At 40.5% G+C, this 144,179-nt stretch overlaps 1 pseudogene; it reads right to left on the minus strand.

Moving 5' to 3' along the window:
- Positions 1-40,563: 40,563 nt before the first annotated feature.
- LOC137501550 (uncharacterized) lies at positions 40,564-101,124 on the minus strand (annotated as a pseudogene).
- Between the last annotated feature and the right edge of the window lie 43,055 nt (positions 101,125-144,179).

Raw genomic sequence — 144,179 nt, forward strand, 5'->3', positions numbered from 1 at the left:
TTTAGCAGTAAAATGTTGACCAGCAGAATCATTATTAACTGCGATCATTTCTTCAAACTCGTAATTGTATTTTTCTGCTGAATCTTGGTTTGCTGAAAGTGCCTCTCCGGTTACATCAAGTCTTCGAATTCCATGCCGAAACTTACATTTTCTGAGCCAACCATCAGAAAAATTGCATTCACTTTCTGCAACACCTAAGCCTTGTCTAAATTTCTTTGCATTTTCAATAACCATTACCGGCTTTCTTTCGGAGCGTACTGCACTGAACCATTTGTACAGTAGCCTAAGCTATCCAATTGTTCCAGTTTTTCTTTTAATGTTTGTCTGGAAGCCAATTTTTCAGTTGTTACCGATTGAGAAACAAATTTCATTCGTTCATCCTTTTGTTTATTTTATGTAGAAAATGGTTGACGAGCCAATATTAAATTCATTCAAAAAATATTCCTGTTCTCACCTTTCTCCAGGCGTTTGATGATTTCCAGTTTCTGGTTGATGGTCAGAGTTACGTGCTTACGTTTCTCTCCTGATTTGAAAATTGAAGAAGGTTTCAGTATCGAGAACATTGTCACTGCTTAATACCAAGGAAACTTCCTCAGGACACTTTGATATGTATGTTCACTGCACTACTGTAATGCGGATCCTAGATCTCAAGAAAAAATACTGTAGCGAAGAGTGCTCGCAGTTAAAACAATGAACTGAACCTGTGTCTGTGGTGACAGCCAACAATGCCGATCGTGTCTAACAATAGCAGACGCAGAAAACCGCCAACAAACTAAAAAGTCGTAATAATATTCTCCAACGATTGGCTGGAACTTCTTGCGGAGTGGATGGAAACACATTAAGGACAACATCTCTGGCCTTAGTCTATTCTGCAAGCAGAATACTGCTCTGGTGTCTGGCTTAACAGTGCTCACACACAGCTAGTAGATTCACAACTTCGTCAAACCATGCGGATCATAACTGGTACACTTCGTGCTACACCGACCCAATGGTTACCGGTTCTCAGCAATATACTACCTCCACATATCAGGAGACAGAAGGCCCTTTTTCAGCTATGGACCAGAATGCTAAAGAATGAACGTCTACCTGTTCATGAGGATATGAGACAGAAATGCACACGCCTGAAGTCTCGCCAGCCTGCTTGGAAGACTGCCGTGAGGATAACATCTAGCGAATTCAACCCCACCTCTAAATGGTTAACAGAGTGTTCTTTATCCCCACCTCGGGCAATAGTGGATATTAATAACCCATCCACAAATCTGGCAGGCTTTGATCTACCACGCTGCACCTGGAGTAGACTAAATCGCATGAGATGTGGAGTAGGTAGAACAGCATCTACTTTACACACCTGGGGCTGGTCAGTTTCTCCATACTGTGACCGTGAGGAGGTTTGCCAAACAATGAAACATGTAGTGCAGGAATGTCCACTCCGTGCTTTCACTGGCACCATGGAAGACCTCAACTCAGCAACACCCGAAGCAGTGAAGTGGGTGGCGGGTTTGGACATTCACATTTAGTGAGATGTACATCACTCGCATTCAGTGTGTATATATGAACTGTCAGAGTTGATAGGTGGATAGTGATGTAAATATATTGTGTTTTCTTCATGTTCTTTCAAACTTTGTAAATTGCTTTCTTTGACTCTATAGATATGATAATTTGTATTTACTTTGTACTCATCTTTCACTGTTTGTGTAAATAGTTTATAGGTTGCCATTATTCATCATACGAAAAAATAAATAATAAGACGCGTAGTGGACACTTCCGGGTGGTTTCGAATCGCACCGTGCGCTTTAGCTGTCACAAATATTTAAAAAAAACATTTTTAAAAATCCTGGAATGGTGCCGGACCATCGGGCGTTCCGGACTGTTGAATGCCGGACTAATGGAATTCTACTGTATTGCAGTATTAGTCAGTTTTATTTGTTTGGAAGAGCTCATAGAGGAAAGAAAATAACTAGATCTAGGAAAGGTTTATGTCCGTGTGTTCCATCAGGAAATATGGAGATTCGAGACGGTACCAGAAAGGTATATGTGCATTGTTTAGGACACGTACAAATGAGTTAAATCACAGGGTAAGGAGCAGTGACGGAATCTATGAGAGTTCGAGTTGGTCTTCTCTTGTTGACCCCATGGGCGAGCTGCGCCATACCTAGGACGAATTTTAATGCTAAAGTGTACACACACACACACAGACACACACACACACACAGCCCTCTAGGCAGGGGAATTAACCAATGACGGTTAAAATCTCCGACTCAATCGGGAATTGAACCCAGGACCAGCTGGAACAAAGGAGCATGCTAACCAGACAACCATGGAGCCAGACAAAGTAGTCAATGGTTATATAGTAGCTTTCCGTATTTATTAATATAAGGGTGTGCTCACGACTGTGTCCTGACTTGAAAACTGCTCTAAAAGGCAAACGGAAATCAGTCGTGAAACAACTGAGAGAAATTAGTCTACATTCTTGTTTAGGCCAGTCTGTAAGAAGTTTTCATAAATTAACCGTTTGACAACAATGGTTGGTAAATGGATCAGGAGAGACTAATATTAATTCAATTGTAGGTAATAAAAGAAGCAGAGTTTACATCGATAAAATGGCCGGTCAGACCAATATTCGATAATTAAAGGTGAGTCGTCTTGCAAAACCAGCATTTAAAGAATAAATAAATAAATAAATAAATAAATAAATAAATAAATAAATAAATAAATAAATAAATAAATAAATACGTTTGCTCCTATGTTTTAATGTTTCCATTTCCCTCGATCACAGAACACGCCAATGGTTCTCGTTTCAAGAATGACCTCTATGTAGCATACTTTTCGTTGGGTCAGTCGGGCTTGGTTGCAAATCCGGCCATCTCATTGTGCTTCATGTAGCACAAACGAGCTAGGTGGTCGAAAGTCATATCCAGATTCCCAGAAATGGGTAATGAACTAATGATAAACAACACCTCCAAACATCAGATTGCAAGAATTGTTAGATTTAACATTCCTCGGTGATGAGTCTAGTGAAATCGTAAGAACACGCCAGTTGCATATACGTGACACTCCCAACATCATCTAACTGTGGCAGGGCGTAATTTGGTGAAAATGTTTGAATACGGATCTTATTTCTGAGAGTAAGTACTATACTTTAAAATTAATTAAAATTTGTCTGTTGGTCAAACAATATGAAAAACCGGATGAGTTGGCCATGCGGTTAGTGGCGCCCAGCTGTGGGCTTGCATCCGGGAAATAATGGGTTCGAGTCCCTCTGTCGGCAGCCCTGAAGATGATTTTCCGTGATTTCCTATTTTCACACCAGGCAAATGCCGGGCCTGTACCTTAATTAAGTCACGGCCGCTTCCTTCCCACTCCTAAGCCTTTCCTATCCCATCGTCGCCATTAGACTGATCTGTGTCTGTGCGACGTAAAACAAATTGTAAAAAGAACAATATGAAGAAACCATTTGAAAATGAATGAAAAATTCAGGTTTTTCTTCGTTTTACAACTTTCAAGGTTTGTAAATAACATGTACACAAATATATCCAGGCTTTCTTGTATATCCTAGCTGTACCATTCCTATTTGTAACAATGTGTTAAAGTAGCACTGGTTTTGCAGAGCTTCGATCCATTTCAAAAATTGAGTTTTTTAAAAAAATGGCTCAGAAACGAAAAGGTCGATAGAAATGTTCTTTTCAAGTTCCTTTCGACTAAATTTTATTTGAATGACGTTACTGTGGACTCTGCAAGAGAAATAAAAATGAAGTTCGCCAGCTATTCGTCAAACATTGCTGCCAAATGCGTTACTGTGGGAAAGTCAAATGATCGTTTCTCAACTAAGAATAAAACTGGTTGGAAAGTCAGGACATCCAATTCCACATGTGTACTATTATGCCGCCACCTTATATATTATTTCAAGATGTTACTGCAACAGGAAGGCCTCGAAAATAATTCGAGGAGTCATCATTCAAAACGAAGAAACGTTGCGTTGAAGTCCTCGTTCGATCGCGTAGTGTTGGAGAGTTGAAGACTGCAGCAGAAGTAGCTGCGCGTTTGACAGGCAATAGGAAGATTGACAAAAAGATAAAGGAAATGAGTGGAAGTCCAAAATATGCAAGTGGTTTTTTTTTTTCAGATTTATGAACACAAGTTCTTTGGAAAGTGCTTGACAATTAAGTGGAGATGAGGCATTAGCCTATTACATAGACTAAGAACACAATGCGTTATAATAATAATAATAATTTCGTGTGGCTATTTCTAGGTGGGTGCAGCCCTTGTAAGGCAGACCCTCCGATGAGGATTGGCGGCATCTGCCATGTGAAGGTAACTGCGTGTTATTGTGGTGGAGGATAGTGTTAGGTGTGGTGTGTGAGTTGTAGGGATGTTGGGGAAGCACAAACACCCAGGCACCGAGTCATTGGAATTAACCAATGAAGGTTAAAATCCCCGACCCGGCCGAGAATCGAACCCGGGACCCTCTGAACCGAAGGCCTGTACGCTGACCATTCAGCCAACGAGTCGGACACAACGCATTCATACAAGCAAACTAACAAGTGGTCTATGAAGGCAGGTCACGACCTGTTTCCAGGAATTTCTGCTAATCAAAGGTGCCTAACGCAAATGTATTGTCGTTTTCATTTTATTACACCCACATTCACCACCTTTATGTAAATTCATCGGACAACGCACTGAAACATCTTCGGCCTAAACATCAGTTGACGATCGCGGAATGCTGTATGAACAGGATGTAACTCCGTTATTCTGATGACATATTGGGAGGTTGCGGCACGAAAAGTTTAAATAAGAAAATGAAAAGAGTATATTTCGGTTCTACAAGTTCTATTCACTGAGCAGGTTAAAACCATACAATGACACTCAAATCAAATACGGTACCTAATTATTTAATTTGTGTTTTGTATTTATTCACTTTTCTCCAATTATATGAATTATTTTGTAGTTATTATACACTAAAGGGGCTGCCTGGCCGAGGCGGTAAAGGTGTGCTCGGTTCGCCCGGAAGGACGTGAGTTCGAATCCCCGTCAGGAAGTCGTAAAATTTAAGAAACGTGATTTCCACTTCCGGAGGTGCATATGGCCCTGAGGTTCACTCAGCCCACACCAAACATGAGTACCAGGTTAATTCCTGGGGGCAAAGGCGGCCGGGCGTAGAGCTAACCACTCTACCCCATCACGTGCCGAGGTTAACAATGGTGGAGGCCTTTACCTTCCACTGCTCCAAAGGCCATCATGGCCTGTACGGAGGTGACTTTGCTTTGCTTTGCTATTATATACTAATTCTACTAAAAGTTTTCATTCCATCCCTAAAGGGGACGGCGGGCCTCCTAGACGGTAACGCCGTCTATCAAGTCCGGAAGATATGATTCAATAAAGACATTCAGATAAGGTGAGGGATTTGGCGGCCGTGGCCTACACTAGGAATCGTCCCGGCATTCTCCTTTGTACAGGAGAATGAAAAACCACGGAAAACTATTCTCAGGACAGCCGACAGTGGGGACCAGCTCCTCTCAGTCTCCTGAATACAGGGCTGTAGGGCCACGGTCTAGTCGTGGCCACCGATACTGCCGAAACTTACTCTGTTCGGTTGCCCGGTCGGAATGCAGAGCTGTAGAGCCACGGTCTAGTCGTGGCCACCGCTACTGCCCAAGCTCACTCTTTTCGGTTGCCCGGTCGGAATGCAGAGCTGTAGAGCCACGGTCCAGCCGTGACCATCTGTACGTCTTTCATCCTCCATTTTGTCTATCCCCATGAATATGTCCGGTTTTGAAACTGAACTACTCGGGTAAAACGTGTTGATCCAAATTAAGGTTAGGACTGTGATGGTGCGTAGGTTATGCGTGGGGGCACTCAGACTGCACATAATAGTCCGTAGTACATATTATAGATTTACGTGTATCTCCTACTTTTTAATAGACGAACTGAGTGACTCAGATAGTATAACGCTGTCTTTCTGTGCCCTAGTTAACGAGTTTAATCCTGTTTTAGTACAGTAGTATTTGATGGTGCTCAAATACGCCAAGCTGCGTGTCAGTAGATTTACTAGCACGTAAAAGAACTCCTGCAGAACAAAATTTCGGCACTTTGTGGATACAAAAAGCATAGATGTTGTTAGAGGGACATAAAACAAATAATAGATTTCTGGTCTATAAGTGTAAACAAATTGCAGTATGTAGGAAATTGGATTTTGGCGAAAGGTAAATTGCTGTTTGTTACCTCAGATGTTAATAATTCCTAAAGCAGTCAGTGCCAAATGAGAAAGACCTGAAAGTGTGACCGACCACATGACAAATCCAAATCACTGGTTTTCCGGATGGACGTGTTGTCCGGTTTTGTCTGGGCAGTCGATACACACCTTAATCACATTCTGTTCTTTTGATGCTGATTTGTCAATCCATAGGGACACTTTCCTAGCAAATACTTACATGCTATGAGTTCACAGTCGCACTCTACCAGTCACGTTAGAAATACTATTCGTTTTGAAACTGTGAGTTTCAGATAAACAAATTCCTTCTTGTTTTAAAAATCACTCATTATCAGGAGCAAAAGTGGTAGAGATGTGATGACACTCGGGACAGGTACCCTAATCACTCACTCAGTAGCTAGGTGTATTAATAGATTCGGATGTGATCTATTTGTTCCTTAGAAATGTACATGTGAGAGTCTTATTTTGACACTTCATCTGCCGATCACATTGCGTCGCACGGTTTCAGTTTCCCTAACCCGTGTTCCTGTGAAAGCATTTTCTTGCTGAATTCTAAATTTAATTTGTTTGTTTGTTTGTTTGTTTGCTTCAGGTTGCAATTGAGAAAAAGTGGGGAAATTTTAGGCACAGAGGTTACACAAAATATTCTTATTCCTTATCCCAATAGGACATTCTGACCTTTCCGTGCCTTACACCTGAAAATAAGATTAGTGTGAAATAATAACCAGTAACTGATCCCCAAAACGCGATCTTCCCTCTCCACCGCACAATGTTAGCTTCAATCAAGGATTCTGTGAAGTGAATGAAAAGAAAAAAGAACGAATGTTTCAGCATCTGAGACAAATTTTCCTCATACGATAGAAACGAAATATAAAGGTGTCTTCAATCGCCTTTAATGTAGTTGATAAAAGTTGAAATTCTGAACATATGCTCAATGAAGTTGAGAAAATGGTATGAATTCCATTCAGAACCGCCACTTTCTGTGAGAGTAGAGTAAGTGTGAAATATGTGCGAATGGTTGACGAGCTGCAATCAAATTATCACATCATTGGTTGAAACATGTCACTGAGGTACTTGGAGTGTTTTAAATCTCCCAGAACCTGAAATGAAACACGTCACAAGCTACATATAAAAGGACCTCCATGAACGACATTTTACTGTTGTCATAACTTAAGAGTAATATTTCCAAATTTTTTACTTTCTTCTGTCTTGTCAAATGTATCTCCATTTTCTGTGTGCATAGGCTAAGTATTATTCAGTAAGTAAAATTTAATTGGTTCCTTGAAATATTCTTTCACATTACTATTTAGTAATAATTCTAGGAACTCGTCGTTTCTTAACACTATCAAAATTATTGCACCTATTTGAAAACATTTATGTTTGCTTTATATGTTATTTGAGCCGTATTAGTCAAGGTGATAACCGCTGTAGGCGATGCCTCAATGAGAAGGAAACATATCGTCGCTCCACCGGTAAAACGTTGTATCCCACAATACTCTTTCTATCCATTATTCTCCTTAAGACTGGTCACGCCTCCTAGCCACATATGGATACGCAGTCCATCAGAACAATGTCCGTTGTGGTGGTTTTCCTATGCCTATCAGTAAACAAAAATGAACCTTACATGCATTATACACTAGGAGTGCGTAAATACGTAATGCAAACGTACATTCCTATAGTACGGTACAGTAAGGGTAATTTTCCTTTACACATGGGCATAGGAAAATGAACACAACAAAATTTGTTCTCATGGACTGCATATCCATACGTGACTGGGAGGCGTGACCAGTCTTAAGGAGAATAATCGATAGGAAGAGCTTTGTGGAATACAACGTTTTACCGGTGAAGCGACGATATGCCCATATAGTGAATATTTAATTTTCACGACGGCATTGTAACCGAAATCGACTTTCAACCTATTAGGTCGTGTTACGTACGTGTAGTACGTGTTGAAGAGCTGTTAAGTGCAGAACAAAAATAGCCAACCGGACACCAGTGGGATCTGAACCTCCCGATTTCGCGTCGCTTGCTCTACCGATCTATGGTGGCCTCATCTTTGTTCTGTTGGAAGGAGTCTAAGCTACAGGTCTAATAGGTTGAAAGTCGATTTTGGTTTGCCCACATACTTTGTTTCTGTGCCCACGGCGATGCACCCTGAAACTCGAGACACCGCAAAATCCGTTCCATGTTAGAACTTCGTAGGAGGTAGGATTCACTGTTGGAGAGGAGGTTCCTGGCTCAGAAACTCACGGTGGCTCCAAGAAGGACAGTCTAAACAATATATTTCTGATCCTACAGTTAGATCTGAATCAAACCCTTTGCAGCCTACAATGGTAAATGAGGAATACTCTCCCCTTACCAAGAATCCCATATTCGGGAAATATATATCATCTTAACGACATGGAGGTGATAGATGTGCTAATTGGTGCACGTGGAACTATCGCTTTTTCCTCTGTGTTGAAACCTGATGGAAATTCACCATCAGTAATAATGTGATAACCAGCATTATGACAGTAGCCGTGAAAGGCTGTACTGGTATTCTTCGAAACCACGCATATCAACTTGAATAATAATTATCATACGTATATCTTCATTCCTATTTGCGACATAATATAATAGCCTATTGTAATATAGATATACATTTTTTACTAGTTGCTTTACGTCGCACCGACACAGATAGGTCTTATGGCGACGATGGGATAGGAAAGGCCTAATAGTGAAAGAAAGCGCGCCGTGGCGTTAATTAAGGTACATCCCCAGCATTTGCCTGGTGTGAAAATGGGAAACCACTGAAAACCATCTTCAGGGCTTCCAACAGTGGGGTTCGAACCCAGTATCCCCAGGATGCAAGCTCACAGCTGAGCGACCCTAACCGTACGGAAAATTCGTCCGGTTAATATATTTCAACATACAATTGTCCGGCTCCATGGCTAAATGGTTAGCGTACTGGCCTTTGGTCACGGGGGTCCCTGGTTCGATTCCCGGCAGGGTCAGGAATTTTAACCATCATTGGTTAATTTCGCTGGCATGGGAGCTGGGTGTTTGTGTCGTCTTCATCATCATTTCATCCTCATCACGACGCGCAGGTCGCCCTCGGGAGTCAAATTAAAAGACCTGCACCTGGCGAGCCGAACATGTCCTCGGACACTCCCGGCACTAAAAGCCGTACGCCATTCCATTTCTACATATAATTATCAGTAAGGACAATCTTGACAGTCAAGGAAGGATGCTAAATAAAAATAAAGGCCAATATATAAATGTTTTGATTTGCATATTTCTTAGAAACTCTGCCTAACAGAAAGAAACTAATTTCAGAACAGTGATCAGTGACACCGAAACCAAACCCCATGGCGCAACAGCCCCGAAAGGCCGTGGCCTACCAGGCGACCGCTGCTCAGCCCGAAGCCCTGCAGATTACGAGGTGTCGTGTGGTCGGCTCGACGAATCGTCTCTGCCATTATTGTTGACTTTCAAGACCGGATTAGTGACATCAGTATGATCAAATTCACACTTCCTCAGAAAAGAGAACAAATTGGAAATTTTAACGATGTTTTACAATGTTTTATTACAAATAAATCATAGATTATAATCCAAAAAGCACTGCTGGATCTTAAAATTAATGAGCTGTAGACATACATTGTTTGGAATATTAAGCAGACTTGCGTTGGTGACACAGCTTTTGGGTCACCTTGTCACATGATGGATGTCACAGGATGCCACAGGATGGCGCTGAGGACGTGCGAATGCAACTGTCTGTCTGTCTGCCCGTCTGTCTTGACCAGCAGACGTCTTCATTTTTATTGTTTCTTAGAATCGTTATATGAAGAATAGCTGCATTGATATTCTACAATGTTTCTCCTTGTCTACACCTGCATAATTGCCAGACACTTCACTCCTGAGTTCACTGGATCTCACCCGGATGTGCTTGCATACAAAATTACTTCACACATTAAAGGGCACTGTAAAACTTTATGGGTGCGGCAGGGAGTGCGTGGAGCCTGCCATTAAAGCTGACAAAAGACAATGCACGACGTTGAATTTGGTCAGAATAGAAATAGGTTCTAGATCAGTGGTTCTCTAACAAGGAATAATTGTAAATAATAAGAGCTTTCCCGATTCAAAGATCGGCATGGAAACATTTAGCATGATTTTCACCTTATCTAATATTATCTGAGCTGAGGCGGCAGCAGTAGGCTTAACTTAGATCACAGATTATCTACTATCAAACTAATGTTATATTTTGGCTCAAGATTGTAGAGCTATCTCGTAGATATTTTCCGGGATACTATGTAGAGTTAATAGACGGCCACTTCATACACAATCCTGCATGTTACTGGGAAATGCACTATACCCACTTCTGTATCTGGGACGGCGCTGCGTGATCCATAATCCTAATTACTCTGTCTTCACTGATTATAAGACTCAAGCTATTTCTTTTTGAACAGTCTCAGTCTTATCCTCGGCTTTGACAATTGGAAAGTGAGCGAAGTACGAGCGATTCCAGTAATGTTATTCCTTATGCAGCCAGTCCCTGCTATGAATTGTATGAAAATGTTTCTCATAGGGCCATTTCTATGGGCTTGGCAGACTGATATGCAGTAGCAACTTCTTGCTCAGTGTGGAAAGCAACGGAACTCACTTCCCTAGTGCGTCTCTGCACTGATACATAGGCCAGCTATGAGAGCTAATGGTGGAGCTGTTGAGGATCCAACCAGTCTTCCGGCTGAGGACTGAACACACATACCTCATTAAATTATCTCCTTCAATTAATCGCTCATTCCAAACAACTATTTATATAAAATATGTAAAGATTAGAAAGAAGAGAGCATATTACAGTATAATTAACCAAAAGTAGACGCTTCTTTCTAACGCTGCTGAATCGCATGCCGACTTAAACACACATTCCTTTGAGAAGGGACTGATACAAAGGCGTTTCGTGATTATTGGTCGAATTTTCTTTAAATAATATGAAATAATGGTGCTCATGGTTTATCATATATTATTACTGTCGTTATCGTTGTACCAGTTCATCATCTTGCTCTCATTCTTGTAGTTCTACTTCTTCTTGATGTTCTCAAGCTTATCTTCTTCTTCCCCCCGTTCTTGCTGCTCTTCTTGTTCTTGTTATCCTGCTCTTTCTATTCTTGTTGCTATTTTGTTCTTAGTCTCCTTATTCGTCTTTCTTGACACCTTATTTTGTCCTCTCTTTCGCTACTCATAATATCCTTGTTGTTATGCATCGGTCAGCCTTAACCACTCCCTCACAAAATTTCCTACATTGAAATCGAACTGTGCTACAAAGAAATTATTTTTTTGTTCCCAAAAATAGACTTATCATTGTCCGTTTCCGCAAGTCTACTGTCCAAATTTTATACTTTGTTGTAAGTTAGTCACTTACCCTCTATCAATATCAATCACTACTGATCTGCATTTAGGGCACTGCCCAGGTGGCAGATTCCCTATCTGTTGTTTTCCTAGACTTTTCTTAAATGATTGCAAGAAAATTGGATATTTATTGAACATCTCCCTTGGTAAGTTATTCCAATCCCTAACTCCCCTTCCCATAAATAAATGTTTGCCCCAACTTGTCCTCTTGAAATCCAACTTTATCTTCATATTGTGATTTCTACTTTTAAAGACACCACTCAAACTTATTCGTCTACTAATGTCATTCTACGCCATCTCTCCGCTGACAGCTCGGAACATACCACTTAGTCAAGCAGCCCGTCTCAAGAATTCCCAGCCCAAACGTTGCAACATTTTTGTAACGCTACTCTTCTGTCGGAAATCACCCAGAACAAATCGAGCTGCTTTTCTTTGGATTTGTTCCAGTTCTTGAATCAAGTAATCCTGGCGAGGGTCTCATACACTGGAACCATACTCTAGTTGGGGTCTTACCAGAGAATTATATACCCTCTCCTTTACATTCTTACTATAACCCCTAAACACCCTCATAACCATGTGCAGAGATCTGTATCCTATATTTACAATCCCATTTATATGATTACCCCAATGAAGATCTTTCTTTATATTAACACCTAGGTACTTACAATCATTCCCATAAGCAACTTTCACCCCATCAAACAGTAATTAAAACTTAGAGGACTTTTCCTGTCTGTGAAGCTCACAACCTAACTTTTAACCCCGTTTATCATCATACCACTGCGTACTGTCCATCTAACAACATTAATGAGGTCATTTTGCAGTTGCTCACAATCTTGTAACTTATTTGTTACTCTACACAGAATAACATTATCCACAAAAAGCCTTATCTCTGATTCCACTTCTTTAGTCACATCATTCATACAGTATATATAAGAAAACAGCCTTGAGGAATTCCACCCTTAATTATTACTGTGTCAAATAAAGCTTCGCCTACTCTAATTCTGCGAGATCTATATTCTAGAAACAGAGCCACCCATTCAGTCACACTTTTGTCAAGTCCTATTGCACTCATTGTTGCCAGTAGTCTCCCATGATCTACCCTATCAAATGCCTTAGATAGGTCAATCGCGATACAATCCAAATGACCTCCTGAATCCAAGATATCTGCTATATCTTGCTGGAATCCTACAAGCTGAGCTTCAGTGGAATAACCTTTCCTAAACCCAAACTGCCTTCTATCAAACCAGTTATTAATTTCGCAAACATGTCTAATATAAGCAGAAAGAATGCTTTCTCAAAGCTTACATGCAATACATGTCAAACTGACTGGCCTGTAATTTTTAGTTTTTTGTCTATCACCGTTTCCTGTATAAACAGGGGATACTGTAACAACTCTCCATTCATTTGGTATAGCTCCTTCATGCAAACAATAAGCAAATAAGTACTTCAGATATGGTACTATATCCCAACCAATTGTCTTCAGTATATCTCCCAAAATCTTATCAATTCCAGTCTGTTTTCTAGTTTTCAATTTGTGTATATTATTGTAAATGTCGTTATTATCATAGGTAAATTTTACTTACTTCCTTAGTACTAGTGACCTCATCTATCTGGACATTCTCCCTGTAACCAAGAATCTTTACATATTGCTGACTGAATACTTCTGCCTTTTGAAGATCCTCGCATACACACTCCCCTTCTCCATTAATGATTCCTGGAATGTCCTTCTTGGAACCTGTTTCTGCCTTAAAGTACCTCTATATACCCTTCCACTTTTCAGTTTCCTAGTAAGTTCCCTCAATTTCTCCTTACTTCCACAGCCAACTCTATTTCTTTCCAATCTGCACCTCTTTCTTAGTCTCTTTACTTCTGTTACAATATAGTGGGTCTTTACCATTTCTTACCACCTTTAAAGGTACAAACCTGTTTTCCATTCCTCAACAGTTGCTTTAAACCTATCCCAGAGTATGTTTACATTTTTCGTTACCGTTTTCCACCGATCATAGTTACTTTTTCTAAACTCCCTCATGCCTTTTAACTACAACAAAAACAGCTTTGTGATCGCTAATACAATCTAATACTTCGGTTTCTCTTTGCAGTTCATCTGGTTTTACCAGCACCATGTCCAGAATATTCTTTCCTATAGTTGGTTCCATCACTTTCTGAATCAGCTGTCCTTCCCATATTAACTTATCTGCCATTTGTTGGTCATGATTCCTGTCGCTCGCCTTACCTTCCCAACTGACATTTGGTAAATAGAGATCTCCTGCTACAATCACGTTTCTTTCTATACTGTTTCCCACATAGCTGATTATCTTATCAAATAATTCCGAATCAGTGTCAGCGCTACCCTTTCGAGATCTGTACACTCCAATGACATCGAGTTGCTTATTATCTTTAGAAATTAACTTTGCACCTTAGATTTCATGTTTGTCATCTTTAAATTTTTCGTAGCATACAAATTCTTCATTCACCAGAATGAATACTCCCCCTCCCACCATTCCTATCCTGTCTCTACAATACACACTCAAGTTCTATGAGAAAATTTCTGCATCCATTATATCATTTCTCAGCCATGATTCAACTCCTATTACAATATCTGGTAAGTATATATCTATGAAATTGCTTAAATCTATTCCTTTCTTTACGATACAGTACTTCTACGGTTCAAGACTAACATTTTGATGTCATCCCTACTTGACTTCCAGATCCCTTTACCCTTTTCAGCACTCCCTAGAGCACCCCGCTTCCCTGAATGTACCTCCCTATAACAAGTCTAAACAAATTTCATAACTTATACGTAGCATTACGGTTTAAGTGAAGGCCATCTGAGCGCAGATCCCTATCTTCTACCCACCCATTAGGATATAGAAATCTCACTCCCAGTTTCCCACATACCCACTTCATGGTCTAATTTAAATCCCCAATCATCCCCTGCGGGTGGGGGACGCTCATGCAGAATACACCCGCGGTATCCCCTGCCTGTCGTAAGAGGTGACTAACAGGGGCCCAAGGGGCTCTCAGCTTTGGAGTGTGGAATGGCGACTACGGTACCCTTAGTTGAGTCTTGGCATTGCTTCCACTTACTTGTGCCAGGCTCCTCACTTTCGTCTATCCTGTCGGACCTCCCTTGGTCAACTCTTGTTCTTTTCCGACCCCGACGGTATTAGAGCATTCGAGGCCTAGGGAGTCTTTCATTTTCACGCCCTTCGTGGCACTTGCCTTTCCTCGTCCGTTACTTCATTTTTCGAAGTGACGGATCCCTTCTTTCTTCTTTTTTCTCTCTCTTTACCTCCTGTGGGTGTGGGGGACGCAGACGAATAATACACCCACGGTATTGCACCCATAAGCAAATTTGAAAAGGGCACAGTATCCCCTGCCTGTCGTGAGAGGCGACTAAAAGCGGCGCCCAAGGGATGATTGAATTAGAACAATGAAAGTACTTTTGATTCGTACCATCACGCGGGGAACACCATGGGTTGCCTGTACTTGCGAGTAGTACTACTAAATTAAGTACGAAATAAGTTTGTGATTAGTAGCAGCAAAGAGGCTGGCCTGTGGGTTTCCAGTACCTTTGCGTCGTACCCATGTGAGCAACACCGCGGGTCTGGGCGTAGCCTGTGTGTTGTACCACTATATGAACGACACCGTGTGTCTGCGTTGCCTGTGATTAGTACCCACTATGTGAGGAACACCACGGGATAGTGCGAGTCCCTGTGGTTAGTACACCTAGGCGAGGAACCTTATCGGTTTGTGTTGGCTATGAGAGGCGCCATTGTATGAGAAACACCATAGGTCTGCGTTCCCTGTACGAAGTGCAATACTTGTGAGTAGTACCATCTTGTGTGGAACACCGTAAGTCTTCGCTACTTTTGATTAGTACTCCAACATGACAAATACCATGGTTCTACTTTACTCGCGACATGTATCATTCTGTGGGGCCTTAGACGTGGATTTTGCACCCCTTTAGAGATCAAGCATCATTCTGCTTTATAAGTGGTCACTTGGTCAGTAATACTACTATTTACGATCTTTTTTTGAGTCTGATCCACTGTTTTTTGTTTGTTTGTTTGTTTGTTTGCTTGCTTGCTTGTTTTTTGTTGGGTTCATGTCCATTCATTCATTCTTCATGACATTTTTTATTTTATTTTGGTCAGTGGATGAATTTGAACTTTTCGTTATTTCATTCCGTACCATTAGGGGCCGATGACCTCGATGTTATGCCCCTTTAAACAACAAGCATCATCATCATCAAATCCCCAATCAGCTTCCAGTCTGTATCCCTCCTACACAGTATTCCACCGATAACAATCTCCGCTTCCTTAAATTTCGCCCGTGCTGCATTTACCAGATCCCACACATCGCCAACTATGTTGGTAAGCTACTTATACCTGCTTGTCTTACGTTGTTGGTACCAACGTGAAACACTACAACCTTCTCCTTTCCCTTCTCCTTCTCTTCTGCTTTCCTCTACATCTGCCTCAACCTAATTCCTGGATAACACTCTATTCTGTGTCCTTTTCCTCCACACACATTCCCTACGTGTCTAACCATGGAATCCCCAATGACCAGAGCCTCAACCCTACCCACCTCCTTTGATCCCCTCCCCTCTTGGTCAACCCTATCTTTCCTGACAGCTGCAGAAGCTACTTCCCCCTCCCTTTTCTCCCTCCCATGGCCCTGTTCCACCTGTCTTTTCCTATCCTCTACTCTACATTTTCCTTTCCTACCTTTTCCGTTCCCTCTACTTCCACAGTTCTCAGCAACAGTTCTCTGTTCCTCATCATCCCTCTGTTTTCCTATCGGCAGTGACTCGTACCGATTTCTGATAGACACCTGTCCTTAATTCTGATCCTGAATAGAGCCCTTAGCCTGCAATCTCCTTCCCGTTAAAACATTAGACAACGTGTCTTCTACAATTCCCCTTTTACCTTCGTATCCCTCTTTTACACCTATTGTATCCTGTACATTGTTTGAGGGACATCTGCCGCCTTCCTTCTTGTCCTTCAGAGATAATCATAATTATCTCCCTCAAACTCCCCAACTCATTCCTCATACTCCTTAATGCCTGGCCACACCCACAGTTCCTACACTTTCACTCCTTAACCGTTTTTTTAGGAAAAATGAAAGGAAAAGGGAAAAAATAACTTCATCTGTGCAAAAAATGAAAGTAAAGAGATATTGTCTAGGATAGAACACAAGGATCACACGACAATAAGGCAATTAATATATTGCCACACTACAATACTACTTTGTCGTTCTATATTTTTATCCTACAATACCCTAACAGGATATAATTGGCGTTAAATGTTGAATACTGAAAGGAATACACAAGAATTACACAATTCTAAACTGCAGTTAATCCTATCCTAATTACTACAACAGAATTCTTGTAGGAGGGTTGTTACAGATACTTCTATTATACTTCACAAATATTTTACAATAATAGAATAATTTCGCTAATTTCTAATAATATACTACAATACACTACAATCATTTTTAAACTACGTTCAGACGTATCCTAATTACAATATGTTATTACTAAGCACAACCAGGAATGAAAATTACAAGTTTAATATTCGTAAGAACTTCTCAAAGATTATCAACAAAGCTAAATGCGTATACAGATTATTATTAGTACTATTTTATCTTACTATGCCCTAATAGATACACACGAAAGATACTCACACACAGATACACACCAAGATAAAGTAGCAGGCAAGATACTATCTAATATACCGCATCTACACTACAATTCTCAACTGAAATGTGGTTATATGATTTTTACAGCTGGTGGATTGCTAATTATTTCCCCACTACGTGGGACGTAGAATAAAATTGTCCTTAAATGCTGAAACATATGGGGTTGTCTGCAATAATTTCTCAAAAGAAAAAATTTCTTCTGTCAAAACTACGCCTGGGACTTGAATTACAATATTATTGGGATTTAAGAATTTGATTAACTTAGTAACTTTTACTCGATGAATAAACGAAGGTGCTAAGTACAAAGTTGTATATCTGTATATACGTTATTTTATTAAGAAGGATACCATTCTTTTTCAATGTCGACTTAGTCAATATAACTTTTAAATTGCTCACTCTGTCGTAACACGAGATATAACACTTAATACTCTAAAACATATCTAAAAACGACAATAATCATGAATGGAATGCTTATTGTTATTTTTACATGCATCTTATAGTGCGCTAAGTGTTACAATTCGTGTTTCTACAGACTGAAAAATAGGTGGTTACCTATTCGAATTTTGGTAACTCTAGATAATATTAAGCATTGCATAATAATGGTTTAACATCGATAGTTCATATGACTGAAAAGTGCTCAGCTGATAATTTCCTAGGACAGGAAACATGGTATGATTCATTAAATAATGGAGCGTGATAAAAGAATGACATCACTGGCTACTCGTCAGGGTTACCGGAGTTCGAATCACGACTGATACTTGCATGGTATTTGAGGTGTTGAATCACGTCCCTATAGTTTATATTGCACGTTAAACTATTCATCAAAATGGTGAATGCCTGTATTATTTTTGAAAAGACAAACCACGTTCTTATCGATTAGATTCCGGGTAAAACTTCCGGGCCCCGTAACCAATTTTGTACCGTGCCATTTAAGCTAAAACTCTCTCAGATAAATGGGTGGAGACTGTACTGAGCCTCGGCCGCAGATCTTTTGGTGGTACAATACGTCACGCGTGTGATGGGTGGGTGAAGCAGAAATCACGTCTACAAAGATAATTCTTTGCCTGGGTTCTCCTTTAGCGAATGTCAAATCTCAAACTCTATCAAATGTATTACATAGTAGCATTTGTACCCGTTCATCGCATGGGAATTGGTAATAGATTATATGTTCCCTTCATGAATTTATATGAAGTTACATGCCCGTATTGAAACGTTTAAGAGGGCATTTTAAAATGATATATTTCTAAAAGCCGGGCTGAGTGGCTCAGACGGTTAAGGCGCTGGCCTTCTAACCCCAACTTGGCAGATTCGATCCTGGCTCAGTCCGGTGGTATTTGAAGGTGCTTAAATACGACAGCCCCGTGTCGGTAGATTTACTGGCACGTAAAAGAACTCCTGCGGGACTAAATTCCGGCACCTCGGCGTCTCCGAAGACTTTAAAAAGTAGTTAGTGAGACGTAAAACAAATAACATTATTGTTATTATTATTATTATTATTATTATTATTATTATTATTATTATTATTATTATTATTATTATTATTATTATTCTAAAAAGCACGTGACAGTAAAGTGAAGTACAATAAAGCTGAAAAAAGTTGAGACAGAATGAGGACGATTACAGAGTTTATTGTGTGGTGCAATTCCTGGTCCGAAGATGTGGGAAATTCTCCCTGATTCTCGGATACATATTGTTGTCTCTCTGAACACTGGCTCATGAAACCCATCCTTGATGACAACCTCCCTTATTATCTGTTCTATCGAAAAGACTAAAATGGCTTTTTAGTTCTTCCAGTTAACCCACCTTAAAGCGACATGCGCCAAGTGTTCCACGGAACTTGGACTTATAATCCAACTTTTCGTAAGCATCTCCGTTATTATCCGTCATACGCCGTACGGCATAAAATAACGGAAATAACGTACTTGAACATGTGTTATGTTCAGTCCTGTGAGAGACCGAATTTAACGAATATGTATTGGAAATAATCTTTCTATAAACGATAACTCCACGTGATACCTCGACATCATATGCACTTGATAACACAATCCTGAACGAGTAGCTTACAAAGTGCACCCGATTTCGGACTAAGTGTACTGGGATAGAATATGGACTGCAAAATCACCCGTTCATGATACCTCCCTTATTAATCTTCCCATAGAAAAGGTGCAGATGTGGAAAACGTTCTAAAAACAGATTTCCATTAAAGTTGGTAGATTTCCATTCTGATTGGTCGTGTATATTTTGTGCGAGAGAAAAATCACTGTTTGGTTTCCTACAAACCCACAGTCAGTTCCGAAAATTCGAAATAGTATGGACCTTAAAACCTACCTTTGGATAGGTTGATGCTAAACATGTTTGGTTAAAATATTTCGAGTATTTTTCAAATTATAAGAAATATGCTTTACAAGCACCCGCTTATGGACAATTCCGTTGCATATGGACTGCAAAACTGTCCATTAATGATACTCTCTTTTTAACCCCCCTATCGAAAAGGCGCACATGAAAAAAAAAGTTTTAAAAATTGATTTGCAATAAGGTTGGTCATGCATATTTTGTGGGAGTGTAAAATAGCCTAACTCTTACGATCATCCTATAAACCCCAAGTCCATTCAGGGATTTAGTAATAATATTGGCTCTAAAACCTACCCAAAGACAGGTAGATTCGAAATATAAAGTTTGATAGAAATATATCCAGTAGTTTTCCAGTTATAACAACTCAGACAAACAAACAAAAATATGCTGATGGTCAGTATTAGACGTGAAGCGGACAACTGTTCGAAAATTTCGTCAAAATATTCAATGCACAGATACACGGTCGTTACGAGACTAGCAGTAGGCCTATAGGCTACCGCTTGTTCCGCCCGCAGTGTTATGGTGTTCATTAGTATCGCCACGGATGAACTTCCTAAGTTTCGAGGTACTGAAATAATGCAGTGAACTTACTTTTATGGTAATAGAGTATAATATTAAATCAATAAACGCATGAAAATACAGTACATCACAGTAGAATGTTACTATGTGCTACGCAAGCTTTATAACATTATAACGCTTATAATGATGCAAATCTTACGTGTAATTCCTTGTAGAGGAGAGGTGTGGTCATTACGATAGCCAGGGACCCACCAGCCCACCCCGAAGCATTTCAATTGGCTGACATAACAATCGGATATGACGGTCATTCTCAACAATCAAGAGAAATACAATTCCGTTACAAACCCGCGCAGAATTAAAACAGAGACACAGCCAGGGATTTGACACATCAAATGCACTACACAGATCGCACGTAACCAATCAACACCAATGGCTTTATCACTATCCACCATAATGCATTCTGCTTTTCTTTTACCACTAGCTCACATAAAATACGCTACTATCGTCGTACGGAATGCTAGCCTTTGTTTGACCGCAGTACAACGGTTTAATTACTAACCGGATCTAACCAGTCCATACCAATGGTTTTCTGGCGTCAGTTTATGCTTCGTTTTAAAAAAGCTTTTTTTTCGCAAAATTGATATTTGTAGGCACTAAGAAATGCCCTTTATTCGTTATAATTTGACATAACGATTAAGTGCGGCCAGTATCCAGTATTCGCGAGATAGTAGGTTCGGACCCCACTGTCGGCAGCCCTGAAGATGGTTTTCCGTGTTTTCCCATTTTCACACCAGGCAAATGCTGGTCCTGTTATTCTGGGTTTGGGCTTACAAGTCTTGTTACAATATGGTTTAATATTCGTACATGCAGTGTTTTATTGTCCGGCCCCATGGTTAAATGGTTAGCGTGCTGGCTTTTGGTCACAGCGTTCCCGGATTCGATTCTATAATTGGTTAATTCCTCTGGCACGGTCGCTGGATGTATGTGTCGTCTTCATCATTATTTAATCCTCATGAGGTCACCTACGGGAGTCAAATCAAAAGACCTGCATCTGGCGAGCCGAACTAGTCCTCGGACACTCCCGGCACTAAAAGCCATACGGTATGCCATTTCATTTCGCAGTGTTTTATCATAACTGCTATCTGTTAATGTCGTGCCGATCACACGACACCTCGTAATCTGTAAGCCTTCGGTTTGAGCAGTGGTCGCTTGGTAGGCCATGGCCCTTCAGGGCTGTTGCGCCAAAAGGTTCGGTCTGGTTTGCTATCTTTTAATGCTAGCCGTGAATTCTTTTAGGTATTATCATGTTTGTACTAAAATTAAGAACATTCATTTCCGAGATGCTCTGTTGCAGACACAGCATAGTCCACAAAGTGGTGAATTTTAATGGGCAGATGTTCTAGCTTTTTTATTTGAAAATGTTATATGAAATTCTGAATTTGGGCGCGGCAGATGGAAATTCACGAGGGAAAGGAACTCAGGATTATCAATTTGCAAAATTATTATTTTACACATTAACTTTACCGCATCTTCTAAACTCCCCATTTCTAAATTTAACAAAAGCTCGTTGTACCAAACCATGTGTGGATATTGAGATGTTCTTTTAAAATCTAAATATTTCAAGTATTTATTTTGCACCCTTTCAAGTTGATACAGACGCGTTCTGCACTTAGGGCTCCACGCCACGCTCGCATATTCCAGTTTTGGCCTGACCAACGTGTTGTACAACTTCCAAGAATAAACAGGCAGATTAGGAAATCCCCCTCCCTTGCCCATGGCGTTACGACCGTTGGCCTACTTAGGCTGAGTAGACCTCAAAACAATAATCAGGTCCAGGTTAAAATCTCTGACCTGACCGGTAATCGAAACCGAGACCTCTGGGTGGAAGTGGGTGAGAGGCAGGCCAGCGTTTAGGAATAACCTCAGTTTAATTTACTAGCTTTTATAATATCCAAATTATTGAAGGAAGTCCGGCGTACTCCTTTTTTGGGCCACTCGGATTACGAAACATTTAGAGGTAGGTATTCCACATGAAAACACAGTTTCCCGTAAGGCGTGTAGTTAGAGAGGTAAATGAGGCGAGGCACACTTCACTCTGCTACTGAGGAATGCGAGTGTAGAGTTGTGTAGTTACAATATTATGGCACGAAATCTTTACCGTCTCCTAATTGGCTGACTCCCTCGCCGCGATCCAATTAACCCGCAGGATCGCGCCGTCGCGATACAGGGCTAAACGTTGTTAGTTTTAATCGCGGTCATTAACAGGGCGAGCGAGATGAAGCTATTATCTTGTTTACAAACCCCAACAAGCATCGCACTGCACTGTCGTCCACTTCCAGCTGTGAGAGCGGGGTACAGTCGGTGCATGTTGCAACAGACCTTGTCCCCATCTGGGTATCTGAACTGATATTAACAAAACTTTATATACCCGTTGTCATTAAGAGATCGAGTGAGATGAAGACACCATCTTGTTTACAACCCCCAACAAGCATCGCACTGCACTGTCGTCCACTTCCAGCTGTGAGAGCGGGGTACAGTCGGTGCATGTTGCAACAGACCTTGTCCCCATCTGGGTATCTGAACTGATATTAACAAAACTTTATATACCCGTTGTCATTAAGAGATCGAGTGAGATGAAGACACCATCTTGTTTACAACCCCCAAGAAGCATCGCACTTCACTGTCGTCCACTTCCAGCTGTGAGAGGGGGGTACAGTCGGTGCATGTTGCAACAGACCTTGTCCCCATCTGGGTATATGAACTGATATTAAGAAAACTTTTATATACCCGTCGTCATTAACATGTCGAGTGAGATGAAGTCATTATCTTGTTTACTGCCATCAAAACGAATCGCACTGCACTTTCGTCCACTTCCAGCTGTGAGCACGGGTATACTCGGTGCGTGTTGTAACAGACCTTGTCCTATCTGGGTATTTGACTTGAAATGAACAAAACTTGTACACATTTAAAAACTTTTATATACAGTGGTCATTAACATGTCGAGTGAGATGAAGCCATTATCTTGTTTACTGCCATCAAAAAGAATCGCACTGCACTTTCGTCCACTTCCAGCTGTGAGCGCGGGTATACTCGGTGCATGTTACAATATACGGTAGTTCACCCCTATTTGACACAACTTTCTGTATAACGCCGTTTTAAGTGAAGCGTTCCTATAAGAGTTATTAAGAATCCCATTTTTTTTGTCTGTCAAGTATTTAGCCTAGGAAAGTGCTGTAATAAGACGTATATGGAATAATGATGATGAATGAGATAGTTTGACGTTACTTTCGTCAGTGGACCAGAAAGTGCTATTGCAGCACGACAAGTCGTGTTTGAATATCATTACCCCGCCCTACCCATACCTCAATACCTCAAGAGCTTCACTCTAACACAGCCTTAAATGAGGCTGTGACAGAGTGAAAGCTACATTTTTGTTTGGTCTGTGCCAAGAGACATACAGAAAAATATAGAAGCTTTTGAAGTGCGGAGTTGTGGAATAGTGCTGTATAGAATCACGCACCTCTGAGCTTGCATCCGGGAGATGCTGGGTTCAAACCCTCACTGTAACGAGTGAGTTAGCCGTGCGGTTAGGGGCGCGCAGCTGTAAGCTTGCATTGGGGAGATACTGTAGTGGATTTGAACCCCACTGTACCGGGAGAGTTAGCCGAGCGGTTAGGGGTGCGCAGCTGTGAGCTTGAATTCGAGAGATAGTGGGTTCGAAACTCACTGTCGGCAGCCCTGAAGATGGTTTACAGTGGTTTCCCTTTTTCACACCACGCAAATTCCGGGGTTGTACCTTAATTAAGGCCACGGCTGCTTCCTTCCCACTCCAGCCCTTTCGTGTTCCATCGTCGCCATAAAACCTATCTGTGTCAGTGCGACGTAGAGCCAGTTGTAAAAAAACCCACTGTCGGTAACTCTGAAGATGGCTTTCCGTGGTTTCCTATTTTCACATCAGCTAAATACTGGGTCTGTATCTTAACTAATGCCACGATCGTTTTCTTTCCACTCCTAGCCCTTTCCTGTCCCATCGTCGCCATAAGACCTATCTGTGTCGGTGCGACGTAAAGCAAATATTAAAAGAAAAAGAGAAAGAAAAGTAAACATGCTGAAAGTGAGTTGGGAAGATCGAATCACGAATAAGGAGAGAATAAATCGAAATGGTGAAAGGAGAACTACTGACCAGAAGAATAAATAGTATGATGGTACGAACCTTAAGACACCCAGAACTTGATCAGTTAGTTTTAGAGGGAAATGTAGGTGGTAAGAACTGTAGAGGTAGACCAGGTTGAATATGAGAAGCAAATTAGAGTAGATGTATGATGTAGCAGTTATGTAGAAATGGAAAGTTTAGCACAGAATAGGTTAGCATATATTGCTGCATCAAACTAATCTATGGGCTGATGACCCAAACAACAACAACAACAACAACAAGTTCATAGAGTCTTGACTTGGGAACTTGGAGTGGTAACCATGGTGTCCATATAGGCTCCTTGTATTTATACAGTAGGTAAAATAAGTAGGCCTATTCATACACTGCATGTGTGGCTTGTCACATACGTAGATCTTTAATAAAAGCACAAATACTGCATGCCCTAGTTCATGAATTATATTTTTTAATTAAGTGTGAAGAACCACCTACGGATAGAAATTATGCAGTCTTTACAACAAAACAAAATGAATATAATTTTCTGTCAGCAACATTAATATGTTTTCTTTTCTTTCTTTTTTCTTTTATTATTTGCTTTACGTCGCACCGACACAGATAGGTCTCATGACGACGATGGGACATGTTGAAACAATGTCCTAAAACACACACAGTTTGACAATTAGTACATCGTATGCATTCCCTAGACATCAATAACTGCTTGAAGCCTTCGTGACATGGAGCTTTTGGCATCAATTTTTGACCTTTCCTACTTAGAAAGTCTTCTTCAGACCAGCATGTCTCACTCTTCGCTCCAATAATGCCCACGTATTTTGTATGGGATTGATATCTTGAGACTATGGAGGCGTTGAAATTTGCTCACAAACATTATACAGTAGCCATTCTCTTGTTGTACGAGCCGTATGCTTGGGACCGTTGTCTTGTTGAAAAAACAACAACCAGTTCTCCCACCTTTCCCCAAATCATGACATGAGCTCCGCCATGCTTGATAGTTGGTACAGTGTTCTTAGAGTCAAGTTCTTGATTTGGTTTATATCACACATACTTTCACCCATTGGATCAAAAAGGGTTGACTTGCTTTTATCCGGGAATACAAGCTCCTTCCAATATTACATAGATTCGTAGAGATAAGCGAGCAAGATCCAGTCTTTTCACCATATTGCGTTTGTTAATGAATGGTTCTTTTCTTGCCGCTCTTCCTTTTAAGCCAGCTTCGTGAATGTAATTCCTTGTGGTTTGAGTTGTTACTTCCTCGGCTGTTGCTGTTGCGATGTCTTCAGCAAGCATTCGGGCGCTTACGCCTGAGTTCTTGCGTGTTTCTTGTACTACATATCGCGACTTCCGGTCCGATAGAGCTTTAGGACGTCCAGACTTCCGCACATTCGCCGTAGATCTTATTTGTTTGTATTATTTTGTTCACAACATACTTGACAGTAGCATGCGAGAGGTTCAGTCTTTTTGGCAATGTTTCGGTGATCTAAGTCCCTCTTGTCATACGGACACTATTTTTTCCTTCACAACAGTCTTCAACTCACCGGATCGACGTCCCATTCCTGTACACCATTAGTTCCAGGCACTAATACTCACTGTTATACTGGATACACGCTAAATAATTTGTATTCAGCCGTCAGTCGGCAAAGTTTACATAGTATACTGTACCAGGAAGAAAAATGTCTTTGGCCGCAGATACTAGCTTGAAGAGCATGAAATTTTTCTAAGGGGGTGGTACGAAAGCATAGGAGTTGGTACAGAGAGGGGTATTAGTTCATTAAATTTATATTCTTTTGAAAATATGGTTTTATTTTCATTTGAAACAAATTCATATCACCTTTTACACAAGTTGAGTTGATTCGTTGTAGCAGGCTGGAACCTGCGGACTCCGGGATGATTATTGGACTCGGACTGGACAGGGAACACACCCGTTGATGCGAATTTCTCGACGTTCTAATGTTTCTCGAATTTCTAGAGGATCTGGAAGTTCTAGAATTTCTAGGTGCACACGTTGCGGGGTTCGATCTTGTACGAGAATACTGAGAGGTGAGGCGTGTCGCGCACACAAGCCCCTCCGTACGGTATTCAACTCACCTGTATCACTATCGAATAAATGAAATTTTGTTTTAAACACTGCACTGATTCATTATAAGTGGGATACGTCAAATGTTAATGAAATCGACACTTGAATCTTTGACTCAAACACCTCACTGAATCACAAATGTTCATGAAATTAAAACTTGGAAAGAAAACAATTCAACTGAGTAACTGATCACACGTTGTATGTCAGTCGAATTGATACTTAGGAAAATTATGTACAAATTTTCAAGGTCAAGTCAGCGACGTAAGTCCACTGATATTGGCACGAGAGTCTAAAATATTCTATTGGATCGCTAACTTGTATTATCACTATTCCTAACTGACTGGCTTCGTCAATTTTATGATTGAAAGACAACGTCGAACGTAATATTTACAGTTCGTGGAAGTTCAGGACATATTAACATGTTTGTTATAAATTAAACAAGTTTAATGGCACTCGGAGAATGTTCTACATTGTCTGTGAATAATCATTACGAAGTAGAGTCTATTAAGTTTAAATGTGGTACTGAAAAAACCATGTTCTCTCGGAACTTCACGAGAAGAAAACACAAGTTCAAATATGGCACTCGGAAATATTCTATATCCCCGCATTTTGTTATGAAAACACAAGTTCAATACGACGCTTGGAAAAATTACAACATTTGGAGAAATTGTCACACTTGGAAAAAAATCTATGTTCCTTCGGAACGCCACTGTTTGTAAAGAAACAAGTCCTAATATGACAATGGAATATAAATACTATATTCCACTTCCACTGGAACCGAGCACTAGAGAGTCGGATTATCGTCCCACCGAAATGCACAGTTCCGACTGGACGTAGGTTCGGTTTGCCGCACTTGTAGAGCTCCACCCTTCACCCGCATCGCAGAGACGGTGGAATATTACTAGCTGTTTGTAGCCTAGATCGCCTTGCTTTTATACCAGGAGCCGATGAAGCATCTTGAAACGTGGATATTATCCACCTCTGTAACTCCTAAGGTACATGGTAAATTTTCTCACGAATTTGATAGTTCGCAGCTGTTATTATGGCCTCAACGTTGGTGGAGAAAAAATAATTGTATCTTAACTTCAAACAGGCTTTACAGATGGATCGGTACATCACCATATACGGTCATGCTCGCTGTGTGAAGCTGGCTCGAGGCGGTCACATCACTGCTGTGTACGTCAGCTGAGTTCGGCGGGCTTGCCTATCCTTCAACTCGCGCGAAGTTTAACTCCCATACTTCGAAATCGCTTTAACGTAGCGGTGTTTCCGGTACAATACATGGCTACGATCTGATTGTATGAAACCTTTTTTTGTGTGCCATTAAACAGTACTTCGTTATAAGCTAGTGTTAGTATTAATCACTTAACGATAATTCCCGTTTGTGTACCGTTTGAAACCATGTGTGTATGAATTTCGTACCAAAACTTCCTCTATCAGCTCTTATAATTTTCCCACCTTAATGAAATAAGGTTTACGAGGCCCAGCGAATTTTTTCATTTCCACACTTTTCATAGCACTTCCCTTTCTTAAATCTATACTTTAGTTCTTCTTTTTCTCCTCTGATAAGTGTCACGAGAGGACTGTCATGTTGTTCATTCCCTCAGAACCAGCACTACTACCATCACACTAATGTCTCTTTTCCTTGTTTCCTTTTGAGTGTAAGTAAACTCCCTTTCATAGGATAAGTGATAATTTTGTGGTATGTACGTTTAATTTACACTTGGAGTTAGATTTTGTAAGTTTCGGGGCCTACTTTCTAAATTAACCGTTTCACGGACCTTTGCCGTTCAAAAGCTAGAAGTTCCCTTATCTTACAAGCAGACTCACTGGATGAAAACCGATTCTACTTCAACAACATGAGGTTACAGACATGGGATGAAGTTGTTCCCCCTGGACTTACAAGTATAGACACACCAGCTGGAATGGATCTAATCCGCCGTGTTTGGAAAACACTTAAAAGGGTTGTCACCGGACGTGGAATCTGCAAGGACAATTTTCTCATGTGGGGCGAAGTTCCCTCAACCCAGTGTCATTATTTCACGTAGATCCGGAAAATCCAAGTGACTTAAACGCTGTGACGCAAACTGCACATGCGTGAGTAAATAGACTGGAAATTAAAATACAGCCTTTCCTTTTAGATTAATTAAATGTATTTATTTTTAATAAGGTTTTCCTTTCCTGATAATGTTACATGTTATCCCACCACCGTATTCTTTTAAGTTTCTGATGTTATAATGTAGACCTATTTATACGATCATGAATTTCAATAAAAAAGTATATTTTACATTAGGCACGTAAAGTGCATATACATTATGTTTGTAGGAGTGCATAAATACATCCATTCCTACAGCACTGTAATGTAATGTTAATTTTCCTTTATGCACATGTCTAGGAAAATGAACACAACGAGAATTATTCCCATGGACTGCAGATCCTTATGTGGCTGAGAGGCGTGACCAATCCTACGGAAAATAATGGTTAGAAAGAGCATTGTGAGATACAATATTTCCTTCAATGACGATTTGATGCTTTAAATTTCGTTGACTAGTATCACAGTATATCTATTTTGGAATTCACCTTAATTTTTTTTCCCACACTGTCAGTCAAGGGCTATCTTTTCGATTCAGGTTTACGTTCCTGCTTGCTTTCTTGCTTGTTTACAAACGGTGAACCCTACCTTTGTTGTTTGGCATAAGAAGATTAATTCAGTACAAATACAGTAACTCAAAACATAAAAATACCGCATCACACTTGTTACTCATCACTTGTTATGCTTGGTACGCGTAGCGTAGTAGTAATCTAAGCTTTTATTTTGTGTGTAGCAAAGGCTCTGATATCAAATTTGGTGCCAGAAGTATGTGACGTCGTTTACACCTGCGTCTGGGAATTCATAGAAGTCAATCATTAATAGACTGTATATTGTATATAACCATGGACATCAACATGATTCTAATTCCATGTGACCGAGCTCGATAGCTGCAGTCACTTAAGTGCGGCCAGTATCCAGTATCGGGAGATAGTAGGTTCGAACCCCACTGCTGGCAGCCCTGAAAATGGTTTTCCGTGGTTTCCTATTTTCACACCAGGCAAATCCTGGGGCTGTACCTTAATTAAGGCCACGGCCACTTCTTCCCACTCCCAGCCCTTCCCTGTACAATCGTCGCCATAAGACCTATCTGTGTTGGTGCGACGTAAAGCAACTAGCAATAATAATAATAATAATAATAATAATAATAATAATAATAATAATAATAATACTTCCATGTGGTTTCTCAAGAGATAGAATAAACTGTTTCAAAGATACACTTTATATTCAGTCTTCTTTGTAATGAATTGTTTTAAGAGGGAGAATAACTGCCCCAATGACATGTTTTATGCCAGTCATACCGTGGAAGTGGCTACTCTGAAGATGACTTTCCATGGTTTCCCATTTTCTCACCAGCTACACGGTTTGAATCGCGTAACTGTCGGCTTTTGCTGGGAGATATTGGGTTCGAAGCCGATTTTCACATCAGGCTATACCTAAATTAAGACTAAGATCTCTTACTTCCCAGTCCTAGCCCTTCCCTATCTCATTTTGCCGAAAACTTGAGTTAATGGGCCCTAAAGCCACTAGCCACATAACAGACTATTTCACAACTATCAGCCAGATATGGTGAACTCCACATTATCGGGTAATTTCGGTCTTTGACCGTGCGCCGGACGTACAGTTATGTGAAAACCCGAGGCGGAGCGAATACTTCAGTAATTCGCCTTAATAAGATGTTAATGGCGTTGCAGATAAAGTAAGAGCAAAACGACTGACACACGAGAAAGTAGATCAGTTGCCAAGATCCAGATAAGATAAAATCAACGATATTAAATAATTTACCTTTTCTGTATTTTACTCAGTTACGGATGAAGTGAAATATAAAGTGTCTGGCGGTTAGCACTTGATTGGTATAAACTATATTTTATGCTAGAATAAAGATCACCTGTAGGGTATACAAAAGAGAACTGAGAAAGGCGTCCATTTGCCGCGGGACGAAAATTGAGTTAATCGCTAGTTATCTATAGGGTCTGGATTTTTATGTAATATCAATGGGCGAAATAAAAATGTGTCCGCCTCTGCGGTGTAGTGTTTAGTGTGATTAGCTGCCACCCCCGGAGGTCCTGGTTCGATTTCCGGCTCCGCCACGAAATTTGAAAAGTGGTACGAGGGCTGGAACGGGGTCCACTCAGCCTCGGGAGGTCAACTGAGTAGAGGTGGGTTCGATTCCCGCCTCAGCCATCTTGGAAGTGGTTTTCCGTGGTTTCTCACTTCTCCTCCAGGCAAATGCCGGGATGGTACCTAACTTAAGGCCACGGCCGCTTCCTTCCCTCTTCCTTGCCTGTCCCATTCAAAACTTCCCATCCCTCCACAAGGCCCCTATTCAGCATAGCAGGTGAGGCCACCTGGGCGAGGTACTGGTCATTCTCCCCAGTTGTATCCCCGACCCAAAGTCTGAAACTCCAGGACACTGCCCCTGAGGCGGTAGAGGTGGGATCCCTCGCTGAGTCAGAGGGAAAAACTGACCCTGGAGGGTAAACAGAAGAAGAAGAAGAAGAAGAAGAAGAAGAAAAAAAAAATAAAAAATGTACTAATATCAGTGATATATGTAATGTAATATTCAAGTATGTAATAGTATTTACAAAAATTGTCATAGTCTCTCAGATTTATTTGTATGATTTTCCACTTGCGGACAGAACATCCCTGGGTGGTTTCGTATTCCCGATTTCGGCTAGCAAACCGGGCAGTATTTCTTGACTTAGCCACCATTTCTCTAGCACAACGAATTAAAGTAAGCCTTCTTTACACTAAAACAAAATTTAAAAAATCCTTCCAGTTCTCAACTTATAACCTGAGCCAACAACGCCGTAGAACAAAATAGGATTCTAGCAAAGATGATCAATACACAACAATTGGTTTTACATCGCACCGACACAGATACTATCCGCGAAACTTTTAGTGACACTTCTTTTTCCGGGGGGTGAGGGGCAAGGAGGGAGCTTGAACGGTTACGGTAGTACTGCCAAATAAATGAAACTGAAACGTGAACTGAATCGATAGCATGATCGATATGAACTTTCTAAACCCTTATTATCTAAAGCTCACAATTCCGTCACACACACATATATAATGATATCATCTCTCGCTGTGACTTTTTTCTTCATTATCCATAATAATATCAATCATAATAAAATATACTGGCGAACATCTTTTTGCCAGGGGTGCTTGAAGATCCACCAGGGTGAGGAGCAGAAAATATCTTAACTGTCTTAATAGTGGAAACAGATTTTCCCGTGTATGCAGGAGCTTTTCAATCGAATTACTGAGGTGGAAGAGCAACTGCTTATTTTTCTATATCACAGCAATCTGCTACATTTGCCATTAGTTTTCTCCCCTGTCTGTGTGTAGCCCGTGATGTTGGTTTCCGAGTAGGATTTCTGGTGATATACTTGGATTTTCTTCAGCCATTGCAATAGGTTTCAGATGTACAGTTTTTACCTATATTCCTCAGCTTTACTGTATAAATGACAAGTTTTTGAAGTTTGTGATTACATAGTCAGATGTCTCATGGCGATGCTTAATCGAATCATTTATGGTGTCATAGGTTGCCAATCCGTGCCTCGAAGGTAACCGAGGTTCACCGATTCGCACTAGGGATAGTACGTCTTACAGCGACGATGGGATGGGAAAGGGCTAGAAGTAGGAAGGAAGCGCCTGTGACCTTAATTAAGGCACAGCCCCAGCATTTATCTGCTGTGAAAATGGGAAACCACGTAAAATCATCGTCAGGGCTACCGACAATGTGGTGAGAACCCACTATCTCCCGAATATAAGCTCGAAAATGTGCGCCCTTAATCGCACGGCCAACTGGCTCGGTAAAAATCATATCCAAAAGCAAAAATACAATCACACTAATCAAATACTTTTTCCTTTCTTTCTTAATCTGCTTACCCTCTAGGGTTGGTTTTTTCCTTGGACTCAGCGAAGGATCCCACCTTTACCGCTTCGAGAGCAGTGTCCTGGAGCGTGGGACGTTGGGACGGGGGATACAACTGGGGAGATTGACCAGTACCTCGCCCAGGCGGCCTCACCTGCTATGCTGAAGAGGGGCCTTGGTGGGGGATGGGAAGATTGGAAAGGATAGGCAAGGAAGAGGGAAGGAAGCAGCCGTGGCCTTAAGTTAGGTACCATCCCGGCATTTGCCTGCAGGAGATTTGGGAAACCACGGAAAACCACTTCCAGGATGGCTTAGGTGGGAATCGAAACCCCCTCTACTGAGTTGACCTCCCGAGGCTGAGTGGACCCCGTTTCAGCCCTCGTACCACTTTTCAAATTTCGTGGCAGAGCCGGGAATAGAACCCGGGTCTCGGGGGGTGGCAGCTAATCACACTAACCACAGAGGCGGACTAATCATATACTGTTAAGGAAATAGTTGGTTAGAAGGAAAATGCCAAGAGAAAATAAACACACGCATTGGAATTCATTATTATATAATTTACATCACTCTAACTTCATCATTATTATTATTTGCTTCAAAACAGGTAAATTTTATATTTCAAACGTGCGTATGGATTGAAAATATCATTGATCTAGAGTGTTTAAGATGTGTGTTCTCCCAGGTTGGTAGCATAATAAGTGAGATTGAATCAAGGTGCACTAAAGCTAATGCAGTGAGTTCACAAATGCAATCAACAATCAATCAATCAATCAATCAATCAATCAATCAATCAATCAATCAATCAATCAATCAATCAATCAATCAATCAATCAATCAATCAATCAATCAATCAATCAATCAATACTGATCTGCATTTAGGGCAGTCGCCCAGGTGGCAGATTCCCAGTCAAAATTTTTATTTTTATTTTTATTTTTATTTTTATTTTTACTTTATTTTTATTTTTATTTTTATTTTTATTTTTATTTTTATTTTTATTTTTATTTTTATTTTTATTTTTATTTTTATTATTTTTTTTAAATTTTTATTTTCTATACGCTTGGCCATCTGGAGTTTCCACTTCGAGTACATTTATTTCTAGCCAAGCTCTGCATGTTCTATAAATTTAAGCGAAATCGGTGGTGACTGGAAGTAATGCCCCCTTGTGAGATCTGTTTTCTAGAAATATAGTAACCCATTCAGTCACTCTTTTGTCTAGTCCAGTTGCACTCATTTTTGCCAGTAGTCTCCCATGATCCACCCTATCAATCGCGAGACAGTCCATACATTCTGTAAGAAGGAAGTCAGCACTCGGACGAAGCTATCATTACATTGGCCTGTTTTCAGACCAACTTTGCTTTACGGGAGTGAAAGCTGGGTGGACTCCGGATATCTTATTCATAAGTTAGACATAATTTCACAATTGCTTTTACGTCGTACCCGCACAGATAGGTCTTATGGCGATGATGGGATAGCAAAGGGCTAGAAGTGGGAAGGAAGTGGACGTGGCCTTAATTAAGATGCAGCCCCAGCATTTGCTGATGTGACGATGGGAAACCACGGAAAACCATATCCAGGGCTGCCGACAGTGAGGTTCGAACCCATTATCTCCCGAATGCATGGTGATAGCTATGTGACCCAAACCGCACGGCCAGCTCGCTCGATGATTCAGTATTTAAGATGGCTCGCGTGATAGGAACTAATCTACAAACTCAGTTTACTTGAAGACGTATCATTATTTTGTATTAAAATCTAGGATAGCTCCTGAATTAATCAGTGATGTGAAGGTACCCACTGAAAATGGGCCATACGTGTTACACATCTGTTGGAGGACACGAGAGTGGATGTTTGTAGCACGGAACTGCAATTATATTGAACAGAAAGTTGTAAATTATAGGTTGGGGTGAAATTAATTTGGTACGATTATCATGGGTAGCACCACGAGACGTTGTTAGTTTACTGATGAGTCTATAGACAGTGAAACGGTGAAGGAATTTGGTGCTGCTTCACGCAACGGGGTTGGAATATCTCAGTCTTCAAAGTTATGTACTATTGTGCGCCCATTCTCACTTCGAAGTTAGCAATGCGCAGTGTACCTGAAATCATTGAAAGCGTCATACAGCATGCAATTCGCATGTAGAGAAGACGGGGTAAGTGACATAAATAGCACTTCTCCTTCGATCTATAGCCTATTTTACACGGCCGAAATTACTGTATGCAATGATTTGAAGGAAATCTCTGAACACTTGGGAATACTTGCTTTAAGCGGCCATTACACGATCAATATTATTGGCGATATCAGTATTGTCAATACAGTCGTTTACTCCCGTCAATATCACCGCCAATATCGCCATGCCCTACACGGTCAATATTATTGTCAATGATTGTATCAATAAATGTGCTCAGTACGTTTGTTTCCTCCATTCGGACTAGTGAAATTGTGTCTTTCCAAGTGAATTTTTGTGGCGTTGTATGTTTTGAAAACATGGACGATCGAAAAAGAAAGTTGTGTAGCCATAATTATGGCTATCGGAAGTATTCGTCGAGTTCAGCGAACTCGGTTGATGAAAGAGTGGTTAAAAAACGCGAAGAATATTCTCATTTGAGGCTGGTGGTGGAAGACAGATGCGGAAGATTTTCACAACTATTTCAGAATAAAAGAAAGGACGTTCATAAAGTTATTACAGGTGGTAGAACCACTCTCGAGAAGGCAGAACACAAGCATGAGAGAATGCATCCCTGTTTACCCTGAGGTACTTAGCTACAGGAAGAAATTTTGAAGATTTGAAGTTTCTGTCATCATGTCTCCTGCAACTATCAGCGAAGCTATAATTGAAATGTGTGAAACTCTTGTTCTTGTCCTATACATGAAAGTAAGTGTTTTAAACGTATTTTCCAAATACCTATGTATATCAGTCCGCCATTAGACACTCCCTATATGAAAGTAGTTAGCATGACAGTAGAAGGAAAATAAAAAGGCAATCAAAATGTGGAGAAGGATGAAGTGCTGCTACTACTTGTTCCCGGTTGTGTGGTACTTTGAGGGCTTAGACATTCACATACTTCATTTATTTTTACGGAATTGCGACGGAGAGTGCCCAAGCTTGCTTCAAAAGCACGTCATTTATTGTTTTCTCAGCAAGCTGTCTCTGCTTGGCATCCAAAATGAGCAGTTTTTCTCCCACAGCTTTTGCGATGGTCCCAGGGTTCTCCGAGTTTGCCGCTTCAAAGTCTTCAGATATCGTCTCAACATCACTCGTATAATACATAATACTCCACACAAAGATCATTTTCCCTCCCTACGAAAGCGTGGCAACAACTGAGTATTGACAATATTATTAACGTCCGCCCCTAGACGATCAATAATATCGACAATATCCCCTCCACTTTTAAATATTGACGTCCCGAGATCAGAAAATCTGGATTTCATCAATATCGCTTCAATATCTACCGTCAATACCTTTTTTTTTCACCTTACACGGTCAATATTATTGTCAATATCATACTGTATTGTCAAACAATGTTTCCTGTTTCAAAACAAGTAAATTAAATAAACAGTGGCAGTAATAATGTATTTGTAACAGTGCGCATTGTTACAATTGGCCCCATTATCGGGGCGATTTTACAAGCCTCAAAGGTACAGGAAGCAGAATTTTTAATTTCAAGACACCATATACAGTATTTAGCAGAGTTACATCAGGCATTGTATTTATCGTAAAATAACATAGAACCATAAGTAATGGAAGCACTTTTGTTTTCGCGATAAGAATTTACAATACGTAAAAAAATTGTAGTAATCCTTTGAGATCTTGAAATGTTCAGTCTGAGCGTATTTCAAACACGAGGCCAAAGCTAATTCAGTAAACTTGCAGTTGCGATCAACCTAATTTTGCAAGAAATAAATTATATCCTGGACGAAATTATCAAAAGAGCCTCCGTGGCTCAGGCAGTAGCACGCCGGCCTCTCACCGCTGGGTTCCGTGGTTCAAATCCCGGTCACTCCATGTGAGGTTTGTGCTGGACAAAGCGGAGGCGGGGGAAGGTTTTCCCTATCATCTTTCATTCCAGCGACACTCTCCAATATTATTTTATTTCATCTGTCAGTCATCAATCATTGCCCCAGGAGAGTGGGACAGGCTTCGGCAGCCGGCACAATTCATATCGTTGCCGCTGGATAGAGGCTTCATTCATTCATTCCATTCCTGATCCGGTGGAACGACTGGAAACAGACTTAGGATATTCATCTATAATTCCGTCTATATTCAGACCGATTTTAATGTACGGAAATGAAATCTGGGTAGACACGGGATGTCTTATTCATAAGTTGGAAGTAACGGGCGTGAAGGTAGCGAGAATGATTACAGATACAAGTGAGAACAATGGCGCTAAGAAACTCGGAATGAGGAGATGAAGGCGAAGTTAAGAAGTGAACTCGATGGGGGAAGCTGTACGTGTAAATCGGCTTCGGTGATGGGACCAGATGAAGCGAATGGAGGAGGATAGTTTACCTGGGAGAATAATGGACATTGAGGATGATAGGAGTACAGGGTTGTGACTTCCCTTCTCGGAGAACAATCATTGAACGAGAAATGCAACCATGCAAGCTAAGGGCGCCAATCTTTAAGTTGATGACTTAAAGATAAAAATTTATAATCAAGCTTGGACGGACTCTTTTCACAGGGGTGGGGTGATAGTGCACTAATCATTAAGCCGGAGAATTAGAAATCAAAAGGCTAATTAAGGCAGATTGATTAAAGTGAACTAGAAAAATACTATTTATTATATTGAATATAAATGACGACGGTTTAACGAGAACTGAATTTAAAATAGGAAATGAATTTAACAAAAAGTTGAATGACTCTACTTCGCGAAAACTTGCAATATTTTTAACTCGCTTGCTCACCATGTAGTCTTGTTCTGCTGGTCCTTGGAAAGCTTCCATCCTTGTAGCTGGAACATCACCGGTCGTCTTTGAGATCTCTTCATCTGCAGCTAAGTACCATTCCTGCCTTGCTAAGTGCACCGACCACTAACTGGAAGATAGCTTCGACACTAACACTCCCTATTATGCTCTATCCCATATATTGGAGATGAGCCCTAAGTCATAGTTAGGAAAACCTCCTTGGGTTATGTGGAGAGGATACACAATTAATAATCCTTCCAACTTTACTGAAAATGTGCCCTGAAGTTTCATTTCTATCTAGTTTAATACTACCTATTGTCTTAGACTGGTACAAACCGGTCTAGTAGCCGAGCTGTACGTACTTCCTGATGAGAGTGGCTATACACCCCTCATTCAGAAATTCCTAAGTACCACGTCGTGGTAACGCAGTAATTAATGTAGAAGTGATAAACTATCACACTAGTCCACTATGGTACAACAACCATAAGACAAGTTCACAGACCTACAGCGATATACAAGATCGAAGAATCAAGAATCCAGAAGAATAATAATAATGAATGCAGAATCAAGAAGAATGAAGCCAAGAGCTCCAACACGCCCTTTTATAACCTTCTCTGGCTCTAATTACAGGTCGCTACACGTGGTCCAATCAGTTGACACGTCTCTCCCCACTCCAGATATTAGAGTTGATGGGTCTTAACCATGATATCAACTGTTCTTCTATTAGCCCTTTCACTCAGTATCCATGGCAACATGACGCTCCTTTGAAAATATAGGCGGTGATCAGTTTGAATTATTCTGGTCGAAATACGGTAGCTGTCGTTATAACGCTTGAACACGTGCTCGCTTTTCCCAGAATTTGATGTCTAAATTTGTCCTTCCTTCTTCCTCGGTGATGTGGCAAGATAGAGGAAACCTACTGCAAGTTAAATTTAAACGAATGTCGCAAGAATCTAAGTGAATATTAGGATATTCAGCCCTCGTTTACAAGTCGTAGTTACAAAGTAATGAAATGATAGTGAGCAAATGATCAACCATGAATTATAATACAATTACATACCAAGATAAATATCATGACGTTAAATTCCTGAATTAATTACATATAATAAAATTAACATAATTACACTGTGACGTCTGGAACGTTACAGGGTGACCAAGGGGAGCATGGTTAGACTCAGATTTTTATGTTTTAGTGTTGACAGCTGTAGAACTAAACGAAACCACAGAGCTAGTAGGAAACAGAGGATTGTGGAGACGCATACAGTAGTTCACTCTTAGAGGCTTGCAGACTCGGCGCGAAAGTAAACTCGTGTGCTTTATATAGGCACGCCCCCAACAGAGGTGAGCTGCATATTAGTGTTATTGGATTTACGTCCAAATAACTACTTTTACTGTTTTCGAAGCCAACGGCCGTAGCCGTGTTGAAACACCGGATCCCGTGAGATCTCCGAAGTTAAGCAACATCGGGTGTGGTCAAGATTTGGATGGGTTGCCACGCGTTGTTGGTGGGGAGTAAGGGAATAGAGGAGCGGAAAAGAACTGGTCATCCTACCGTACCTAAACTCCACCTCAGGCACACCTCTGAGGAGGCTCGGACCTGCCTTCGGGCAGAATAAAACCTTACCCTTACCTTACTGTTTTCGAAAATGTGGAGGTGCCAGAATTTCGTCCCGCAGTAGTTCTCTTACATGCTGATAAATCTACCCACAAGAGATTGGCGTATTTGAGCACCTTCAAAAGTCGCAGGATTGAGCCAGGATCAAGCCTTCTACCACCTGCGCCACTCAGTCCGGTAGGTGTGCTTATTGGGAAGAGGTAGCATTGTAATTAAATCACAATGTTCAATAACTGCTGAAAAAATAAAGGAGAATAGAAATCTTTGAAATACAATGCTGCAGAAGATTATTGAAGATGAGATCGTAGATCGGATCTAAAATAAAAGAGTTGGCGGTAGGCTGTCACTATCGTAACTGTCGCAGGGTTTTCAGGCTTTCGTAGACTTATTAAATTGTTTTCGTAGTTTCAGCTAATCTCCAACCGAGCGCGCGAGTCAACACAGCGTCATCTTATAACCATGATGGAAGTATAATGGTGTGTCAGTGCGCATCCAGCCTACCGCAGTGACGTCACGCTGGTAGCAAAGCAAGGAAGGCGGTAACATTCTCGCTCTGTGAAGAGAGCGCATCGTTCAAAATGTATTCGTTTACAATCGAGAGACCACTAATATATTACTACAATCAGTTTATTATTATGTCATTAATATTCTAAGTATTTTACTCTTACATTTATGCAATGAATGCCTTACATATAAGCGTTATACGGTAGCTCTAGCAGTTTATAATGTTTGACATTTTCTTGGACGTTTATCTAATTTTCTTCCTGTTTAACTGTTTCAAGCGAATACAAGATCTTGTGCACGCTAAGGTTAAACACTTCTCGAGGAATTTTCACCGTTGGCGGTAATTGTTTCATAGTTCTCTCTGTTAGTTTGTCAAATATGTAGGGTTCCCCGCAAAGGTAGTTACCGTGAAGGTCATTCAATTCTTTCTCCATTATATTTGTAACTTTCAGTAACTAGTAACTGGGTCTAATTAAATTTCCTCTTGAGACACATTGGAGTCAGTTAGTTTGTTTGTGGCTGCCGAACAGTTGTACCTTTCTTTCTTTCTTAATCTGTTTACCCTCCAGGGTTGGTTTTTCCCTCGGACTCAGCGTGGGATTCCACCTCTACCGCCTCAAGGGCAGTGTCCTGGAGCGTGAGACATTGGGTCGGAAGATACAACTGGGGAGGATGACCAGTACGTCGCCCAGGCGGCCTCACCTGCTATGCTGAACAGGGGCCTTGTGGGGGGATGGGAAGATTGGAAGGGATAGACAAGGGAGAGAGATCGATGCGGCCGTGGCCTTAAGTTAGGTACGGTCCCGGCATTTGCATTGAGGAGAAGTGGGAAACCATGGAAAATCACTTTCAGGATGGCTGAGGTGGGAATCGAACCCACCTCTAATCATTTGACCTCCCGAGGCTTTGTGGACCCCGTTCCAGCCCTCGTATCACTTTTCAAATTTCGTGGCAGAGCCGGGTATCGAAGCCGGAACTCCGGGGGGTGGGGGGCGCAGCTAATCACACTAACCACTACACCACAGAGGCGGACTTGATTTTATTTTCACGGGTCATTAAAAATTGTATTTGACCTGGAGAAAAAAGTATGTTCGCACATTGAAGTAATTATCTTAGAAATAATATTTGCCTTTTTTTAGTTGTTGTAGTAATTCCCATTCATTCTTCAATAGCTGTTCATATTTTTCCGTAAGTCACAATTTTCTCTTCCCAACAGTAGGATCATTCTTCTCAAATCATCCAACTCGTTAGTTCCATTTTCTCCGTTATAGTCCACCTTCTCTTCAGTTTCATCTTCCCTAAAATTAACATAGACGAGTTATTTATTCTTTCAGTTAAAAAATGGAATGTTATATAACATTTAAACATATATTTATTGTGTTCCTTCACTCACCTGTTGAAATCAGCAGCCGGCGATCTTAGAAGTTCAGCTACATCCTTATGTCGATTTCTCTGTTTTTCCCTCTCAACCCTCTGCCACTATTAGGAGCTAATATATTTTCTTCTTGTGGTATAGTCTCATACATCCGTTTTTAACTCAAGGCTGCTTTTATTCCGATAATTTAGTTGTTGTTTTAAAGGGATTTCAAAGCACGTCACAGTGAAATAAAGCGAGGAAACTCGACCTAAAGTAATAACGTAATAACAAACCTTGTATTATCGTAACACGGCATGTATCGAATAAAGAATATAATAATTTATCGTGTATTATAAATACGTACCGTGTTTCACACTAAATTTATCATTGCGCCGACAACGTTTTCCCACAGTCCGGCAAGATGTTCATTTTTGGGAATGAAAAATACTTTGTGTATGATCCTTGGTTTTCTTGTAGTAGCTTAAACAGTCTGCTACTGCACAGCCCGGCATTTTCAAGAGTGTGATCCATGCAGATTAATGAAGACAATAAAAGAGCTTTAAATACTGTACGGCACGTATTTAATACATAACGCATGTTTAACACATTAGAAATACAACAGCGACAAGCCATGTAGCCTCAGAGCCAGTTTCTCGCAGTGCTCCCCGCGTGACGTACCTGCGCAGAAGCAACGCGTTTTCGTCTCTGTTACTGACACACCATTATACTCACATCACGCTTATAACAGAGTATGCGTGTGACGTCACATATTTAGCACAAAGTTTGCCTTACTTTGAAGCGCTGCGTTTCAGATTTTTATATATATTTTTCGCAACAGGTATCCTCCTATTTTCTCTGCCAATTGAGACATTAAACATACTCCTTAATACTCTCGACGATATACGCGTTTTACCCAAACACTAAAAACGTCTTAAATTTTTTCTTTCCATGTACCCGTTATGGAGAAACGTAAGTGTACGTAATAAAATACTGAATGCAGTTGATGACAGGAGAACAATTATGAGAGATATGGCTATAGAAGAAGGGAGAAGTTGATAGGGCACATTTTCTGAAAATCAGGACTTGTTTCATTAGTTTCCGAGGGAATGCTATGACGTAAGAACCGAGGGGAAGGTCAGTACTTGAAAATGGGAGTCGATTATTTATACCATGTAATGGTCACTTAGGTGTGAAGAGGTTACCACAGGACAGAGCAACAAGGAAAGCTGGATCAAATCAGTATATGAACTGACCACTCAAACAACAACCACAACAAAAATGTGCAGTATATTTAAAAAAAAAAAACATGGCACAACAGCCCTGGAAGTGGCCTTGCCTACCGAGCGACCACTGTTCAGCCCGAAGGCCTGCAGATGACGAGGTGTCGTGTGGTCAGCGCGACGAATCCTCTCGGGCGTTATTATTGGCTCTCGAGACCGGGGCCGCTATCTCACCGTCATATAGCTCTTCAAATGTAATCACGTAGGTTGAGTGGACCTTGAACCAGCCCTCAGATCCAGGTAAAAATCCCTGTCCTGGCCGAGAATCGAACCCGGGGCCTCCGGGTAAGCGGCAGGCACGCTAAACCTACACCTAGGCGCCGGTGCGCAATATGTTACAATAGCATAAATTATTACTTTATTTAATCTGTTTACCCTGTAGGGTTGGTTTTTCCCTCGGACTCGGCGAGGCATCCCACCTTTGCCGCCTCAAAGTCAGTGCCCTGGAGACATTTGGTCAGGGGATACAAATGGGGAGGAGAACCAGTACCCCGCCCAGGCTGCCTCACCTGCTATGCTGAACATGGGCCTTGTGGGGGATTGGAAGATTGGAAGAAAGAGGCAAGGAAGAAGAAAGGAAGCGGTCGTGGCCTGAAGTTACGTACCATTCCGGTATTTGCCTGGAGGAGAAGTGGGAAACCACGAAAAACCACTTCAAGGATGACTGAGATGGGATTGAAAACCCCCTGTACTCAGTTGACCTTCAGAGACTGAGTGGGCCTCATTCCAGCCCTCGTACTATTTCAAATTTCGTGGCAGAGCTGGGACTCGAACCCCGGCCTGTGGGGGTGGCAGCTAATCGCACTAACTAGTACTACACCACAGAGGCGGACAATTATTATTGTTATTATTATTATTAGATTTACACATTTCACAGATGTCAGATGGCTGTTTGAAATGAAGTCACGGGTCTATTAGCATTTTATAATGACAATCCGCCCGCGGCGGGCGTGTCGTCCACCTACAGTTGTTCTAGACACACGTTGAGCAAGCAACACGTCACTGTATGACACACACATGTTATTAGATATTATAATCACCGCTTTACCTCTTCTCTGTTCATCAGGCCGCTTTTCGGTGTGCTTACAGTAGACATCGCCTATTCATCTATAACATTTCCCCTCATTCTCTCTCTTCGTTTATTTTCATAATGATATCAACATACGCCCCATTTGCATAAACATAGCAAGCTGCGACCACATGTTTCATTTAGCAACGTTTGCGAAACTGCGTTATTCACAGAGCTGCAAATTACTCATGTATGTCCACATAATATGATACTACTTTTCCACGTAATCGCTATTGTACTGAGCGAGTTGGCGGTGTGGTTAGGATCGCGCATCTGCGAGCTTGCATTCGGGAGATAGTGGGTTCGAATCCCAACGTCGCAGACCTGAAGATTTTCCGTGGTTTCCCATTTTCATAAAGGGCAAAGGCTGTACCTTAATTAACGCCACGGCCTCTTCCTTCCAATTCCTAGTCGTTTTCTAACCTATCGTCATCATACGACCTATCTGTGTCGGTGCAACGTAAAGCCAAGTGTAAAAAGGAAAAGAACAGATTGCAGTTCCTCTCACAGTACGGTGGTACCCTATAGTGAATGTAAATCATGGGAGGAGGGAATCTAAGAAGATGTCTGAGATAATTAAGAGGATAAATATGGAGGAACAGAAGGGAGAGACATACAAATACAAATAAAAGGTAAGACAAACTCCAAACGGGTGCCTTCATAGAAGAGACTCTCCGCTCATCAGTTCCAGTTATTTCACCTGTAATTCCTATTCTTCTTCTTCTTCTTCCCCTTCTTCTTCTTCTTTATCTGTTTACCTTCCAGGGTCGGTTCATCCCTCGGACTCAGCGAGGGATTCCACCTCTACCGCCTCAAGGGCAGTGTCCTGGAGCTTCAGAGTCTGGGTAGGGGGATACAACTTGGGAGGATGACCAGCACCTCGCTAAGGCAGCCTCACCTGCTATGCTGAACAGGGGCCTTGCGGGCGGGGAGGGGAAGATTGGAAGGGATAGACAAGGAAGAGGGAAGGAAGCGGTCGTGGCCTTAAGTTAGGTACCATCCCAGTATTTGCCTGTAGGAGAAGTGGGAAACCACGGAAAACCACTTCCAGGATGGCTGAGGTGGGAATCGAACCCACCTCTACTCAGCTGGCATCCCGAGGCTGAGTGGACCCCGTTCCAGCCCTCGTCCCAGTTTTCAAATTTCGTGGCAGAGCCGGGAATCGAACCCGGGCCTCCGGGGATGGCAGCTAGTCACATTAACCACTACACCACAGAGGCGGACCCCCTGTAATTTTCCTGTCGTTGAACAACGTAGTGTTACACTTGACAAAGTTGATCACACAGTAACATAATTTAACCTTTTAATATGTCCACCTCCGTAACATAACGGTTAGCGCTATTAGCTGCTGTCCTTGGAGGCTTGGGTTCAATTCTTGGTACTGCCGGCAATTTTAAGTATAACGGGAGGGCTAGCATATGGTACATGCAGCTCACCGCCATTAGAGGTGTGCCTGAAAAGAGCTGCACCATCTCGGTACGAGGACACAAGTGTACTTTACCTTTTTATATACCAGGTGTGTGCATAAGTTTTGCCCGTTTTTGTGGTAAGGAAAAGACGTAATTTTCAAGACAAATTCATTTTTTGTTTATTCAAAATATTGGCCATCGGCTTCTACACACTTCGCCCATCTTTCAGGTAAGTTACGAATACCATGTCAGTAAAACTGCTTGCCATTCACGGCAAACCATTCGTCGAGCCACTTTCCAACTTCCTCGAAACTACTGAAGTGCTGCTCTGCGAGCGCGTGCCCCATTGATGCGAAGAGGCGATAGTCAGATGGCGCCAGGTCGGGTGAGTACGGCGGGTGCGGATGGTTGTCCCATCCAAGCGATTTCAAGGTGTCATTCACTGGTTTTGCTGTGTGAGACGGTGCATTGTCGTGTAACAAAATCACTTTGCCATTTCTTCTGGCCCATTTCGGTCGTCCTTCGCTTAACGCGTGATTTAAATTAATCATATGAGGGTTCCCCCGGAATAAGGGTCTCTGCCACAAAACTAAAATGTTCAGGAAACAGAAAAACTGTTCAATAATGAGACAGTGAAAAATATATATTTTCGAATAAATCAGATTATTTAAAGAACACTTTGAAACCCAATTATAAAAAACGTATTAAGGTAATAAAAAGCACTTTGCATTTCTTTTTGCTATTTGCGTTACGTCGCACCGTCACAGATAGGTCTTATGGCGACAATGGGACAGGAACGGCCTAGGAATGGGAAGGAAGTGACCGTGGCCATAATTAGGGTACAACCCCGGCATTTGCCTGGTGTGAAAATGGGAAACCACGGAAAACCATCTTCAGGGCTGCCGACAGTGGGATTCGAACCCACTATCTCCCGGATGCGAGCTCACAGCTGCGCGCCTCTAACCGCGCGGCCAACTCACCCGGTAGTTTGTAATTTTGAAATCATGGAATAAGGGTCTAAACCACATTTTCACTGTTTAATACATTGTTACTTATTGTGAAATGAATCACTTCAAATCAGTATAGAATCCTCTGAATTACTGAGTCATATAGTCACTCACCTTCAGTAGGTCATTCTTTCTTAATGGGCAGTGTTGAGCTGTAGAGTTGTGGCAATTCTTGTGGCAGGAGGAGTGGCTGATTCCACCTGTTCTTGACACCTTTAACTGAGGTATATCTTTCCCAAGGAGCAATCAAATTGTGGGATCTTTGCATGTACACAGATGTACTATAGATCTTTGTCACATAAGTGAGCAAGCATGATGATATCTCTGCGGATCCCCGTTTGGCTATTGATTCATGCCAGACATTCATGGTTACCAAGTTTGTGCCCATGCAGTATATAGCAAAATTGTATGTAGAATACTGGCGTTGATAGTGAACATCAGGATGTGTCCACGCGGGGCTGAAAAGGACCTGTTGCAAGTCGACACAGAGTACAACTACATTTCGATTTATCTTGACTGCATCACAATCTTTTCTAAGAAAGGTATATGCAGAGTCAGCTTTTCAGTGATGTAACTCACTTTCCTTAGCAATACACTCTCGTTCAAGGTCTGTGTCAGCAGAAAGCATCTTAACATACAGTTTGTCACAGTATCTGCTCGTGTCTGTGCGTGGAGCACCAAATCCTAAGTTGAACTCACTGGCAAAAACAACTTCATAACATCTTTTCTTTACCTTCGTCTCAGGAGCCCCTTTGTACATACTGTACACTTTACTCAGTGTCAAATCAGAATGCAAGTATTCTTTCCGTGTATCTTCACGAGAATAATGGATTTTTATTCTAGGAAAACTATTGATATCATCCTTCACTTCCTCCCTTGTGTGATTGGCGAGCTTATGCGGTCTATTGCCATGTTTGCCTCTCATGTCATTTGGAACAATTTCCCCTCTTTTGACCATATCTTGAAGAATTTGTATTCTTTTATGTGACAGACTAAACATATCTCAAAAAATATTTTTACATACCTGCAGTGAACTACTGTCACTACCTTTTGCTGGAGCGTGGTATTCAAAAGACCATTTCCGACGTGAAGTAGCATGTTCTCTGATTATACCTCCTTTTCGGTTCAGAGATTTTGAGGCACCTATTTACAAGAAACGAAGACTGCTCATTAAGGTCCATGGCATAGTATTCCGTAAACCAGTCCTCCTTTTCACCGTCAGTGAGCTGAATACACTCATTCTTGTTGTAGAAGAGTGGATCACATAATGTACACGGCCCTGAAACAACGAAGTAGCAGAAAATTATTATAATGTTATATCATACACCATTTTAGCGCAATGCTAATTAAATTAATGTTTTCTCTAATGTATTATACAATGACCATATTTATTCTAAGGATCTTCCTCAGCACAAAATAACCTATTTATTATAGACCTTTATTCCACTCGGCTAACGGCCGTAGCCGTGTTGAAACACCGGATCTCGTGAGATCTCCGAAGTTAAGCAACATTGGGCGTGGTCAGGAGTTGGATGGGTTGCCACGCGCTGTTGGTGGGGGGGGGGGTAAGGGAATGGAGGAGCGGAAAGGAACTGGCCACCCTACCGCACGTAAACTCCGGCTCAGGAACACCTCTGCGGAGGTTCGGACCTGCCTTCGGGCAGAATAACCCTTACCTACCTTATTCCGCTCACTCCTGTTGTGACCTCTTTTTTGCTTCTTGTATAACTCCTTTCCTTGTATTATTATTATTATTATTATTATTATTATTATTATTATTATTTATTATTACAAGCAGTTTCCCGCTGGCTCCACCCGCAATGTACAAAGTATGGTGTTGTTCGTTACTATCCACACGGTTGTATTTGCGAAGTTTCGAGTTAATGAAATAAAGCACATGATCTGCTGTGGTAATAGAATGTAATATTATGTCCACAAAACACTTGAAAATACATCACACAAAGAAATTGAATTAAACGTTCCTTGGAACAACACAACACGCCAAACTGTTAAAAAGTCCTTCAAAGATCTTCGTCACAGAGACAAATGTATAAATAACTTTTCTCAGAATCTACCAATTTAAGTAGCTATTGCCTCAAAAGAAAGCACTTGATCCACTGAGTGTTTTTAAGCTAAAACGAACTGCGCACCTCAATTAGTACGAAAGATTCGATTGCTTCAATGAGAAAAAATGTTGAAAAAATGAAACGTCAAATTGATTGTGCACTCATAACTTTCCCCATAATCAACCAATTTGAATAATTAAGAGCTGAAATTAAAGAGGTTGATCCACTGAGTGTTCTTAGACCAAAACGAACTCCGTAACTTAATTAGAACCAAAGATATGATTGCTTCAAAGAGACAAAATATTGAAAAATCAAATAATTTGAGGAAGGCGAAGTTAAGTGATTTATAGTACCTGATGACAAATCTGTGCATGAATACCTTTCATTTAAAAAAGAATGAAGGAAATCGACCGGATAGAATGGCGGGACTGACTGACTTTAGTTTTCATAAAAAAATTAATATATAGTTTACTATTATTATTATTATTATTATTATTATTATTATTATTATTATTATTATTATTATTATTATTATTATTATTATTATTACTGGATATCCAGTATAGCATGGAGCCCTATTTTACAAGAGTACATTAGGGCTGTAGTTTATAATCTTAAAATATTTCGAAACGAAAGAGTTCAGTTTGTTAAAGATGTGCTGAATGAATGTTAAGAATAATTGCTTATAACAACAAGGCTTCTTGAAAATATCACGGAATGTTTTAGAAAATACAAGATCACAACTGTTCAGGTGGTATTCAAATATAAGTCTTTTCATTTCGAACACTGGGCAGGAGAAAAGTACACTGACTGACAGAGCAAATGCAACACCAAGAAGGAGTGGTCAGAACTTTATGCCAACTGCAGGGTAGACTGACGTCACTGAGGTATGCTCATGATGTGAAATGCGCCGCTGTGCTGCGCACGTAGCGAACGATAAATGGGACACGGCGTTGGCGAATGGCCCACTTCGTACCGTGATTTCTCAGCCGACAGTCATTGTAGAACGTGTTGTCGTGTGCCACAGGACACGTGTATAGGTAAGAATGCCAGGCCGCCGTCAACGGAGGCATTTCCAGCAGACAGACGACTTTACGAGGGGTATGGTGATCGGGCTGAGAAGGGCAGGTTGGTCGCTTCGTCAAATCGCAGCCGATACCCATAGGGATGTGTCCACGGTGCAGCGCCTGTGGCGAAGATGGTTGGCGCAGGGACATGTGGCACGTGCGAGGGGTCCAGGCGCAGCCCGAGTGACGTCAGCACGCGAGGATCGGCGCATCCGCCGCCAAGCGGTGGCAGCCCCGCACGCCACGTCAACCGCCATTCTTCAGCATGTGCAAGACACCCTGGCTGTTCCAATATCGACCAGAACAATTTCCCGTCGATTGGTTGAAGGAGGCCTGCACTCCCGGCGTCCGCTCAGAAGACTACAAGACTACCATTGACTCCACAGCATAGACGTGCACGCCTGGCATGGTGCCGGGCTAGAGCGACTTGGATGAGGGAATGGCGGAACGTCGTGTTCTCCGATGAGTCACGCTTCTGTTCTGTCAGTGATAGTCACCGCAGACGAGTGTGGCGTCGGCGTGGAGAAAGGTCAAATCCGGCAGTAACTGTGGAGCGCCCTACTGCTAGACAACGCGGCATCATGGTTTGGGGCGCTATTGCGTATGATTCCACGTCACCTCTAGTGCGTATTCAAGGCACGTTAAATGCCCACCGCTACGTGCAGCATGTGCTGCGGCCGGTGGCACACCCGTACCTCCAGGGGCTGCCCAATGCTCTGTTTCAGCAGGATAATGCCCGCCCACACACTGCTCGCATCTCCCAACAGGCTCTACGAGGTGTACAGATGCTTCCGTGGCCAGCGTACTCTCCGGATCTCTCACCAATCGAACACGTGTGGGATCTCATTGGACGCCGTTTGCAAACTCTGCCCCAGCCTCGTACGGACGACCAACTGTGGCAAATGGTTGACAGAGAATGGAGAACCATCCCTCAGGACACCATCCGCACTCTTATTGACTCTGTACCTCGACGTGTTTCTGCGTGCATCGCCGCTCGCGATGGTCCTACATCCTACTGAGTCGATGCCGTGCGCATTGTGTAACCTGCATATCGGTTTGAAATAAACATCAATTATTCTTCCGTGCCGACTCTGTTTTTTCCCCAACTTTCATCCCTTTCGAACCACTCCTCCTTGGTGTTGCATTTGCTCTGTCAGTCAGTGTAGATGATCCACTGTCAGAGCATAACCACAAAAGCATAAATATCCATCTGTAATTTGAATTTTAAATCTCTCAAGGTAAGATTTAAATCTCCCATGTCCCGAAAGAAATTGTGTTAGGACAAAGGCACTAATACTTTACTCTGAAGTCGATTTCTAACTTCGTGGAAGAATGCAACTCTTGTAACAGATCCTTTCAAGCTAGAAGTCCAGCTACAGTTCCATTGATGTATAATATATTTCTTTGTCACTTAACATAGCACACTGGAGGCTCATCATATGCAATTCCGATGTTTGATGTAGCGGCTAATGTTCTGCTCTTTCATTTTCATCAAATCCTGTATGACCAGGAATCCAAGACATACAGATGTGAGGACATTCTTCAGCTTCTGTTCTTGTACTACCGGCTATCGGATTTACATTGTATTTGTTGTTAATGGAGCTCAGCGCTGCTTGCGAATCAGTGAGTATCTTCACATTCTTGTTGTTAGTTTTACACCATAGCACTGCATTCTTTATGGCCCGGAGTTCAGCCTGAAAAACTGAGCAGCTATTTGAAAGTCTATACTGGGCTGAAAAAATGTCAACACCTTTCTTTTCCGTTTATTATCCTTCTAATTATCCATATTTATCTTCCTTTTTCTTGTTTTATTTAAGTTTTAAACTCGGAGAAAACATTCAATACACTGACATCCATCTTGTAAGAGTGGCATAGACCGTTGTTCCATGGAAAGAAGTTTTATAACAAACAAATGACCAATTTCTGTTAAACATGTACCGGTAGGTACACCCGCCCCGTTAATTCAAATGAAGCGCCTTGAAGAATGCTTTCTTAAATCTAAAACTTGCAACAACTAATTCAAGCAGTTTGGACATTTCTCTACAGATGTCTCTACTACAACGTATGTTGCCCTCTGGTGTGAAGATTGACTAGTAAAATTTTAAAGTAATTTTTGTATTCTAAGGTTTCCTAAACTGAAGTGATTATTCTTTTGTTTTTGGTATGTTAAAGGTTACAATACTTCTACCTCCTCCCGCCAACTCAAGATGTTGGCCAATAGAAAATTTTGTATATTTACTTTTCAGCCAATAAGTATTGTCTTGTATCTATTTAATTACCCAATGGAAATTGGGGGGGTGTCGGGTCTTAGCCCAGAATTTTCTTGTACCTTCCTCTCGGGTATAAAAGCTGGTGCAGGTTCTGACTAGGTTGTCTTATTGATCGTTCCAGTCGACAGAGTGTGCGTTAATAAAGGAGGCGAGGGTGCCTCGTCCATCGTCTAGAAGTCCATCAGCTCAAGGTAATGGCAGCCCTGGTTTAGCTAAGTGATAGTCTTTGAAAGCTAGCTCGAGGGGAAGGTTTCCAAATTTTATTAATGTACATTCAATGTTCTAAAATGTAACATTCAAACAAATCAAAAGAACTTAGCGGAAATCAGGGAATAGAGAGTGTGATACCCTCTCGTGTTCCCCATCAACTTGATTTTGAGGTGATTATGATTTTGTAACCGTTTTTGTTTGTACCTTCGGGGCAGAAGGCCTAAGTAGGGTTTTAAGATTTTCATTTCTAATTTGCAAGAAGCGCAAGTGTCAACCTCCTCAACATTTTGATTTTTGGGCCAGTAACTTGAACCTGTTGTTTTTCACAGAGGCCTGGTAGGATGGATACACCTATTAAACGTTTTCATTCTTTTTATGTTAAGATGTTAGTCTGTTGAGCATCCAAGACAGTGGATACTGTTTGAATTGTAAAATGTAGTCTGTGCCTTTGATAGACCTGGACATTTCTGAAAATATAAATTTTATGGGGAAAAGACGCCATGTTTATTAATGTAAAAGTTGAATGGTACCTTTGGAAGGAGAGTAGTCTCCTATGCAAACTTGTGGAGCTAGGAGGCTCTTACTATGGTGTAAAAGTAATTGGGAGATCTGTCTCCTTGCTTATGGAGTGAGTGGAGCAGTAGTGCTCAAGTCACTATTGTAATTTGGGAGCCCTAAGCTCAGATTGTTAATTGGCAATTCGTAGATTATTCTGATATTTCCAACTTTGTAGCTAAGCTAACGAGCTTGTTCTGTACCCTGAAATCTTTTGTTTTTGTTTTATTGTTTTTTGTTATCGAATTGTTTTGTTAAAATTTAACATCTGAAAAGAAACCAAAAGATAGCAATGAAAAGAAATATAACTCTGATTTTAAAGTTTTAAATAATCTTTGATTGTCTTAGATCGACCCATTCATGCCCATACCTTGTATCACCTCTCCACTCCACGAAAACACGGTGACAAACATATGACTATCACAGTTCGCATGCAATAACCTGAGATGGTATAGAGCCTTATTCCGCAAAAAATTCAACTAGATGAAAAATGTAGCTCAGACCCTCGTTCCGGAGGGTGGGAGTGTTCATTTGTTGGCTATAGCCTTGTGCATTAACAATTTCGCCAGCAATTACTGCTCGTCTTCGCACTTTCGTGATCTGCCAGAGCGCGCACTATCTTTCACATTGAAATCACAACGTTCAAACTGTCTAAATCATGTCATAACTTTCCACAGCCTTTTCCTTTTGATTAAGTAAGAAAAGCAATGCGTGCCGCAAATGTTCTTCTTCAGGTACAAACGTCAACATGATCACTGAACGATACTACACAGACGCTAGTGTTTGACGGACTCAACTTGTGTGTGTTGGTGGATTAATGTCAGACGAACAAACTGACATATGTGTCAAAGTACGCAGCGTACTGTTCGCTGGAACCATCTCTTAGTGATACCGGAAAAGACTTATGCAAACACCTGGTATACGATTGTCGGAAACAACATGAACCGTGTAGGCGTGTATCAGCGTTAGATGGTTGATTATGTCAAGATATCAGCATCAAGCACAAATATACCGTGAGGCTATGGCACAATCCTCTCAGCACGGAGGTCCGGGTTCAAATTCCTCTTCTGACGAAGATTTTTCTTAGATTGGTGGTCCAAGTTTAGCAACATCGTCTCGCAAAGCCTATTTGAATTCGCCAACGAAGTGATCTGATTGGCTAATTTCGGCAATTGATAAAATGACACCGACCCGAGATATCGAATTATTTTTTTCAAATTAGTGATCAATATGACCAATCCTCTAATATTCATATAGCCGCTTCACGTTGTTCTCGACCGCCGTGCATATATTATAAATCGTCTTTCTACTTGTACCGTTTGAAGATTAACTTGATACTTGATTTTTATACTGGACAGGATAAATCATAGCTTACGTCGGGTTCATCTTAACTTTTGTTTGTTCGTTTGCCTGTTACAGAAACCCTGGAAAACGGTTAGAGAGATTTTCCTGAAACTTGAAAGGTGAGTGGAATCTTAGCTGTAAGTTCTTCAAAACATTCAGCAGGAGTAAGGGTTCAGAGGGGCCTGAAACATATAACTGGATGCATCTCTCTTATGGTTGATTTTACATGGAAATTGCTCATGACGGAATTGATTTAGAATACCTGTTATAAGCTTTTTTTTTTGTTCTAACTATTTTCCCGATACAGTGAAAAGTAAGGGAAGTATCAGTTCTGGTCGTGTGAAAGTAGGTCCAAGAGCCGATAGGTAACTCTATCAAAAGTTGCTATAGAAATTATACTGGGAACGTCTAAACACTTTGTAGCCTACATCAATCTGTAGTCTACTTTTCGATTATCAATATGGTACTTGTCTTTTATACTCAAAGGAAGGGATTAAACTACGAACAACAATAATGCAAACAGGATGAAACTGCGAGAGCTCACAGAGGGCAAAGAAACGAAGAATTAATCAAAGGAGATCAAAACCCCTGTCCCGGCCGTGTATCGACTCGCGACCCTCTGTACCGAAGGCCTCAACACACGCAGCTCAAGGCGTTAAATCGAAAGACTTGCAGCAGTTATTTCCGGAGGCCACACACTCCATTATGTGCGTGCCTTGATGTTCATTAGCAGACTTTTGAAAGGCATCAAGGGTAATTCCATCTCTTTTGGAGGGAAAGTTATTGTTCTGGTGGAGATTTTAGATAGGTTTTGCCTGTTGTACTTTCAAACAAGCTGTTATTCAGAACTGTATTCAATTTTCTCCTCTTTGTACAGAATTTAAAATATTTCATCTGTTTAAAAAATATGCGAGCAAGAACCGAAGAATTAGACTTTGCTGATTTTTTTGCTGAAAATGGTACTGGAGATTATCCTTCAGTGAAGCATGAATTTCCAAAGCAATCTGTTATTGACTGACTACCCTGTATCATCACGAAGCAAGGTAATTAATTGTCTGTGAAATTTACGGGAGTAAATTTGTCACCAGAAGATGCTCTAAGTATCTTCAAAATTGCCTTTCTTGCCCCTGTAAATGAACACAGTGTAAAGTTATGAAACTTACAGTAAATGTTTCACACGGGCTTCTAAACAGAACAATATTAATTTACGGAAAGATGCATGACAGTTGTTTGGATCTAGAAATCATTACGGGGTTAAGTGTTGGACAGAGAGTTTTGATTCCTAGAATACAGCATCAACACTATTCTCCTATTTAATTTTAAAGAAGTCAGTTTCCTATTCACCTTGCATTTAGTATGACGATTAACAAAGCTCAAGGGCAGACTTCAGTCCGCGTTGGTGTATACTTACATCAGCCTGTATTTAGCCATGACCAGCTGTACGTAGCAATGTCTCGAGTTCGATCATTTGATAGTTTGAAAGTACAAATAGTGCAAGCGAGCCAAAAGACAATAAGTGTAGTGTTTAAGGTGGTGCTCTAGCAGCACTACATTTTAGAAACATTGGGCCTACATTTCTCTGCAAATAGGTACTACACACTTTAGTCAATTAGATAATTTCTGGAGTCTGTATTTAGTCACTGCAAATTACATGAAGCAAATGCTATCACTTAAAATTTTGTAATTTCCAGATAAATATATTACTTTATTGAAGCAGGGACTTGGGTATTCCGTTGAATTTCTACGGTTTCAGCCTAATAATAATAATAATAATAATAATAATAATAATAATAATAATAATAATAATAATAATAATAATAATAATAATAATAATAATAATAATAATAATAATCAATTTAATTTTTAATTTCGTGTGGCTATTTCTGGCAGAGAGCAGCCCTTGTAAGGCAGACCCTCCGATGAGGGTGAGCGGCATCTGCCACCTGTAGGTAACTGCATGTTATTGTGGTGGAGGATAGTGTTATGTGTGGTGCATGAGTGAGTTGCAGGGATGTTGGGGACAGCACAAACACACTCCCCCGGTCCAATGGAATTGACCAATGAAGATTAAAATCCCTGACCCTGCCGGGAATCGAACCCGGTAACCTCTGAACCGAAGGCCAGTACGCTGACCATTCAGCTAACGAGTTCGACATAATAATAATAATAATAATAATAATAATAATAATAATAATAAAAATGATGATGATGATGAAAACCACATCTGTTGTGCGAGAAACTGCACTGTTCATCTGATTGGAGCACTTTTAGCGTAAACAAACAGATTAAATAATACAATAACCAACAGGTATAACTAACAAACACACAAAGTGACTTTATAACATAAATATGAATTTCCTCAGAAGGTTACAAACCAAATCTTCGACTTGACCATCGAAATATAAATTCTGACCCCCATGTGTAGTAACGTTACAAAGCGATGACTAACCCCGACATGGTGGTAATACAACGGTTGCCCTACGAACCTTAGCTACAAAGTTATACAGGGTAGAAAATGTGAGAATTTTTTAACTTACTTCATATCGACTTATGAATGTAAATCCCAACTCATGATGTGTGTATAACTGAATAGATTACTTTGTGCGACTTAATGGTACAATTGCAGTAGATTTTGGAGAATTAGCGTGTCGTTGTCAAAAAATAAACTTGTAAATAGGTAATTAATATAATATAATATAATATAATATAATATAATATAATATAATATAATATAATATAATATAATATAATTCATGATGCTAAAGCCCTGATGGGCCTTGGCCGACAAAACGACCTCTGCACAGTCCGAATGCCTGCAGATTACGAGGTGCACATCCTCTCATCTGTTATTCTTAGCTTTCTAGACTGGTTTCGGTATCTCACCGTCAGAAAGCTGCTTGAATTGTAATGACGTAGGCTGAGTGGACCTCTAATCATCCCTTAGATCTAGGTAAAAATCTCTGACCTGGCCGGGAATAGAAACCGAGACCTACGGGTAAGACAAAGATTGGCTACCACTTGACCAGGGGGCGTCTGTAGTAGTAGTAATAATAATAATTGTCCGCGAGGTACACCAGCCCCGTTCATTCAAATGAAGCCCCTTGAAGAATGTCATCTTCAATATAATGATTGCAACAACTTATGCAAAAAGTTTGGACTTTTCTCTAGAGATGTCTCTACTAAGGAAAACTTATGTTATGCCCTCTAGTGTGAAGAGGAACTATTAAAATCCTAAAGTAATATTTTATTTTGAGGTTTACTACACTGAGTTGATTGTTCTTTGTTTTTGTGTATGTTCAAGTTGTCAATATTTCGATCTCTTTCCGCCAACTTCAAAATTGACCAATAATAAATTGTGTATGTGTATTTTTCCACCAATAATTTTCGTCGTCTACCGATTTTATTATCCAATACAAATTACAAATTGGGGATGTGTCGGGCCTTAGCCCAGAGCTCTCTAGAACCTTCCTCTCGGGTATAAAAGCGGGTACATTTTCGAGCCACCTTGTCTTATTGATCGTCCAGGTTACTGAGTGTGTGCTAATAGAGGAGGCGGGGGCGTCTCGGCCTTCATCGAGCTTTACTGCAGTTTAAGGTAATGGCAGCTATTTAATATCTATGTGATAGCCTCTGAAAGCTAGCTCAAGGGGAAGGTTTCCTATCTTTAATAATGTAACCTTAAATTTGCAATCTTCTAAAAATGTAAATCCTACTGTAAATTTCAAACAAGCCGGAAAGCACTTAGCTTAAATTCGGGAATACAGAGTGATACACCCTCTCGAGTTCCCTATCAACTTAACGTCGAGGTGACTATGATTTTGTAACCGTTTTCTGTTTGTAACTTACATTTTCTCCATATAATAACCTCAGTAGTACAGGATTAGTCTCTGTAAGCTTCTAGTGTAAGTTTCAAGGAGTGCAAGTGTTCGCCTCGGCATCATTTTGATTTTTGGGCCAGAAACTTTAGCCTGTGCTTCTTTTTTCTCCCTCAAAGCCCCGGTAGAATGAATATTAGGTACTGCTGTAATATTCGATCATTTATGTTAAGTGGTTAGACTGTTGAGTGTTTAAGACAGTGAATCCTGTTTGAATTGTAAAATGTAGGTTGTGACTCGAAAGGCCTGGAAAGTGTAAATTTTAGTGAGCAATGATGCTCTGTTTGTAAATGTAAAAGTTGAAGTTTGCCTTGAGAAGGCAGTAAGGCATAAGGTTCGGAGCGCAGTCTCCTAGATACCACCAGAGACCATAGATGCTCTTTCCATTCTTGTAGAGGTGTTAGTAACTTGTACTCTGTAAATAAAATTGGGAGACCTATGGATGGAGTCATAGTGCTCAAGTAACGTTTGTAAGATTGGGAGCGTTAAGCTCGTATTATTAATCGGCTATTATGTTGATGTTTCTGATTTCTTCTATCTTGTATCTAAGCTAACGAGATAGTTTTGTACCTGAAATCCTTTTCCATCACTGAGCGACTTGTTTTGTTAAAATTTGGCACTTAAAAAAAACAGCCAAAAGAAATATAACCTTGATTTTAAAACATTTAATTAATCTTTTGATTGTCGTAGATAGACCCATTCATGCCCGCACCTTCTTTCATCTATGTGATCCACAAAAGCACGGTAATAATAATAATAATAATAATAATAATAATAATAATAATAATAATAATAATAATAATAATAATAATAATAATAATAATAGCTCTACAAGTACTGTGAAAGAATAACGAATGTAGCAAGGAAGAGACGCCTAGTATTTTATGGGCACATCTATAGGATGCATCCGACCAGGTTGACCAACCGGATTCTCAGCTACTGGCAAAATAGGAAGACCAAGTCACCATGGTTGATGGAAATGGATAAAGACCTACAGGAACTGGGAATAACAGAAGGAAACTTAAAGGATTGGACAACACTCAGGAAGATACTTAAACATAAGGAGTTCCAGGACAGCCTACCAACAAAGAAGACTGGCGCCCTTTGGACAAAGGAGAGGAAGGAGCAACAGAGCCTGAGGATGCGCAACTACTGGGCAAATATCAAAGGCCATTCCAAAATGTAATAGTTGAATGTCGTGGTCCTTAGCTGGCCTATACGAAACAATAATAATAATAATAATAATAATAATAATAATAATAATAATAATAATAATAATAATAATAATAATAATAATAATAATAATAATAATAATAATAATCCGTGCCCGGTCAGCTTGCGTGGGGGTCTAGCTCTGAACTGAGTAGGAGTTAGGCATAACTCTATGTAAGACACTGGGGTGGGGGCCCTCAACCCCGACACGGCGCGTCCCAATGGCTGATAGGGAAAGTTCCTGTAGATATGCAGGACAGGTGCGAATAAGGCATAGCCAAATAAGCACCCGCGGATCAACTGAGGGAACAAGGAAAATGGACAACGGCCTCGACGGCATAAGAGGATTCATCCCTATGGCGGAGAGGGCGGAAGAACTGACTGAAATCCACTTCGCGTCTGACTTGCAGCAAGCAGCAAAGTGGTCATCGTCTGTTCACTAGAGGTGCGGCTGGAAATGTATGTTCTGGAACTATCCACTCCAGTCCTATGAAACTGGACTACGGTCCAATACTTGGATAATCAAGTACCATGAGGCGTGGCAGAAAACAAATTTGTACCCCAGGTGGTAACCAATCCACTGCTGACATTAGCAGCACAACCAGACTGTCGGATTCTGGGGAGTCTGGCTGGACACGCAAACAGAGGGAGTCGGAGACCTCTGGCCAACTTCGCCCAAACAGCAAAACATTTTTCGGAACACTGAACATAAATTCTCTCTTGCGGGCAGGGAAGTTGTACGAACTAGAGCAAACCCTAAATGATCAAAAAACAGAAATGCTGGCACTCCAAGAAACGAGGCTGACTGACGAACACGCAATGGATTTCGGGAACTACAGACTCTTCAAAAGTAAAACAGACAAACGGATTCTCAAAAACACACCCCATTTAGGAGTTGCATTTGCAGTCAAGAAGAGCATACTTAACTCAGTAATAGGGGTGAAATGTGTAAACAATAGGCTAATGACAATCACCCTAAAGTGTGCAAACAAATCATACACACTGATCAATGCACATATGCCAGTCAATGAAGACAATAAAACAGATCGCGAGAAGGTAGACAAATCCTGGGAAATACTAGAAGAAACAGCATCAAAAACTCCTCAAAACCACGTCAAAATTCTGTTAGGAGATTTCAACGCTCAGCTAGGCAAGGAAAGGAAATACAGGAAAACAGTTGGAAAATTCCCAGCACATAAATGGACGAACCAAAATGGACGGAGATTAGTCGAATTCTGCAGGGCATTCAACCTTAAAGTCATGTCGACTCACTTCAGGAAGAAACCTTCTAAACAAATGACATGGAGATCACCCAACTCCCTCTTGGGCGAGTTTCAAATTGACCACGTGGCAATTTCGTACCCAAACCACAGAGAAATTATGAATGTCCAAGTAAGGAAGGGTGCAAACATAGACTCAGACCACTATCTGACAAGAGTCAAACTACAGTTGATACCCCAAAGGTTCAGAAGAAGGAAGCAAATAATTCCGAAATTTGATAGCAGTCGGATCCAGCCATCTCTCACCGAAGAATTAGAGAAAAAGCAGTCCAACAATTGGCAGCAACTCAAGACCAAACTAATTGAAACAGCACAAACACTGATTCCTCTGCAGAAAAGAAAAAAACACCCTTGGTGGAACGCAGACTGTGAACAAGCCATCCAATCCCGGCAGAATGCATACAATAAGTGGAACAGCAAAAAGACCGATAAGAATCACAAAATGTTTTTGGCAGTCAGGAAAGAGGCAGCGAAATTAATCCGACAGACCAAAAGGAAATTCGAGAAAGATCAACTACTGGAAATTGAAAAGGACTTCGAAAAAAACCACACACGAAATTTCTACAAGAACTTCAAAACAAAGCTAACAGGGTATCAGCCACAAAACCTTTGCTTTAAGAAAGTAAATGGGCAATTTGCACTGAACAATCAAGAAAACTGCACCGAACTTGCAAGGTATTTTGAAGAATTGCTTAACTGCCCAGAGCCAACACAAAGATTTCCACCGCAGGAACCTGACTTCACAAACCCAAATTCAGTACCACCGGATGAAGAAGAAATTACCAGACAGATAAAACGACTTAAAATGAATAAAGCTGCAGGTGAGGATGGGATCATAGCAGAAATTCTCAAATCAGCAGGCCCAAATACTATAAAAGAATTCACCGGTATCATCCAAGAGATTTGGGAAACAGAACAAATTCCAGAAGATTGGAAAAGTGCACTAATTCATCCTTTACATAAGAGAGGAGACAGAACAGATGTAAATAACTACAGAGGAATCTCATTGGTATCTGTTGCCTACAAAATTTTATCTCAGTGCCTTCTCGATAGAGCCCAACAGCAACTAGAACCAAAAATTGGAGAATATCAAGCAGGTTTCAGACCAGGCCGTTCATGTCCAGAGCAAATTTTGAACCTAAAGTTAATCCTAAGGCATCAGAGAATTTGTAGCAAAAATGTAGTTTGTACGTTTGTTGATTTCAAAAAGGCCTATGATTCAGTTGATCGTCAATCACTGTTTCAGATATTAAAAGAACAGGGTCTAGACCGGAAAACACTCGCAATTGTAAAAGAGACATTGACAGACACAAAATCTAAGGTTAAATTCGTGGGGGAAATCTCAGACCCTTTTCCGATCGAAACAGGAGTAAAACAGGGAGATGGGCTCTCTCCACTACTCTTCAACTCGTCCTTGAAAAGGTAATACAGGAATGGCGCAATCAGAAGTCTGCCCTCAAGATTGACCAACCAATCACTCTTGGTAGGGGCAAATTAGCAGTAGACTGCCTGGCATTTGCGGACGATCTGGCAATCTTAACTCGTGACGTTTCAACAGCCATAAACCAGATCGAACTCCTGAAAGAAACAGCGGAAAAAGTCGGCCTCCAAATATCGTTTGAAAAAACTGAATACATGACCTGCAGCAAAGAAGCCCCTAAATTCATGGAGACAAAATATGGCAAAATAAAACGGGTCCAGCAATTCAAATATCTCGGTGAAATAATTCAGGAGAATGGAATGGAAACAAAAGCCAATGAAGTTAGATGTCAAAAAAATGGAAACTGCGTATAGACTCACCCAAAATATCTATAACAAAAAGTGTCTCTCCAAGCATGCTAAACTAAGACACTATAATACAGTTATTAAACCAGAATGCCTCTATGGATCAGAGACACTAATTTTGAACAGGAAAACTGATCTAGAAAATATTCAGAAAAAGGAACGCAAGATCATTAGAAAAATTTTAGGCCCAAAACTCGTAGATGAACAGTACCGCCTTAGAGGGAAACAGGAAATCAAACAATTTTCTAACATTCACAGCGACATCAGAAAACGCAGACTAAGATTCTTTGGACATATAAAAAGGATGAACCCAGATAGACTTACCAAGCAAATAGTTGAATTTTATGAAAACCGAAGTAAAGCTAAAACGGACACAATAAAATGGATTGGCGAAATTAAAACAGATCTCAAACTGGCAGGAATTACACCTGAAGACATCCAAAGCCGGGTTATCTTCAGAACCAAAGTTCATAAGTGGCAAGTTGACCAAGAGGAAAAACCAAAGAAGAAGACCGGAACAACATGGTCTCAAGAGAGAAAAGAAGCACACAGCAAACGAATGAAGGAAGTGTGGGCACAAAGAAAGGCAAATGCCTGTCTCTAAGTACTTTGCGTAGTCCTAATGGGCTCATTCGCAATATATATATAATAATAATAATATGGCCTTTTAAATAGACACTATCTGGGTGCCTGTTTGTCAATTTCGAGGTTCCATTTTACTCTACAGTAGGCATACTAGTAGACTGAAGAGTAAACCGAATCTCTCTTCGGCGTCTTTGAGTTCTAATTAAGTTTGACGAATAAACACCAACCGAGGCCCCATAGATCGTCTACAAGCCGACACCGTACGACATGGAGTGTCGAATGGAGTTTCTTTCACCCTTCAGAAATCCTATTGCCTCTGCCGTGTTTGAACCAGGAATCTTGGGATCAGAAGTCCAACACTCTACCACTCCACAAAAGGAGGTAATAAAATGATTCTGGCGTGGGAGGTGGTTTGTAAAATAATTTCTTGAATATAGAAAATAGTGCGGATTGATAATAATACTGTATAGTCTAGTTTACATAAGGAAGTATTTGCAACGTAATAAGCCTTCGTGGTTGATACATGAGCCGATTATGTGTGAGTTTGCATACTAATCGTGACCTTAATTTTAAACTAATTTGTAAAGCAATTGGTGTGTTCGCTCGCAAGACTTTCCTTTGTGTCATGTCATAAAACTTGAACCACAGAACAGCTGTGCCCTTCCGCAACCATGCATGCGTAATGGCGTAATTTAATTTAATTTTGATACATAACATCTAAATGACATTAGCAACTTGAAACAAAGATAAACAGAATAATAAATTTATAATTGATATTCTGTTGCCATGAATATTGCTGCCTAATTAATTACAATCAAGTTAATTACCTGCTAAAGAGCGTGGAATAAAAATATGTGACAGTATTAAGACGTCTAGTAGGTGATATATCTGCCGCCGTAATTAGCTGTAATTGCCCCTTGACTAGGAAAGGGCAGGCCTTGAGTGAACGCCAACCTGCCCAATTACCTCAATTACGCCGCTAAACATTTGCACACAATCGGCCGTTACTCTGCAAGTTTCAACATCAGTCAAATGACATTGTTGTCGATAAAAGTGATAATAATCTTTATTCCCCTTTCATCGGCATGACGAGTAAATTGCACGAAGGGAATGCGTGTCATAACAGTTTGGAGTAATAACGCCGTAATGGCAATGTTACCATTACGTCTTATCGATAGCCGAGTGAGTTGGATACGTGATTTGGGTGGCGCTGCTGTGAGCTTGCATTCGGAAGATGCTGGGTTCGAATCCCACTGTCGGCAGCCCGAAGATGGTTTTCCTAGTTATCCATTTGCTTTAACCGAGCTCGATAGCTGCAGTCGCTTAAGTGCTTCCAGTAATCGGGAGATAGTGGGTTCGAACGTCACTGTCGGCAGCCCTGAAGATGGTTTTTTGTGGTTTCCCATTTTCACACCAGGCAAATGCTGGGGCTGTACCTTAATTAAGGCCACGGCCGCTTCTTTCCCATTCTAGGCCATTCCCGTCCCATCGTCGCCATAAGACAGAACTGTGTCGGTGCGACGTAAAGCAAATAGCATTTGCTTTAGTTCGCATAAATATTAACAAATGGTTAGCGTACCGACTAAAAATCACACAACTGAAAATAACCCTCACATTGTTATAACAAACTTAAGGTATTTTATAGCTGCCTGAAACATTTGTAAACAGACTAGGGTTATTAAAACTACTAATTTTTTCTTTTTTTTCTTTCTTGTTTTTCGTCTTTCTTTCCTGATCCATTTACAGTCCAGGGTTGGTTTTTCTCTCGGATTCAGAGAGGGATCCCACCTCTAACGCCTCCAGGGTAGTGCTCTGGAGTGTGAGACGTTGACTCGGGGAAACAACTGGGGAGTAGGACCAACCAGTACGTTGTCCAAGCGGCGTCACCTTCTAGGCTGAACAGAGGTCTTGTGGGAGGATGGGAAGATTGGAAGGGATAGGCAAGGAAGAGAGAAGGAAGCGGCCGTGGCCTTAAGGTAGGTAAGAATGAAATGGCGTATGGCTTTTAGTGCCGAGAGTGTCCGAGGACAAGCTCGACTCGCCAGATGCAGGTCTTTTGATTTGACTCCCGTAGGCGACCTGCACATCGTGATGAGGATGACTTGATGATGAAGACGACACATACACCCAGCCCCCGTGCCAGAGAAATTAACCAATTGAGGTTAAAATTCCCGATCCTGTCGGGAATCGAACCCGGGACCCCTGTGACCAAAGGCCAGCTCGCTAATCATTTAGTCATGGAGCCGGACCTTAAGGTAGGTACATCCCGGCATAACGGAGAAGTGGGAAACCATGGAAAACCACTTCGAGGTTGGCTGAGGTGGAAATCGAACCCCCCTTCTACTCAATTGACCTCCCGAGACTTACTGAACTCCGTTCCCATCCTCGTACCACTTTTCAAATTTCGTGGCAGAGCCGGGAAATGAACCCGGGCCTCCGGGGGTGGCAGCTAATCACACTTACCACTACACCACAGAGGCAGGCAACTACTATTTTGATTTTAAAATATTTTATTCCCTTTGTTGAAATACTCGTTCGTTCTTAAATGCTATGGTCAGTCACCTCAGGAGTTTCTTTGACGTGATAGTTAATTTCAAACCGGGCGAGTTGGCCGTGCGGGTAGAGGCGCGCGGCTGTGAGCTTGCATTCGGGAGATAGTGGGTTCGAATCCCACTGTCGGCAGCCCTGAAGATGGTTTTCCGTGGTTTCCCATTTTCACACCAGGCAAATGCTGGGATTGTACCTTAATTAAGGCCACGGGCGCTTGCCTGCAACTCCTAGGCCTTTCCTATCCCATCGTCGCCGTAAGACCTATCTGTGTCGGTGCGACGTAAAGCAACTAGGAAAAAAAAAAAAAACTATAATTTGCTGAAAATAACATATGTACAGTAGGCTAAGTCATCTTTGAATGTATACAGTTGTCACTTTTCACGCCTTATCTGAAAATTGCAGATAGTATCACATGTAAGTGTAATCATTGTTGCCAATGTTGCCATTGTTGCATGCTGCAATCGACATCAACGATTGGGCATACATTCGTTCTACTCTTTTTTGTTATTATGATATGTACAGTGACAATATGCACATAGGCTATCTTAAATACATAAATACTATGTTATGTAGATCCACATGCTCGTTAACATTAAATCACATTGGTTATGTGTTACTTTTCGTAATTTGACATATTTCATTTTATGTTGGGATGTATAGAAATTATTTGTTTTATTTACTAAGGCTTTATTGCTGACTGCAAAGTATTTATGGACCAACAAGAAATGGCAATTATCACACATGCTATCTACAGTAATATCTCAAGTCATACATTTCTTTATCTTTTGGAAATCTATAGAAAGACTATGACGTATGTTATTATTACAACCATATATAGCCTCTTCCGGGCGTTTTTCCGTAAAATAATTCAATATTACTCACACTTGGCATTGTAATACTTTACATCTGTTGATGCCCGGTTATTAGTGTGCACTTCGAGCCACAAGAATGAGTCACAGTCGCTGTCGCACGTTTCCATGTTGTAACCTATTTGGTAACTAATACTGTCCTTCACTTGCACACGACAATGGTTATTTCAAGTTGGGTAGCTTCCCGCGTTAAACACACACTTACAGTACATAGGCATCCGACTTCTCCCTCCAGTTCCCACTGACGGATTCATTCTTATAGACTCGCTTCCTCATGCACAGATCACTCGTCCAACTTTCCGGGGTGATTCATCGAACTTTCCGGTGTTGTTACTCCGTCCGTAATTATGCAAGAATTCCCGAGTACTGTGCACATACTATGCAATACAGAAAGCCTTCCAGCTTCTGCATTTAACGTATGAAATAAATGAATTCTGAAATAAACGCCATGCCACCTGCGTCTTGGATAAACAACGGAGCGAGTGCCCTTTTGGCTTTGAGTGCATAAATCTTGACAAATAACTTATAATTTTTTCTTGACTATGATTTTTTTTGGAAAATGTTGATAGTAAACTTTAATGTGAACATTCTTCTCTGCTTGCGCCCAATTCGAAATCTGCTACTTTAATAGTTAGCCCATAAATATACATATGGTTGAAAGTTCAACGCTTAAAAATTCGTTCTTTTATGACGATGGTAACGGTGAGAGATTTTTCTTTCATAATTTTAACCATTCGATTTTGTGAATTGAGCCTAATTAAGTATGCGCATCTATAGTAGGAGCATAATATTGGAACAGGAGGAACGTGATATGTAGGTCAATTTGCGCCACCTGAATATAGCTTTTAGGATTGAGTGTTAATATTAACAAGTAAGAAGATGACTCGCCCAGCGTATGTCAGAATCAGGGACTGCGAAGAGCTCCACAAAATGTGGTAGACCTCTACGGTAGAGCTCTCGCCATCAATGTCACCACCAACAAGATATACGCTGCTGGACCTTACAATATGAGACGAGGAAGGTTTTTACGATCCACCAGTCTTGTACAGTCAAATACAACCCCAAGTTGCTGACCACACATCGAGTGTTTGGAACATTCCTTGTGTTGCTAGTGGTATAGTATGTATCGCATGTTCTTGAGGGAGCCACTGCTAAATTAAGGGTATAACAGTTGAAGAGGATTCTTCAACCTTTCTTCCTAATGAGTGTGTTAATTCATTTGGGCCAATGACCTAGATGTTTGGCTCTTTAAACAACAACCTTAATCATCATCATCACCATAATCATCATTAATTCACTTCTTGTGGTGAATCTAAAATACTATAACATTGGGATACCGGTACTGGCAGCAGACATAGGCCTATGGAAAGGAATTTTCCAACTTTTTGACCTTTAAAATAGGTAATAATAATAATAATAAGAAGAAGAAGAAGAAGAAGAAGAATCTAGCTGGTCTTTTCCCGGTTTACTTGCGGTCGGTATATTGAACGAATTTAGCTTGCTTTTACGGTCGGATGCCCTTCCTAACGCCAACCCAATTTGGAGGATTATTTTAATTTTTGCGTGTTTATGTGACGGTTTGTTGTGTGGTGTGTTGTGCGTAAATGACGATGTGTATTAAGACGAACACAATGACCCGGCACCGAGTTAGAGAAATTCCCCAGCCCGGCTGGGAATCGAACTCGGGGTCCTCTAAAGCTATTCAGACATAAACGGCACAACGGAAAACTGGTGTCAGCAGAAATATTTCATGATTTCAAGAGAGTCTAAAATTCATGTGAAAGTACCTGTACTTAGCGATCAACTCGGAAACAGCAACATACTTTCACTGTATACAGTGGAAAATATCAGGCAGTTTTTAACAATATACAGTAATTCATGATCAAAGTGGAATTCTTTACGAGAGTAAAATTGTCCGTCACATAATGAAAAGGATGGTTTGGACGCTTTCCGGAATAATCGTCATATTAGTACAGGAGCATTTGCATGACAAACTCATATTAGCCGGTCGTCTGTTATGCGAATATTGCATAACGGTACATCTCACGCGTACCATCTTTAGTTGCACCAGTAACTCCACGGATGTGATTTCGATGCTCTATTGACATTTTGTCAATGGGCATTACGCAGTGCGACCAATGATGCAGACTTTTTTTTTGTCAAGAGTCCTGTTTACAAATGAATCACGATTTCACAACAATGCCACTGTGAATCAGCTCAATATGCACAAGTAGAGCGCGGGGAATCCCCTCTGGGTAAGACAAAGGCATTTCAAGTGCAGTGGGGAGTAAATATCAGGTGTGGGATCTAGGAAGACTACCAAATCGGACCATATTTCTCCGACGGCCATCCGATGGGAGCTCGCTGCTTTCATTTTCTTCAAAATGAACTCCCACATCTAAAGGAGAACGTGACATTGCTCGAGCGATTACGAATGTGGTTTCAACAGGACAGTGCCCCACATCACGGATCAGTAGTCGTTGGGAACTATCTTCAAGAGGAGAACCCGTTCTCTGGCCCGCCACAAATGCATTTCAAGTGCAGTGGGGAGTAAATATCAGGTGTGGGATCTAGGAAGACTACCAAATCGGACCATATTTCTTCGACGGCCATCCGATGAGAGCTCGCTACTTCGCCTGAAAATCCTCGTCACATTCGGCAACTGATCATCGAGGCATCCCAAGCTGTTACACGTTACAACGACCAAGAATGTCTTTACAGCGTCGTGCTGAAGTCTGTATAAGCCAAGGTGGTTAACATTTCGCGCACTTACTGCGATGAATATACTGTGTACCCTGCTTCCTCCTTACGGACCATCATGTCGTACTCCAGCCTGCCTACGTAACATCTTACTAAAACGGTTATTTTAGGGACCAAATACAAATTCAATCGTTGGAACATATCACATCCACTGTAAACGCCATAAATCGAAAAACTAGTAAGTGTGCTAGCCGGGGAATTGAACCTGTTTCGTGGCAGCTTGGCTCCCAAACCGTAGCTATGCGTGATTTAGCCACCTTAGCTATGGAGAGCCATGACGTGTGACTGGAATGTATGGAATCTGCTCGCAGTCCTAATATACACTTCCTGTCCAAGCGTGAGGTAGTGTTATTCGCAGTTGTGACCGTTCGAAATATTCATTATAGTTCACGTCATTGAAATAACATTGACGCTAATGATTTCATTTATATTCCCGAGCATGATTTCAACAGTACAGTTGTAGTAAGGCAATATAGGATCAAGTACCAATGCTTTTAGATTGGCTATGATATACCAGTTCGTTGGGTTGCCTATCTCGAAAAAGAAAGAAATTAAGGGGCGGGCGGGCCACCTGGTATATGAGAGATGTTTTCAGTTAACAGACTTTAAAAATTTATCGAAAAATAGCACATATATGCTATTGTAGATCGCTGTATTAAATGTATTAAATATTAATTAAAGTCCGCCTCTGTGGTGTAGTGGTTAGCGTGATTAGCTGCCACCCCCAGAGGCCCGGGTTCGATTCCCGGCTTTGCCACGAAATTTGAAAAAGTGGTACGAGGGCTGGAACGGGGTCGACTCAGCCTAGGGAGGTCAACTGAGTAGAGGTGGGTTTGATTCCCACCTCAGCCATCCTGGAAGTGGTTTTCCGTGGTTTCCCACTTCTTGTCCAGGCAAATGCCGGGATGGTACCTAACTTAAGGTCACGGCCGCATCCCTCCCTCTTCCTTGTCTATCCCTTCGAATATTCCCATCCTCCATCAAGGCCCCTGTTCAGCATACCAGGTGAGGCCGCCTGGGCGTGGTACTGGCTATTCTCCCCAGTTGTATCCCCCGACCCAAAGTCTCAAGCTCCAGGAAACTGCCCTTGAGGCGGTAGAGGTGGGATCCCCCGCTGACTCCTAGGGAAAAGCCAACCCTGGAGGGTAAACAGATTAAGAAGAAGAAATATGAATTAAAGCATTAAACATTAAAGTATAATAGCACTGATTACTTTTAAATCAAATGAAAATTTTTGCGGAACGAGATAGTTGAGCGGCATCTAAATTCTAATTCTGCAGTAGGCCCTTTCTTTCTTTCTTTCTTTCTTTTTTAAAAACTTAGTTCTTTCTTAATCTGTTTACCCTGCAGGATTGTTTTTTCCCTCGGACTCAGCGAGGGATCCCACATGTGCCTCCTCAAGAGCAGTGTCCTGAAGCGCGAAAGTTTGGGTCGGTGGGATACAACTCGGTAAAAGGACCAGTACCTCATCCACGTGGCCCCACCTGCTATGCTGAACAGGGGCCGTGTGGAAGGATTCGAAGATCGGAGGGGATATACAAGGAAGAGGGAAGGAAGTGGCCGTGGCCTTAAGTTAGGTACCATCCAGGCATTTGCCTGGAGGAGAAAGGGGAAACCAGGAAAAACACTCTGCTCATTTCGCCTAACGAGGGTGAGCGGACTCCGTCCCAACCTTCGTACCACTTTACAAATTACGTGGCAGAGCCGAGAATCGAACCCGGGCCTCCGGGAGTGGCAACTTACCACACTAACCACTACACCACAGAGGCTGGTTACAGTAGGCTCTATACATTAATTAATACTTAGATTCCACTCCTTTGTAGCCTATTTGATAACCATCCTATATACACAGCGTTCTGAGTTAGAAACAGCAGCACTAAAACAAGAGTGCTCCAGGGAGCCAGTTTATTACCAGAAGTAATGCAGCACTACATTTTAAAAACATTTTGAAAAGTTCACTTTATGGCCCTTTACTATATTAAACTTGACAATAAGAGGGTTGACTTTACAGCCGTTGAGCTCCATTTGAAAGCCGTATTCACAAAACCCCATTTAGGCTCGCTGGATGTGGCAATTGATGGCCCCTAAAAGTGACAATTAAGAAATTAATATCTAAACCTCCAGGTTTCTTGCCTCTTAAACGACCTGCATAAGAATTCCGTTCACTTTTTATGCTGAGGCCAGCCAGAGAGCCCCAGCGTGGACTCCATCTCTAGCACAATAGGGACAAATGAAGAGCAAGGTAGCGATTTAAAGATTGGACGTCGACACTGGAGCATCTGTCTTCATCATCAGAGCGCTAAATATGAGACATATTTATTTACAGTGGTTGCTGCTGACTCCAATCCCTGATAACACAGCTCAGTTCCCATGTCCTGACAACCGCTTCGGCCCATATATCCGAATGTACTCTTTATCCGAAACCCACTTGTCCCAACCCATGTTTTCGAAGCATTTCTTCGGAATATTTTTCTTTTCCCGAATTTTTTCCAAGTCGCTGACAGAACATATGAATAACAAATAAATAATTTCAACAACCCCAACACGCTTGCGATATAATGTTACCTATTCTGGATCTTTTAAACAAATTACATTGCAGGCACAGCACCTTGAGGCAGAAGACGTGCAATAACTCCTCGCTATCCATGGAATTTCTGGAACTAATATCAGGCGACACTTCAAAATACGCACAGGATCAACACCAGAAGTGAAGGGTTCCTCAACAGATTTCAACCAGTGGTAAGGAGGCGTGATCCAGATTTCCACTCTGCTCTGTCAGAATTACAAAAAGAACAGGGCTATTCTGAAGCTGTGGTAGATGAGTTCAGAAATCAAATGGAGAATTTTTCAGAGGAGGATAAAAACATAGTTAAGGAGTGTACAGATTACAACAAAGAAAAACACTGGCTATACTCCGGGCCACCTGAACAGACTTTTTTTTTTTTTTTTTTTTTTTTTTGCTATGGGCTTTACGTCGCACCGACACAGATAGGTCTTATGGCGACGATGGGACAGGAAAGACCTAGGAGTTGGAAGGAAGCGGCCGTGGCCTTAATTAAGGTACAGTCCCAGCATTTGCCTGGTGTGAAAATGGGAAACCACGGAAAACCATTTTCAGGGCTGCCGATAGTGGGATTCGAACCTACTATCTCCCGGATGCAAGCTTCACAGCCGTGCGCCTCTACGCGCACGGCCAACTCGCCCGGTCCTGAACAGACTAAAGCATTTCCTCGCCACACTCGCCTTGGTTGCCAAATGAACCGACGCGCGATTGAAAGTTGTACTCCGAACACCATAACATAGCACAGCTCACCGGTTGTAACTTGAACACCTTTGAAAGAATTAGTGCATTAATGTACTCGTATTAGTGGAGTCCCACTCCGCCACTGCTATTTTAAAAGGACTGTGATAGTGACTGAACTCACGTGGTCAAGACATCTACTGAATAAGTATGGCACCTCCGTATTAGGTACACCGTTGCTGTAACTCGTGGTTACCGAAGGCATGAAACAAGCGCCCCCTTGCCCCTCTACTATCGCCTGCGTCTTCCCCTGGCCTGTACGCTCTCTTCTACTTTGGTCTGCTCAAAAGGCGGCCTGGAGAATAAATTTACTTCTCTGACTAGGTCGCTACTACACATCATAAATATTTTCATTGATTGTTACATAGACATTTTTGTAACTCAACAGAAATAATGTTGAACGAAATGAATTTCAGATCGATTCCTTAGATGAATTACAGCGTAGTAGATATCGGTTCAGAGGGTCGCGGGTTCAATTCCTCTCCGGGTCGGAGATGTTAATTTCGTCCGGTTAATTCCTCTAGCTCGTGGGTTGATACCTGAGTTCACCTTAATACACATCTTTATTTACGTACAACAGATCACACTACAAACAACCACAAAAACATACAAGAGTGAATAGGTACATCCCTTCACATAGGATTGGCGTCAGGATGAGTATCCGACCGTAAAACTGGGCCAAGTACATACAAAGTGCCTACCCTAGGTAACTAGGAAAGAAGAAGAAATGACTTTCCAATAAATACTGATTTAGTAAGTTTTGGGGGAAAAAATAACTTTCGGAACATTGTAGCCCATTCGGTAAATTTGACATATGAAATCGTCACATTCGGAAAAATAGTCTTTGGGAGAATTCGATTCTGAAAATTGACCCGCAACCTCTCACAACATCTGAAATAGATTTGATAATCATGGTGCCTGAGCTCAGTCGAGTATTATGCCCATTTACTTATGTCAGACATCTCCCATCATCTCTCTTGCGTGGTTGCCCTTCAGACGAAACAGATAATACAGGGTATGAAGATACCTATGGCTACTGGCTTTCCTCGTCAACATCTCAACTTCAGATAATAGTGTAGCTTTCAGTGTCAAAAGCAAAGATAACAAAGTGCTGATGTGTGATTTCAATGCAAGCATTGGAAATAGAACTGGTTACAGAGAAATGTGCATAGGTTTTTGTGATAGTATGGGCTTAACAGTTGCTAATTAATTGTTGAAGCTTAATTATATTCCTTAAGTATAATACTAAATGTAACAAGAATGAAATAATTGTTAGAAGATTGATTTGATGCATGAATCAAATACAAGAATCGCAATAAATGAATGCTCTCTCCCTAATTTCAGGCGATTCGGAAAAAGAATTGAAATGACGGAATGCTCTCTCCCTAGTTTCAGGCGATCCGGAACAGGAATTGCAATAAATGAATATTCTCTCCCTAGTTTCAGCCGATTCGGAACAAGAATTGCAATGACGGAATTATCTCTCCCTAGTTTCAGGCGATCCGGAACAAGAATTGCAATAATGGAATGCTCTCTCCCTAGTTACAGGCGATCCGGAACTAAGTGATGGGAGTATTCTATTTTATTCTATTCTATTCTTAAGGTTATTCACAGTTACCAGTAGCGTAGGCAGGATTAGCCGATGGGGTGGGGTAGAGTTACAAAATGATGATAGAACACAGTGAAGGTGCGTGTGTGGTGCGCACAGCATGGATGTCATTATAAGGACACAGATATAAGTGAATTATGTTGATATTCAGATCGCAGTACCAGTAAGCCTACACTACAAAATCTTACATTAAAACACAGATCAATACGATCAAGGTGAACAGTTTTACAGCGAATGGTATGTTCAATTTACAATCTAAAATCCAACTTTCGAGACTTCTTTGAAAATAGATTCAACAAATCTGTTCGTTCTACAATATACCTCTGAATGTTTATTTAGTTTATAGTTTATTGTCAGTTTGTGTTTATTTTCTTTATGTATAAATTCCCTTGGGGAGGGTGTTCTGACCTCCAGTAACCACACCCTACCCCTTGGCTACAACCCTGACAGCTACACATGAGAGGGCATGGTGACAAGTCCCTTATCTTGACGTGAGACGTCATTCATGTTGGGGTTGTGGGTCTTCGGCGCAAAATCCATGGGACGTGTTTTATGTAACGCAACATGTGATTGTACCTAAAATATTATGACATAAACGGGAATTGTTTGCATATTATTTTAAGGTAGAGCGGTAGCTGTCCTGATGCTCGGGACGTCATCACAAGATGGCCGCCAAGTAAAGATATGATTTGACGATCGAAAGTCTGTTGTTACTGTGCGGTGTATCTTGCAGTGTGGATGTCGTATAGAGACGAGTGGGGTATAATTTATCTAAACGATATCTATCAGAAAAATGAAAATGTGACAGGGATTTAAATCTATATTTTTGTGACTGAAAATTAATGAATTTTGGTGTAGTTCACAAAACATGACCAAATATATGACTAAATTGGATGACCTAAAATCACTAAAAATGATCAATAAAACACACTGAATAATAAAATAAGTAAAATATACTTTAAATTTTTTGATCAACTGGATTTTGGTGACTGTGTAATAATGATTTCACAGGTAACATGTCCCTATTGTATTCACAGCATAGGTCATGTTTTTAAAGACATAATAATCTCCTAATTAACTTAGATGTGAATAGAATATGGAAATAATCACTTGCTGGATGTAGTACTAGCACTTTTCCCCCGAAGAACCTGGGAACGCTTGCGGTGTAGATAAAATGACATGGCGTAGTCTATAGCTTTTAGTGCCGGGAGTGTCCGAGGACATGTTTGGCTCACCAGATGCAGGTATTTTGATTTGATACCCGTAGGCGACCTGCGCGTCGTGATGAGGATGAAATGATGATGAAGACAACACACACGCCCAGCCCCTGTGCCAGCGAAATTAACCAACGATGGTTAATATTCCCGACCCTGCCGGGAATCGAACCCAGGACCCCTGTGACCAAAGGCCAGCAAGCTAACCATTATCCTTGGAGCCGGACCATGTTTAATGGTATACACCGTATTCAGTGGTTCTGAAATTAGAAACCACTTGGACACCCCTGCATTACCATGGTATGAGAGTGAGAAGCGGGCGACAAAACGGGCTCACCTTATTTGAAGAGCACTCTTTGTTCTTGGAATACGTGGGAACAGTCGCGACACTTATAAATCACTCTCTAACGAATCACTGAACTAATTAGTGATATTGTAAGGCGTGTGTAGCGACCGCTCCACTGTCTTATGCCATTACTACTGAGGTTTCATCTTTTACCAATAAATTCGGACGTCACAATTTCATTTACTCGTAGCATGTGTATTGAGACAGGTAGTGTCGTGTGGTGATTATTCCAATTACTCTAGCTGCAAGATAGTAATAATAATAATAATAATAATAATAATAATAATAATAATAATAATAATAATAATAATAATAATAATAATAATAATAATAATTGTACCGGGCGGTACACCTCCACGCCGCTAATTTAAAATTTGCGCCAGTTGAAACTCCTCTGCTGGAGGAAGTCTGAACTTTATTGACGGTATTAATTTTTAAGTTTCTCAGAAGATGTCACTACGTGGAAATTTTGGAGTTTTTGAACTGTGCCACTTTTGATGTATTTTTGTTTTACCGGTAGTAAGAAGTGTGAACTTTCTCTTCTAGAGGACACTACTGAAAAACTACAATGGTGCACCCTAGTGCGATGTGAAAGAACTTTTTTGGAGAAATTTTTATTTCAAAAGTTTGTTTCTTGTTAAATTTCTTTCTGTTATTGTTTAAGTTGGCTGTATACCCCTCTCTTTCCCCTTGTTTTGTATTTAGCCAATCCCGAATTTCTTTAATTAATTTCTGACCAATCTGATGTATCTTCCCCCAACTTGAATATGTTGCTGTACCCTACCCAATAAAGTGATTGTGGGCGGGTGTTTTCTTCCCTAAAACGCCTCGAACTTTCCGCGAGAGTATATAAACTGCTGATTTTTGGGTCTCTGCGCCACTTCTGTACCATCTCTCAGTGTGTAAAGTACATAGCAGGGGGCGGGTAGCGCCTCTTTCTTCGGCAGCGGTCAACAACAAGGTAATGGCCGATTAATAACTTCTTTTTTTGCTAGCTCAGCAGTTTAACTCTCGGGGCGGGTCCGAAGTTTTGCCATAATGTAACCTTCCTTAAAATGTAAAGACCTTTGGTATCTATTCTATCTTTAAACTACATATCGGGATAGAGAGTGCTTAACCCTCTCGAGCTCCCACTCATATTGTTTTGAGGTGAACTTATTTTACTCAACCTATTCTTCTTTAACGTAATGTAAATTGTTTCTTTCTTAAGTCACCTCTTTAGTATGGGATTAGCCCTTGTATTAACGGCCTAGTGCCAAGTAGGTTTTAAACAAAGAGTATTAGGAGCGCAAGTTCGCCTCCTCCCAAATTGTTATTTTAGAGGTCATGTAATTAATCTTTTCTCACTTAATAGACCTCAGTAGGTTGGGTATTTTACCCCTGTGTCTATGTCCTGAGAGGACAACTTGAAGGTGGAGTTTGGTGTGGCCTTTCAGAGGCTTAAAGTTTGAGAGCGAGTAGCTCTTTCTTGAAAATTGAGTGTTGTATGCCTCGAGGAGGCTTTTCTGTGTAATTTGGAGCAAGTGCTCCTGAGCATGAATGGGGTTTTCTGCCCCTCTGTTATAACTTATTTTGAAGTAAGGTTGGGCTGATTGCCCAAGCATTGTGAAGTCGGGGCGCGAAGCCCAAATCCAGTAAATTGTGTAACTACATTTTGTTGACTTGCTACTCTGTACCTGCCTTGCTTGTTATTTCCTTATTTTGAAAAGAAAATATAACCTTGTTAATTTTACATGAACTCTAATTTCGTAGCTTGAGACCCGTTCACACCCGCACCTTCTTTCACCTCTAACTACCGCAAAAACTCGGTAACAATAATAATAATAATAATAATAATAATAATAATAATAATAATAATAATAATAATAATAATAATAATAATAATAATAATAATAATAATAATAATACACTGAGTGGCCCAAAAGTCACGGGAAGGGGTGTCCCATTAGAAAATGTGCCGTGTATGACCCCTGAGCGTTGCAGATAGCCGCGACGTAGCTGAGCAGTTTGTCACAGACAACAGTATCGTGAAGATGGTAACCCGTCGTGAGTTAACCAACTTTGAACGTGGAATGATCATCGGCGCACGGCGCATGCGTTATAGCATTGCGGAGATTACACGCGAATTCGGGTGTCCGAGGTCAACAGTGCCGAGGGTGGATCTTCAATATCGCAGAGAGAATGTTAGCACCCGCGTAAACCACCGCACGGGAAGACGACAGGTGTTTAACGAACGGACCATCACGTCGCCTCCGCAGAACCATTACTGGACGTTCTACTGTGAGTCAGATCACCGCCCACTCGAATGTAGGGAGTCAGCAACCCATTTCTACCAGGAGTGTAAGGAGGCAACTGCACTGCATAGGCTTCGCAAGCCGAAGACCAACTCGTGTCCCTTTCTTGACACCTCGACACAGCTCAAGGACGGGCATGGGCCCGCGAATATATGGACCATGGAACAGTGGCGGCGTGTGGTATGGTCTGATGAAACCCGCTTCCACTTGTATTTCGAGCTGATAGGCGGGTGAGAGTGTGGTATATGCCCCATGAAGCTGTGGATCCTGGGTGTCAGCAATGTTGTGTCCAGGAGGGAGGTGGCTCACTTTTGGTCTGGGCGACGTTCTCATGGTTGCAATTAGGCCCCATTGTCCGGTTACAGGGAGCGCTGACAGGTGCACGTTATGTGGACATTATTTTAGACCATCTGCATCCTTTTCTGTCCCTGGAGTACCCCGATGGAGATGCCATGTTTCAACAGGACAATGCGGGATGTCACCGCTCTGTGGTTGTGCGCAGGTGGTTGGAGGAGCACTCCAGTGAAGTTACGACCACGGATTGGCCCTCCAGATCTTCCGATCCCAGTCAAGCTGGGATACTGTCAATGCTGGTGTACGCTCCATGAACCCCGCACCAACTACACAGGACCAATTGTGGATAGCAGTGCAAGATGATGTACCTAGATCCCTCCAGAACGATTCCAACACGATGCCTCTCCATACTGCTGCCGTTTTGAGGGCTCGCGGAGGAGCAACTTGTTATTAACATCACATTCAGTGTCTTTCCTATGACTTTTGGCCACTCAGTGTATATAGGCCCCTAAATATTTTTACAATTTGCTTTACGTCACACCGACACATACAGACCTTATGGCGACGATGAGATATGAAAGGACTGGGAGTGGGAAGGAAGCGGCCGTGGCCTTGATTGAGGTACAGCCTGATGTGAAAATGTGAAAGAACGGAAAACCATCTTCAGGGCTGTCGACAGTGGGGTTCGAACCCACTACTCCCGAATGCAGGTTCACAGCTGCGTGACCCTAACCACACGGCCAACTCGCTCGGTGATAATAATAATAATAATAATAATAATAATAATAATAATAATAATAATAATAATAAACCCTCGAATTGCTATACGTTGGAAGAGAAATCGGGTTGTGTGAAATTTGTCCCGTAGAAGATCTTTAATGCGACGGAAGCGAACGTCGCGGAATTGTTTCACTGACATATATCGGCTTTGAACCCCCTGCTCTGAAATAATTAAGAGCAAAGGCTAACTAACTACGCAACTCAGGCCGTATGACGATTGCTTTTGATATGGTAAGTGGAATTAGGCAATAGTTTTCCCCTTAATTGTAATCGGAAGAGAGTAAAGGAAATGTTCCCTCACTTCCGCAATTAGAGATATCGATTTACAAAAAAGAAAACGATCAACAAGAGCGTGAAAATGAATTAATCTCTAGCACTTTCAGGATAGAAGGGGCTGCCTGGCCGAGGCGGTAAAGGCGTACTCGGTTCACCCCGAAGGACGTGGGTTCGAATCCCCGTCAGGAAGTCGTAAAATTTAAGAAACGAGATTTCCACTTATGGAGGTGCATGGCCCTGAGGTCCACTCAGCCTACACCAAAAATGAGTACCAGGTTAATTCCTGGGGGCAAAGGCGGCCGGGCGTAGAGCTAACCACTCTACCCCATCACGGGCCGAGGTTAACAAAGGTGGAAGCCTTTACCTTCCACTCCTCCAAGGACCTTCATGGCCCGTAGGGAGGTGACTTTGCTTTACTTTCAGGGTAGAACAATAGTTAAGAAAAGAAGATCGGGTAATAAGATTAAACTGAGGAATCTGGCACAAGTAAGTGGAATCAATACCAGGTTCAGCTAGGTTCCTCGTGGTCACCAACCCCGACTTCCAGGTTGAGAGTCATGTGGGCGTTCCCCTCTTCTAGTCACCTGTTACGACAGGCTGTGAACATTGTGTGCCGCCTCATACAGGGAGTAATAGTAGCAACATTGTAACAATCCGACGAGTAGTTTCTAAATGGCCCAGTAACTACTTGTCTGCCCAAATCTGAGATTCATTGTGTTTAGTGCTAAGAACTAAATTAAGTTTGTTCCTTCTATTTTTCTGTCTCAGTCTCATCCTTGGCTTTCACGCTAAGAAAGTGGCTGAGTGGCTGCTAGTCTTTATGAGAATGGTGTGAAAGTGTTGCTCACAGGGTTGCCCAGTAGGCTTGGCAGAATAATATGAAACAGCACTTTCTTACTCGGTGAGGAAAACATCGGGAAACTATCTCACTCCGTATTTCCCTAGTACACCTTTTCAGTGACGCCTAGGACATTTATGAGAGTTGATGGTGGATCTGTTGGGGGTCCAACCATCCTTCCGGATGAGGACTCAACATAACTACTTGTACGGTTTTCGAAGACGCCGGGGTGTCGGAATTTTAATCGCAAAGGTGTTTCCATTCGTCTGCAAGCGGTTTAACGTCGGACTAACTCAGATAGGTTTTCGGCGACGATGAGATACGGGAACGCTAGGACTGGGGAGGAAGCGCCCGTGGTACCCTGACGTCAAATTTCATTAAAAAATTACGTTTTCGTTTTTTCTACTTCTTTTAATAGAGTAAGCTTATTTTTTCTTACAATTTGTTCTACGCCGCACCGACACAGATAGGTCTTGTGGCGACAATGGGGCAGGAAAGGGCTAGGAGTGGGAAGGAAGTGGCCGTGGCCTTAATTAAGGTACAGCCCCAGCATTTGCCTGCTGTAAAAATTGGGAACCATGGAAAACCATCTTCAAGGCTGCCGACAGTCGGGTTCGAACACAGTATCTCGCGTATTCGAGCTCACAGCTCGGCACCCCTACCCGTACCGCCAACTCGCAAAGCGTAAGCTTATTTAATCCAAATATAATGTGTAGGGTATGTTCCTCCAAAAATACTTTTTTTAAGTAGGTTGGCACTACTGCCACTCCCTCCCACAGCTGTCATGCCCCTGAGGGTGGGGGACGATAGAATACATCCACAGTATCCCGCGCCTGTCATAAGAGGCGACTAAAAGGGGAACCAGGGTCTCTCAACTTGGTTAACACCAAGGTTCGTAGCTGAGTCCGGCATTGCCTCACTTACTTCTGTTAGGCTCCTCATTTTCATCTCTCTTATTCGAACTCCTTTGGTCAACTCTTGATCTCTTTCGACTCCAAAGGTATTAGGTTTCCGATAGCTACGGAATTTTTAACTTTCACGACCTTCATGGCTCTTCACATTCCCCCCTCCCCCCTGTTTTTTCCCTCCGATTAGTTTTATTAAAGGATGGTTGCCTAGTTGAATCTCCTCAGCTGTCCGCCAATGTTACATTTCTTAAAGAGGTATTTTTAATCTTTATGTACACTATTCTCTAAGTTATTCAGTGAACTTCTTTAGTAACCAAAAAGCTACAAGTAAGACATGTAAAAAGTATATTTTCCTCTAAAATATAAGTGGTATGGCATTAACTGTTTCCAAATTTTTAGGGAAAAATATCTTATTTTTGAGTGCATATTTTAATAGGGTAAATACTGTTTGTCGGGCTGAGTGGCTCAGATGGTTGAGGCGCTGGCTTTCTGAACCCAACTTGGCATGTTCGATCCTAGGTCAGCCGGTGGTACTTGAAGGTGGCTTAACTGCTTCATCCTCGTGTGGGTAGATTTACTGGCACGTAAAAGAACTCCTTCGGGACTAAATTTCGGCACCTCGGCGTCTCTGAAAACCGTAAAAGTAGTTTGTAGAACATAAAGCAAATAATATCATTACTACTACTACTACTACTACTACTACTACAGCGTACTATTATTATTATTATTATTATTATTATTATTATTATTATTATTATTATTAAATACTGTTTGTACACATTCGTAACTATTTGTTGTAAAGGTAACTCAACAGCTTTATTAACTTGCAAAAAAATAACTTTAAAGGAATCGAAACGTCTAAAACATTTTAATTACTCATTTCGCTTATGGCGTCATAAGTTTTTACAACTTACTTACTGCTTTACATATTTGCCTTATACTAATTCAACATGTTACACTTGCAATGAGCTTAAAGGCACGTGTAATCTCCTCGCACCCATAATGCTTAACAGTTCTGTTTAAAAAAAGATCCATGGTGCAACAACCCCGAAGGACCATGGCCTACCAAGCGACCACTGCTCATCCCGAAGGCTTACAGATTACGAGGTGTCGTGTGGTCAGCATGACGAATCCTCGCGGCCGTTGTTCTTGGCTTTCTAGACCGGGGCCGCTATCTCACCGTCAGATAGCTCCTCAATTGTAATTGGTACGGGAGGTCTCCTACGTGCGGGGAAATCTACAGACACGAGGTTGGTGTATTTGAGCACCGGATAAGGGTTGCCATGTGTCTCTTATTATACGGGATTTCCCGTATTTGAAGGTCTGAAGTATTGTCCCATACGGGATGCCCCTTTTTTCCCATGATTACACAACTCACTTCAGCCATGGTTAAATTAATCTATCTACAGCAGCATCCTGCATTTCAGTTCATTATTTTTCATCTAGCGATTCTACATCACATCATAATGCTGTAGTAAATTATTATCTGGGAAAAGTTTAACTAGAGGTTTTACGTTTGAGAGATGATACATTTTGTGGTTTTGAAGAAATTATTATAATTCTTTGAAATTTACTTAAATTTGTCCTGCGTTTAATTTGGGTAGCTTTTATGAAGAATTTTATTCCCATAACATTCAATCAGATGATGCTGGAGCTATATACCCGTACTGATACTGATAGTGATCGGAGTAGTAATGTGAACTCAAAATGGATGATATTTTTCCCTAAAGTTAATTTAGATGCTGTTTCAAATGTACTAGGCCTATATACTGCATTATACTAAATATCTTATGATCTAAGTATAAATGATCCAAATACCGAGGCTAAGTTATGATGAAAGAGTTTTTTCAATTCTTAAAAACAAATGGAGTGATGCAAGTTGCTTTACGTCGCACCGACACAGATAGGTTTATGGTGACGATGGGACAGGAAGGGGCCGTGGCCTTAATTAAGGTACAGCCCCAGCATTTGACTGGTGTGAAAATGGGAAACCACGGGCAACCATCTTCAGGGCTGCCGACAGTGGGTTTCGAACTCACTACCTCCCGAATACTGGACACTGGCCGCACTTAAGCGACTGCAGCTATCGAGCTCGGTAATGGCGTGATGAAAGGAATAGATGTTCAGTAAATCTGATAAAGCCAGAAATTCTAGTCTCACTTAATTTTGATCATAGTTGTCCGAAATGTCGTGACTTCTTTGAGGGAGACTCAGTATTATTGGAAAAAGAAAGCCTAAAAGTGAAGAAAAATGCTGGTTTTGAACTTTTTATATATAGAAAATGAAACAGAAAATTAATATGATAAAGTTTGTGCCTACGATGTAATTATAATACAGTAAATTATATCTCAGTCCGCCTCTGTGGTGTAGTGGTTAGTGTGATTAGCTGAAAACCCCGGAGAACCGGGTTCGATTCCCGGCTCTGCCACGAAATTTGAAAAAATGATACGAGGGCTGGAATGGGGTCCACTCAGCCTAGGGAGGTCAACTGAGTAGAGGGGGTTTCGATTCCCACCTCAGCAATCTTCGAAGTAGTTTTACGTGGTTTTCCACTTCTCCTCCAGGTAAATGCCGAGATGGTATCTAACTTCAGGCCACGGGCGCTTCCTTCCCTCTTCCTTGTCTATCCCTTCCATTCTTCCCATTCTTCCACAGGGCCCCTGTTCAGCATAGCAGGTGAGGCTACATGGACGAGGTGCTGGTCCTCCGTCTCAGTTGTATCCCCGACTGAAAGTCTAGCCCTTCGGGACACTGCTCTTGAGGCGATAGAGGTGGGGTCACTCGCTGTGCCCGAGGAAAAATCCAATCAAGGGGCGTTAACGAATTAAGAAAGAAATTACATCTCAGTGTTTTCTTGAGCAAATGTGGGTATGTCGTGTCGACATGACCTGTCCCTTATTGCATTTCAAAAGCCTGGCAACTCTACACCGGACTGAGGCAGGATTCAGCCAGTCAACGCTATTTGTGCCACTATGATTTATGCTAGTAATGGAAATATCTCCCTGAGATTATCAAAACTAATCCCTACCTATGCTTGGAGAACCGACTTATCTGTGGGCAAATCAAGATGCATACTAAAATGTGCACAAGACTGGGCTCGAAGTCAGGTCTAACGAGGGTCTGCAGCTGTCAGTGTGATGCGGGTGGACAAGTGGCGGAAATAAGAAGGCTGAGAGCGACACTTTCTGAAAGTTTGCTCAACGTGCTGGAAACATGTTTATCATCCCTGCGTGTCGCCCGTAATAGGCTACACCTGGGTGGGCCGTACAGCCCGACCCAGCAGTCAGGCAGGACCTGTGCGAGAATGCGCCAACTTTCCCACATTCGATAGCTACACGCTTCGCTGGTTCAATGGTGCTATTGAGTGAGATGTGACAAGAATCCCCTAGCTACCAAGAATTTTCTCTACTCACGAGGGAACTGTTTGGTTTGGAGTGGACCAGACTGTTTTCAATTAAACGTAGGTGAATGATAACAATTATCTCAAATCCTAAATTTAAAAAGTAATCACTCTGGCGTAAAGCCAGTGGTATTTTGTATACATAATTGTTTTTTGCTATTTGCTATACGTCGCAGCGACACAGATATGTCTTACGGCGACGATGGGATAGGAAAGGCCTAGGAATTGGAAGGAAGTTGCCGAGGCCTTAATTAAGGTACAACCCCGGCATTTGCCTGGTGTGAAAATGGGAAACCACGGAAAACCATCTTCAGGGCTGCCGACAGTGGGGCCCGAACCCACTATCTCCCGATTACTGGATACTGGCCGCACTTAAGCTACTGCATCTATCGAGCTCGGTACATAATTGTTGAAACTTGGTTAGGTGGCGTGGTGAAGTTGCCTATTCACTTAAGAAATGCCCTTGTCCCTCGCTAATCCGACCATTCATTGCACAGAGGGGTGCCGAATTATTGAGAGTGTCCGAGAAATTTAATTGAAGAGAAAAAATCCACAAGGAGTAGCTGCCTTATAACAAGGGGTACCGTGCGGTAACAGCATCGAAGTAATAGTGATGTAATGCAATGCCATTCAAATTTTCTTTCAGTATATCGGTACAAAATGACGAATTTAGAATTATGAAATTCTCCTATTATACAGCTGTCCTCGACGAGGAATACTTACTTTTCTTTGTATATACAGTATAAATGGTGATTTACTATTGACAGTGAATTATGTAAAACATTTAGACAAATATCTTGTAGAAACGAGACAGGAATACTACAACGAAGGAAAAAATTCGTTTTTTGACAGATCCTTGGGGGCCGAAGAGCAACCTAATCACCTCTCAGCAACTGGTGGGTATGTGATACTTACAACAGGGTTCGTAATGTCTCATATTTTCAGAATCAACTTCCTTGGCCTTTGAACTGTTACCCTGAAACAACGCTGATGTTTCTCTTCCTGTCAGTCGCGAGAATATCTGTACCTTTACTGGATCCGTCAATAGAGATACAGAGCACTTCTTCATAGACTTCAAATTTCCCAGATTTTTTAGTTTTCCAATACTACGCCTGACCTTGTGGTGCTCATTATTTCTCAATCGTTCCCCTTTCTATCTCTCTGCAGTGACGGCAACGGTTTTCCTGGCTTCTGCCGAGAATGCTTCGGACTGCTATCACTTTACAGTTCATTTTTATGGCATTAGTCGATTGCGAAGTTGAAATTCCTTTCTTGGTAGTAATCCATGTGTCTGATTGCGTCCATTCTGAATAATGCGAGACAACTTCTTTATCAAATCCAAAATTGCATTGTAGCAGTCATACATTAAGAAAAGCTTTTTTTTTTTCTTTTGCTAGTTGCTTTACGTCGCACCGACACAGATGAGTCTTACTGCGACGATGGGACAAGGAAGGGCTGGGAGTGGGAAGGAAGCGGCCGTGGCCTTAATTAAGGTACAGCCCCCAGCATTTGCCTAGTGTGAAAATGGGAAACCACGGAAAGCCATCTTCAGGGCTGCCGACAGTGAGGTTCGAACCTACTATCTCCCGAATACTGGATACTGGCCGCACTTAAGCGACTGCAGCTATCGAGCTCGGTCCAAGATATCTCCATTCTTTTAATATCATTATTCAAAACTTTGAAAACCTTCCTCTCCAGTTCCTCCGGTTTCTTATATCGATATAGGCCTATATGTAAAATTATCCCGAATTCGTTGTCATCATCGATATATCGAACAAAAATTATAATTTGAGCACAATAAGAAAAATAAGTAAATTCAGCAAGTAGCAAAACAAACTCTTTCTTTAAGATTACTTTTTCTGTAACTTGGAGAACGGTACCTTCTGCCATATCGCTAAACCTTCTGGTTAGAGTGTGGAATTGTATTTATCTTACAACCTCAAGCCTTAATGGATTCTGATGTGTATGGTTTCCTAGTGCTTGATGCATTTTTAAGGGTTTTGTATTTCCTTGAAAATAATCTATAGGATTGTTCTTAATTTCAGAATGTTTCTTGCGGAGGTGACTCTTCCAAATTGCACTTTTCATACATTTAATAGTTCGACTCGTTGGTTGAGTGGTCAGCATACTGGCGTTAGGTTGAGGGGGTCCCGGGTTCGATTCCCGGCCGGGTCGGGGATTTTAACCTTCATTAGTTAATTCCAATGGCTCGGGGGCTGGGTGTTTGTGCTGTCCCGAACATACCTGAAACTCACACACCACACATAACACTATCCTCCGCCACAATAACACGGAGCTACCTACACATGGCAGATGCCGCCCACCCTCATCGGAGGGTCTGCCTTGCAACGGCTGCACCCGGCTAGAAATAGCCACACGAAATTATTATACATTGAATGGACAACACATCGCTGCAAATAACACACACTGCCTATGGCGGAGTACTGTCATTATTATTATTATTATTATTATTATTATTATTATTATTATTATTATTATTATTATTATTATTATTATTATTATTATCATTTGCCAGTTGCTTTACGTCGCACCAACACAGATAGGTCTTATGGCGACGCTGGATAGGAAAGACCTAGGAGTTGGAAGGAAGCGGCTGTGGCCTTAATTAAGGTACAACCCCAGCATTTGCCTGGTGTGAAAATGGAAAACCAAGGAAAACCATCTTCAGGGCTGTCGACAGTGGGATTCGAACCCACTATCTCCCGGATGCAAGTTCATAGCCGCGTGGCCCTGACCGCACCGCCAACTCGCCCGGTACTGTCATTATTTGGGAAACCAAAAACTAAAACAATTTTCTAACTTTCGAACTACTACTTTCCGCCATTATACACAGATTTTTAAAAGCAGGGTCATTGCTTTCGGGTTCTTGTTCATTATCGTAACAAACTACAGACTTTTTCACTATGAAAGGATCCATTTTATGCACTGACTTATTCCATCGTCAGTCCGCTTACTAAGCACATAACCATAGTAACATGCAGTCAAATTAATACCGCGTCTGTATTAGCCTACACTATAACGGATTCTTTATTTTAGTTTCCGCTTCTCTGACCGCTGTTACTGCGACAATGGACCTCTCAGGCCGTGTCATACTACACTTTATTTGAATCCGGAAGTCCCAAGGGTTTGCAGGGTACCGAGCTCGATAGCTGTAGTCGCTTAAGTGCGGCCAGTATCCAGTAATCGGGAGATAGTGGGTTCGAGCCCCACTGTCGGCAGCCCTGAAGATGGTTTTCCGTGGTTTCCCATTTTCATACCAGGCAAATGCCGAGGCTGTACCTTAATTAAGGCCACGCCCGCTTCCTTCCAATTCCTAGGCCTTTCCCATCCCATCGTCGCCGTAAGACATACATGTCGGTGCGACGTAAAGCAAATAGCAAAAAAAAAAAAAAAAAAAAAAAAAGAAAGTTTTGCAGGGTAGGTAGAAAGACCTTCAGTTAGCGGTACAAGCTTCTTAACACATGAGAGGTGGCGCTAGATTTACTGTGACCCAACAAATTTTTTAGTTGTAGTTTCCACATTTTACGGCATACGGACTGCATCCACCACCTTTATTTACATTATTTGTGTATTATGTGTTATGCTTGGGCAGTAACCTCAAAGCAGAATTTACCGACCGACTTGGCCGTGTGGCTATAGGGGTGCAGCTGTGAACTTGCATTCGGAAGATAGTGGGTTCGAACCTCACTGTCGGCAGCCCTAAAGGTGGCTTTCCGTGGTGTCCCATTTTCACACTAAACACATTCTCTGGCTGTACCTTAATTAAGGCCACGTCCGCTTCCTTTCCACTCCTCGCCCCTACCTATCTCATCGTCTGATAATGAGGTATTAGACTATTGTCAAGCCGTGATTGAAAGTGCTCGGTTGGATGTCACGGTATCAATCCTTTCGTCAGGATGAAAGGGTGCTAGAGCCTCGAGAGTACTACTTCAGAAAACAGTAGTTTTCTGATTTAAAATTTATTGAACATAATGAATAATATTAAGAGCAAGAAGCCAGGATATTATCTCTTCTCTATAAGCTGTGAAATCTTTGGGAGGTGAAAATGGTGAGAGTAAAAATGTTCTTATATCACATCGATTCAGACAGGTTTTATGACGACGACGAGGTAGAGTAGGGTTAGAACTGGGAAGAAAGCAACTGTCGCTTTAATGAAAGTACAGTTCCCACATTCGTCAGAAAACTAGGATTGGAAGATTTTAAAACCGATACAGAACAGAGTGCAGAACAAGAGGAACAGAATACCTCAGTGATGATGTGATATCTATTTCAAAACGATTTTGTACTCTTGCTGGGAAATATGGTAGGCTATACAAGTTGCATAAAATAAATCATATTGTTATAGTCGATTCAATTACAGAAATCAGAAATGACCCCCACCATCTCTAGCGTTACTGAAGGAAACGCGCCATCTCTCTAGGGTTCTTCTTCTTAATGTGCCATCTTCTAGTCAAGAATAACTATCGGCATAGCGATCTTGAATTTGGATGCAGCGACGCGGAACAGACACATCGTGCTCAAGCCGTACCACTCCGCGAGATTCTTCAGCCTCGAAATTCATCGTCTGGCAGGTCTCCTACTTCCTTCTGTTCTTCATTTTACGACAGTTGGAGATTTCTGTACATGTCATTCCGCATTATATGGCCGAAGTATTTCAGCTTCCAATTTTGTTATGCCCAACATGACTTCAGTCTTCTTTGCCAGTTGATCGGTCACCTCAGAATCCGGATTCTGTCCGTCCACGAAATGCGAAGCATCCGTCTGTACACCCACATTTCTCTTGCCAAAAAAAACCCATGGCACTACAGCCCTTGAAGGGCCTTGGCCTACCAAGCGACCGCTGCTCAGCCCTAACGACTGCAGATTACGAGGTGTCGTGTGGTCAGCACAACGAATCCTCTCGGCCGTTATTCTTGGCTTTCTAGACCGGGGCCGCCATCTCACCGTCAGATAGCTCCTCAATTCTAATCACGTAGGCTGAGTGTACCTCGAATCAGCCCTCAGGTCAAGGTAAAAGTCCCTGACCTTGTCAGTCCTTAATGTACCGGGCGAGTTGGCCGTGCGTGTAGAGGCGCGCGCCTGTGAACTTGCATCAGGGAGATAGTAGGTTCGAATCCCACTATCGGCAGCGCTGAAAATGGTTTTCCGTGGTTTCCCATTTTCACACCAGGCAAATGCTGGGGCTGTACCTTAATTAAGGCCATGACCGCTTCCTTCCAACTCCTAGGCCTTTCCTATCCCATCGTCGCCATAAGACCTATCTGTGTCGGTGCGACGTAAAGCCCCTAGCAAAAAAAAAAAAGTCCTTAATGTGAACGAAATAAGCAGGAATTTTGTTCCTGATGAGTGGTTCAATATTGTACCCTCACTAGCAACATAGTTTTATGTTTAAGATTTTCACAATAAAACTTGCGGAGGATTTCATTGATTGTATTATCGTTCCTGAAAATATTCTGATCCGAATTTGCGTATGACATTATTGCTGATAATGGGAAAGAGAGGTGTAAATATATAAGATGGAAAATGTAAGTTCGTGACATATTCTCAGCATAAAATAGGTAAACGTTATTATTTATAGAACTGTACGGTCTAAAATAATGATATTTGTGAGTTAAGCCCGGTTGTGTTAAATGTCCATTATTCATGGTCGGCTCAACACAGGAATGGAGGCAAGGGTGAACAATAACTGAATAGAATGTGTTGGTAGTTTCAGGACTCACTATACCTGGGCATTCAACCGGAAGTGACGACACTTTTGAAAAGTCAAAGAGCAGCAACACAATGCACGAGTCGGCGAAGCAGTAACATGGAATTATCCTCGAGTACAGCTATGAAAAGGAGAAGCTACTTTGGAGGGAATCAGAAAATTAAATCTCGTTTAGTGGTACAATTGGTTTGTGGCTGGTGAGGGAAAGGTAAAGAGGGTAAGCTAATTGTGGCTTTGAGAGCTCATCTCAGCGGAAGAGGGCCGGCAGCCAGAACTGACATAAATATTTCCTCTAGCCGCTCAACAATAGGAAATCAGAAGTTGACTGCAGCTTCTCGACTTCACCGCGACACAAATGAATTCAATAACTGACCTTTATGAGAACGAGTGGAGGATCGCATCTGGTGTTGATTTAGTATAATGACTGGTCCGAGCTCTCCCGGTGTGAGAATTCCATGTCGAAGAGTGGAGGAAGGAGCAAATTTCTTCCAGTGGACCTTCATGTTTGCTTATAAATATTCTAACAAAACATACCCGTCACTCGTGGGCCGGTATTTGGCGATGTCCCTGACTTCCGTTCTTAGCTTTTGTTGTAATGCAATTTTTAACCAACAACCTTCGCACACTCTGTTTTCCAGTCTGAATTAGTAGAACCTGCCTAACCGACGAAATACCCAGCTGAACAGTGCTTGGTCGGTGGGTGCTTTTTTAAATTTTTTTTTACAGTGTCATGCCCGTATGTGGAACGCGATATAACTTTCTTAGCTGATATTGTTTTTTCTCCTCCCAAAATCACTTCGTCTGTGCACGGAAAATTTTCCTCCGTTCTTCAGTCCATGATTTATTGGTCCTGGTATTCATTTTCTCAGCAAAATGACGGTGCTATTATTATTATTATTATTATTATTATTATTATTATTATTATTATTATTATTATTACGGCTGTCGACCCTGACTGATTATGTTCGGTCCTTTCTGCCTGTGTCAAATTTGTGCTTCACGTAAATCCTCTATTTGCCGTAGAATCATACTTCCACCACCACCACCAACAACAACCACAACCACAAAAACAATATGTATTTTGTCTGTTGTAATTCCTATTGTTTTTCCCTCTTAATCCGTTTACACTTCAGGGTTGGATTTTCCCTCGGACTCAGAGAGGGATCCCAGCTCTATCGCATCAAAGGCAGTGTCCTGAAGCGTGAGCCTTTGGGCAGAATGATAAAACTGGATAGGAGGACCAGTACCTCGTCCAGGTGGCCTCACCTGTTATTCTGAACAGGGGCCTTGTGGGGGATGTAGAGATCGGAAGGGATAGATAAGAAAAAGGGAAGAAAACGACCGTAGCATTAAGTTAGGTACCATTCCGGCATTTTCCTGGAGGAGAAGTGGGAAACCACGGAAAACCACTTCGAAGATGGCTGAAGGGGAGAATCTAAACCGGGCCTCTGAGGGTGGCAGCTAATAACACTAACTACTACACCACTGTGGTAGAAATTCCTATTGTGAGTGAGAAAATAAATTTTGTTTCAAGTATTATATACTATTCATTAATAAATGATTTTTGTTATCACAGTACGAGAACAAGCAGTGCATCGTTTAAATCATTTGGATTACGAATAGATACCCTCGATTATGACTAATATTATTGTTAGAGTAACGAGTTAGGAACGGCACATTCTTAAGTCACAATCTCTATTTTAACTCGAGAATCAGTAACATGTAAGGAAAAATAATAATTTTACACCAAAAGGAGAGAAACGTATAAAACTGTAAAGGAATAGTTCAAAAATCTCAGAAATTGGCCTCTTATAATAAAACGAATGAATGAAATATCTCAAGTAAGAAATATACCTCCGTTTTGTACTAATTTATTCATGTTAGTTCCGTAACATTGAACAGCTGCATTTGACTACCTGCTATGAAAGGATAGCCCAGTACAGCTGTCGCGTTATGTTCCCTGACCGGGGAAGTTGAACCGAGTTTAAACTAGTTTATGTAGAACTCTAGTAGGTACCTTATTAACCCTAGTGTGTATGGCATCAGTCGCAATCACCTCCGGTGGGAGTGTCATAGTGAAAACTACTAAATACCATCCCTGTAGCAAGGGTTGCCTTCACTACAGCAAAGCGTTTCCCATTTACTCAACCAGGATGAACAGTTAAGGACACACATGCCCAGTTTTCAACGAGGACATCGATGAGGATTAAAAGCACTGCCGGAAGCCCTGCAGATGGTTTTCCGTGGTTTCCCATTTTCACACCAGGAAAATGCTGGCTGGGACTGTAACTTAATTAAGGCCACGGCTCCCTCCTTCCCACTCCTAGGCCTTTCGTGTAGAACATCATGCGGGAACGGATCGGAGCTTCCCAAATCTCTTCACCCAAAGCGCAAACCATTTCATTGGCAATAACTAGAAAACACACTGGATAAATTCACCGTCCAAATTTTAGCACTCCAAGAAACTAGGTATGCTGATGAAAATCATTTCGACTCAGACAGTTACAGAATTTACAAAGGTAAACCAGTAATCTCCCTCCCTAACAAACCAAATCAGTTTGGCACTTCATTTGCAGTGAAAAGAAATCTTACAAACTCAGTACTGGACTTCACGTCTCCTTCTGAAAGAATTTCATTACTCTCAATTAAGTCAAGAAACAATGCCTATACGCTAATCAGTGCACATGCACCTACAAACAACTACAATCAAGAAGATCCACAGAAAGCAGACGACTTCTGGGAACAACTAGTGGAAGATACAGCCAAAATTCCGATGCATCATGTCAAAATCATTTTGTGAGATTTTAATGGCCAAATTGCCAAGGAAAGGAAGTTCAGAACTGTCATGGGAATCTATCCAACTTACCAGAGAACCAATAGAAACGGAGAAAGATTAATTTGGCTTCTGGGAGAGTTTTGATTAAAATTGATATCAACTCATTTCCTGGCACTACCACGAAAGAAAACGACTTGGAGATCCCCTAACTTTCATTTAGGGGAATTCCAGTTACTTCATGTAGCGATTTCTAAAAGGAATCAAAGGGAAATTATGAATGTTAAATTCAAGAAAGGATTTATTGACTCTGATCACCACTTATATCTAGTTAAAGTCAAATTTCAAACTAACAGACCCCAAATCAGGACAAACAGGAAATTGCGAATCCACCAGGAACATCTTAGAGAAAACTCGGGCTCCCTTATTGTAAATATCTCCAACCAGAATCCATCCAACTGGTTAGAACTCGAAGAAGCATTTTTAGAAGCTTCCAAAAGTATAGGCATCCCTCCCAGGAACATGCGACAAGGCCACAGAACTTAGAACGAGAGCCTGGAGAGGCAGGGAATTCCCATAAAACTGGAAAAAACTTGGCAGAAATTCATTAAGTTCCAGAAACAAACCTCAAAACATAATCACAGAAGACTGGTATAAATTGAACTGGAATTCACAAAAATAACTCACAAATCGTTTACATAACTTCCAGACAAGTATTATCAAATTACCTGGCACCCAGCATTTATTTCAAACGTCTGGATGGAACTCTGGAAACAAATAACCAGGAAAATTGCAAACTATCAGCAAACCATTTTCATAAACATTTAAACTGTGTATCTCCTTGAGAACAGCTCACCTTTGAAAAACCCACACTACATCCAGATTCAGAACCACCTACATTACAAGAAATCAAACAAATTATGAACTGAAAAATAACAAAGCTCCAGGTGAAGACGGTATAATTGCCGAAATGTTGGAAAATTGGTGGCGAAAGTCTTGCTTCGAAACTTTATGCTATTTTCAGCGATATCTGGATCACGGAAAAGATATCTGAGGACTGGAAACGTGCACTATTCACCCACTGCACAAAAAAGGTGATAAATTGCCGGGCCGAGTGGCTCAGACGATTGAGGCGCTGGCCTTCTGACCCCAACTTGGCAGGTTTGATCCTGGCTCGGTCCGGTGATACTTGAAGGTGCTCAAATACGTCAGCCTCGTGTCGGTAGATTTACTGGCACGTAAAATAGCTCCTGCGGGACTAAATTCCAGCACCTCAGCGTCTCCGAAACCGTAAAAGTAGTTGGTGGAACGTAAAACCAATATTATTATTATTATTATTATTATTATTATTATTATTATTATTATTATTATTATTATTATTATTATTATTATTAAAAAGGCGATAAAGCTGACATCAACAACTATAGAGGTATCTCCTTGGTATCAGTCACCTATAAAATTTTCTCCATAGTTCTACTGGGAAGACAAGAGAGTTGATCAGACTAACATTAACTGACACTACTTCCCAAGATAAATTCTTAGGAGAAATATCTGAGCGTTTTGATGTCAACACAGAGGTTCGTCAAGGAGCTGGACTGTCACCTCTCTTGTTCAATCTTGTTCTATAAAAAGTAATCAGAACATGGGAAAAAGAAGTTAAAGCAATAATTCTTGGTAGACAACTGAAAAACAGAATTCACGTGCGGTATCTAGCTTTTGCAGGTGATCTGGCAATTCTTTCTAGTAATAGACAAGAAGCAATCCACTCCATCGAAAAGCTACGTGAAATTGCAGCCAAAACAGGACTTCAAATATCATACGAAAAATCCAGTACATGAAAGAGCCTCTCAGTTTCTATATGGGAAAGCTAAGATGACTAAATCTGGACAAATTTCCCAAGTAAATAAATTCAAATACTTTGGAGAGAACATTCAACCTTCTTGATTAAATCTTGAAGCAAATAAGGAGAGAATTACTAAATTATAGGAAGCATATAAATCACTTCGAACACATATATCAAAAATAATTATCTCGGAAAGCAAAACTAAGACATTATAATACAGTAATAAAACCTGAAGCATTATACGCATCGGAAACCTTAATGATTGGCGGTAGATCACTCATAAAAGATGTAGAAAAGCAAGAAAGAAAAATATTACGGAAAATATTAGCGCCAGTCTGCACAGTGGGAGCATGGATGGAAAGGAAATATCATTAAATTCATTGCCATACTTAAAAAATCTCAGACACTATCTGGAAAAGGAGGTTGAAATTCTATGGTCACATTCTCAGAATGAACAATGATAGGCTGACCGAAAGAATTCTAAATCTTGCCCTCACACTGAAAGTCAACAACAACTGGCTAAATGAAATAGAATCAGATCTTCAGGAAATCAGCATCAACCACGAAACGGTGAAGAACCGATCTGCTTTCAGAACACTGATTAATAATCATTCTTTCGTGGAGCCAAAAGCTAGAACTAATAAAACCTGGACAGATGAACGTAAGAAGCTTTTCAATGTGAGGATGAAGAGAATTTGGGAGGAGAAGAAAGCAAATCATCAGCTAAATAAGTTCAAGCGTGCTTCTCAGTTGGGCATAACGATGTATTAACAATTATACCAGGAGGTACACCTCTACGCCGCGCATTCAAAATGAGCGCCTAAAATAACTCCTCTATCAATCAAATGTGAAACCAATAATACAACAAGTTGGAACTTTAATCAGAAGATGTCACCACCGAAATATTTTGTAATTTTGTTATTATGCAGTTTCCTAACCTGAGTGAATTTCTACTTGTTTTGTTTGACATTCGCCAAGAAGTTTGGACACTCTTCCACAGATGACACCACTAAAAACTATGATCATGCACCCTGGCGCGAAGTGAAAGAACCTATAATTTAAAGAAGTTACGTATTTCTAGTTAAAAAAAACTAATTGATGTTCATTTATTTTTGGGTTGGCAATATTTACCTTTCTTTTCCGCTAGTTTTGAATCCAACCAATCACTAATTTCTGTAATTAATTTTCCACCTATCACAGTCTTCTTCTTATTATTATTCTGCTTTTTCTTCGATTTTGAGTGTAACTTTTAAACTGACCAATAAACATGAAAGGGTGTGGCTAGTTTAATCTAGAATGATCTCGAACTTTCCCCGAGGGTTTATAAACTGCGGATTTTCTCGTTTCTTGGCCAATTGATCGTCACCTTACTAAGTGTGTATGTCAAAGCAGAAGGCGGGAGGCCTTTTTCATCAAGCAGCAGTACATCGACGAGGTAATGGCCACATAACATCTTTATTTCTTGCTAGCTCCGCAGTTTAACCTGAGGGAACGGTCCGAATCATTAACTATGTAACCTAGTTTTCCTAAAAATCGATGGCTTTCTTTAAAAACCTCGTAAGTCCGAATACTTTTCCTGTCCATTATATTCCTTAAGACTGGTCACGCCTCCCAGTCCCATATTTATATGCAGTCCAAAAGAATAATTTTCGTTATGGTCATTTTCCTCTGCCAATTTGTAAAGAAAAATTAACCTTAAATACATTATACTGTAGGAGTGTGTAAATTTGCCATGCAATCAACATCCCTACAATTCGGTACGTTAAGGTCCATTTTCCTTTAGACATTAGCAAAGGAAAATGAACACAGCGAAAATTATTCTGATGGACTGCATACAAATATATGACCGGTAGGCGTGGCCAGTCTTAAGGGATATAATAGGTAGGAAGAACTTAGTACATACGAGGATTTTGAAAGAAAGCCATCGAAACGTAACTTTCTACCGGCTATGAAAAAACTCCATAAAATCTTTAACTGTAAATCGGGCATAGAGAGTGATGTACCCTCTCGAGCTCCCCTTCATATTGGTTTGAGGTGACTACGTTTTATAACTGGTTTTCTTCCTTTCCGTAATGTTCTAATTTATTCTTATACGAGTCACCTCCATAGTTTGGGAATAGTCCCTGTTTCATCGGCCTAGTGCCCTTTAGGTTTTAAGTGTTCATATCTAGGAGTGCAAGTATTCGTCTCCATTCATTTTGTGTTCGGGCCATTTATTTAGCCGTTATTCTTGTTCCATGAAGGCCCAGTAGGTTGGGTATTAGATACCCCTGTATAATCCAGAAATTGTAAGTTGACGTCGCCTTGAATAGGCTTGGAAAACTGAGAGCCTGTTAGCTCTTTTTCAAAGTGAGATTAATGAATGCCTCTTGAAGGCTAGATGTTGTGATGTTTGGAGCAAGTGCTCTTTGAATTAGGGGATTTCTGCCCTGGTATAAATTTGTGCTCTTTGGTAAATTTGAGCTAGTAACTCAGCAAATGTAAAGCTGGAGGCCTAAAGCCCAAATTGTTAAGATTCTGTATCTTGGATTTTTCCCCGTCTTGTTTATTGATCGCTACTTGCACCTGTAAAAATTGTTAAGTTTGAAGTTTTTGGAAATATAACCTTCAGTTTAATTTTAAATTCTATTCTTGACATTCTAGTTAGACCCATTCACACCGGCACCTTCTTTAACCTCTTTCTGCTCCACGGGTACCCCCGGAATAATAATAATAATAATAATAATAATAATAATAATAATAATAATAATAATAATAATAATAATAATAATAATAATAATAATAATAATAATAATAATAATAATAATAATATGTATAAAGGTTTGGCGCACCTATTGTAGCTCTGTAAGTTTGCATGATTAAATGTATCTCCTGTTTTATTCCTAATCACTTTTTGATGCGTTTAATGTTAATAATACTCTAATACTTGCTACCTATCACTAAAATGCTTAAGTAATATTTTACCTATTCATCAAGGTCATATTCATTTAATTTTTAAAGCATATTTCCTTGCATATTTTGTATTTATTTATGTCTGAACCTCCGAACCCTACCTGTTACTTAGCAGTATATTACTCTGGTGTGTGATCCTGGTACTATTGGTCACGTGCCACTGGTTCTTAGTTTAATAATGGCAGGAGGTCAGTATTGTACGTACATCTCACCTCCATTAGGGGTGTGTCTGGAGAAAGAGCTGTACCACTTCAGGCGTGGACACAAATTTACTTTATACCGCCTCTTACGAGTGCGATGTTGTTAAATAACTTGTCTCTTAATAAAGAAGTCTGGGCGTCTCGAAATTCCCAAAGGAAACAAACAGAATCTTAACAAATATGGCTTAACGCTGGTGAGTTCCCAGACGGAGAGAGAATGCGGTCTCAACTTCTCTCAAAGTGCGCACAATGGCGCACTGATGCATGCCGACACATACTTGAAATGGCTGCATTTTTGTCACCCCTTTGTATAATGCATACGAAACTCGACGAGAAGCAGAAATACATCACCATCCATTCACAATCAATTGAAAGAAAAACTACGTTGATTGCTCGTTTCTAAAGTATCTTCATAACGGTTTAAAGGGTTCTATTTCGTTCCGACGCGGTTAAAATGGCTGACATTCCTACGAACCCACTTAGAAAAAGTCTTATTGTTTGTTGTACTGTGAATCGTACGTCGGCTTTGTAATTAATGTTAGAAACATCACGAACAAAGGGACACTGAGTGCTCACTTAATGAGTCTATTCCATAGCAATGCTTACTTTGCATTTCGAGACAAAAACTGATCAAAGCGGTGCTCCTTTAGGCAAATACCGATACTATAATGGACTTCATATCGATACATTGAATTGCTTTTGTTTTACATAAGCTGAGTATACGATGCCCAGAAGCTATTATTGTTTTAATGAGGAAAATTACTCGTGAAATTCAAAATGATAAATCATAGTTGACAGGTTCCACAACATTTTTGCCGACGTGGATAACAACACGTAAACAGTACGATTAAATAGAGAGAACTCATTTCTATGAAATGATCCCCACTTAAATAAATTCACTACTTTTTGAAACTGGATAATTCACCTCAACAAACGTACAGCACAATGCAAGTTTCCTTCTTAGTTCCCATAACAGAGTTAATGAAGAAATATAACTGACATTTCATTGGATTTAAGAATTTTTTAAAAATCAAATCGATCTTTTACATAGGCTGAGTACACGATGTTCACTGCCAGTTATTGGTTTACTGATTGTATGTATGTTGGGTATTCAGCCCGAAGGCTGGTTGGATCCTCAACAGGTTCACCATTAGCTGTCATAGATGGCCTAGGTGTCACTGAAGAGGCGTACTAGGGAAATGAGAAGTGGGGTAGTTTCCCGTTGCTTTCCTCATCGAGCCAGAAGTTGTTATTGCACATCAGTCTGCCAAGCCCACTGAAATTTTGCACCAACTGACCCTATGAGCGACATTTTCACGCTATTCATAGCAGGGACTGGCTGCATAAGGAATGGCATTACTAGCATCGCTCATACCTCAGCCACTTTCATATTGTCAAAGCCAAGGAAGAGACTGAGACAGGTCAATGAAAGTATCAATTTTTTTCTAGCCGATACCTGAAGACATAGCGCACTGTAAACACTACATCTTGCCAGCATAAGATAATTTATGTTGACCAAATGTGTACCGGAAGTTGGTTGTCGACAGGCAGAACACTAAGAATTCCTTTAAACTTAAAATGGTAAGGTGGGATGAGGAACACCTCAGCCGCCATTCCCACAGTTGTTGTCTTTCACAGGTAGTGGCGAGGTGAGTGACAACATTGTAAATTCAGTCTGTGGTGTTCCACTCTTGGAGAAGCACTGCTTTAGAAACAACGGACCGAACGAGTTGGCCGAGCGGTTAGGATCGCGTAGCTGTGAGCTTGTATTTGGAAGATGGTGGACTCGAATCCCATCGGCAGCTCTGAAGATAGGTTTCAGTGGTTTCTCACTTTTTTTGAAGTTTCCTTTATGTCGCACCGACACAGATATGTATTATAGTGACGATGGGATAGGAATAATAATCCAATGTTATCCAATGTTAACTATTTTAGCGGTTATTGGAGACGCCAAGGTGCCGGAATTTAGTCCCGTAGGAGTTATTTTACTTGCCAGTAAATCTACCTACACGAGGCTGACGTATTTGAGCACCATCAAATAGCACCGGACTGCGCCAGGATAGTACCAGCTAAGTTGGTTTCAGAAGGCCAGTGTCTCAACCGCCTGAGCCACTTAGCCCATAGGAAATGCCTAGGAGTGGGAAGGAAGTGGCCGTGGCTTTAGTTAAGGTACAGCCCCAGCATTTGCCTGGTGTGAAAATGGGAAACCACGGAAAACCTACTTCAGGGCTGTCGATAATCGTGATCGAACCTACTATCTCCCGAATGCAAGCTGATAGCTACGTGACAAAAGCCGCATGGCCACTTGCTCGGTGGTTTCCAATTTTTCACACCAGGCAAATGCTGGGGCTGCATCTTAATTCATCGTTGTTCGGGCAATAGGCCATACCTCCCAATGCTCTTCTTATCCATTATTTTCCTTAAGACTGGTTACGCCTCCCAGCCATATATGAATATGCAACCCATCAGAACAATTTTCGTTCTGTTCATTTTCGTACGCTGCCGTTAAAGGAAAATAAACATTTAGTACATTATACTGTAGGAGTGCGTAAATAAGTCATGCGAACATACATTCCTAGAGTGCGGTACGGTGAGCTGTTTGCTAAGAATGAAGAAACATTTTACAATGAAGACGTCATCTCGGATATGGAACCAGAAGTAATGGAGACCCTGGTCGGGCTAGCAACATTCATGAATCAGAACTACGGCAGCATGTTGAGATCAGACGGCCTTGCAGTGAACGCAAAGAAGAATCAAATTAATATGATCCTTTTTGTTGTTAAATAGTAAAATTTGCAATGACACACGTTTTGAATATTTCAAAGTCACAAGTTTCACAAAATTCTATTTTCTTTTAGAATTTTTATTATGTGCACAGTTCAATTTAAATTTTTATTTAAATAATTTTTGTTTATAAATCCCATTACATGATGATTTAGTATACTCTAAGTATATGTAATAATATCGTCGCTTCACCGGTAAAACGTTGTATCCCACAATACTCTTCCTATCCATTATTCTCCTTAAGACTGGTCACGCCTCCCAGCCACATATGGATACGCAGTCCATCAGAACAATGTCCGTTGTGTTCGTTTTCCTATGTCGACGATTAAACATAAATGAACCTTACATGCATTGTACACTAGGAGTGCGTAAATACGTAATGCAAACGTACATTCCTACAGTACGGTACAGTAAGGTTAATTTTCCTTTACACATGGGCATAGGAAAATGAACACAACAAAATTTGTTCTGATGGACTGCATATCCATACGTGGTTTCTCCTAAGGCAGTCAGTCATTCTGAGGGCATGTCATCAATTCCTGGTGCTTTGTTCCTACTTAGGTCTGTCAAAGCTCTGTCGAATTCTGACCTCAAAATTTGGTCTCCCATGTCATCAGCATCAATAGCCTATTCTTGTTCCAGAATCCTATCATCTACTTCTACCTTGATACAAGTTTTGGATATAGCCCTGCCATCTTTCTTATTTGTTTTCTTTCCCTAGAAGTGGTTTTCCATCTGAGATTTTAATATTTATACACCTAGTTTTCCTTTTCCCGAAGGTTTCCTTGATTTTCCTGTATACAGCACCTACCTTTCCTAGGACCGTACAACCTTCAACATCCTTGCACTTCTCTTTCAGCCATTCTTCCTTACCTGTCCTGCACTTTCTATCTACTTCAGTCTTTATTGGCCTGTATTCTTTTCTGCACTCCCTATTTTTTGCGTTCTTGTACTTTCGCCGTTCGTCAATCAGGTCTAGTATCTCTTCAGTTATCCACTGTTTCTTAGTTGACCTTTCCTTTCTTCCTAACTTTTCTTCAGCAGCCTTACTGATGTCATTCTTCATGATTGCCCATTCTTCCTGTACTGCGTTTCCTTCGGATTTTTCATTTAGCCCTTGTGTTCCATGTTCCTTGAAATAATCCCTCACATTATTTTCTTTCAACTTGTCTAGATCGCATCTCCTTGCATTCCTTCCTTTCTTCAATTTCTTCAATTTCAGATGGCATTTCATGACCAACAGGTTGTGATCAGAGTCCACATCTGCTCCTGGGAAAGTCTTGCAATCCAACACCTGGTTCTTTAATCTCTGGCTAATCATAATGAAGTTAATGCGATACCTTTCACTGTCTCCAGGTCTCGTCCATCTATACAGCCGTCGTTTGTGATGTTTGAATCAAGTGTTAGCAAGAACTAAATTATTATCGGTGCAGAATTCATCCAGCCGGCTTTCTCTTTCATTCCTTTGTTCCAATCCGAATTCTCCTACTATGCTGCCTTCTCTTCCTTGGCCTACCACTGCATTCCAGTCTCCCATCACAATTAGATTCTCGTTGCCTTTTACATATTGTATTAAATCTTCTATTTCTTCGCATATTCTTTCGATTTTCTCATCATCCGCTGAACTAGTAGGCATATAGACCTGCACTAATGTGGTAGGCATTGGCTTGGTGTTTATCTTGACAACAATAATCCTTTCATTATGCTGGTCGTAGTAGCTTACCCGCTGCCCTATTTTCTTATTCATTATTAAACCAACTCCAGCATTTCCCCTGTTTGATTTTGTGTTGTTAATCCTGTAGTTGGCCGGCCCCGTGGTTTAGAGGTAGCGTGCCTGCCTCTCGCTTGGAGGCCCCGGGTTTGATTCCCGGCCAGGTCAGGGATTTTTCTCTCGACCTGAGAGCTTGTTCGAGGTCTACTCAGCCTACGTGATTATAATTGAGGAGCCATCTGATGGTGAGATGGCGGCCCCGGTTTTGAAAGCCCAGAATAACGGCTGAGAGTATGCGTCGTGCTGGCCACACGGCCCCTCGTAATCTGCAGGCCTTCGGGCTGAGCAATGGCCGCTGGGCAGGCCAAAGCCCTTCCAAGGGCGTTAAGTGCCGTGGTGCTTGGTTTTTTCCTGTAGTTGCCTGACAAAAAATCCTGCTCCTCCTGCCAACGTACTTCACTTATACCAACTACATCTAATTTTAGTCTATCCATCTCCCTTTTCAGATTCTTTAACCTACCACAACGATTCAAACTGCTAACATTCCACACTCCGACTCGTGGAATGTCACTATCAATCTTCCTGATCAGTCGCTTAAGTGCGGCCAGTATCCAGTATTCGGGAGATAGTAGGTTCGAACCCCACTGTCGGCAGCCCTGAAAATGGTTTTCCGTGGTTTCCCATTTTCACACCAGGCAAATGCTGGGGCTGTACCTTAATTAAGGCCACGGCCGCTTCCTTCCCACTCCTAGCCCTTTCCTGTCCCATCGTCGCCGTAAGACCTATCTGTGTCGGTGCGACGTAAAACAACTAGCAAAAAAAATCTTCCTGATGATTGCCTCCTCTCGTGTACTCGCCATCCGGAGATCCGAAAGGGGGACTTTTTTACCTCCGGAATATTTTATCCAGGAGGAAGCCATCATCAACACATGATTCATACAGAGAGAGCTGCATGTCCTCGGGAGTTAGTTACGACTGTAGTTTCCCGTTTCTTTCAGCCGTGTAGTTGTGTCAAGATGGCTAAGCCATGTTAAGTAATGTTACAAGACTACATCAGTCAATCATCTAGACTGCCGCCCTTGTAACTTTCGAAAGGCTGCTAACGCCCTTTCGATGAACCATTCATTAGTCTGGTCTCTCGACAGATACCCATCCGATATGGTTGAACGTACGGCTCGGCTAACTTCTTCATTGGGACACGCAAGGCTCCACACTGCGGCAAGGTCACATGGTTCACAGGGGAGGACTGTTGACGTATGGATATTCAAAGCCCTGGTGGTCACTTAAGTGTGATGTACCCAAAGAGGAAAGCTTGTTCCTCGTTAAAGGGCCAGGCTGTAAGTTGTTGCACGGTGGCCCGGCTCAGTTCATGACAGTACAGCATTTGATGTTTGTTGTTCGTCAAGTTTGAAAATAATGAATATCCCAACTACTTTCTATTAGGAGATAGTGGCTGTCCTCGTAAGTCGTATCTGTTGGCCCATTTGATCACCCTACGGTACAAGGTATCAGAGATCGCATATTAACTCCAAGGAACATAATAGAGAGGTTATTCGGAGTTTTAAGAGCTTTCCCGTGGCAATAGGAATGAGAACAAAAACACGCACACTATTTACTGTGCCATCAGGAATTATTTCCTATAAAATCCTTGTGTTCTCCAATAAAGTCCAGGAGAAACACACTTTCTCTTTCAGAGTAAATATTGTCTCCCATTCTTTTTTCATACAGTTCACAACAAAGAACTACGGAAATATTATTAATACTTCTATACGAAACAAACTGTGAGGACCACTTCACTTTATTATTACACAATGTTGTCCGTGTTCAATAACGCCCATTCTACAAAGAAGAAGTAAGTTCAAAAGGACCATCTTATACCGCACAAATACGGTTATGTGAGTAGCGACAAATGAATAACGTTCTGCGTTTTGCCTGACACCGTCCAGGAGATCGAAATAATGTTAATGCTTTACACTGGTTACTCTATATTTAACGGAAAGGGCCTCTAACGGTCCGTTAGTTGGAGAGAATGTCAAAAAGGTTCGTGCAATGGGAATTCAATAACGCAGCGTTAAAACATTGACAAGTCGTTAACTAACTGACCGTTAGAGTAATTTTAAAGGAATGATTATGAAACAGGTCCTTAGTATTGCAAATGTTTATCTAAAAAGATTTTTGAAATAATTCCTTTCTACTAGTTGGATGTAATACAGCTTGTATTACTATTTATGTCTCAAATAGTGAGTACAATACCGTAATTGTAGTACTTCTATACTAGATACAGTAGATCATGCTGTTCCTTATAGTATGAATGTAAATTAAGAAATAATGGGGAGTTAAGTGTGGTTTTTCGGATTAAAATTGTTATATATAGACATGAACTGACTGATATTTCGAAATAATTTGGATCATTGTTTCAACAAATGACATAAACAGATCTGAAATAAATAATCAATGTAGTTGAACAGTATGGATAAAAATATAATCCATAAAAGTGATGTTAACTGCAAAGTTAAAAGAACGTTGGTTTTCTGATCACTGACAAATAAACCAAGCGATGGACTTCAAAATAGCAATGGAAAGTGATTTTTTACGTAACGAGTGAGACGGCTCGGGCGGAACTTCAAAACGAGTAACGTAAACTTATCTCTTTAGTGGCTGGTGCGTATAATATTTTATTTAATACTATGGTGAATTTTATTTTAAATTAAATGAATTTAATATTAATAATTTTGATTCGTCGCGACGTAAATCTTTCATGTTCGATCCATCCATTAACGTTTTCTTGTTTTGTTGTTCGTGTCTTGCTATGAAAGATGTAAGAGGTGTGTACATGGGGTTATGTTGTAATAAAACGTATACATTAATGCTATTTGAAGCAGCTAACTATCCACTAGGCTACCAGAGCCGTAAACATGCACTTCTGGTCCGGAATTAATGAAGGTAATATGAACTTCGTGATATAATGTGAGATATGCGATATTTATCTGTTGGACATGGGTTAACCTATGCATTTGTTAGTACTGTGATGGCGGCAGATTACACCGATAAACAAATTCAATCCTTTTCTGCTCCTTTGAATAAAAATAGCTTATTATTTACAAATCGACCCATCTGAATCCAAATCTGAAAGTAGAAATGCTATATCACCCTAAGTTTGCTCCGGGCTGTCACTTTTTAGTTTTTAATAAAAATAATAATACATAGAATACATACATAGTAATACATAGAAATTTAACATTATTTTTGTTTGTTTAATTAAATATGATTTAAATATTGAAAATAACTGCGAAATATATATTTTTAAAATATATACAGAACTGATTTTTGACTGTTCAATGAAGACATTTCATGCAAAAAAAAAAAAAGGAAAGAAAGCACATTTTACTAACATTTTCTAAATTTCTTTCTTGAATTGTTCCGCTTGTAACTGCCACCAAAAACGTTCTTCCTTGAGGTTCCAACAGCAGTCTGCTAATATATTCTGGACCTATTTTTCTGCATATCGTTTTTCCTTGACAAGAAATATCCTAATGAAATATCTGGCCACATTCGTCATTAACCGCGCCCAAGTTAAGGGGGGGGGGTCCAAATTCAAATGTAAAAGGTGAATTTTCAAGGATATATTGCATCCCAAGCTCTGATAACATGTTATTCATAAGTTCCTTGTAGTTGTCAGTTTCACATTTCCGAAAAAAATACAGTATGCGTGTCTGAAAGCTAATCATACGTATTTCTCTTTTTCTGTCAGCTATTCCACTAAGCTGTCATCATGACTGATTTGCTGCCCAATAAATATGCCTTCTTTTAACTTAATATCACTGCGTTTAGGAAATTGTTCTCAAGTACCCGAAATTCTCACCGTATTTTTCCAAAGCCTTAACAATATTTTTCATCAGCTCTAACTCTATACGCAAAGGTGGTAAAAATTCTTGTCTTTCTCAAGTAGAGGGTGATTCTTAACATCCTTCTCTCCAGGATATTTTTAGTATGGGCCAATCCACAATGTCGTAAAGTTTATCTGTTGACCATCTGTCCCATTCGCAAAGAAAGCAACAAAATTTGGTTAACCCAGACTGAATGCCCAACAGTATACCAATCATTTTGAGGTCTCCGCATATCTGCAAACCATATTTTTCATAATTTACCACTTTTAATAGTAGCCATATTTTCATATTTCCTTCATAGTGAAAGAATCGGCAAGAGGTTCTAGTGGGTATACATTCCCATTATGCAACAATATTACTTTTAAGATGAATCTAAAAATTGTCTCCACTCGTTTGGGTTGTGACTCCTTCCAAGTTATTGCAGAAGGCCTTCTACATCATTGCAGCAAGTTAACTCAAACAGAAAAAATGTGTAGTGATTGTTGGTGTTTCTGATATGACACCGTAACACCATCTTGTAATAAATTCCAAAGACGAGAATATAATTGCTCTTGAACTTTAGAAAGTTGAGGTCTCTGACTAAATCATTTAGTTCGAATTGGGAAATAAAGTGAGGTATATTTTGATTATGAAAATTTGGATCGGTGTTCGAATATGAGGGTCCAGGTACGTCATCTGGAGAACAACTGTTTGGTTCTGTTTCATCCACTGTCCATTTTTAGGAGGCTTAGGAATTGGTATAAAATCATACCTCATAGGTTTCTTGGCTGAAGGAACATCAGGATAAAATATAGAATGTTTTGAGTTAGAACTATATCCCACTATATTTCTTAAACAGAAGTAACAATATTCATGAGCTTTATGTTCTGTCCATATTACAGGGTTTCCAAAGGGGATTGATTTGTGAGTGCAAATAAGCCATCCACGTAAAGTTCACGAACAATTACAACAAATTTTACCTGGTTCCCAGCTTTTTCCTTTGCCTACTTTACTTCTAAAATACAACTTATATGCTTTTTCACTATAGAAATGATAGTATTTCTCTTTGACCTCGGAGTAAATTCTCCGCAAACATATCAAAACAAGTTTGGGTTATTCACACATTTGAGTGACACGGCGAACTCATCAACTGAGTAATTCACTATACACAATATTACATTCACAATTTCAGAAACGTAAAATACAACTACTCGCGAACTGAGTGGAAAGGACTAACTCACAAAAGAACAAATTTAATAGAGAAAAAGGAAATTAGTCTACTGCCAGATGTTTCCTCCACGAAATATTAAGTGCCAGTGATAAACATACAAAGTAGCTAAAACGTTCTTCTCCATGTACTAGGAGCCAACTGCTGAGCCAGAAACCAGGAATCTATAAATGTGGGCCTTATGAAAACAATTTAGGTGATGCAGGAAAACGCATACGATATTCGTTATGAGAACATTTGATTACATAAAAATTACTTAGTTTTTTTAAAGGAGTATTTCATTGTTTATTGAGCTGGGAATGCAGACACCATTTTTTTGTGTAAGCATAAGCTTCATTAAAAATCCCAAAGAAATTCCTGTATCTTTTAAGGCATTTAGTTAAATTCCATTTACCGTGATTTTCATTACTGATTTTTAAAGTAAAAGTGGGAATGTGGCAGATATTGTCATTCCTATTGTTGCGGTAGAATTTTGAGAAATATGATTAGATTTGGAGTTACACACACGTCGGTAGTGACCAGATTTACCGTTCGCTTTACAGAGGCATCTTGAGCAGGTCCATGCACTCCTGGGTTAATAAAGATTGCCACAAAAGAAACCTTTTTCGATTTTATACGATATTGTAGCAGTGGTAAGTCTGTTGTTATTGTCCGGTTCTTCATCCTCAACCTTCTCCAAGGCGCTTGATGTGGAGTTGCTTTACAGTGCTGCAATCAAGGGGAGAATCAATTCATTAAGCTTAAGTTTGGTGTTCCTTGATTCATGACCTCCCTGACTATCAGTATTTACATTACTGCGAAGCGGAGTTCAACCAGTCAGAGACGATTCCCAATAAACTAGTGCGGAAAATAATTACAGTACGGTAAAGTACCATTTTCCGTACTCTTTTTAATAAGGGAAGAAAGCAATTACTTCGTAGTATGACATAAAATATATTCCGAGTTTCATAAAAGTACGCCTTGCCGTTAGCAGTATCATTCTCGAGTAAACATATTGTATACATATAGCACGCACCTGCAGACAGACAGACAGACAGACAGACAGACAGACAGACAGACAGACAGACAGACAGACAGACAGACAGACAGACAGACAGACAGACAGACAGACAGACAGACAGACAATAAATATATAGTAACTAAGATCTTTATATGATATAGGAGGATTTCTTAACTTATATTTAGAAAGACCGCACAGTATATTACGTATACAGGTGTAATAATATCGTCGCTTCACCGGTAAAACGTTGTATCCTACAGTAACCTTCCTATCCATTATTCACCTTAAGACTCGTCACGCTTCCCAGCCACATATGGATACGCAGTCCATCAGAACAATGTCCGTTGTATTCGTTTTCCTGTATCGACGATTAAACGAAAATGAACCTTACACGCATTGTACACTAGGAGTGCGTAAATACGTAATGCAAAGGTACATTCCTACAGTACGGTACTGTAAGGTTCCTTTTCCTTTACACATGGGCATAGGAAAATGAACACAACAAAATTTGTTCTGATGGACTGCATATCCATACGTGGCTGGGAGGCGTGACCAGTCTTAAGGAGAATAATTGATAGGAAGAGCTTTGTGGAATACAACCTTTTACCGGTCGAGCGACGATATAGTCGGCTAAATTTTCAGGACACATACCTCATACGCAGTTGAAGAAAATTAGTTCTAAGATGGAAATAAAGCTTTTTCAGACCAATGTCTGTGTAACACATTTCTTCTACCTGTGAAGAATGTGTCGTGAACGTTTGGCCGTGCCTTATTGTTTACAAAGAGTTAGTTAATTTAAATTTTTATCCCATAGATATTACTGTTTGTTCTCCCATGTTTTTGTCGCATTCTAAGGCCATACTCAGACCCGTAATGATAAATTTGAGCAACAAGGCTATGGGTGACTGAAGGCTGATAAACTCTACATCACACAAGAGAAATGTCCGTCAGCGACTGCGATATACAACTAATGCATAATGAAGGTAGGAGTGTCCATCAGAGCATTCACCTCAGCTTGTAGAAATGCTCGTGTGAGAAGCTTTATCAATGTATATATTTTTCTGGTGATTGAACATCGCAGACGCAGAAAAGCATGAAGATTACAAGATATTAAGTTGCTACCTCATCCATTATTGTTCATTTTATTAAATTAATAGTATGCGTTAAAATTGTTGTTGACAGTAGTTATCTTAACAATTCTGATATGAAACGTGTATCGATCGGAAATAATCCGTATTAAGAGGAGTTGGAAACTGAAACATCGATAATTTAGATAATTTTAGAATTTCATCCCATAAAAAAAAAATTCTGATAAAATTTATTATTATGTCATAAATTAAGAAACTCTTCGTCCACCCCTGGTTAGTGGTTAGTGTGATTAGCTGCCACCCTCAGAGGCCGGGGTTCGATTCCCGGCTCTGCCATGAAATTTGAAAAGTGGGAAGGATTGGAACAGGGTCCTCTCCGCCTCGGGAGGTCAACTGAGTAAAGGGGGTTTGAATCCCACCTCAGCCATCCTCGAAGTGGTTTTCCATGGTTTTCCACTTCTCCTTCAGACACATGTAGGGATGTTACCTAACTTAAGGCCACGGCCGCTTCCTTCCCTCCTTGTTGTCTATCCCTTCCAATCTTCCCATCCCCTACAAGGCCGGTTCAGCATAGCAGGTGAGGCTACATGGGCGAAGTACTGGTCCTCCCCCAGTTGTATGCCCGACCAAATATCTCACGCCCTTGAGGCGGAAGAGGTGCAATCCTTCACTGAGACCGAGGAAAGAATAACCTACCTGGACGGTACACAGTTCAAGACAGGAAGAAAAAAAGAGACTCTTCCCGAAACACATTCTAGATGTTGACAAACGTTGCTTTCTTTTTCATTTAATTCTCTTAAAACTTCCGAATTTCCAATGAGGGAAGTGTTTGGTTTCATCTTCTTGGCATTTTTCCATTTACCTGTGCTCGGCAATTGAATTAGCCTGCTTTTAGGCCGGGTGCCTTTCCCGACGCCAACCGCACGCTGAGGGATGTCTTCACTCTTGTGTCTTTTTGTGGTGGTTTGTAGTGTGATGTGTTGTATGTAAGTGAATGCAGGGAGTGACGGATACATTTTTGAAGTCGAGGAGTAGTGTGAAGTGCAGAATATGAGGAAGAAGAAAAAGTAGAAGATGAAGAAGAAGTCTCTGTACCATGAATTGATCCTCTACTACCAATTATCTGCGAGTTTTAATTAGAAGTTTTGGAAATTGTCAGCGGAATATGTGGAAATAAGCAAGATATGAAGCTGTTAGGCAGTTATCCTTGATAAGGTGTCTGCAGAGGCATATTTTCTGGGCGGTATGTATCAAATTTGTAACATACCATCTCAAATCTCCAACGCATGATCTTTTCATTCTTAATTATACTTGAATGTTGATGATCAAACATAAAGGAAACAGATCGTTGATCAGTGAATATTTCAAAACGATGGCCAATTAAATAATGTCACCAGTGTTGCAACGACTCAGCGACTGCCTAGGCTTCCTTTCCTATAGACGAATGTATTTGGATTTGTTTGATGTCCTAGAGAAGAATGAAAAAGGACGTTCTGCTTTACTCAAAGTTGTTCTTATGTGTATCGACTGTAAATGGTACATCACCTTCGATAGCAGCAACTGGGACCTTATCCACATCATTCTTTAATGATTTGAAGGCTGAAATTGATTCTTCTGAAAGAGGCAATAGATGTTTTACCAAGAGAGCACGAACCTTTCAGAAGATGTGGGTATCCACTTACAGCAATAGAGAAACATAGCCACGGCCTCTTGGAATGAGGCAGTATCTTTATTGACGGGAAGTTCCATTAGAGGTCGAAGACGATTAGGATCAGGTTTGATTGTCTGATGTTCAATTATGTACCCTTGCAAGTACGCAGATTTCACTAAAACAGATTATTCTCTTCATTCATTTTTCAGCAACAGCTAGAGATTTCTGCAAGTTATGATTGTGCCCAAGTTGTTTTCACCCACATATTGTTACATCACCAAGATGCGGGAATGTACCCTCAAGGTCTTCGTCTTGTATAATTTAGTCAGTTATCCTGTAAAAACAAGTCACTCCATTTGCAATTTGGAAAGCAAACGAAGAAAATTGTATAGCTTACACCAAGCCTCGAAAGCAGTATAATGTTCTTCAGATAGTGAGTAGAGAATGGGCATTTGTTGACACGCGCCTTTGAGGTCTATAGCGCTGAAGACCTCATATTTTGACATATTGACATTACTTCTTCAATTTTTGGAAGGGTATATTCATCCAGCAGAGTATGTTTGTTTATTGTTTGAGAGTAGTTGATAACCATTCTACAGTAGATTTATTATTATCCTCATTCACCATAAAATCTTGAGCGTGCCATGGAGAATTACTGGTTTCTATTATTCCATCTTCCAATAGTCTCTGTATTTCTAAAGTGATGAACTCATTATCTCACACAAAATGTCTTCTAGAGTTAGATATGTTCGGTGCATAATCTGGAGTTAAATTTGCGAAAAGAGACACAGTGGGCGTAGGGGTGTACTTGAGTCACTGTTAAGCCACATATTATCAGAGGAGGCCTTGAACAATGGAATGTTATTTATACTGACGAATAATGCTTTAATATATCGTGGCCTACTAAAACATCGGAACAAAGATCCTTCATTACCAACAGAACAATGGCATTATAATCCCCCATTTCAATTTCAACATTACACTGACCTATTACTTCTAGGTGCATGAAAGAGTTAGCCATTTTAATTGTACCAAAATACGGTCTTACTTGGAGAGAAAACTTCTTTGCATTAGCTTTGTTAATAAAACTCAAAGAAAATCCTGTATCTTTTAAGGCATTTATTTCAATTCCATTTACAGTGCTTTTCATTACTGAATTTTAAAGGAAAAGTGGGCTTGCAGCAGATACTATCATTCTTGTTGTTGCAGTAGAATTTTAAGAAGTATGATTAGATTTGGAGTTGCCCAGATGTCGGTAGTGACCGGATTTACGGCACGCTTAACAGGAGCATCTTGAGCAGGACCATACACTCCTGGGATAACGATGATTGCCACAATAGAAACTTTTTTCGATTTTAGAGGATATTCTAGAAGTTGTAAGTCTGTTGTTGTTGTTGTTGTTGTTGTCGTTCGATTTTTCATCCTCAACCTTCTCCAAGGCGCTTGTTGTGGAGTTGGGGAAACGATGATGAGAGTCTGAAAGTAACTTAAGCCATTCCCAAAGCTCGTGGTTGATCAAATGCAACATCTAGCGTAAGCGTTCTACTTTCAAGTAATTTTTGACGAAAGGATGTATATCTCTAATAAAAGCATCCCTAACTTGTTAATTTCTATAATGTTCAGCTGATGAAGTTTCAAAATTACGATCTTTAGTCATTTCTTTCAAAGCTTGGAGATACTGATCTACCTACTCTTCGATTTGTTGACGTCTCGATGCTAAACAATTACTGGCATAATTTTTTTTTTTTTTTTTTTTTTTTTTTTTGCTATTTGCTTTACGTCGCACCGACACAGATAGGTCTTATGGCGACGGGCATAAATTTAATTTGAATGATTTGCATACATATACGGTCTGAATACTTTTAGGTATTGTAGTGATAGACATTTGAAGCCACGTAATTTATCAAAAGATTTCACTTAATTTCGTTGCACTAGAAATATGTCTTACAAAGTTTAGATAATATGTTTGCTTCCAGTGTAGCCCATTTCCTTCAGTACCATTTCTTGACAGTTCAACACCGAAACTTCCAGGCCTCAGATATATTTCAATTATGCCGCTTTTTATTTATTAGGGCCTAAATCGAAAATAATGCCTTTCTCGACACAATATAGTTAATTATCTGATTTTATTAAACAAACATTACAACACATCAAAGAGAACAACCAAAGCAAGCAAAGCAAAGTCACCTCCGCACAGGCCATGAAGGCCCTTGGAGGAGTGGAAAGTAAAGGCTTCCACCATTGTTAACCTCGGCACGTGATGGGGTAGAGTGGTTAGCTATACGCCCGGCTACTCATTTTTGGTGTAGGCTTAGTGAACCTCAGAGCCATATGCACATCCGGAAGTGGAAATCTCGTTTCTTAAATTTTACGACTTCCTGACGGGGATTCGAACCCACGTCCTTCCGGGCGAACCGAACACGCCTTTACCGCCGCGGCCAGGCAGCCCCTAAACCGAATTATCATTTTTATGTCCGGCTCCATAGCTAAATGGTTTACGTGCTGGCCTTTGGTTCAAGGGATACCTGGCTCGATTGGCGGTCGGGTCAGGGATTTTAACTTTGATTGGTTAATTCCGATGGCTCGGGGCTGGGTGTGTGTGATGCCTTCATCATTAGAATCATCATAGCTAGCGCTCCATCCTCACAGACTCGCAGGTCGCCTGTACGGTGTCAACTCAAAAAACCGTCGCTTCCTTCCTACTCCTAGCACTTTACTATTTCATCGTCGTCATAAGACCCACCGGTGCCGGTGCGACGTAAAGCAAAATTGGAAGAAAGAGAGGAAAATATATAAAAGCTACTGGTTCTAGTGTAGTAGAAATGAACAAGTTATCTTCATCACCAAGTACTTTCTATCCCCCTTTTTTTTGTTTTTTTTTGTTTTTGTTTTTGCTAGGGGCTTTACGTCGCACCGACACAGATAGGTCTTATGGCGACGATGGGACGGGGAAAGGCCTAGGAATGGGAAGGAAGCGGCCGTGACCTTAATTAAGGTACAGCTCCAGCATTTGCCTGGTGTGAAAAGGGGAAACCACGGAAAACCATCTTCAGGGCTGCCGACAGTGGGATTCGAATCCACTACCTGCCGGATGCGAGCTCACAGCTGCGCGCTCCTAACCTCCCGGTCTTTCCCATTTGTACTTCCATGTGATGAATATAGATTACAACAATTCAACGAATACAAATTGTATTTCAAAAAAGTAAGTTACGAGTAAAAATTATATTTTATAAAAAGTAACGTTTACAAGTAAAAGTAACTAACAGGGAAAAGGCGCGCACTCAGAAACCACGGATCTTACGTAAATTTTGCACATGCGTTATATTAGCCAAGGGTAATAGAACGGCCAAAACATTTTTTCGGAACAGAAAGTGTTGAAGTTCGCATGTTTGAATTGGCGCGCTTGGCTGCGCGTGCTGAGTTCACTCTTCACTGCCTTTCTTATTTCGTCAGTAATTGCGTAGCACGTCAGGAAGGTGAGGTAGCAGCATTATGCGAAATAATGCAATTCCTGCATTGATTGTAGGTCAATAAATGTAATATAACAATATTGTTATGGTAATCATAATTTCCTGTGGCTATTTCTAGCCGAGTGCAGCCCTTGTAAGGCAGACCCTCCGATGAGGGTGGGCGGCATCTGCCATGTGCAGGTAACTGCGTGTTATTGTGGTGGAGGATAGTGTTGTGTGTGGTGTGTGAGTTGCAGAGATGTTGGGTACAGCACAAACACCCAGCCCCCGGGTCACGGGAATTAACCAATGAAGGTTAAAATCACCGACCCGGCCGGAAATCGAACCCGGGGCCCTCTGGGTTCGAACCCACTATCTCCCGAATACTGGATACAGGCTGCACTTAAGCGATTGCAACTATCGTGCTCGGTAACATTACAGTTTCAGCAAAAATGATGCTCGTGGTAGAAATTTTGAAAGCACGAGGCAGTTCTACACCAACCACACCTAACTAGGCGAGGATAAGGGCAAGTAGAACATTTCAAGTCACCGCTGTCAAAACAATATGCCAGAGTATGTTCAAAGACTCCCGAGTTCTTGGACAAGTTCTGGCGCCGGTATCAGGCGTATTGCCACATGCGACGAAAAAGAGGAGACGATAGTTGGTGGTATGTCAGAGATTCAATGTTCAGTGTGGTATTCCTCTGCACCAAAACGATATCCAAATTCAATTATCGAACAGTGTAATATAATCTACGTACAATGCCTTTCCATACTCTAAACCCGTATACATCTAGTGGTTGACAGTAAGCTGTGGCACCAGGAGGGATCATCATCAGCTGTACGGCATCTTCATTTTGTGTAGATTTAAGGCCAGAAAAGGAATCTAGAATGAGCGCAACTTTACCGGATGGTGTATTTTGCTTGAATATGCCATTACACCATTCGATCTCTTGTATAGATTCCATTTTTCCGGATTTAATGCACCCAATATAAATATTTTCATGCGAAAACATGTTCTTTTTCAACGTCTTACGAAACATACCTTTCGACTCTCCTAAAGTCAGTTCCCTTAACTCTCGGTGTGTGTGTGGGGGGGGGGGGGGGGGACACACACCACAGACTGCACTGTTGAACTGTTGCACACGTTTTCGGGGCCGTATGACTCTATAACAAATGTAACCTCTGCTACGAATATTTCTGCTGCTACCAATTCTTTGTTGGTCTGCCTTCTTTGTCATTACGTACTCTATTTTCCGCGACACAATACCATCACGCTCCTTAAAGTTACGTATCCACGTGTGGGATGCTTTAAACTCCGCGCATTGTTCTTCATGAACCTGAATAACCAACTGCTGGATGATCACATCGTTAATTATTTTATTATTCTGATGGGCAAAATCGATTACTTTTTTTTTTTTTTTGTGATAGTGCGTGCTATTGCCCTCAGTTTTGTCGCAACGTGTTCCACTGTTTTTACATGCTTTTCCCACAAATACAATTTATTTGTTTGCTTTTGAGACGATGGAACTATTGTTTCACCGACAAGACGTAAGAGAACCAAGCTTAACACTTCTCCAATATTGAACAGCGTTCCTTTTTAAGCCTACATCAGCGTGGCCTCAAATCAGCCGTCGGACTTCCGGCTCGATGGCTAAATGGTTAGAGTGCTCGCCTTTTGTCCAGAGGGTCCCGGGTTCGATTCCCGGCCGGGTCGGGGATTTTAACCTTCATTGGTTAATTCCAATTGCTCGGGGGCTGTGTGTGTGTGTGCCGTCTTCAACATTAGAATTCATCACAGGTAGGGCCCGATTCTCATCGACGCGCAGGTCGCGTATACGGCGTCAACTCGAAAGACCTGCACTCGGAGGCCACATGCCATTATTATTTTTCGCCGTTGGACAGTGCGAGTTGCGGGTAGGGTACGGAGTAGCGGGCTCTCGACGCGTGAACCCAGCACGAAGAGCAGTACTGCGTAGCCAATTCAAACATACGAACGTTAAAACACTTTTTTGTAGGTCACACGAATTAATTTACGAAAGAAGTATTTTGGCCATTGTGTTATTCTTCCCTCATTTAACCAAAACCAAACCCCACGGCACTTAACGCCCTTGAAGGGCCTTGGCCTGCCCAGCGACCACTGCTCAGCCCGAAGGCCTGCAGATTACGAGGGGTCGTGTGGTCAGCCCGACGCATCCTCTCCGCCGTTATTCTGGGCTTTCTAGATCGGGGCCGCCATATCACCGTCAGATAGATCCTCAATTAAATAACGTAGGCTGAGTGGACCTAGAACCAGACCTCAGGTCGAGAGAAAAATACCTGACCCGGTCGGGAATCGAACCCGGGGTCTCCGGGCGTGTGGCAGGCGTTCTAACGCTACACCACGAAGCCGGCTCACTCATTTAACGCGTGTGCAAGATTTACGTAAGATCGGTGATTCCCCTGTACGCGCCCTTCTCTTGTGAGAAAATATTAATTACAAGTAATTCGGTTACTTTTATTCAATTACTTTCCCACTCTAGTAACAATTATAAACACATTGTTTATTAATATTACAAAAATGTATAGAAAGTCCGAGCTTTATCCTTTAGTACTTGGTATTTGGGTCCGCCTCCGTGGTGTAGTGGTTAGCGTGATTAGCTGTCACCCCCCGGAGGTCCGGGTTCGATTCCCGGCTCTGCCACGAAATTTGAAAAGTGATACGAGGACTGGAATGGGGTCCACTCAGCCTCGGGAGGTCAACTGAGTAGAGGTGGGTTCGTTTCCCACCTCAGCCATCCTGGAAGTGGTTTTCCGTGGTTTCCCACTTCTTCTCCAGGCAAATGCCGGGATGGTACCTAACTTAAGGCCACGGCCGCTTCCTTCCCTCCCCCTTGCCTGTCCCATCCAATCTTCCCATCCTCCCCACAAGGCCCCTGTTCAGCAAAGCAGGTGAGGCCGCCTGGCCGAGGTACTGGTCATTCACCCCAGTTGTGTCCTCCGACCCAAAGTCTGAAACTCCAGGACACTGCCCTTGAGGCGGTAGAGGTGGGATCCCTCGCTTAGTCCGAGGAAAACACCGACCCTGGAGGGTAAACAGATTAAGAAGAAGACTTGGTATTTGGGAGAAGTGAATGTTCCTTTAGAAACGAGTCGGATGGAAAATATTATAAATATACATTTTCATCTGTGAGGTTTTTCAGTTTGCCAACAGTAATACACTTTAAATAACATTTTAAAAAACAGTAACAGATTATACCATAAAATCTTGGACGATATTTTCTTGCATTTGGGGTGGACAGCAAAAACTGGCTCGGAGAATATTTATATAACTGACGTGGAATGACCCTTGTTAGTAAAGAGGAGAACAGTCCGCCACAGTAAATCTTGGAACCGTGATTTGGATGCACCAATCACTTCCTGTCACATGTCTGCGTGTGCGCATCTGCCGCATCTCCTGAGTACGTGGCTGTGTCATTACGTGTGGGTGAGCGAGTGAGAGGTTTTCGGAGACGCCGAGGTGCTGGAATTTAGTCCTGCAGGAGTTCTTTAACGTGGCAGTAAATCTACCGACACGAGGCTGACGTATTTGAACACCTTCAAATACCACTAGACTGAGCCAGGATCAAACCTGCCAAGTTGGGGTCAGAAAGTTAGCGCCTCAACCGACTAAGCCACTTAGCCCAGCTCATGGTAAAACAGCGCGTGTTCATTGTCGAGTGTTATGCGAAGTACGATTCGTGGAAAACCTGGGCGGAACTGTTTGTGCGAAAGCTTTGACAAAACCAGCTCCTGCGGCAGTCCGATTGTAAATATTATCCAGGCCAATTTTATTTTGCCCACCCAAGATTATTTAATGTATATAGATGATACAGAGAAGTAGGCATATAATAAGTTCATTGGAATACAAATATAATAATTATTGCTAGGTTCTACGCTAAACAACCAAACCCCGATCAGTCTTGGCACTGGAGAAAAATGAACCCGATAGAAAGATGTTCAGGCGCTAACAGATAACAGGTAAAGATATCTCTCCGTAATGGGGAAGACTTCTTCCAAAGAGTAAATATATTCCCGGGCACGAATATGTAAAAGAAAGTCTAAAGAGAGAGAGAAAGAACCCATCAAATTACTGAGGCTTTGATTCTATGAATAAAATATGAAGATGGATTCGTGTGATTCAAAAAAAGAGGAGAGAAGAGCTGTAGGAGGGAATGAATTTGTCAAAAGCGACAAGACAAGGGACTGGTAGGGGGAGTGTGAAGTGGGGAGACGTCTACAGCATAACAAAGAGCGTACGTCTGCTCGTTTGTTTGTATCGATCAACTTAATAGGATAATATTTTTATATAACTTACTGTTCCTCCATATATCTATCTGGTCAGACTGCAATTTCATGGTCTGGTTTGCTTAGCAATGCAATAAGATCGAATAAATGATGATTTCCATGTAAGGTGTCTAACTTCACAGCCATAAGCCCATTCTCTTACTTATGATCATAGTTCTAAGTTCTCTAGTCGTTTCACTCATGTCTGCGTATCGTAACTCAGGGCCTTTGTTGGGGCTTTGATGAGTTGATGTCATTCCTGACAATCTTTTGCTTATCGGGCGGAAAGTTTCTATGGAAACTCCATAATATCACAAATAGGCCAACGGCCGTAGCCGTGTTGAAACACCAGGTCCCGTGAGATCTCCGAAGTTAAGCAACATTGGGCGTGGTCAGGAGTTGGATGGGTTGCCACGCGCTGTTGGTGGGGGGTAAGGGAATGGAGGAGCGGAAAGGAACTGGCCACGCTACCGCATGCAAACTCCGGCTCAGGAGCACCTCTGCGGAGGTTCGGATCTGCCTTCGGGCAGAATAACCCTTACCTTATCACAAATAGAGTCGATCCATCTCTCTTTTGGGCTCTTCTTCGTAACATTTTACAGTTAATTTTTCCTTGTACGTACATTTTTTTCAGATTGTTATCTTTCCTTCTCATAATGTTGCCAAAGAATTGTAATATTTTTGTTCTGTAGTATTATTATTTTCCACAAATCGTAGGTACAATTTAGGGATGGTGAATGGATAAAGTGCATAGCCCCATGTACACGAACGTGTCTCCATTCCCACTTAAAGTTACAATATTAAAATATACAATTATATTCTACGTAGTATTCTTATATACAGTTACCGTATTTACATAGACATATTTACATAATATTCATGAGACCTGTTCAACATTCAAGTAATTCGACACACACACACACACACACACACACACACACACACACAGGAATCCCCACATATACTTCCGCTAGACCGGCTCCCCCAATGATGACTATCGAAATGGAATACAAACTTAAATGAGCAATCACTGAAAGAACAGGGGAAAGTGAATCATAAGGTAGCGGGACAGGGTGTCTGCCATTCATATCCGCTAGATATGAAAGTAGTGCCTGGTGGTCATGTTCATTAAGGTCTGACACCGTGATTAGCTGGTTCGAATCCCGTTGGTGGAAAACATTTTTATCATCACAATGTTGGCCGGCAGGATAGGAGAGGTGGTGGTATACAACTTCTAATCACTACATTCCTTGTCAAATGCCTGGATTCAATTCCAAATCTCTCCGAAAGGTTTCGTACGGAGTGAGGGTATATGAGGCTGTTGATGGTGATTCGTCCGTCGGATGGAGACTTTAATTCTTGAGCAGACCCCTTCATGTTATTCAGCAGGAGTAGGCTATGTGCCGGTATCGGATTTAAGCCTCCCTCTGCCTCGTTATCAACAAAATCATCATAATCATCATCATCATCAGTATCATCACGAACACCTCAGACGCACAGGTCAGCCATGGGAGTCAGACAGAAACATGCCCTCGGCACTACCCGGCACTAAAAGGCATACGCAAAATAAATAAATAAATAAATAAATAAATAAATAAATAAATAAATAAATAAATAAATAAATAAATAAATAAATAAATAAATAAATAAATAGGCTAAATAAATAAATAAATAAATAAATAAATAAATAAATAAATAAATAAATAAATAAATAAATAAATAAATATGATGAGCACACAACAGGCATTAAATAAATTTCATAATAAAAATAAATAACGTATAAAATGCAGATATATAATTTCAAATGATTCAGTTTCTCTATCAATTGAACGATTCCAATAATCCATTTCTTCACTCATTCACCTGATTTCATACTTCTTTCCACTAAAATTCAATTTCTTTAAACTTCACTCATTCTCTCACACCTAAGTAATGTATATGTAGCTGTTTCTTTTTGAAATGTTTTATCTATGCAAAATTTAAATTTCGGAAGACATGTGCAGAGCGCCAACAAAACCTGTTTTGAGAGAGGGGGCGGTACGGACAAAAAGCACTAAACCTTCATGTCCTTTTTGAGCTGAAGTTATGTTCTAATTCATAGTTTTGTACGTATATTTTAATTTTAATTTAAGTCATTCGCCTTATTCGAGCACAGTTACTTTTGTAATTGTCAGGTTAGCGGTTTTCTTTTAGGACTATGTCTTGTTATTTCTGTCATGCTGTAGAAAAACAGCAAAAAGTTGCTGTATTAAAAGAATAAGACATTTCAATTGCAATTTCAATTGTTATTTCTGTCATGCTGTAGAAAAACAGCAAAAAGTTGCTGTATTAAAAGAATAAGACATTTCAATTGCAATATCTTCGTTAATAGTTGAATGGATCGCATCACCACCGTGATGATCATTTAATTTTTTATTCATGTAGAAACTGAAGTAGAAATACAACACATCACACAACACTACCAACCTTCGCAGAGATGTGCGATTCTGAATACATCCTCCACCTAGGTTTGGCATCAAAAGGACAACCTCGCGTGTAACTGGACCAAATTATTAACGTGAAAAATGCCGACCCCAAAAAAATGACATCAGGGAGGACATCCTTCTGTAAAAGTGGTCCAGATTTTCAACGTGAAAAGTGTCGACCCCCAAAAAAGTTGGAGAAAGTCCTGCAAGTAGAGTTGCAGAAGTAGAAGCGGCATTTTCCCTTCTAACACGGTTTTTTTAATTTCCTACAATTTTCTTTACGTCGCACCGACACAGATAGGTCTTTTGGCGACAAATGGATAGAGCAGGGCTAGAAATGGGAAGGAAGCAACCTTGGTCTTATTTAAGCTACAGCCCCAGCATTTGCCTGGTGTGAACATGGGAAACCACGGAAAACCAACTTCAAAGATGCCGACAGTGGGATTCGAACCCACTATCTCTAGAATGTAAGTTGATAGCTACGTGACCCAAACAACGCGGCACTTGCTTACTCTAACTCCGTCATTTCGGTTGATTTCATTTAAATTTTGTCTAAATTGTAGTATACTTTAAAATATTTCGCCGAAATGTTTTCAAAGGTAAGTCTACATAATTATTGTTATTATCCCTTAGGTGAGTTAAATCCTCGGCAAAGGTGATACTAGATTGTGATGGCCTAAATAGATAACAAATCCATGGCGAATTAAACGCTGATAAGCTCCGCGGTTCCAGAGTTAATGGACTAAGATAAACAAATCCCTCAAATCTTTTTATTTTAATAATCCAGCATGTCCAGCACTATCTAATACCAGTTTTGAAAATAATCTTCAACGAGAACTCAGTCAATACTGGTTGCAATTGTGTTGGTTAGATGTCTTTTTTATAATCGCATCGAAACATCAAAGGTCAGATTTTAGAACTGTGTGCCTCATTGTAGCAAACAACCAAGAATATTCTACTTTAAGAACGACCGAACTACGCAAAATTTACCTTCTTCCTCTCTAAGGGTCTTCTTGGCCTATACGGAGAGGGATTTGCCTTGCTTCTAGAATCAGAAGATGATTGCTTATCAATCGAAATATGTAGCCCCTTTCCCTTTCTCCGCTAAGGTATGATTACAGTGTAAGTCGTGTAAGTGCCTATTATTTTTGTGTTATTTACTTCATCTCTCATATGATTTCATGAATTTAATTTCAGTTTCATTTCTAAACGATTGGTGTGATTAATTTGATATTTTACTTGTACCTAATCTGTGCACATTCATTTTAAATTCACCACCTACGCAGTTGATAGGTTTTGTACACTGGGCGACGTACATTTCAGAAACTATTCATTATTTCTGCAACTACTAAAGAGATTTTCGTCTATATGTACATTATTACTAAGTGTTTCGTACGACGTGAAAATAAAAAGGATTTAATACTGATTCTGTTATTACTTTTATGTCGCACTAAGTAATGTTTAATCATTCGAAGACACAGAGGTTTTGGATAAGTAAACGTGCAACAGGTTGGAGTTTAAAAAATAAGATTTTGTCCCAATTCAATGGATGTATTTGGAGACAAAGAATGAATAAGGAATTAAGTGTATTGTATTCAGAGCCAAAACTTTGTATATATGTCAAGATAATGCACCTCAAGTGGTTTGGACAGTTAAAAGAATGGACGCAAATCGAATGATCGAGTGGATGATTATAGACATCTAGAGATATGACCTGCGGGACAGCCAAGAACAAGATGTAAAGACTTAGAAATGGAAGTTTTGAAAAACTCAGGTATACAGTGGAGTGTTGATAGAAATATTTTGAAGCAGGTGGTGGGTGAAGTCAAGGACCGATCGAGCCTGCAGTGTTCAAAATATATATTTTCTATATTATTCATTAGTGTTTATACCATTTTTGTATAATCTTCATTCTGAACTTTTAAATATTTAATGTGATGGTGGTGATAACAATTTTTTAAGGGGAACTACAGCTAGGCAACCATCCGCATCTTATGTGGTTAGAATGATTTGATACTAGCTTATTTTTCCGGAGACTAGATCTATTTATGTTTAGTACTAGTACAGCAATTGCTGTGTGAATGATTCGCTTCACAGCTAAGTCCTTAAAAAAACTTATAATCCACCTGTGAAATGTGGATTCAAGGGGAACATTAGAATACCTTGTAAGAACAATCGTGAAATGTGAATGCGGTATCTGTAGAAGGAGATGACATGATAATAACCTGGGCTCTTTGAACATTCAGTTTGCAAATCAGCTGAATAAATAAGCAATTATATCTGTACAATGGATTCCGAAATGCAATTGAAATAGCAAGGTTGCGATATTGGCCAGAATTCCGCCGTGAATATACACTGGCATTTCTCGCAGGGTCATCTGATTGCAGCTAACCTTTTCTAACATTGAGCACGCCTCTACCAACGAAGCTCGTTCTCCTCGTACCTGCGCACAGAATTATAAATTATAAATACATATCCACCAGTGTCTATACATGGAGCATTGAGTCTTCAACCGGGAAATCTGCAAATAGATATTTTCTTTCTTTTTCTTGTTGGTAATGAAAGTCCGTCGGTTCTTCTTCCGTTTGATTTTGATTAGCGAATGTGGATGCAGGAGATTTCAGTCGTGATGATTCAATTGTTTGCTGTTGCCTGGAATTTATAATGAGGTCGAGAATAGCTACTTTATTAATCACTAGAGATGTGTACAACAAGAAGTAAATTTTGCCAAAACATGAAAAATGAAATAAAACTCATAATATTGAATACATATTTTAATGCTACAATATTTATCCCTAAAACAGTTTAGAAGAAGTTTGCAGCGCTGTTGAAAAAAATGAGGCTTTATAGATTAAGTTTTGTTTATATTTATTACCATGATACCAAATTACAATAATTTTATAGTATACTTCAAATTACTCGTTACTTCGGCTGTCAGCGCCGATTAGGGAGTGTAAAGAGAGAAACTAAGTCAGTGTTACCAGACAGTTGTTGGAACGAGTGGTTTGGGATTTTCAAACGAACGTGTTTCTGGAAAATTCTCTTCATAAAATATCTGAACAATTCTAGATTGTTTCTAATCGAAATATTAACGAAGGGAGGAAAAGTCGGTCAACAAAATATTAGAACACAATTTTAAAAGCAAAAAAAAAAAAAAAAAAAAGGACAATTTTTAAATTTTGCAAAATATTAAGTAATATAGTTTATGAAATATGATGACTTTGCCACATTATTATGAAGTGTGGAAAACATTTTCGCGCAAATTGAATTCACACTGCAAATCATAAAAATCCTTGTTTTCATAGCGTTGTTTCCATATTTTGCCAGTCTGTACTAATCACAAATGCCTCACAGAAAGATGATTTTATATCAAAGGGGTACTATTCTTGTTCTTCCACTTCTTCTTCTTTCAGCAGATTCTCCCGACATACATGGTATCTGGGATTGATGAGCTTCCTCTATGTTGTGCATACAGTATATCTTCGCTGCCGGGACAAAACCTCCTATGTGCAATATTTTAGCTTAGAACACTGGCCGGTAAGGTTCTGTCATCTAAGGTGCAATATTGTGTGAATATTGTCAAGGCATTCTCGCTCTTCACAATGTATGTGCTGCGGGTCAGTATATCTCCAAAAATATTATCACATACGAGGTTTTGTCCCGGCAACGACGATATACTGTATAACTTATAGAAATAACAGTCAGTAATTTTAAATTTAAAGTAAAATCTTATCCTGATCTGTGTATGCTAATTTCTTTAAATATATTCTTTATTTTTGTGTTACTTTTTCGAAATAGTATTATTGTAATATCAATTATGTAACGCTTGTAATTGGAGTACAATTGTATTACAAGCATATATAATACATAAATATGTAATAAATAAATAAATTAATTAATTAATTAATTAAATAAATAAATAGTTTAGTTTAGTGCCTTTCTTATATGGCGGGGCTCAGGCTATGAAGCCTGCTATTATGCCAAACCATATTGTACAACAGCTTTATACAATTTACAGAATAATGTACATACAGTCATTTTTACATGTATTTCTAAAAATCACTAAAAGTAATTTACTTAACCTCTATAATTTTGTATCCTTATTGATAATTAAGAGCTAATTATTAAATTTCTATGTCGGTGAAATCTCCTTTTTACATATTTGTGTACCACATTAAACATTTCCTTTTTAATAACTTCGGATTGCCTATGCCTCTAATTTCAGCTGGGATTGAGTTCCAGGAACGTAAATTACAATAATTTTATGGTGTTATGTTGGGTATTCAGCCCGAAGGCTGGTTTGATCCTCCGCAGCTCCGCCAACAGCCGTCATAAATAGCCTAGGCATCACTGAAGAGGCGTACTAGGGAAATGAGGAGTGAGGTAGTTTCCCGTTGCTTTCCTCACTGAGCCAGCCGTTGCTATTACATATCAGTCTACCAAGCCCACTGAAAAGCATGCACCAACCGACCCTATGAGCGATATTTTCACACCATTCATAGCAGGGACTGGCTGCATAAGGAATGGCATTACTAGCATCACTCATACCTCAGTCACTTTCACATTGCCAAAGCCAAGGATGAGACTGAGGCAGGTCAATGAAAATAACAAATTTGATATAGCCCATACCAGAAGACACTGTAAACACTACATCTCGCCAGCAAAATCATAATTTTATAGTATAGGCTTTAAATCACTGGTTACTTTAACTGTAAGCGCCAATTAGGGAGTGAAAAGAGAGAAAGTCAATCAGTGTAACCAGAGAGTTGTTGGAATGAGTAACCTGAGATTTTCAGACGTGTTTCTGGAAAACTGTCTTCATACAATATTTGAAAATTTCTAGAATGTTGCTAATGGAAATAGTAACGAAGGGGGAAAATCTTGCAAAGTATTGGAAAATCAAATCACTATGTTAAAAGCAACAAATTGTGACGCTTGCAAAATATGAAATATGAAAATTTTGTCACAATATTATGAAATATGGAAAAAAAAATTCGAGCAAATTGAATTCACACTGAACATCATAAAAATCCTTCTTTCCAGAGGTACAGCCCTGCACGGATGCGGATATCCACGAAGTTAGTGTCTTGGCGGATGCAAACTGTAAGGCAGTGCGGATAATTTTAGCTGATAATTTCTAAATAATGATGTTTATTGATTTTCACTCAGGTATCCTCTTACTTTTGCTTTTGCTGTTAGGCGACACTTGACATTGATATGGGAGAATGGTGATACATAGAGCCTTGAGATCATAAAGCCGTAAATATGACCTAAGCCTAACTGGCTTCTGCCCTCAATTAGTGGAAGAAAGGAACAAAGGCCAATACGTCGGTAGTTGCCGCAAGAGAAAATCCCTGATAAACCTGTGACTGTAGGGGTTTTGGTGCCAGATATCAGGCCTATTTTATTATGTTAAGAGAATTACCTGTTTTGATATATGGGTGTAATATACTGTAGGTAAATATTTATCATGACCGCGGATAGCCATTTTCGATTGCGGATAACCATTCGCGGATGCGGAGCGGATGCTGTTTTGTACATCCGCGCAGGGCTCTATCTATAGCAGTAGCACACATGAGTTAGAATGTGAAATTCCATATTATTTCAATCTGTACTAATCACAAATGCCTCACAAAAATATGATTTTATATCTAAGAGATATTCTTATCCTTGTTTTAACAGATTCTCCCGTTATGCATGGTGATAGGGTTTGATGAGCTTCTTCTACTTTACTCTTACCTGTGACAAATGCATACGCAGGTTTGGGAGTGGACAGGCTCTGAGTAGTTAGTCACATGTAAACACCACCAAAAATGTGTGATAAATATTGAAACCATACGTCAATGTCCCTCAAACTAACCAAATAGAATTCCAGCCCAATTTCCCCGACCTTCGGACCGGCAGGCTTTCAGTAAACATGGTGTCGTAAAAAGCTCTTTGCTGTCAGGCAATAAATAATTCTTCACAGCTGCTGTGTCAGAATGGAAATTACTAAATCCTGTGAAATATACCATAAAGTTATACAGCTTATTGTATGTTTGTTTTACCACGTCCATTTTGTGAGCAGTTCCTATTTTGGATTGTTCAATAATACTGTGGAATAGTTTATGACGTTCTCTTCTTATATTTACGCTTGGGATCTGTTTGTAATTTGTTATTAAGAATAACTACGGGTGTTTCAAACACTACGTATCCCTCAGACATAGGGCGGAAGGATACACTGACATGAATGGAGGTCTGAGTGAGCACTGGTTTAGGGATTATTGCACGTACAGTGCAAATGAATAGTAATGATAAACATTTTAAGAATATATTTGTTTCAAGATCCATGTTTGTAGTCCTTTCGTTTCTTCTCTTGACGCTTACTACTTCCTCACCAAATAGCGGAGCAATTTTTAAAACATAATTTATATTAATTGGACGATATATTCCAGGCTATAGAGGCATATCCTGCCTCTGATACAACTAGAGAATTACCGTATATTGCTATAATAATAATTACAATTTTATGTGGCTATTTCTAGCCGAGTGCAGCCTTGTAAGGCAGACCCTCCGATGAGGGTGGGCGGCATCTCCCATGCGTAGGTAACTGTGTGTTATTGTGGTGGAGGATAGCGTTATGTGTGGTGTGTGAGTTGCAGGGATGTTGGGGACAGCACAAACACCCAGCCCCCGAGCCATTGGAATTAACCAATGAAGGTTAAAATCTCCGACCCGGCTAGGAATCGAACCCGGGACCCTCTGAACCGAAGGCCAGTACGCTGACCATTCAGCCAACGAGTCTGACCTATATTGCTATACAAAGGCTTTAAACATGTACTAATATTTCTCATTAAACGGAATTCCTATAAGCTTACGTTACTTATATCTTACTTTTCTTCAAACTGTTTTAGGCTCGTACTGTGTATTACTTAAGAATGAGTTTGTAGTATTTTCACACACTTCGTGCCCCTTCCCTTTATTTTGCTGATACCTTCATTCCCTGAAGGTTCAAACCTTTGTACTTCCCTTTATAACGACGACCACTGTGCAGTTGGAGGTGTTGTGTATAGGGTGTAGATTGCAAGAATATTTGGAATACTACGAACATGCAGTGTCCAAGCCAAGGGACTTAAACATTCACGAATAAGTCCGACTCGTTGGCTGAATGGTCAGCGTGCTGGCCTTCGATTCAGAGGGTCCCGGGTTCGATTCCCGGCCGGGTCGAGGATTTTAACCTTAATTGGTTAATTCCAATAGCCCGGGGGCTGGGTGTTCGTGCTGTCCCCAACATCCCTGCAACTCACACCACACATAACACTATCCTCCACCACAACAACACGCAGTTACCTACAAATGGCAGATGCCGCCCACCCTCATCGGAGGGTCTGCCTTACAAGGGCTGCACTCGGCTAGAAATAGCCACACGAAATTGTGATTCACGAAAAAAATCCTCCAACCCGACCGTGATAGGGTATTATGCATTGCCTCTAAGGAAGCTGCTTACGTTTTTGTAAGTAAGTAGATTGCCTCCAGTTTACTAGACACGACGCACGTCGAATCTTCAAGCCCGCTACTGAAAACGTCTCATACGGTACTATTTTTCCATCCACCGAAATGAAGTAGTGACGAAGGACGTTTCAGTAGCCGTACGAAATGGAAATGAGGTCAGATAACATATTTAATAATATTTATTTCATCCCATTTAGAATATTAACAGATGGGTATTCATATAAATTTGGCCACTTGAGCTCATAGCTTTGGGAGATAAATGGATTTGAAGAATGAAGTGACGAGAGCAGGACTATTTTATTAATGAAAAGGAACCGAAGTTATTACCTGAATTCCTGCTTCGTTACGTTCATAAAACATCTTCAACTGCAATTAATCAGGACCATCAGTAGTGATGGTGCAAAAAATGGGTGTAAATCTTAACTTCTCTGAATACCATCCACATTTAACAACCTTCACTTTTAATATAACGTCCTTTTAAATTCTTGGAGAATAGTGAGTAGTGTTTTGAAAATATCTTAGTTCCTTGCAGCCAATGGAGATGAGGTCATACAAAATAATAATTTTTATTTCACCCCATTTAGAATATAACATATCGATGGCTTTCTTTTAAAACCTCGTATGTCTCAATGCTCTTCCTACCTATTGTATTCCTTAAGACTAGTCACGCCTCTCAGCCACATATTTATATGCAGTCCATCAGTATAATTTCCGTTGTGTGCATTTTCCTATGCGTACATGTAAAGCAAAATGGACCTTACCATACGTATTGTAGAGATGTTGTTTGCATGGCGAATTTACTCACTCCTACAGAATAATGTATTTAAGGTTCGTTTTCCTTTACAGAGCAGCATAGGAAAATGAACTCAACGAAAATTATTCTGATGGACTGTATATAAATATGTGGCTGGGAGGCGTGACTAGTCTTAGGGAATATAATGGGTAGGAAGAGCATTGAGACATACGAGGTTTTAAAAGAAAGCCGACGATATGGCTATTCATACCGTCGCTTCACCGGTAAAACGTTGTATTCCACAAAGCTCTTCCTATCAGTTATTCTCCTTAAGACTGGTCACGCCTCCCAGCCACGTATGGATGTGCAGTCCATGAGAACAAATTTTGTTGTGTTCATTTTTATATGCCCATGTCACCTTACTGTACCGTACTATAGGAATGTACGTTCGCATTACGTATTTACGCACTCCTAGTGTATAATGCATGTAAGGTTCATTTTCGTTTACTGATCGGCATAGGAAAACGAACACAACGGACATTGTTCTGATGGACTGCGTATCCATATGTGGCTGGGAGGCGTTAACAGTCTTAAAGAAAATAATGGATAGGAAGAGTATTGTGGGATACAACGTTTTACCGGTGTCCGGCTCCATGGCTAAATGGTTAGCGTGCTGGCCTTTGGTCAGAGGGGTCCCGGGTTCGATTCCCGGCAAGATCTGGAATATTAACCATAATTGGTTAATTTTGCTGGCGCGGGGACTGGGTGTATGTGTCGTCTTCATCATCATTTCATCCTCATCACGAAGCGCAGGTCGCCTACGGGAGTCAAATCTAAAGACCTGCATCTGGCGAGCCGAACTTGTCCTCGGACACACCCGGCACGAAAAGCCATACGCCATTTCATTTTTTTTTTTACCGGTGGAGTGACGGTATAAATTTGGCCACTTGAGTTCAATAGCTTAAATAGGTTAACAATTATGTTAGTGCTGAAATCGCGGTGAGAGGAGCTGTTGGTATGGCACTGACTGTAGTTTAACGATATTATTTCACTGCCATTTTTTTTTTGCTGTATGCTTTACGTCGCACCGACACAGGTAGGTCTTATGGCGACGATGGGACAGAGAAGGGCTAGGAATGGGAAGGAAGCGGCCATGGCCTTAATTAAGGTACAGCCCCAGCATTTGCCTGGTGTGAAAATGGGAAACCACGGGAAACCATCTTCAGGTCTGCCGACAGTGGGGTTCGAACCTATTATCTCCCGAATACTGGATACTGGCCGCACTTAAGCGACTGCAGCTATCGAGCTTGGTATATTTCACTGCTGAAAAGTACCAGTCAACTGTTAAAAATAAACGTAATCTGAAAGCTCACGTATCATGCATTTGTCCAAACGAAAAAAATATTAAACCATAGGTTGAATCTCATATGTTGACCCTATAGTCATTTTTGTCAGGGTCATGTTGTGCCTGTTCAAGAATGTTTCTGACATTTTCCGATTTACCATGTATGTTGTACTATATAGCAAGGATTCACTTGCTTTGAAGGAGTTTTCGTCAATGTGTTTTTAGTGCACTTATGGTTAAAAAAGTTTGTAAGCCATGGTCTTTCTCTATATGATTCATTGACCACAGTTGTAAGAAATATTGAAATACACACTTATTAACTTTCTTCGATAAATTCCATCATTTTGTACAACTGCCATTCCCGTGTTAACCACGCAGATTTTTATTTGATAGATGTCCAGGATATATAATTACATTTTTACTTGAGATTGTTTAAGTGTTCCTGGACGGAGCCAATAATTTATTATTTCAATATTTTCATCAAAAGATATGTCTCTGTGCTATCTTGGTGGAGATGGAGCATTCAGAGAGTCGAAAGCAGTCAATTACCGGATTCCTCTTCGGAAGACGTTTCTGTTGTTGATAATTCATCCTTTGAACAGTCACACAGATCGTCGTCTTGCTGTGATTCTGTTAGGACAATATTTAGAATTATGTCACTTTCGATCCTGTGAGTCACGTCACTTTTCAGAATTTCACACTTTTCTTTAACCTGTTTATTCTTCACTTTCTGAAAAAACATTGAAGGTACATATCTCTCATCTTCAAACTTGGCTACAAATGATATTTTTGAATAGTTTAATAAGTTCACATTTTATTAATCAACATGCACATACTGCACTTAACTTCAACGCTGTTATCAGCATATACTACCATACTTACAGGAAGCCTTGAGTTAATCGGCATATACTACGCATTACGTGAGTTTACTTCCTTAGATACATATTTTTTCGAAACCTAAGAATCCCCTAGAGTTATAGTTTTCACATGGTGTTATATTATGGTTTTCCTGTGGTCAAGTTAATAAAAATGGGAATGTATGTAGGCTTATATACTGTATATAGACTATCTGGTGTACCCGTGCTTCGCTGAGGAGTTCCACATTCTATACAGAATTCTAGATGAAGTCATGTAGGCCTACACTACGTGAATGAGGTTTTATTAAACTGCATAATAAGTATTAAAAAATTAAATTTTACGCCCTTCTCCTGAAACTACACTGACCGGGAAAAATGACGAATCACTTGAAATTTCGAAGGAAAAAGCATGTTAAATTCTGAAATATTTGTGTTATTATTTATTATTTTTATGAAAGATTAAGGGTAGCAATTACGTGCAGATGACATTACTTCGATTATTTTTTCATGAAAATAATCAATGTAAATAATTATTTTTCATAATTTAACATGCTTTTTTTCTTTGAAAATTCAAGTGGTCCATTCATTTTGCCAGTCAATGTATATTTTATCCAGCGTGAATCAAGTTATTTACAGCCTACACTGTAGTCACTTATTATCTGACTTTACATATCAATTTTCATCAAATTCGGTTCAACCATTTTCTCGTAGCTCGACATTGACATGAACTTGGCAACAAAAGTCAAAATTCCTGAATATCTCTGTTATCATAGCCGATACGGTAAAATGTATAAGACATAAATGATCGGAAATGTAATTCTCTATAACTTTAGTTATGTAGTATTTATCGATAGGACAAATACAGTAATAACATTGAGTTTTGAAAAGTCAATTTTAGGCATTCCCCTAAACTACCATTTCACTCAAAGTGATTAAAATTATTTATAGCCTAGATAGTAGTACCTTATTGCCTGACTTTACATACCGATTTTCATTAAATTCCCTTCATCCGTTTTTTGGTGATGCCCGTCCATACATACATACATACTGTGACCGTTACGGCTGACTGAATATGGGTTAGTGTGCTACTAGGTTCGCTTTGTATGCGAGGGGCACGTGCGGCCTTGGCCCGGTGATAGGAAACCAGTTTCTGACATAAAGAGGGTGGCTGGATGATTGACAAAAATATTGAAAATAAAAGTGGACGAGAGAAAAAAGTAACCAGTGTGTGTCACCTGCAATTACATCGATCGGAAAGAAATGAAATATTTATAATATCATTGATGGCGTGATATGCATAATTATGAAAGTGTTTATGGATCATATTTTACTGAACTGTGTTAGTAATATCACGTGTGAAACATAAAAATCAAAGATCGAATTATTATTTAATTTTAATGGTATTTCGGCTAGAATGATGGTAAAAATTATGTAGTCTAACCCCAGAAGAATTCAGCACTTGAGTTGACTTCACTTCCGACCACGAGGGCCATGCACAATATTTAAGGCAAGTCATATGAGTACAAGCTCTCACATGCTGACATGTTCCTGACCTGTGATCTACTGTTACTTCGTGGACGTCGTTAAAGGATTTCAACTTAGGACAGCTGTGTAATACTATCATCAGGGATAGTTGACACATTCCTGTGTTCGACGCTTCCTACAATTATATTAATCTACAACCGGAGTTAGTGCAGTGAACAGACGTCGAAAGAGCAGATCAAATTTAAAGTACGTGTTATTTTCAACCTAAAATTACGTGTGTGTTTAGGATTTGTTTTAACACATTTCTACAAGTTTCAGCTACCTCACGAGTGAACGTGGAAGAGGACTTCTATTTTATCATCGCCAGGAGAAGATGGAATTTCGTGTCATGGACTCCATGTGTTTCACCATGAAGTTTTAAGCCATCGACCGCCGTCGGCAGCGACGAAATACAGAGATTTTCACCTTAGCATGGCTGATTAAGGACCCAGACTTCAAGATGTGAAGGCAAGTGCATAAGTTAAATCGACTACATCTCATCTATATCTGTTCTATGTAGCTCTTTATTTCTACTCTACATCTTTCCTTAGATGTTGTTCTAAAATATCTAGTAGATTTACTTCACGACTTTTTACTGGTTGTTTTTCTAGATGTAAGATAGGACATGCTGCTTACTTTGCATACTTGCTTGATTCATGACCACGTGTTAACGAGCTGGATAACGATGGTTCAGTTAAAGTGATCCATGCGTTATCGAAACCATCTTTTCTTATTGTACGAATTTCATTATGATGGTGAGCTAATATGTGTTTGACGAATTTATTGAGGTGATATTTTTCTGATATTTTTCACATTTTCATGGAATTAGGACTTTTACTTGTACCTTACATTTATGATAGCGTGTCATCAGGATATTAATTCCGAATCGTGTTTAAGAATTCATTTAGAGTACGTGCATAATTGTATGCGATAATTGATGGATTAGTTAATCATCGAGACGAATTTCAGGAGGATATTACGTATTTTAGGACGATGATAGGTCCTTATGATTTTCATGGCTACACATGAGTGATAATGCTTACGACGAGTTAGGGTCGTCGTTATGATACACTGTGCGTGTAATTTATGGGGATTTCGTACGTACGATATGAATCTTCGTGAAACTGAGTTTTTCACATTTTAATGTAATATTGTTATACCTGATGTTGATCAGGATGTGAGGAAAATATGGAATCTTCGAGACGTTATGAGGTTTAGTTTAGATGATAGTGTCTTTTGATGATAAAGACAAGTCCATGTTAATCGTTGTACTCCATAATTCGAGATAATATCCTAATAGTGTTCGTGAAAGTCAATAATTCCGAGTTAAGGTACGTGGAAATTTATTGGAAGACCTTAGATCTTGTGAACAGATCCTCAGTTAAATATTCTAATAATATTCAGTTCGAAACTAGGCATGCTCATTCTTCAAGGTGTTATTTCGTACTCACGTGGTGACTTTATCTTCTGAACACAATGGAACGTGTTATAGGAGAGTGGCAAGTGTGATTGACACTTTATGATGTGTAAATGTTGTAGATATTTCTTCTTTGATATTTTCAGTAGCTAGTAGTAGACATAGAGATTTCCTAGTTGTAAGACACTTATTTTCTATTTACTTATTGTGTGCTGATATGCGACACTTTGATAGTGTTAATTGATTGCGGACGGGATGCCCACGCTGAGGATATTTCTCCATTTGTCGATTTTCGTAAGTCATGATGTTAATTATTTTTGTCCAGTTAATGACCAAGTGATTATAAGTTTCTTATTAGTTCTCACGAGGAGATATGTGGGAAGACGTGAACAGATATATCCGACGTCTCAAGTTAACTTGTAGAAAATAAAGGCAAATTCAACTTTTCATTTTTTATGTCAACAAAATTTTTGATAGACAGAATTTCATTCTTATTGTCATGGTAGTAAAATTAATTAATCTTGAATATTTCTTTATCATACACTTTATTAAAATTAATTCAATTTTTCAGATTGTTCGTGGAATGATAGCGAAGACCTCATTTTTTAAATTTTCATTAAAAAATTTAATTCGACTTTAAATTACCAAATTAATAATTTTAAAACGAAGAAATACAATGTTAAGTTAAAACACTCTGTTAGAATGGTAGGGAAGATAAGTTACGTGTACCATCCCATTTGTTTGCATTTTCTTTGTTACATCAAGAGCCACAGTAATTACGTTAAGTAGCGATCATTTCCAATATCGTAGCTGTCAGGATGGCTAATATTTCACTTTCATCAATAAATGTGTAATATTTGTTCTACATTTTGAATATGCTTATTTTCCGAACCCTCTGTAATCCTGCCACTTTTCATATATTTTTCTGAGCCTACGGCCATCGAACTGAGCACCCCAGGGGTGTCTCTAGCTCGCTGGCAGACCTAGTCGGGGACAATACATACATACAGACAGACAGAAAATTAAAAAGTGCATTTCCTTGTTACTGTGTACACGATGGATACATAAATACCATTCATTTTAAATTCTGAGCAATTTACAGACAAAACTCATATTTTATATGTGTAGATAAAGCAAAATATCATAGTATGATACAGTGTAATAATTTTATGCGCCCCATGGGAATACATCACCAATGGATACAGGTTTAGCTTCCACAAAGAATGAGTAGTGGGATACAAAGGGAAGGCTAATTTGCACACCTTACGCGCGGAAGCTATGCTTATTACTAACAGTTCTTAATCTGAAAATGAGAAGGAAAATATGGTTTCAGCGGAGTATTTATAAACGAGATGCATGTTGGCTTTCCCAGGTCCACAGGAGGTAATTTGCATCATATACGACCAGGGTTAGCAGTTCACCGTTTTGTACCGAGAAATTCCGAGACTGAAGTCCAAAACACTGACCGTTCTGCCTCGGAGGTGGGCTATGAAGACGTACCTGCAGTGAAGAGCGTACTTTTTGCCTCAAATGAACATGTGAGGTTTTCATTGAGAGAGAAGTATGTTCCATGTCTAGAGTGGAGGGCCCATGTCACCGTTCAGACCCCGGCAGGGCCTGCGGCAAGGTCCCGGCCCAACTCAGCTTGGCTCGCTAGTAATTTTCGCTGGCGCCTGGGCCCACGTTAATAGCAGGGTCCTCCATATTTTAGAGGGCTACAGTTTAAATTAGTGAGGTGTTCCATAAATTAGGGCGCCCCGCAGAGCTCAGGTTAGCTGCTAATTATGGCTCTTTAGGGAGACTTCTTTAGTTTCACCTTATTTAACAAGAAATAACTTTTCCTCGCACATCTTCGCTCATCGTTAAAGTGATCCTGGGGGAGACATAGCCATACTAAGAAATATTTTTTTCATACAGAATGTTTAATTACCTTACCTATCCCTTGCAAGTAGCAGAATGGAATGTGGCTCGAGAAGTCTGCGCTGAATAGAGATCGCTTTCGAAGAAAACGGCCTGATATTAAAGTAGGCTCTAACCGTGTAAATATTGTAACACACTGTTGTTTATACAGCGAGCGAGTTGGCTGCGCGGTTAGGACACGCATCGGTGTAGTTAATAGGTTCGAATCCAACTATCATCCACCCTGAAGGTAGTTTTCCGTGGTTTCTCATTTTGAATCCAGGCAAATTCTGAGGCAGTACCTTAATTAAGGCCATGGTCCCTTCCTTTCCAATTATAGCCCTTTTCTATCCCAACTTTGCTATAACTACGACGTAAAACTATTAGTAAAGAACACGTTGTCTATGAAATCATTCCTGGTAGTGGTGATTGTTGTTATAGGAGGAAGTACAACTGCCAGCCATTCTCTCTGAAGGAAAAGTTCCTATTTTTCAAAGAATGAATGTATCGACAAAACGAAAGAAAGGGCCACGAACGACATGAAAAAGAAAGACTCCATAGGCCTGGCAAACCTAACACCTTCGGGGTCGGAAGAGAACAAGATTTGATCAAGGGAGGTCAGCTAGGAAGGATGAAAGTAGGCAATGCCAGACTCAGTTAGAGACTCCGTGGTCACCGAGCCATGCTCCGTAAATTATAACAATAATGTTATTTGCTTTACGTCCCATTCACTACTTTTAAGGTTTTCGGAGACACCGAGGTGCCGAAATTTTGTTCCGCAGGAGTTCAGGTCATTTACGTGCCAGTAAACCTACAGACACAAGGCTGACGTATTTGAACACCTTCAACTACCACCGGACTGAGCTAGGATGGAACCTTCCAAGTTGGGGTCAGAAGACCAGCACCTCAACCGTCTGAGCCACTCAGCTCGGCACTCTCTAAATGAGAGACACAGAGGTCCCACTTTTAGTTCCCTTTTACGACAGGCGGAGGATTCCATGGATATATTCCACTGTTCCGACCGACAGGGTTGATATTTAATTCCTTCCTGTACTTGAGGTAAGATGGGACTATCTGGAAGATTACAGTTCCCCTTAGGTCAAGGGTTATGAATGGAATCAATCAATCAATCAATCAATCAATCAATCAATCAATCAATCAATCAATCAATCAATCAATCAATCAATCAATCAATCAATCAATCAATCAATCATAATTGGTCTGCATTTCAAAGAACATGGAAATTTATCGAACATTTTCCCTTGATCAATTATTCCAATCCCTAATTCTTTTTCCGACAAATGAATGTTTGCCCTAATATTTCCTCTAATATTCCAACTTTACCTTTATATTATGAATGTCAACTATCGGCGTCGTTAGATATTAACTTTTAGATGGGTGAGGGGGATCCCAATTGTGACATACACAAGTTATTATTTAAATGCAAGGTATAGTGGTTTTTTTTGTAAAGTAGCTACTGTAAAATGTGGTGATAAATGCTATTATTTATAAGCATACAAGTACACTATGTAGGCTTACTATACCAGTTCTACAAACTCGACTATTCTAGCTGGATTCATGAACGTACAATCATACAATATATTCAATATCATAGACGTTAGATTGAAAAACAATCAGTTGTGTAATCAAAATACGATCCCTATTTTACAGCAACCGACAGTAATGTAAGTTACCAACGTAAAGTAGATAAGACAAAAAGAAGAATGGTGCATGGTATTGTATAAATTCCTCGCAAGTACACTTTTTTCATAAATAATTGAATTCACAGACACAGTGTTTGTTGTGCATATCCACAGGCTTTTTTCTACGTTGCATTTTGATAATAATTAAAATCAAATCTGATAAAAAATAAAATGCGAGGAACATGCAATATCGTGCACTCATTCCTATTTTTCTGAGTAATTATACATGTCTTAATCCGGTCTAGGAAACCAAGAATAACGGCTGAGGGGAAACGTCGTGCTGACCAAGCGACAACTCATAATCTGCAGGCCTTCGGGCTGAGCAGCGAGCGCTTGGTATGCCATGGCCCTTCGGGGTTATTTCACTGTGGAGTTTGGTTCGGTATACATGTCTTAATGGCCATTACCTAGCTGTGTCTTTTTTATATAATTTTTCGAAACAAAAATTGTAACCTTTAAGTTGTTGTCAATACTAAGTGATAGATAACATGACTTAGTCTCTTTTGAGTCGTAGAAAGGCGCAAATGACTGATTGATTATTGCAATAGGAGACAATTGTAGTTCTTATGTCGTCGACGGGCAGCAATAGCAAATTTCTACAAAAAATGTTGTTTGGGGTTATTTATCTAATTGTTTCAACAAGGTACCTATTTATAAAATAATACTTCGCATGATTATGACTTTTCCAGCATGCACCCCTATCGCCAGTTCAGCCACACGCCCTTACATGATGTTCATCTAGTTCACAACAAAAATCTCTTTTATAATTTTTCTTCGAATGTTTCGGTTGGCATTTTTCTATACTGAGACTACTTCAACTCTCCATTCCAATATCTATTCATTTGAGCTGACGATTGGAATTTTATCGCGCAATGAATCTCTGTCTCCCAAAAGAGATGCGAATCATCCCCAAAACACGAGATGACAGAGAAACTGGAACCCTGGTGGTCCACATATACCTGAGTTTTTACTTAATTTCGTCGGGTAAACACTAGACTTGTAACCAAATACTTTTTATATGCCGGCATTGTACAACACGGTGTTGAGAATGGACTTTTGACCGCCCTTCAACAATCCGAAAACCTCTGGCGAGTCTGGGATCCAAAGGTCGACACTCTGCTACTGGTCTACAGAGGGAGCTAAGAATGCTCAGAGAGAGTAACGTAGTATATTTTGAAATGGGAAGGTCTCATAATCAACCAATGTCAAGTAAGGATACCGGTTTGCTCCATTCGCTGGTAACACTCACTCACTTAAGGCAGGTTTGCATGGCTCGGGGAGCCGCTCAACTTACTTGTACAATACAAGTGAAGGGAATCAAGCGTCCAAATAGTGAGAGTTTTTGAAGTAGACATGCAAGTGACATCAAAATGTACCGTAGGAAGCTTACCCTTGTGGGACGTATTGATCAAAATATCACTTGAAATATACAGTACTCATACAGCCTGATATTGACACGAAATTACTAATTGTCTTATCTACACAGTTCAGATCACTAAAACATTAACGGAGATGCTTCATCACAAAACATCGTAAACTACACAACGTGAATAAACGGAAAAAGTTAGTAACTAATAACGAAAAACGTAATTTGTCTGGATTAACCCTGAGACATAAGTATTCATACACCTGGTTTGTACTTCAGCTGCACAGGCAGTGGATACATCCCCCTCCCTATTCAGTGCCCAGCAGTTGTTAACAAGACGTCGATGATCAGTGCACAGCACCGGTACAGAGTACAGGCTGGTATTATTATCCGAATGATGCGCAAGACCAAGGAAACTATGGTTGTGACCAAGCTCGATAGGTGCAGTCGCTTAAGTGCGGCCAGTATCCAGTATTCGGGAGATAGTAGGTTCGAACCCCACTATCGGCAGCCCTGAAAATGATTTTCCGTGGTTTCCCATTTTCACACCAAGCAAATGCTGGGGCTGTACCTTAATTAAGGCCACGGCCGCTTCCTTCCCACTCCTAGCCCTTCCTTGTCCCATCGTCGCCATAAGACCTATATTCCAACGTAAAGCAACTAACAAAATAATAATAATAATAATAATAATAATAATAAGACTATGGTTGCTGAGAGAGATTGATTATGCCACGGCTTCATAACCAAAATAAATCACATTCTGAAATCGCAAATGTAGCACGTAGGAGCCGTGCTACTGTCCAAAGTGTCATACAGCGATTTAAAGCAAACAGAAGCCTTGTAAATGCGAAAAATCAGGCCGACCATACAACCTGACGATTCGATATAGGAGGATGATAGTGAAAACATTCATGAAGAATCTTAAGATAAGTGCGACGGAAATAAAAGCCCACGTAGAAGAACATTATAGTAAACAATTCATAAGTAGAACCATCAGAAGAATCCTTCATCGCGCGGAGTATGAAGCTAGTGTCTCCTGGAAGAAAAATTGAGTAGCCAGATTGCAGTATGTGGGGAAAGATAACGGATTCTGCGACCGAGTTTTTTAGTGACGAAAGTAAATTTAATATATTTCACAATGCTGGACGAGTGTTTGTCTGGAAATAATAATAATAATAATAATAATAATAATAATAATAATAATAATAATAATCGTATGGGCTCAGCTACCGTGTGCAGATATTCGATTTGACGCCATCTGGCTGTCTGCTCGTCAATTTCGACGTTCCGTTTTACTCTAGGTCCGCTAGATGGCAGACAGAGTAAACCGGATATCTCTTGGGCGTCTATGGCTGAGATTTAATTAATTTTGTCGGGTAAATACCAAATGTATCACCAGAGATCTTTTATATGCCGACATCGTACGACATGGAGTGTCGAATGGACTTTTTTCCGCCCTTCAAAAAATCCGACTACCTCTGCCGGGTTTGAACCCGCTATCTTGGGATTCGGAGGCCGACACTCTACCACGGATCCACAGAGGCAGCTTGTCTGGAGTCAGTTTGTCTGGAGAAAGCCTAATACTGAGCTGGACACCAAAACATCCAGCCTACTGTGAAGCATGGAAGAGGTGGAGCATTGGTATGGAGCTCCATTGCAGCTTCAGGTGTAGGAGAACTCTGGAATTGTGGACATATTTGGTTACATAAGTACACTGAAGGAAAACTTGCAGAAGAGTGCCGACAAACTGGGCATTGGGGACAATTTCTATTTCCAGCAAGATAATGATCCCAAACATACTGCGGAAATTCTCCGCCTCTGGCTGCTCTATCAAACACCACAAACCCTGAGAACTCCAGCTCAGTCCCCACTTCTCAATCCAATTGAGCATTTGTGGAACGAGCAGAGGGCAAGTGTAAGGAAGCATGACATTACCAGCAACCAAAGGTTAAAGGAAGTGTTCCTACAAGAATGGACCGCAATTGGTTCCGAAATAACAAGGAAATTGGTATACTCCATGCCAAAACCGCATACGCAAGTCATCCATAACAAAGGAATGTACTGTATATCAAGTATTAAGAAACGATTTGGTGGAGGTGTTACTTACAGAAACAACGTAAGTTCGTTCCTGGATGAATACTTATGTCCTACGTAAAAATGATATTCCAATGAGTTGTATTTCTTTAGTTAGTAAGGAGTCAGTTTGTGTTGATTTTCTGTACGATATATATTTAAAGTAGGGCCCACGAGAGTTGAAGTCTGACGTTTAGCGCCACCGGCGAGAAAAAGTTGACTAACGCTGCTCGAAAATGGCCTGTTGCTATGGCAACGATAACAAAGTTGCAACATTTTAGGACGCTATCACCACGTGGGTTGGCTTGCTCTCAGTCACTTTTGTCATTCATATTCTGAATGATTTCTTTTCTCGATGAAGTATCGTCTTCCTATTGTGTTTATTATAGCGTAGATTATTTTTTAATTGTACAGGTACCGTTAACAATCGGAGTTAAATAATAAAAAAACTATCAATGTGGGTAGTGTTGTTCTATTCTGTGATTAACATGTGCATTTGTTGAGGTTATTGTCAGAAACTGATGATTTTGTTAGTGATTATGAAATCTTTTATATATATCGATAATGTCGTGTTCTGTCTTAAATGCTGGAATTATTAACACGAGCTTAGGAACCGGTTAAGGTAAACGAATTGTATTAGGCCTAGGCCTACATGTTTTATTAAACACTCAGCCTGTATGAAAGGGTGGTAGGCTGCAAATGGAGGTAACTATGACAACGCAGCGTACTTCGTAGTTACAGCTTTCGCCGCTCACCTGTCAGACTTCAACTCTCGTGGGCCCTACTATAAGTCGAGATGTTAATAAACAAGTATTCTTACTTAATTACGTTATCTTGTATAATTAATTCTGATAAAATGTATTTTTCCATATAAACCCATAAGCATGAATACCTAAGTCCCTCACTGTATGTCATGAGTAAGAGATCATAACTGACAAGGCAAGTATTTGTGTTCGAACGCTTGCAATTGCATGAAGATTGGTGGGAAAACTGAAATGTGGTCACATAAATGGGTGTAGGGTTTTTTCCCGTGTAAAGTTACGCATTAGATTAAACGAGTAACTTCAAGTAGCTGCAGTTAGTTTTGAAGTTTCGTCGCAATGTTGACAATGATATGTACGCTGATGAGGATATTGTCAAATGTTACCTTTCATTTCACTGAAAAGCCCCATCTTAGTTTCGATATTGACTGAAGATGTACGAAGACATGCCTCGACCATATCAACGCTTGAGTGTAACTAGGGATGTTATCGTCTTTTATATATTAGACGTATCGATACTGGATGTTTTCTGGTCATTTTCAACGACTATATTAGAGATTTCCTACAATTTCCATACAATTTGGAGCGATTTAACATAAATAATTCCCTCATCATGTAGTTACGGGGAAGCAAAGACTTCTGATTAGAGAATGGTAACAACGAGGGCATACCGGAGGACCACCAGCTTTACGATACTTCTTTCTGAGCTCACGTTGGAGGAACTAGAGGAATACAGACATTGGCAGATGTCATTCTCAAGCAAGTCAATATCAAAATTTAGATGAGGCTTTTCAATGAAGTGAAGGGTAACATTAGGTTCACGTAACTTACCTCAGTTTGCATTCGGGAGATAGTGGGTTTGAACGCCAATGTTGGCAGCACTGTAGATGGTTTTCTTTGGTTTCCCATTTTCACATCAGGCACGATCGCTTAGTTCCCAGTTCTATCCCTTTTCTACTCTATATTTGCCAGAAATGACTGGAGGGTTCTTTTCCGTGTAAAATTACGCATTAGATCAAACGAGTAACTTCAAGTAGCTGCGTCGGGCTGAGTGGTTCAGACGGTTGAGGCGCTGGCTTTCTGACCCCAACTTGGCAGGTTCGATCCTGGCTCAGTCCGCTGGTATTTGAAGGTGCTCAAATACGTCAGCCTCGTGTCGGTAGATTTACTGGCACGTAAAAATAACTCCTGCGGGACAAAATTCCGGCACCTCGGCGTCTCCGAAAACCGTAAAAGAGTAGTTAGTGGGACTAAACCAAATAGCATTATTATTATTCAAGTAGCTGCAGTTAGTCTGAAGTTTCGTCGCAACGTTGACAATGATAAGTACGGTGATTAGGATATTGACAAATGTTATCCTGTGTTGGCGCGACTTAAAATAAATAGTTTTAAAAAAATCAGTCCTCTTTGGGTGTTTCTTTCTGATCAGAAAAACCTTCATATAAAGCATATATGAGCATCAAAATAACAATTGTAATGGTGTTTTTATTAAAATAGTATTGCCTGTTTTATTTGGTTTATTATAAATAATCTGTTAATGTATCGCAGCAATACAAATTACACGGAAATACGAAAGAAAATACACACATTGATATTATGGAATTACAATAATAGAAATGAAACTACAGTGATTTATAATCATAAATACTTTTTATTAATATTACTTAAAGAATTATGGTACAGTATTATTTATGCTAAATTATCTGCATATTACCTGAAATCTAAATTTTAAACAATACTGTTTCATTATTATTTACGAAGTGAAGACACCAGTGAAAACATGTTATATCCCACAGGCACGTATGTTATTCATATAATTCAAGGAATAGGCTATAAGAGAAAAAATTAAAGTGCAACGAAAAACTTCTGCCATATTCGAGTTTAATTCATCTCATGACTCTGCTGTTCATTTCGCAACGCACATACGTCCTGAACTGCTCATTCCATGTTAAGAAAACAGTATTGCTCTTACGGACCTACAACGAGCGAACATACCCCCTCTGAGACACCCATAATTTCTCGTTATTAAGGGATAGTATACTGTACTTTTTAATGTATTATGAAAGATAGATAAAAAGGATGAGGCATTTTTGCCCTGAGATTTTAAAATAATTATATAACATGTTATTGTTTATAAATACATTCGTAGGGAGGAAGTACAATGGCGGGAACAGCCACCGCTTCATTGCCTCGCTTCATTTGCCTTCTATGTTGCTCTGGTACAAGCATCTGTGAACCGCGGGCAGATCACTTCTGTAGTTAAGTTCTTTATTGCATGTGTGTTTTTAGGTTGTAAATCAGTGCGTACTTGTCTTGTGTGCCTATTTGTGTGATCTCTTTCTTTTAACATTAACACCGTGATTTATTTTGTAGAGATGTCGTTTATTTGTTTTATTGCTTTATTGTTATTTATTTGTTGCGTGTGTTTTTCAGCCTTTATATCAGTGTAGAGGCCTAATCGTATTATTTTGAGTGAGTGTTATGTGATTATCCTACGTGTGTGATTTCTTTCTTTTAACATTAATAGTGATTTATTTGCGTTGTGGGTGAGAACGTCCATACAAATAAACAGGGAGAGGTACTGAGAAAGAAACAAAAGCAAACTGTGCTTAACGTACTTAATTACCTTTCTCGAAAGAATCCAGATAGAAGTCTCAGCTGGGTGGTTAAAGAAACTGCTGAAGCAACAGGAATTTCTGAGAGGACTGTTTATAAAGTGCGATCATCAGCCACTACAGGACCTTTGGCTTCTCCGATTA

Source organism: Anabrus simplex, chromosome 7, assembly GCF_040414725.1.
Source record: "Anabrus simplex isolate iqAnaSimp1 chromosome 7, ASM4041472v1, whole genome shotgun sequence".
NCBI lineage: Eukaryota > Metazoa > Arthropoda > Insecta > Orthoptera > Tettigoniidae > Anabrus > Anabrus simplex.